This window comes from Gigantopelta aegis, chromosome 13 (genome assembly GCF_016097555.1).
Source record: "Gigantopelta aegis isolate Gae_Host chromosome 13, Gae_host_genome, whole genome shotgun sequence".
NCBI lineage: Eukaryota > Metazoa > Mollusca > Gastropoda > Neomphalida > Peltospiridae > Gigantopelta > Gigantopelta aegis.
In genome coordinates this window covers 33,383,063-33,515,563 of record NC_054711.1, presented here as the reverse complement: position 1 = coordinate 33,515,563, position 132,501 = coordinate 33,383,063, and the positions used below count along the sequence as shown (strand labels likewise).

Here is a 132,501-nt window from a genome sequence, read left to right as displayed (position 1 = left end):
AAGACACAGTGTTAGCTCTACCACTGAGCCACATCCCGCCCAGACTACACAGCTGTACCAAGACATAGTGTTAGCTCTACCACTGAGCTACATCCCTCCCAGACTACACGGCTGTACCAAGACATAGTGTTAGCTCTACACGGCTGTACCAAGACATAGTGTTAGCTCTGCCACTGAGCTACATCCCGCCCAGACTACATGGCTATACCAAGACATAGTGTTAGCTAAGCCACTGAGCTACATCCCTCCCAGACTACACGGCTGTACCAAGACATAGTGTTAGCTCTACACAGCTGTACCAAGACATAGTGTTAGCTCTACACAGCTGTACCAAGACATAGTGTTAGCTCTACACGGCTGTACCAAGACATAGTGTTAGCTCTACACAGCTGTACCAAGACATAGTGTTAGCTCTACACGGCTGTACCAAGACATAGTGTTAGCTCTACACGGCTGTACCAAGACATAGTGTTAGCTCTGCCACTGAGCTACATCCCGCCCAGACTACATGGCTATACCAAGACATAGTGTTAGCTCTACCACTGAGCCACATCCTGCCCAGACTACACGGCTATACCAAGACATAGTGTTAGCTCTACCACTGAGCTACATCCCGCCCAGACTACACAGCTGTACCAAGACAGAGTGTTAGCTCTACCACTGAGCTACATCCCTCCCCTCAAATACTGAAATAGGAGAATAATCATCATATATTCGTGCTTGGTGAACAGGGGTGTATAATTACCTGTATGTACGTATTGTTTCTGTTAGTGAATTGTTTTGAAAATAATATGGAAATAATCATGGTAAAATAGTACTTCAGTTAAAAAAGATCATAGAATAATGAAATAACGAGTTTTTGGCAAACGCCCATGAACTACATTTACGGGTATACTAGTAGTGAAATTGAAGTAATAAATTGTTCATAACAATAATTATGTTAAAATCATTCCTTTGTTTTAAAACGTCCAAAGGACATTTGACTGTTTACAGGTCTGCTGACAAATGCTCATGGACTACTTTCAGAATGAAAGTGGGGGTATTGTTTAGGCATGAGGTATTTAGGCAGAACAATTGTTAATCTGAATGAATTCAAAGTTTACAAATAGTCCAGTTTCAAGGTGTATAATGACGTGAAAATGTTTACAAAGTAGCTTCAACTGAATATGTCTATGTAGCTATATACCTGTAATCTTTATTTTAGTTTAGTTTAGTTTGGTTTATTGTTAGTTAAAAGTAGTTTTACTATGACTTTAAAAGTGATAAAGTGAATCTAGTTTGAATGGTGAATGGGGGGAGTAAGTAGGATAATGTGTAGCAGGTGTAGGTGTGTGTATGCCAAAACTAGTCAAGGGTGGGAGCTAAGTCAAAAAGGGATATGGAGCTTTTGAGGCCCATTTTGCTTCAACTTCAAATTAACACAGATATTTTTTAAACATAGTGCTTATGGAGTTAAAACAATATTCAAGTTGTGTCACTTTTTACCAACTTATTGTTCCATTTTATTTTCATCTGTTATCTCTTTTCATTTATTTTAAATTTTATTTGTTTAACTTATTGCCTGGGTCCGCGCATAATAAAAAACACTTTAAGACCAGACTACAAGTTTTAGCAGTCGTCTGACTCTAAACTACGTGACACTTGTATTGGCTAGATTTTAGTCTAGTCTTTTACTGTTATGTAAGCACGTGACCTGTGACTCGAACGCTGACAATGGCCCCGAGACATTGTCAGTGTGAATGGTGTTAGTTTGACGGGTACATTTCTGATATCTTCCATTTTACAATCTTTAAACTCTTCAGGTATTTCAATAACTCGTTTTACATTTAGTTCATGGCTATCACATGACATAAATCAAATCAAAGCGAACAGTAGCAGTATGTTGTACATGATTACATCCAACCAGCGTTCAAGAACGTAGTCGCGGAAACACAATCTATAAGACTGGTAATTCGAATTTTCTAACTCTAAAAATGCACCAGCTTGAACCAAATCGAATGTAAAAGTAAATCCGAATAAAAGTACATTTTGTGAAATTATAAAAACTGTACATTTAACATTGAACTCGACGACACGTTAACGTCTTTGCATTGTTAACAACTGTTAAGAAGTATTTTTTATTTCATTAGTACACCCAGACACATGTAAACACGCGCTCACGTATACATGCATATATACATAAACACAAACATGTGCGCACAGACGCACACACACACATACTCACACATTTACAAACACACACACACACGTGCACGCACACACACACATACTCACACATTTAAAAACACACACGTGCACATACACATACTCACACATTTACAAACACACACACGTGCACGCACACACACACATACTCACACATTTACAAACACACACACGTGCACGCACACACACATACTCACACATTTACAAATACACACACACGTGCACGCACACACACACACTCGCACATACACACACACACACGCACACAAACATACCGCCTTTCTGAGGCAGATTCTGCCCAGTTGGAAAACGCCGATTCAGCATTTGGTTCTGATTCATTCATAATATACTTAACTAAATTAATTAAGGGTCACTATGTATTCTGAGCATTTTTCTTTAAATGTAAAATTACGTGTAGATTCTACTATTGCAGTGTGTCGACGTTGTGGCTTGTTCTGAAAGTTAATGATTTGAACAGCACTTTGGAGCAAGTAAAATAGCAAGTATCGGCACAAACCAGTGTGTAAAGATTCCTGGTCGAATGTGCGTGTCGCTAGGTTATATAAATGAACGACAAAACTCAGTGTGTGAAAGTTAAACTGTTTTTAAGTCAGCCATGATCAAAACTTGCTAAAATAATATTACACTTGCAAAGAAATGCCAAACATCTACTAACCCTTAATCAATTTTGTTGAGTGTGTGTATGTATGTGTATATATATATATATATATATATATATATATATATACATATATATATGCATCCATTTTACATATATATATTTGAAATAATATTCCTTTTGACACAGTGAATTCGTGCTTTACAAATGCATGTCTGTTGATCTATTTTAAGTCCTGTATGGCTATTTTTGTTTCTGGCGACCAATAAACAATGGTCTTTATTGTCATGTTGTTGTTGTAAATGTCATATTTAAATGCAGACATTTAAATGAACTTAATAAACGGACAATCAGGTAACCATGCCATCGAGACGACCATCGGATTACATTCTGGTAATTAAACACGATTTTCCCTCTAAATCATTTGAGCAATAATTCCGTAAAATACTTGTTAATATCAACTACTAGACCGAACATACGTTTTGACCACAGACGTCCTACTAAAGAACGTTCAGGTCTGTTTATCAACACACCGAAACACATTCTATAGTTTGCACTTGCATCACGCAGTTGCCCCGTACATGACTGACAGAACCCCCCTCCATATTGTGCACAGAAGGGTCACTGGGCAGTACTACAGGGACAACATACTGACACCCTTTGTCGTCCCGTTTGCTAGGCGTGTGGGTAGACGTTTTGTTTTTCAGGACGACAATGCCCGTGCTCACCGTGCACGAATCGTCAATGCTCACTTCCAGTAGCACAACATCTATCGAATGCCATGGCCAGCAATGAGCCCAGACCTTTCCCCCATTGAACACGTCTGGGACATGATAGGGAGACGTGTGCGTCAACGTCAAAGACCGCCGGCCACATTAGCGGAACTTGAGGCGCTGCAAGAGGAGTGGAACAGACTCCCTCAAATGGCCATTGGGAGACTCAAACGCAGTATCCCTCGTCGACTGAATGAAAGTCTGACAAATCGTGGCGGTATCACCTACTACTGATAAAAAAACCCGTCAACTTTCAAATTTCTCTTCTGACCCTAATCGTCCTTCTGAGAGCTTTGGTGGTCATAAAACCTACTGTAATACTGAACTATTATCATATAACCATTCCCCACAGCTAATATACCTTACAATTTTGGCAATTGTAAATTCTTATTGGAGTTCCCCTACCTTTTTTTTTTTGAAGAGTATATTTCTGTAAAATAGCAACCAACTAGACTTAGCAAAATTTTAGGAATTTGGCCACAGGATTCCATAAAGTAGATTTTCGATCGTTCGCTAGTATTAAATACATTTAGCGTTGACACGTGTTTGTTAGCCATTGGCATGGGTTGGTCATGGATGGACAAGGTTAGAAAGCTTATTTGATTTTCGGCCCAGATTAACACACATTATCGTAAAGTTTCTCGGATAAAAGACTGCTTTTGAGGACAAAATCCTTTTAATACCGTATTATAGTATATTGGTTATTTCCCCGTAAATACGTGAGAAGTATATATAAATATAATTAAACAAATAAAATATAGTTAACTAAAAAACCTTATGGTTATAATTTAATTTAGGTGCAGTTGTTTGAAATTGCTACTTGAAATTTCATGGATTACCAGTTGGGTGAAAATATCAATATTACACTTATCTCTCTGATGGAACATGACGTAATTGTGCGACAGAAGTCTCATATTCCAATCTCATGTGGATAAAATGGTTTACCTAAAAATTGGGCACCTTTCTGGTTGTAGCGTAGCGTATTTTGAATTATGTTCGATCGTCCCGCGTTCGAGTCAACATGATGCTATTCAAAGTTGATCCCAAACTCATTTCTTTTTTTTAATGATACCACTAGAGCATATTGATTTATTAATCATCGGCTATTGGATGTCAAACAGTTGGTAATGTTGACGTCAAACCTTAGACAGAAAATCTGCTACATTTTTTTCATTAGTAGCAAGGGATCTTTTTTCTTCACCATCCCACAGACAGAATAACACGTACCAGTCGTGGTGTACTGGCTGGAACGAGAAATAGCCCAATGGGTCCAGCGATTAGGGTCGATCCTAGACCGACCGCGCATCAAGCGAGCGCTTTACCACTAGGCTACGTCCTGCTCTTCAAACTTCAAATGAAATTATGGATCACAATGGCGAGATAACCTTATGTGCTGAGATATATCACGGCCTGGGGCGGGATGTAGCCCGTTCGGGATCGATCCCCGTCTATTGGGCTATATTTCTCGTTCCATTCAGTGTACCATGACTGGTATATCAACGGCCGTGGTATGTCTGTGGGGTAGTATATAAAAAAAGTCTTTGCTACCAATTGGAAAATGTAGCGGGTATCCTCTTTAAGACTATATGTGAAAATTACCAAGTGTTTGACATCCAATAGCTTGAAACTAAAAACTTTATTTCGGTACACTCATGCCGTCAAATGACAGCCCATTGTAACATGGGTATTTACAGTGACAAGATGACAACAGGAGTTCTTCGTAGAATATATATACTGAGTCATTAAAACCTTCACAATCTAAAATTTGAATAAAGTCAATGAATGTTCAAAATAGGTGTTTTTCAAGAATAAATATTATAATGGCAATGTCTACACTCCATTTGAAGCCCGTCACAGCCCACATCACCCGATCCATAGCACGTACACAGCACCATTGAGGCGAAAGTGGTTTTGCACATGCCACTGGTCACGTGACTACAATAGCACATGTGTTTTCATCGTTAATTGCTCACAGTAGTCTGACACAACGATGCCACGCCTCACAAATGTGCAGCGTGAACGTGCTGTCGGCATGTTGCACGCGGGAACATAAGTAGCTGACGTTGCAAGGATGATGGGTTGCAGTCGACGGGCAATGATCTATGGACACGAGTACAACAAACGGGCATCACATTCGAAATCGGTTGTGAACCGCTCACCTCCACGCATGGCGCCCATATGTTGAACCCATTTTGACCCAATTTCATTGACGTCAACGTCAACTGTGGGCACAACGGCACTTGCGATGGAATTGAGTCGTGTTTAGCGATAAATCGAGATTCACACTGCAATTTGTCGATGGCAGGCAGAGGGTTTGGAGACGACGTGGTGAACGTCATGCTCAGTGTTGTGTCAGTGAAGTTGACAGATTCGGAGGCGGAAGTGTAATGGTTTGGGGTGCTTTCTGTGGAAATGGACTATCTCGACTTCTCGACTTCATCCGTGACAACTTTGACGCTGTTGCATACCGCGACCAAGTGCTGGCCCAGGAACTTATGCCCTGCATGGCAGCTCATGGTCAAGGCCTGATCTTTCAGCATGACAACGGCAGACCCAACACGGCCATCTTGACAAGATGAAATGGTTGTGAAGTTTTTAATTTGACTCAGTATATACAAACATAATTCAAAATAACTATATACACATATGAAGACACATGGTGACAAAACAATCAAATATAGCAGAAAGATTTTTACAAATCTGCATGACTCCTACTCTAACTAGCCATGAGACAAGACGTGTCGACTTGCGTTCTCGAGCTTCCCCCCCCCCCCCACCTGGGGGGAATGATTGCCTCTTTTTGGGGCTCTGGTGGAGTACCGAGTCGCGTACACGGGGTCACGGGCGACCGTGACCTTAGTGTATGGCGACTCGGTAAAGAAGACCAGAAGAGGAGGGACGAGAGGAACGAGGAAGACGAAACGTGCGTCAGGGGCGGCTCAGGAGGGAACAAAGCTCAACCGCCAGCGGCGGTCTCGTCTGCGTCGCCGCCCCCACCACGACCAAACTGGACGGAGTTACAGGAGGCGACCCGCCGACCGACCGAACCGCCTGAACCGACGCGGCAAGTGGAGCAGCCAACTCATGCACCGCGGCCAGCGTCAACTATTCCTGCCCGTCGTCCGTTCGCGTTGAGACCCCCCCCCCCCCCCCCCACACACACACACACACACACACGGGGGACTCCGTAGGGACGACTTTGGATGTTGGTGCTGCAAAGCGGAAGGCCGTGACACACACACACACACACACACCCACACCCCCCCCCCCCCCCACCGGGGACCAGCCTGCCAAGACTCGGCCTTCCGCTTCCGCCCAGGACGACTGGACGCTTTCAGCGGGAAAGATCCGAGGCCAGTACTCTAAGTACTTGGTGGGCGACGTCACGGACCCCGACAGACTGCCAGGCGGGGTCTACGAGGACAACTTCAAAAGCTTTCCTGATGGCCACCAGATCGGCATCCACAGCATGGAGCTACGGGGCGTGGGGCAAGCCCTAGTGGTCACGTCGCGCCGGGATGGTCTTTATCGACAAGGAATCCTCTACAAGGACATGGACAACTACACCGTCCACAGGATTATGAAGATCATCGCCGGCGCCCAGTACTTACAGCTAGTGAAGTGCTTACGGACCCACAGCTTCAGGAAGCTGGTGCCTCACTTCAACGAGGACTACATCATCGCCTCCCCGTAGCCACCAACCTTACCTAGGACAGGTAACCTTTTTGGGGGGCTTAGTTGGACTTTAAATTTTTTGGCCGCTCTCAAAAAATTTATGTTTATTTTTTTATAAATAGTCCAACGCACGTTACTTTGGCGCCCGTTCAATTGCTCAAATCACCTTAAAACCTTTTAGGCCGATCACTCAAAAATACTTTTGGTTTTAATTTCTTAGTCCGGACATGGTTAGTATGCAGGTTATTCTCCGTATTCCAAATTCCGCCCACTTCAAACTTCCTGTCCCGGACTTGGTCACTGGCGAAAGTCAGAGATTAAGCCCGTGATAGGCGTGCGTGAAGCCTTAGTGAATACTTTACCTGACCTGACAACTCTGTATTTGTAAAAGTATTAAATTATATTGAATATGTCTGCCTATGGTTTACTGAATTTACTTGTAATTTCAGAAACGAATTTTGAAATTTTACAGAGGGTGTTTATGCTATTACAATTAAACAGTTCTTTGAATTTAAGTGTGCTAGGTCTTTTAATAATAAGATAGCTTTATAAGCCTTGTTGCGTGTGTTCATAAAAATACAAATAAGTAGTTATACCATCTCCAATATAATTTGTACATACTCTGTTTTTTTTTTTTTTCGACTGGGGTGCTATTCCAGCGTCCTGTTTCTATGGGTAAATAGTGATTACATGTTCTGAATTTCAGAAGGATGGTCCACAATTGTTCAGATAATTTAATAAAGTATTTTTCCAAATTTAAAGTTTGTTTAAAAATAAAATATGTTTTGCCTTTGGATGTTGGTATGCTATGTTTGTAAGTACTGGTCTAATTGCCTTCGTTTAGCATGCTTAGTTTGTATTGTTATGGATGGGAGATTTTTCGACATATAAATATCGGACATGCCTAGGTTGTTTAACAAGTTTTCTAGCCAGTTATATTTATGTCCGTTTGCAGTAGAGTCTAACCGGCCTCGGTGGCGTCGTGGTTAGGACATCGTTCTACGGGCTGGTAGGTACTGGGTTCGGATCCCAGTCGAGGCATGGGATTTTTATCCAGATACCGACTCCAAACCCTGGGTGAGTGCTCCGCAAGGCTCAATGGATAGATGTAAACCACTTGCACCGACCAGTGATCCATAACTGGTTCAACAAAGGCCATGGTTTGTGCTATCCTGCCTGTGGGAAGTGCAAATAAAAGATCCCTTGCTGCTAATCGGAAAGAGTAGCCCATGTAGTGGCGACAGCGGGTTTCCTCTCAAAATCTGTGTGGTCCTTAACCATATGTCTGACGCCATATAACCGTAAATAAAATGTGTTGAGTGCGTCGTTAAATAAAACATTTCTTTCTTTCAGTAGTCTCTCATCTTATAATTAAGAAGTAAATGGGATATTATTTGATCAGTAATTAGTTTTAGCGGCGTTCTACCAAGTTCCACATATAACAATGTTTAAAGTTTGTTTTGTTTAACTGTCAAACATTTGGTAATTTTGGCATATAGTCTTAGAGAGGAAACACGCTACATTTTTTCCATTAGTAGCCTGGGATCTATTATATGCACTGTCCCACAGACAGAATAGCACATACCACAGCCTTTGATATACCAGTTGTGGTGCACTGGCTGGAACTAGAAATGGCTCAAATGGGCCCACAGACGGGATCGATACCAAACCGACCGCGCCCATATAACATAACGATAGACGTACATTTTTACCGACATTTTTTCATTAGTAGCAAGCTTTTATATGCACGATCCCACATACAGGATAGCACATATCACGACCTATGGGTCCACCGACTCGACAAACAGAAACGGAAGACGAGGCGTTCTGAATTTACATCATTTTATTATAAAACTGGTACAGTTCGTTCTTGCATGATACGCTAAATATGTTTCCGCACACACGTGCAGTAGATTCAAAGTATGCAGTTAATAGTTTAACAAGTCCATGTAATCTGGCATTACAATACACAACATACCATTTCAATGAATGACATTTACATCATGGTTAATGAAACGAAACACAAAAACTCAACGTCAATAATGTCAGTTGCAGAAAGGAGAGAGATCGGATTGTTGGTTAATTCTGTAAAACCCACGACGCATAAGATACATTTAAATACTTGGAGACCAAGTCCCCATTATGCGTGAGAAATATAAATAAAATGAAGTTAGACAAGAAATACAGATTGGATTAGGCCTTTGTAAGACAATCTAAATAACAGTAGAAAATATGGATCCTAAACGGAGTTGTTTTAAATGATATCTAGCGAGTAAACGCGAATTTTTAATCAACATGATGTGATATAAATGGTATATTACGAATGCCAATTTAGTATTCTAATTGCAAATATATCTACAAACGTCAGAATACCCCCCCCCCCCCCCCCGCCCCACCCCTCATATTTGTATAAGTGCTTAATAAACTATATTTTAACCAAATGTGGTTAAACAAAATTAATTCGCCTTTTCTATTTGTTATTCACAACGTTTACCTTGCACAGTTAACTTTATTGTCACTAGTAGCTATAATGCTAATTTCTAGTGCTAGTTTTGATTTAGTAAACTAGTCTGAGAGTGGCAGTCATCGTTTGAGCGATGCAAGAAGGGTGTATTTTGCAGTAAAGAATCTCGGGAGTGGCTGTCCTCCTATAGACGAGGCACTAGATAGAGATTCATGGAATCAACCATTAGTTTGTCAAATGCCTATTTGACTCTGCATTTTACAGAGATACGGTTTTGGTCGCGGATAACGGTTTTGTCGTTCAGGTTCAGTTTGGATTGCATTTGGTATGTAGGTAATCACCACGAATCATCCAATCAGATGTTATTAAATAGATCACCACCATATATTGGATATCGCCGTGCGTGGTGATAAATACCATATATCCTGCATGCATACTGGCAGTAGCTTCTTTTAACAACGCTAATTAATTGAGAGTAGATATAAAAACTTGGCACATTTATACATTGACTCCTACTGAACCCAAGTTACTATCTCTATCACAATAATGGCGCTCAATTACCTTTATGTATTTCATCAACACCGCCATTCACAGATTTGTTCTTTAATCAGAATATGTTATGTTTGATTAATAACATTAAGTTACATTCGTGTTCAGACACGGGGAAGCAAATAGGCATGGGGGGGGGGGGGGGGTCTGACTGAGATCGAGGGCGCAAAGTAAAGTATCTAGGGGGTTCGGGGGTACGCTCCTCGGTAAAAGTTTGAAAACTAGATGTCCTGAAATCCAGTTTCCTGCATTCATGCTACAAGTAAAATACATCTCTGCCTTAAAATTTACTACCAATTAAATGGGAATTTCGTTGCAAAAGCATTTAAAGCATTATAATGGAAAACTCGAAAAAGGTCCCTATATTTTAATTATGCAGTAAATTATATATAGGCAGATTTAATAAATAAAGTAACATTTTTGTTGTTGAAATAAGCAACCAGGGATCATGCCAAGTACTATTATACAGAATACATTGTAACTAATCATTTACGTTCGGCCATATTGTAAGCAGTTGAACACTATTGTCATTCACACCTTTGGACAATTTACTGTTATACAAACCTCCACTTCGGTACACATCGGCCGATTACGGAGTATCCGATATGATTCGTGGATCGGCCGATGTGACTCCATTCATAAACTATTTACATTCCACTAACCGCGTTTGTAAACATAAATAAATTATAAAGATATCAACAACTTGTTTATGCATATACCCAGTATTTCAAGAAACAAACAAAAAAGTAACACAATAATAGAAAGAAATGCACAGTTACATTATGTCAGTGATAATGTGGTAAATAAATAAATAAATAAATAAACGCTTGGTGACATTTATTAAGTTATCATCAGTTTTATAGATAGATACTGGTTGGCTTTTGAGACGACCCTTTAATCAACCATTTAACACGTCCTTACATTTATTGATGGCTCATGCAGGACACATCCTTTGAAGGGAGAAGCACATTTATGCATACGTTGAGGGGCATGGGAGCAATCACAGCTTTTCCCCCCACCACGTTATATAGTTTTCGCCACATAATATGACTCGTAGACAATGTGTTTTGATTGACCCATCAGAATTAAAACAATTATGAAAATATCAAAATGGCAACAAGCACCATTCCTCTAGAATTTGAGAGAATTACAGTTGTCATTTTAGGAGCCTAAATCTAATTGGTGTGGGAAACAAAGGCATAGATAGCTGTGGATTATAGTAGGTCTTCATCGTTTAATAACATCACGCCCAAGCTAATTTACTGCAGCAGTCATTTGCTTAATGTCATCACGACCAAGCTCTTTACTGTAGTAACTTGCTTAATGTCATCACGACCAAGCTCTTTACTGTAGTAACTTGCTCAATGTCATCACGACCAAGCGCTTTACTGTAGTAACTTGCTCAATGTCATCACGACCAAGCTCTTTACTGTAGTAACTTGCTCAATGTCATCACGACCAAGCTCTTTACTGTAGTAACTTGCTCAATGTCATCACGACCAAGCTCTTTACTGTAGTAACTTGCTCAATGTCATCACGACCAAGCTCTTTACTGTAGTAACTTGCTCAATGTCATCACAACCAAGCGCTTTACTGTAGTAACTTGCTCAATGTCATCACGACCAAGCTCTTTACTGTAGTAACTTGCGTAATGTCATCACGACCAAGCGCTTTACTGTAGTAACTTGCTTAATGCTCTTACTAATTTCTGAGCATGCATATTAAATATTAGTTGCATATGACTATTACAAACACTGCGTTAACTGCCTCAATTGTTGCGAACATGATAAAGCACTAGCCAAACCTCATGTACTGAGACGTTTGGTTTTGATTTAGAACGTTTAGCACAACAAAATCCATCTTAATCAGACAAGAATGTAACACAAAACAAAACTAAAGTAAAACTGAAACCACATTTCTCACAAATTCTTTCTAGACACAGCTTTTTAGTGTTAGGAATTTAACCGATAATGCTTAGTGGGCGGAACACTTACTACCCGTCCCAGCGGCGAACCTACCACTGTTCTGAGGGGAGGACCCCGACTAGTGTCCACAATGAGGGGGAGGGGGGGGGGGGGGGGGGATCCAGTTTATATAAATATTTAACTGAAATATGCCTAAACCAGACAATTCCAACTCTCAAAAAGCTATCTTTAAAGTAACATACCCTAGTATTTAAACACTACAGCATAATGTTTACTATTAGAGACGTTTTTCACAACTGAAATCAAACATTACTTAGATTTTATTGTTTAGATAATCCGTTTTTGTACATCCGAAGTGTTTCTGGTCATCCCGGTGTTTCTAATACTAAGTAATGTATTTTTTATATTTTAAAAACCGCATATACCTCTGAGAAGTAACGGTTATGGAGACGAGCTCTAGTCTAAAAGTAAAGTTTGTTTTATTTAACGACGCCACTAGAGCACATTGATTTTTAATCTTATCATCGGCTATTGGACGTCAAACATATGGTCATTCTGACACTGTTTTTAGAGGAAACCCGCTGTCGCCACATAGGCTACTCTTCTTTACGACAGGCAGCAAGGGATCTTTTATTTGCGCTTCCCACAGGCAGGATAGCACAAACCATGGCCTTTGTTGAACCAGTTATGGATCACTGGTCGGTGCAAGTGGTTTACACCTACCCACTGAGCCTTGCGGAGCACTCACTCAGGGTTTGGAGTCGGTATCTGGATTAAAAATCCCATGCCTCGACTGGGATCCGAACCCAGTACCTACCAGCCTGTAGACCGATGGCCTGCCACGACGCCACCGAGGCCGGTCCAGCTCTAGTCTATGTCCAAGTGTTAACACTAGGGTCTGCTACTTTAATACCGCAATAAAACCTTACACACATTATGTATGGCAGAGTCGTCTGGTAGTTCTCGTTCTGTGACATACATTTCATCGCCTACAAACAACACAAACTGAATATATTCACACTAAATAAATAAATGAATAAATAAATTAATTAAGTAATAATAAATAAATAAATAAATAAATAAATAAAAATAAAACGTTTTACGGCGTTGGGCACCACTTGACCCATCCAAGGGCGTCATTTGGTGGGGGACATGTCCCCCCCCCCCCCCCCCACACTTTTAGCAGTGGGGGGACAGAATATCTGATGTCCCCCACACTTTACTCTAAATAATGTTCTCAGACAGCCACAATGACCTTCATTTTCCAAAATATTCGGGGGGGGGGGGGGGGGGCAGGCCCCCAGACCCCCCTAGAGAGTCGCTTCACGCCTAGGGCGCTCGCGATTAGTCGCACGAAATATTGTTAGAACCACAAATTGTCCACCCCCCCCCCCCCCCCCCCCACACACACACACTTTTTCCTTGCAAATGATGCCCATGGACCCATCAAAGCACGAAGTATAATGAATCGCTTTGATAACTCAGTACACCAAGACGTGTATTGCTGTAACATTATCTATCTTGTCAGTATTTATTTTTATTTCTACAGTGCATCGCATATGCCGTTCAATTAGGCAGAGTGTAACTGAGGTTCAGTTGAGAAGAACGGAAAGAGCAGGGGATATAAATAAGCATTTATACAGCCGTTGTCCATTTTGTAACTTCAATCGAAATACTAAAGTTCGTTATTCAACACTAAAGCTACTTTTCCATATGTACATGTTTCGTGTACGTATTGAGTGAAGCCGTGACTCACGTGTCCGTGTTGATTGTGTCCATACCCGCGCGCGTAATTTATGTCAACAGGATATAATCAGTACATCAGCCAGTTTATAGTCCGTCCCACAGGGAACGACTTTTTTTTTCATACTATTAAATTTACTACAAGTTATTTATTTCTGAGCCGATTGATTTGTAATTTGCAAACAAGAATAGTATATTTTTGTTATATCCAAACACGATTACGTTTCTTATTACGTTGAACCAAACTGAAATTATTTACAAAAAAAAAATATTTTAATAGAATGATGGAACGGACTATAGACGATAACGTTTTGGGTTTTTTTTTCCGTTGACGTCATTTTGTGTGGCATTCCGCGCTTCCGTGATCCATGTATCCATCGAATTTAAATTCAGGTACACACATTTCATTCCATTTGAACTTATATTCGTGATCATATCCTAAGGTTCAAGGGTGCTGTACTGGGCACACATCAGCTATCTGGGTTGTCGGTCCAGGAGAGTCAGTTGTTAGTTGTTAGCGAGAGAGAACAGGGTGTTACAGTAGTGGTCTTACACCTACCTATCGAATCGTCAAAACTTGCTCTGGGTGGGAGCCGGTACCGGGATGCGAACCCTGTACCTACCAGCCTTATGTCCGATGGCTTAACCACGACACCACCGAGGTCGGTTTCAGGAACACGGATCACGCACGGTTCGCGGACCTCATAGAAACACAAATATGACAGACGACAGACATATTCTCTGGGCCACAGGAAACGGACAGGAAAAATATACACATGGAAACGTAGCTTTTGACGAGGGCGTGCTTCCCAGCAAATGACGTCATTTTATTGTCCAATTCTTAATGTTTTGTATTAATAAACCTGAATCTAATGTTAAACATTGTAACACGCATTCCAAATATATAGCGTCTACATGTGTATAGGTTAGACGGCATTAAGATGTTCTGTTGAAATAAGAATGGGCAGGACCGAAGCGTAGCCCATTCTTATTTCTGAAGAAACGTCTAATGCCGTCTAACCTATTTACACGGCATTCCATTGGTTCATTCTCTGAAATGGGCGGAGCATGCATCACTACGAATTAAGACGGCTTTTCGGTCATTCTTCATGATTAAGACAGACAAAATAAAAGTCTGCGATTTGCTGAAATGGGTGGACAACGTTCAGCTGCCGTCTAAGTAGTTTTGGTTTAATCTAACTTTTATAGGCATAGGTGTAAAAAAAACACCGATCGGTCGCGACAGAAGTTCTGTGAAAAAAAACCCTGTTGAAGTGGTGTGCAAAAATAACAATTGAAACATAAAAGGTTGCGTACTAGTAATTCTCTAAAGATAACAGATGATGAATTGTACACTGAAATGATACATTATCGCGCCATATTCTACACTTCGTTCCAGTAAACTAAACGTTTTTTCGGTGTTGTTCTTTTGTTGTTGTTGTTGTCTTTGTTATTTTCGTCTTCTTTTCTTCTTTTTCTTTTTTCCCCCCTTTTTAGAATAGAACAGCAACATGTATGCATGCTACGAGTCATGTCTGCTCATAGAGTTCAAACAGACTGTCCTCAATATAGTTCAATATTGTTTTGTCAATGTTTTTTCTACTAGTTGCAGGTCCGCTTTGTAGGTGTGTAGCATTAAAAAAAGATCTAGAAATAACAATTCACATCTTTATGGGTGGATATTGGTTTTGAATTTATATTTTAACCAATGATTTCACAATTCGCATATAAAAACTGAACACTGTTTTAATTCCCAAAAGTGAAGCCAAATTGGAATTACTGACAAAAATACTTAAATGCTACGCTAGAACGGTATAGGTGTTCACGAATTACTTACATGTTACGCTGGAACGGTATAGGTGTTCACGAATCTCATTGATTGGTGCCACATCACCCTCGCCATACTAGATGTGTTGTTATCGTGGTCGTATTGAGCGTCAAGCCCACTCCTTTCCCAACCTTTTCTGTAGGAGAAAAACGGGCGTTCGGGTCCTTCTAGGCGTTTATAGGTGTATGATTAGTACCAGTCGATGGAACACTCATGCTCTACGCTATATTGGCAGTCTTTAGTACCAGTCGATGGAACACCCATGCGCACCACGCTATATTATCTGTCTTTAGTACCAGTCGATGACACACTCATTCGCGCTACGCTATATATACATATACATATACATATACATATACATACATACATACATACATATATATATATATATATATATATATATATATATATATATATATATATATATATATATATATAGTGATTTCCCTAGAAATTAGGCAAGGCATGGTAGACCAAACACTTTTGGGGCATTATCACCATTTTCGGGGGACTCGTTTTTCATTAAAAATACAAAATTAATTAAAATAAACATTAATGTAATTTATGTGCTTGCTTTAATAAATGAATGGCAAAAGATAACAAAAGGCATATTTTATTAATTAATAATACCTTTTTGGGTGTTTTATAAAAGCAATTTTAGAATTAATTACTGAAAAAGGCTTGTTTAATCTCAGGGCAGCATGGTGCTGATTAGAGCAAGATGGTGCTAAGCTATTGAGGCATGGTGCTGCACCATGCTAAAACAAGCTAGGGAAAATATACTCACAGAAAAAAGTTCCCGTTCATCATTAAAATTTCAGTGAGACGTATATTTATAAAATTTTAAAATATTGTGTTTTGCATAGATGTACTATTTATCTGTCAAAAGTACAGTGATCCCCTCCTGTCTTCTGAACCTGAAAAACGGTCTACACAATGCTTGGTGCGCCGTCGGTGATGATGTAACAGAACAACGTATTGACGTCATGTCATGGTCGTACTTTGTGATCACCTAATCGGTTGCGTACAGTTCTTCCACTGATTGACCTTAACACAGGGATGTATTGGGATGTTAAACTTGTCATTTCCAAATAATTCCACATGTGTTCCCGCTCGATATTGACGATTGGTTAACGTGACGTCACGTGTCGACTCCCTAAACATGGAAGATCCCTAGTATTCCTAAACTGTCGGGAACATCTCCGCAGGCACTGCATAGTTTTCTGATGAACACCAATGAACACCAAAATGACTAACAACAACGTTTGTGCCATCTAACTGCAGTCATGCCCATCTTTCGAAGTAGTTAATTTTCTTGGAGGCGTGGCATCACACTGACGACGATCAGATGCCAACAAAAGTATTTTTCTGAGTGATGAGAAGCCATACAATAGTTTTAGAGTCCAATGATAAGAAAAATTACGTCAAAGAGGAGCACGTGACCAAAAATGCTAGTAATGCAACTTATGATCACAAAGCATGAATAGCTCGTGCAATTGACTGGGCACTGCTGGGATATGGAAGGAAGTGGTTACACGTTTATTTACTGAATTTTTTATGACCAGATTTCAAGTAAATTATACTCTATATGCAATTATTTGGTGCACAGGAACTTTTTTCCGCGAGTATATATATATATATATATATATATATATATATATATATATATATATTGTCTTTAATACCAGTCGATGGAATACTCACGCGCGATTCGCTATACTGTCTGTCTTTAGTATAAATCGATGGAATACTCACGCGCGATACGCTATATTGTCTGTCTTCACATATATAAACAGCCAGTGTAGCGCTGCGCCCCTGATTGTTCCGTTGACTAGTACTAATCAAACACCTAGAAACTAGAACCAGGACTAGAACGCCCGTTCTTATAAGTTAGCTTAATCAGTACATATGTTATCACTTGGTTAGGCCGTTCAAACAATACCATCTGGATAACTGGCTAAACTAAAGATAATAGCTTCGTTGTTTTAATTCAGGACGACACATTAAAAACTATCAATTCCCCTTTCCCGTTTTATATAATTAATTCAAAATTATCTTAAAGAAAACTCTTTTTCCGCTCTGGACTAAGTCACAAGCCATCTCAGCTGCAGGGTCCAGGTTGGTTATGCCCGAACCAGGAGTTGGATGTCAGCGTGAAAACATGTTTGGCTTGGAATCGTGAAGGTTCAGGACTTGTTTGATACCTAGTAAGAGTTCTGTTTGATATCTAGTAAGAGTTCTATTTGATACCTAGTAAGGGTTCTGTTTGATACGTAGTAAGAGTTCTATTTGCTACCTAGTAAGAGTTCTGTTTGATAACTAGTAAGAGTTCTGTTTGATACCTAGTAGGAGTTCGGTTTCATTTATAGTAAGATTTCTGCTTGATACCTAGTAAGAGTTCTGTTTGATACCTAGTAAGAGTTCTGTCTGATACCTAGTAAGAGTTCTGTTTGATACCTAGTAAGAGTTCTATTTGATACCCAGTAACAGTTCTGTTTCATACCTAGTATGAGTTCTATTTGATACCTAGTAAGAGTTCTATTTAACACCTAGTAAGAGTTTTGTTTGATATCTAGTAAGAGTTATATTTGATACCTAGTAAGAGTTTTGTTTGATACCTAGTAAGTGTTCTATCTGATATCTAGTAAGAGTTATATTTGATACCTAGTAAGAGTTCTGTTTGATACCTAGTAAGAGTTCTGTTTGATACCTAGTATAAGTTCTATTTCATACCTAGTATGCGTTCTATTTGACACCTAGTAAGAGTTCTGTTTGATACCTAGTAAGTGTTCTGTTTGATACCTAGTAAGAGTTCTGTTTGATACCTAGTAAGTGTTCTGTTTGATACCTAGTAACAGTTCTGCTTGATATCTAGTATGAGTTATGTTTGATACCTAGTTAGAGTTCTGCTTGATACATATTAAGAGTTTTGTTTGATACCTAGTAAGAGTTTTGTTTGATAACTAGTAAGAGTTCTGTTTGATACCTAGTACGTGTTCTGTTTGATACCTAGTAAGAGTTGCATTTGCTACCTAATAAGAGTTCTGTTTGATACATAGTAAGAGTTTTGTTTGATAACTAGTAAGAGTTCTGTTTGATACCTAGCAGGAGTTCGATTTGATACATAGTAAGTTCTGTTTGATATCTAGTAAGAGTTATATTTGGTACCTAGTACGTGTTCTGTTTGATATCTAGTAAGAGTTCGATTTGATATCTAGTAAGAGTTCTGTTTGATAACTAGTAAGAGTTCTGTTTGATACCTAGCAGGAGTTCGAATTGATACATACTAAGAGTTCTGTTTGATACCTAGTAAGAGATATATTTGATACCTAGTACGTGTTCTGTTTGATATCTAGTAAGAGTTCGATTTGATATCTAGTAAGAGTTCTGTTTGATATCTAGTAAGAGTTCGATTTGATATCTAGTAAGAGTTTTGTTTGATAACTAGTAAGAGTTCTGTTTGATACCTAGCAGGAGTTCGATTTCATACCTAGTACGTGTTCTGTTTGATATCTAGTACGAGTTCGATTTGATATCTAGTAAGAGTTCTGTTTGATATCTAGTAAGAGTTCTGTTTGATATCTAGTAAGAGTTCGATTTGATATCTAGTAAGAGTTTTGTTTGATAACTAGTAAGAGTTCTGTTTGATACCTAGCAGGAGTTCGATTTGATACCTAGCAGGAGTTCGATTTGATACCTAGTACGTGTTCTGTTTGATATCTAGTACGAGTTCGATTTGATATCCAGTAAGAGTTCTGTTTGATATCTAGTACGAGTTCTGTTTGATATCTAGTAAGAGTTCTGTTTGCCAGGGTGTGATATTCATTGTTAACAATGAAGGTTGAAATGAGAAAAGCAAGATAAAAAACACCACATCCCTATCAACCATCTCTTGGCGTTATATACACACTGGCTACAGATTGCACAAAACGTAACTTAGTAACAGTGTTTTAATTTACACCTGCATTTTAATTAAGCACCATCTAGTGTTGACCAGGTTTCTTATACTGGAAAATATTCGACAATTCCGTGGATACAAAACACTGAAATTAATTTGATGTGTGTGCAGACGTTATTGAAAAGGACTGACAGCAAGTGACCCTAATACCGTACATATCCATGAATACGTATGGCAATTAACTGTGGAGCTGGAATTACACTAACGTGTTTCTCTTACGTAATGTATCCATGTCATCTCAGTGAATTACCAGTGGAAACAGAATATGTAAACAAAATTAATAAATATTAAGTGTAAACCACGTCGGCTAGGACAACTACTTCTAGGCGCCTTTTCGGTTGCAATACAATTCAGATGGTGCTTAGTTAATTTGCAGGTTGATAAATTTAACCATGATCTATTCTGTTAACAGGAGTGTCAGTGGAATCTAAAAAACCCATCTGTTTTGATCTTTGTAAGTAACCTATAAGTCAATAAGAAACGTGCACAGAAAACATCCATGTGCTACAAGTAGGTAACTATGATATACGCATTATATACTTTGATTCATTGGAAGAAACGCCAATGACCGATTACGCAGAGACGCCATATATGAAAATTATCCACCAACGCTGATTTGATATTTCTGTTTTCGCATATTGTCACTGATAACACATTAAAACAAACAGATGAGCATGTCATTTTTTAAACAAAGGTGAATAAATTATGATAATGAGTCTCTTGGAAAGAACACCAATATCTAAAAACCCATTGTATGAAGTAGCACATGACCTTGATTCGGTTGCTATCCACAAACTACTACACATCTGGTTCAGACACAGATTCACTGCGAATCTGCTCCACGGGAAACAGGAAACACGTCACTTGTAGCTCCCGGGTTTGAATGACACGGAAGGAGCCGAACGAGGCTCGTGTCCATCGTCGCCTCTACTGCTCGATTCCATGGGCAACGCCATGGCTTCGGCACTGTTCGTAGATTCCTCAGGTGTTTTCGACATTTCATGTTCGTGTTCCGAATGTGCCTCGGGGTGATGACGATGTTTATGATGAAACGCTTGAAGAGAGAATCGCCGATGTGTCTGTTTCCGACCACCCCTTCTCTTCGAAATATGCGGATTGTCCTTACGCATAGTTTTCGTTTTATATATTTGAAGCTGGGTATACAATCTCTTCAGCTCAGCCTGCAACAAAAATCGCAAATATAACAGGAAAGGAGAGAATTTATTTTTAGAGACTACCCCAGCACTATGGCGATGTCAAAGACTTCAATGAATACGATTAAACAATAACATATACTGAAACACAATGGATACGCAAAAACAACTTTTCATTGCAAATAACGACAAACTATTAATGAATTGATGGATAATGTAATATGACATTAATGACTGGTATTCATGAGATACATTCACATGGAAACATGGCCAGTTAACATCAGTAATCGAGTTGCATTTATAATCGAAAAGTTCATAACGGTGATACCGGCTTGTTGCAGGAATGCCTGGGTAATTATTGCAGTATGTGGACGGGCATTGTCTTGTTGAAACATAAGGGGACCTCCTGGTCTTCGGTGACGGCGCAAAAGTGGCTGGAGAACTGGTCTTAGAATAACGTCAACATAACGCTGGGCTGTAAGAGCATCGTGGACAATGATGAGATCACTCCTGAAATCACAGTTGACTGCCCCCCATACCATCAGACAACCGCCGCCAAACCGATCACGTTCCCTCATACATCCGTCAGCGTACCGTTCATGGAGTCTCCTGTACACACGTGCTCTTCCATTGGCAAAGGAGACAGAGAAACGGGACTCATCTGAGAAAACAATGCTCCGGTAAAAGGCTGGTGGATGATTACCATTCTGGAGAGCAAACTGTAGTCTCGCAGCACGATGTCGCGGTGTCATGATGTTACCGTTGTACGGGCGTCAGTCCAGCCGTTCTGATTCGACGGATGACCGTCATCGGATGGATATGCCTTCCATGACGTCCTATCGTGTTGCTTGCCGTCATCGTCGCAGTTCTGAACCGGTCACGGAGGCGGTGTCGTCGAATCTGCCGATCTTGGCGTGGGGTCGTAACGGGACGTTGACCAGGTCGAGGTCGATCACGGACACTCCCGGTCTGTTGATGACGTTCAACAAGTCGTCCAATAGTTAATGGATGGACTCTGAAGGTCCTAGCAACTTGGCTTTGCGAAGTCCCCCCTTGAACCATGCCCAACGCTCGCTCCCTTTGTTCTTCTCTGAGTCGTGGCATTCTTAATGTGACGAGGAATATGACACCGTTACGTGACTTTTATGTGTCCACATACTGGCATTTCACGTGCATTTTGATATAGTGAACGCATTTCACACCATTTTGTTTCTGCTATTGTATGTGTAACGAGAACAAAACCTGGATTAAAACCCAGACAAAACTACCAATCAATGGCCTCCTCTCATAAATTGTTATTTTAAGTCCAATAAATATATTTTTCATTAATCACAACAAAATATTGAAAAATATCTGTTTTGCGTTTTCATTGTGTGTCAGTATATATACGGGTTGGGATTTTTTCACTTGAACGTTACACATAAAGTATTGTTAAAAACTGTAAGCGAAAGAAGATTTTGTTCAAACAGGAAACAAATGGAATAAAATACATTGGTGTTCATTGCAACTTTTTTTGCACATGCGTTGAAGATTGCCTGCACTGGTCTCCCATTTTTAAAAAATGTTTTTGTTCCATATGCGTGTCTTTTTTCAATATGCTATGATAAGTAATGTTGAAAAAAAATCCTATTTAATTGCGAAAAAAACTAAGTTGTGTTTTGACTTTATCAAAATCTTCTTTCACTTACAGGTGTTACCAGTATCTCATTTGTCAGCATGCTTAATATACATAATATGACATTTCTATTAGTAAGAAAGTATATCATATAGATATTAATGACACAACTGAAGTACATTGATTTATTAATCATCAGCTATCAGAAACAAGTTAAAGTTTGTTTTGTTTAACGACACCACTGGAGCACATTGATTAATTAATCACCGGCTATTGGATGTCAAACATTTCGTAATTCTGACACGTAGTCAGCAGAGGAAACCCGCTACATTTTGCCTAATGCCGCGAAGGATTTTTTATATGTACTTTCCCACACACAGGAAAGCAGATACCACGGCCTTTGTCCAGCTGTGGTGCACTAGTTAGAACGAGAAAAAAATCAGTTCAGTGGATCCACCAAGGTGGTTCGATCCTGCGACGCAAGCACCTCAAGCGAGCACTCAACCGACTACGGTAAATCCATTTGTAATTTTGATGTACAGTCTTAGAGAGGAAACCCGCTATATTTTTTTATTAGTAGCAAGGGATCTTTTATATGAACTATCCCACAGACAGGATAACACATACCACGGCCTTTGATATACCAGCTGTGGTGCGCTGGCTGGAACGAGAAACAGCCCAATGGGCCCACTGACGGGGGTCGATCCTAGACCGACGGCGCATCAGGCTAGCGTTTTACCACTGGGTTACGTCTCGACCATCTGACAATTAGAGCCAAATTAAGAACGAATTATCAATGTAGAGTTTAGTACGATCAAGCAACCGTGAAAGTACAATTTAATTCACCTTGGAGCCGGCGGAATTCTTCACTATTGGTGAGTAGTTTTGCTTATGCCTTGTGTAATGTGAAAACATAAAATGAAGACTTAACGTACAGTGGAGCAGACGGAATTGTTCGCTATACTATAGGTGAGTGTCATGGAGCTTCTAACACCGTTACGGCAACTGCTCCTACCACTCAGTTCCCCGGCAACAGAATCAGAAACCCGCAATGGGTGTAACAGTATTTCTCCAAATATCCCAACCTATACATATAGAGCCCCCTGTATCGGGTAGTTTTCTACCCGAGTGGCTTGGCTCTAGGGGTATTCAGGGAACAAGATCGTATATATATACTCAAAGCCAAAATTTACTGTGACATGGATTGTTTGAAGTAATAAATTTGTGAATGGATTTATTGATGTAAACCAGAGAAAGTGTGCATGAAACAGCTCAAAGAAATGCAACCAAGCAGTTGTTGCAGCGATTGCATGCTTTGTGCAAGAAACATGGAATATTCGGGAGAAATGCTGTCCAGTGTTCACCATAAAAGGCCAGACATTCAGTCGAAAATCATTGCCACTCTGTGCAGCCTTCAGAAGTCCAGAAGTCAGAAAAACACCATTAGTGAACTGTTTGATGCAATTTCGTCATGCCAAGACTCAGTGAAAATGACAGAGGACGAGTCATAGGGATGCTTGAATCTGGCACCTCGCAGCGTGGCGTCGCACGTCAATTCATAGTCCACAGAAACACCATATGGCACTTATGGCAATGATATCAACAAAACAACCAGGTCAGCGGCCAACCACCCGTGACAACCCCTCGCCAAGACACATGGATCCGAACCACGCATCTGCGAAACAGGTTCCAGCCAGCAACCCTAACAGCCTGTACCATCCCTTTCTCCAGCGTTTAGTGGCCCCAATGAGACGACGGTGCCAAGCCTGTATCAATGTTCAAGGTGGACACACTCGCTACTGACTGTGTGAACGTCGCTCTGGACCCCCTTTTGGTGATGTGGCTCATTTGCATATGGCAGGTGCGCCCTTTTCATGGATTATTGCTCGTTTCCATACCTTCTGACATTTCTCTTTCCATGTTATAACGTTTCATACACGGCAGTAAAAACTTATCATCAATTATATTTGTCTTTTGTGTGTCACAATAACTTTTGCCTTTTAGTATATATTTATTATTAACCAACGTTAAATTCACTAGAAAGACGACAACACAAGTTTAGTTTCAAACGTATTATAGAATACCATGACTTGCATGGCCTATTACCGCCAGTGTCACACCACCTCTAGGCTGAGCACCACACGTAAACGTAATCACTGGGAAATTAGGAATATAGTTACCCCTCACAGTTAAAACATCACCCAACCGTAGAATAATTAATTATTATCCTCAGTCTTCCCTACATCAAATATTCAGAGGACCTACAATTTACTAGGTCATGTTACTTGGATTACCAGTTATAGATATTATAACTATTCGTAACTTCTGGTTAAGAGACGCCTACAGTTTACTTTAGTCGTTCTGACTTAGATTACCAGCTGTCCTCCCCACACTAATAATATTCAAATAACCTACAGTTTACCAAGTCATGGGACTAGGATTACCAGTTATAGATATTATAAACCTCTCTATATATTTTGAGTAAGTGACGCCTACAGTTTACTTTCGTCGGTCTGACTTAGATTACCAGCTGTCCTTCCCACACTAAGCAAAACAAGAATACACATAATTATAATACTTGAATGCCACAACAAAATACCTTTCAGTTTCCACAGAGCAGTAAAACATAGTTACCTATGTCAACTAGACTAATATAGTTCGCCCAGCTGACAGCGTTTTCCACCGCCTCTCTATACGTGTATCACCTGTTTTGGTTTTTGGCAGCTAGGTCCCATCTTTGGTAGTCCTGTCATTTATGGACAAGTGGCAAAATAATGGCCACACTAATTCTCTAAAACTAAAAGGATACCATCTAACTAATAGGGGAACCTTCTTGGGTTAATTACTCCATGCAATGGCTTTCGATCATTAAAGTGCTACTCCAGCTGTTTCAGACCCCGTTCAAAAGTTAATGTGCAGACGGCTGTTTCCGTCACAGTGAGTATTTCACTTTTACGTATATCGCTCGCCCCACACTAAGGTCTGGGGGTATAGGTGTTACTTGTGAGTTACCCGGATGTCTTCAGGGTCCATCTCTGCGAGGCTGATCTCGCCGACGTCGACGTCTCCATTTGACGAGATGCCGACGTTCAGCTTCATCGTCTCCGGCGCGGCGTTCTCCTGCACGTCAGACTGCGAGTACGCTCTACTGCGCATGTTGTCCTCGTCCAGAGGGCGGTGTGCATACCACAGCTACAAGACAAGTAACATGGTTCAATAAACAATGAGAGACACGTGTGCATACCACAGCTACAAGATAAGTAACATGGTTTAATAAACACTGAGAGACACGTGTGCATACCACAGCTACAAGATAAGTAACATGGTTTAATAAACAATGAGAGACACGTGTGCATACCACAGCTACAAGACAAGTAACATGGTTTAATAAACAATGAGACACGTGTGCATACCACAGCTACAAGACAAGTAACATGGTTTAATAAACACTGAGAGACACGTGTGCATACCACAGCTTCAAGACAAGTAACATGGTTTAATAAACAATGAGACACGTGTGCATACCACAGCTTCAAGACAAGTAACATGGTTTAATAAACAATGAGACACGTGTGCATACCACAGCTACAAGACAAGTAACATGGTTTAATAAACAATGAAAGACATGTGTACATACCACAACAACAAGACAAGTAATGTGATTTCAGTAGGGGGATGCTCAAAACAAATTTTCTTTTTTAATGTGATTTCTGAGGCAACATGACCGGACCCTCCAACACCACACCACCCTCGCACACACACACATATACACGTATACACACTAAAAACAAATTGCTCTCTGCACTCGAGAACCCTCTGCACAATTATCTACACTCGTGCCTGAAGATAGAAATGTTTTATTTAAAGAGGTATTAACTCATTTTATCCACAGTTATATGGCGTCGGACATATGCGAATCTCAAATATTCAATCAAATCGAATTTCGAATCGAATATTCGAAACTTTTGGAATTGAATCGAATTTCGAATCTCTGATATCTTAGGGAAACTATGAATAATCAAATGTCATACTGGATGTAATCGTGGAGGAATATTCAGATGAAGGAAATTAGAAACGAGATTTAAATATTCACAGAATCGGGGCTACCTACGGTGATTAGCGAGATTTCAATGAGAGTTGGAAGTCACTAGCACAGCGTTCCAAATTCAACTCATGATTGTATTTCGGACGACGATCGTAAATAACGGTTAGTTGGTATTATAAGTTGTGGAAGCATCACAAGGGGTTTATGGATGTTTAAACCCTCTGTATGCTCTTGTACCTCGATCCGATTTTTGCATGGCGCATTAATACAGTAACAAGGGTTCGATGTTACAGGTGGGGTATAAGAGATTTGACTCCGCCCACGCGGAGTATATGGGTTTTGTCTAAGGCTAAATAACCACTAATTCGATATTAATATCAGCTCAAACAACAGAAGTCACGTGGTCACGCAAGACAGATTTATTCCGCATAGGCTGACGTCATGGAATACGCCTGTCTTGCATGGCTTTGGATGGGAGAAAAACGTATTTGTAAGTACGAGAGTTGCTCGTATACGTTATGCCACACTTGTGATTGTGAAATATTATTCAAAAGTTGCCATATCTCATCAAATGAACAGTGAATCAATACTTTTGGCGAACACTTAACAGTGCTTCACAATGTTGACATGACAATTGTATGTTTGACTGTTTAACGATTATGTTTTTAAGATACAGTGTGAAAGATACACACTGATGTTAAACGTTCGTCTCCCATTGCTGATCAATGTTAACTCACCGTCCGTCAGATAGTTTGTTAGTTTGTCGTTTGTCAGTATTGGACAATATTCCAACTTTCGAATCTACAAAATGGAATGGAATGGAATCGCAGGGCCCTAATATGCATAACGACCACAGAGGTAATTGGAGGGGAACCCGTTGCTACTCTTTCCGATTAGCGGCCAGAGGTGTTCTACATGCTACTGCCTTTGTTACACAAGTTGTGGAGCTCTGACTACGAAAAACAGCCCATTGGACACACAGACGGGGTTCGATCCTAGACCGAAAACACATACGGCGAGTGCTTTACCACTGGGTCCGTATTATAAATAAGGACGGTAACTATTGGACACTCTTCGAAGTCGTTAGACTAACATCCAGCAAAATCTTAATGGGAAATAGCAATAAACGAGTTACCAGTTATTACCAAATGTATGTTCCGAGTGAAATAATTTTCAGTTGTCACGACCTTTAGCGAAATTTATTTCACGAGCAACATATATTTGGCAATAACTGGTACTGAGTTTGTTATTCTATTTATTACCTCAGCTATATATTTGGTAATAACTGGTACTGAGTTTGTTATTCTATTTATTACCTCAGCTATATATTTGGTAATAACTGGTACTGAGTTTGTTATTCTATTTATTACCTCAGCTATATATTTGGTAATAACTGGTACTGAGTTTGTTATTCTATTTATTACCTCAGCTATATATTTTTTTCTTTAAGAACCTTCTATTTCCATTATGACTGCATTTATACAGAGACGGTGTGGACAAGTTAACACACTATTATGAGTATTGCTATGACTGTGTATTTTATTCATGATCAGTTTTATTTATTCTGACAAAATACTGTATGGATTCTATTTAAATAAGATTGTATTATAAATTCAATAATAAAACCCAAGATACGTAAATGCAAACGCTTTAAAGTACGTGACGTCATTGTGTGCATTTGTCAAATCGTGAAGACGTCTTATTTAGTACCGTCAAAGTCATTGGTTTGTAAGCGTAAAATTGTACTTACACCAATACATAATGAGTTCTAAGTGAGTGCCCGCTGGGGTAATAAAAAAAACTTTCGAGTTAAATCATTAATGAATTCGTAAACTTGCAATTTTATGACGTTGCTGTGCCTAAAGGTCTCAAGACGGGCCAAGGCTTGGGATGTGGATATGGACAGCAAACGAACATGAAAACCAGAAAGAACTATTGAAAGTAGTAATAAAGCTGGGGCGGATCTAGAGGGGGGGGGGGGGGGGGGGGGGGGGTCCAAGGTGTCCGGACCCCCCCCCCCCCCCCTCAAATTTGAGAAGTGCCCCTTTTATTTAGGATTTTTAGGTTTTTTACAAATTTATTTATTCTGTCAATGTATAGAACACTGTAGAATACGTCTGTCAGCGTCCCTGTTGTAGCACTATTATATTATGGTCCATGTGAACAGTGTGTAATTTTTCAATAGTGCCTTTTCATAATGTTATGGTGCCCTTTTTGTCTTGGACCCCCCTCATCAGAAAAGCTGGATCCGCCCCAGTAAAGGTGGAGTAAAACAATAACTAAATTAATAACTAACTAAATAATAAATAAATAATAAATACACAAATAAACAAACAAATAAATAAATAAATAAATAAAGTGGAATTTAACAGCTCATTTGTGGAGGTGCAAAGTCACTACACTGACTTATCTCCCATTGACCACTAGCAGCTACCCATGAACCCACTGTCCTGGACAGATGAGGCTTGAGCCCAGGACAGCATGTTCAAACTTATTGCGTACTCGCATTGAAATCAAGTTATCATGAAAGTAGTTCAATAATACCGGCCTCGGTGGTGTCGTGGTTAAGCCATCGGGCATAAAGCTGGTAGGTACACAGGGTTCGCAGCCCGGTACCGGCTCCCACCCAGAGCGAGTTTTAACGACTCAATGGGTAGATGTAAGACAACTACACCCTCTTCTCTCTCACTAACCACTGACAACTAACCCACTGTCCTGGACAAATAGCCCATATAGCTGAGGTGTGTGTGCCCAGGACAGCGTGCTTGAACCATAATTGGATATAAGCATGAAAAGAAGTTGAAATGAAATTAAAATTCAATAATACGAATGTGTGTTTGAACATTCATTAGATACAAGCTACCATAGAGGTCGGATGATGATGGCGACGTCGGGGCCAGCTATATATTACTTTGTTGATACATTCTCTTCGGTGTTGGGCCAGTGTTCCCATACCTCCCCCGATGCCTTTGACTATGAAATAAGTTGAATAAAGTATAACAAGCATTTTGAGAGTACTGTTGAAGCAATGCATGTCTCCTACCGGGCCTAACACATTTTCGTATCGCCTAACCTCAAGGGCCATAACTCTGTGAAAAATGGGTAAATTGCTATGAATATTTTTGTTAAAGTTTGTTTTGTTTATCGACACCACTAGAGCACATTGATTTATTAATCATCGGCTACTGGATGTCAAACATGGACATTTTGACATATAGTCTTAAAGAGAAAGCCCGTTATATTTTTCTATTATTAGCAAGGGATCTTTTATATGCTCCATGCCACAGACAGGATAGCACATACCGCGGTCTTTGATATACCAGTCGTGGTGCACTGGTTGGAACGAGAAATAGTCCAATAACAAATTGCCATGAAAGTCAAATTTGATCTGTAACACACATGATAATGCTATATATACAAAACTCCAACTCAATATATTAAGACTGTCCTCGGTGGCGTCGTGGTTAGGCCATCGGTCTACAGGCTGGTAGGTACTGGGTTCGGATCCCATTCGAGGCATGGCTCAATGGGTAGGTGTAAACCACTTGCACCGACCAGTGATCCATAACTGGTTCAACAAAGGCCATGGTTTGTACTATCCTGCCTGTGGGAAGAGCAAATAAAAGATCCCTTGCTGCTAATCGGAAAGAGTATCCCATGTAGTAGCGACAGCGGGCTTCCTCTCAAAATCTGTGTGGTCCTTAACTATATGTCTGACGCCATATAACCGTAAATAAAATGTGTTGAGTGCGTCGTTAAATAAACCATTTCTTTCTTTCTTTCAATATATTAAGCTACTGTAAAGGAAATGTCCTGAAAACGGAATGTATTAGATTAAGACTATATTTCCCATCCTGACTACTAAGTGCTTTAAAACGCCAAATTCACCTTTTAACAGATGTGGTCATTTAGTTTGACATGAAGTGCAAAAATCAAATTCGCGAGCGTTTTATTATATCTATTTTGTCTAGCTGAATGCAGTCCGGATTAACGTACAATAATACATTGATAGTGACAACAGAGATCAAAGATCGTTCCAGAAAATACCACAGATGTGGAGGAGAGGGGTAGTATATACAGTCTGTGGAACGCCACCACAATGTATAACTGAGGTATTTATACACCACGCCCCTGTCCTATCAGAAAAAGTATAACTGACTTAACCACTGAGCAAGTGTGGCTATAAGTGACTTATACACCAAGCAAGTGTAGGTATAACTAATTATACACCGAGCAAGTGTAGGTATAACTGATTATACACCGAGCAAGTCTAGGTATAACTGACTTATACACCGAGAAAGTGTAGGTATAACTGACTTATACACAGAGCAAGTGTGGCTATAAGTGACTTATACACCGCGCAAGTGTGGCTATAACTGACTTATACACCGCGCAAGTGTGGCTATAACTGACTTATACATCGAGCAAGTGTGGCTATAACTGACTTGCACTACGAGCAAGTGTAGCTATAACTGACTTGCACTACGAGCAAGTGTAACTATAACTGACTTACACTACGAGCAAGTGTAGCTATAACTGACTTACACTACAAGCAAGTGTAGCTATGACTGACTTATACACCGCGCAAGTGTAGCTATAACTGACTTATACACCGCGCAAGTGTAGGTGTAACTGACAAATGCATCGAGCAAGTGTGGCTATAACCGACTTATACACCGCGCAAGTGTAGGTGTAACTGACTTATACATCGAGCAAGTGTGGCTATAACAGACTTATACATCGAGCGAGTGTAGCTATAACTGACTTATACATCGAGAAAGTGTAGCTATAACTGACTTAAAAAACGAGCAAGTGTAGCTATAACTGACTTATACACCGCGCACGTGTAGCTATAACTGACTTATATACCGCGCACGTGTAGCTATAACTGACTTATACACCGCGCAAGTGTGGCTATAACTGACTTATACACCGCGCAAGTGTGGCTATAACTGACTTATACATCGAGCAAGTGTGGCTATAACTGAGTTATACACCGATCAAGTATGGCTATAACTGACTTATACATCGAGCGAGTGTGGCTATAACTGAGTTATACACCGATCAAGTGTGGCTATAACTGATTTATACCCTGCCTCTTGTCCTCCCCCCGTGATATTTCTGGAACAACCTTTCATGGATTTGACTTACTTTTGGTCCTAATATAAGCAGCAATATTACGGTTATTGTCAGCTGACAACGGAGAAAGTACATAAGAAAGAGATAATCTGGATGCAAGGAGAACCACCATAAATGTCTGAAACGAAACAAATAGATTAATAATAAGTATTCACTATCCTCTAACCACATTGATTAAACTTGCACTTTTGTGCTTACAAACAGTTTAAAAGTTTAACGACAACTAACTAGCGCACATTGATTTAGTAATTATAGCCTATTGCATGTCAAACATTTGGTAACTCTGACATAATAGTCTTAGACAGGAAACATTTTGGATATTTTACATGCACCATCTCACAGATAGGATAGCACATATCACGGCGTTTGATATAACCAGTCGTCGTGCACTGGATGTGACGAGAAATAGGGCCCACCGTTGGGCAGGCGTTTTACAACTGGGTTAGCCTTAGCGCTTTAAGTTACATTACATAGCAAATAAATAGCCAGCAACAGCTGGTACTTACTTCAATAAATAAAATACAACAGCTGGTACTTACTTCAATATATAAAAAATATAAAATACAACTGCTGGTACTTACTTTAATATATAAAATACCACTGCTGGTACTTACTTAAATATATAAAATACAACTGCTGGTACTTACTTTAATATATAAAATACAACTGCTGGTACTTACTTTAATATATAAAATACAACTGCTGGTACTTACTTTAATATATAAAATACAACTGCTGGTACTTACTTTAATATATAAAATACCACTGCTGGTACTTACTTAAATATATAAAATACAACTGCTGGTACTTACTTTAATATATAAAATACAACTGCTGGTACTTACTTTAATATATAAAATACAACTGCTGGTACTTACTTTAATATATAAAATACCACTGCTGGTACTTACTTAAATATATAAAATACAACAGCTGGTACTTACTTCAATATATAAAAAATATAAAATACAACTGCTGGTACTTACTTTAATATATAAAATACCACTGCTGGTACTTACTTAAATATATAAAAAAATATAAAATACAACTGCTCTTACTTACTTTAATATATAAAATACAACTGCTCTTACTTACTTTAATATATAAAATACAACTGCTGGTACTTACTTTAATATATAAAATACAACTGCTGGTACTTACTTTAATATATAAAATACAACTGCTCTTACTTACTTTAATATATAAAATACAACTGCTGGTACTTACTTTAATATATAAAATACAACTGCTCTTACTTACTTTAATATATAAAATACAACTGCTGGTACTTACTTTAATATATAAAATACAACTGCTGGTACTTACTTTAATATATAAAATACAACTGCTCTTACTTACTTTAATATATAAAATACAACTGCTGGTACTTACTTTAATATATAAAATACAACTGCTGGTACTTACTTTAATATATAAAATACAACTGCTGGTACTTACTTTAATAGATAAAATACAACTGCTGGTACTTACTTTAATATATAAAATACAACTGCTGGTACTTACTTTAATAGATAAAATACAACTGCTCTTACTTACTTTAATATATAAAATACAACTGCTGGTACTTACTTTAATATATACAATACAACTGCTGGTACTTACTTTAATATATAAAATACAACTGCTGGTACTTACTTTAATATATACAATACAACTGCTCTTACTTACTTTAATATATAAAATACAACTGCTCTTACTTACTTTAATATATACAATACAACTGCTGGTACTTACTTTAATATATACAATACAACTGCTGGTACTTACTTTAATATATAAAATACAACTGCTGGTACTTACTTTAATATATAAAATACAACTGCTCTTACTGACTTTAATATATAAAATACAACTGCTGGTACTTACTTTAATATATACAATACAACTGCTGGTACTTACTTTAATATATAAAATACAACTGCTGGTACTTACTTTAATATATAAAATACAACTGCTGGTACTTACTTTAATATATAAAATACAACTGCTGGTACTTACTTTAATATATACAATACAACTGCTGGTACTTACTTTAATATATAAAATACAACTGCTGGTACTTACTTTAATATATAAAATACAACTGCTGGTACTTACTTTAATATATAAAATACAACTGCTGGTACTTACTTTAATATATAAAATACAACTGCTGGTACTTACTTTAATATATAAAATACAACTGCTGGTACTTACTTTAATATATAAAATACAACTGCTGGTACTTACTTTAATATATAAAATACAACTGCTGGTACTTACTTTAATATATAAAATACAACTGCTGGTACTTACTTTAATATATAAAATACAACTGCTGGTACTTACTTTAATATATACAAATACAACTGCTGGTACTTACTTTAATATATAAAATACAACTGCTGGTACTTACTTTAATATATAAAATACAACTGCTGGTACTTACTTTAATATATAAAATACAACTGCTGGTACTTACTTTAATATATAAAATACAACTGCTGGTACTTACTTTAATAGATAAAATACAACTGCTGGTACTGACTTTAATATATAAAATACAACTGCTGGTACTGACTTTAATATATAAAATACAACTGCTGGTACTTACTTTAATATATACAATACAACTGCTGGTACTTACTTTAATATATAAAATACAACTGCTGGTACTTACTTTAATATATAAAATACAACTGCTGGTACTTACTTTAATATATACAATACAACTGCTGGTACTTACTTTAATAGATAAAATACAACTGCTCTTACTTACTTTAATATATAAAATACAACTGCTGGTACTTACTTTAATATATAAAATACAACTGCTGGTACTTACTTTAATAGATAAAATACAACTGCTGGTACTTACTTTAATATATACAATACAACTGCTGGTACTTACTTTAATAGATAAAATACAACTGCTGGTACTGACTTTAATATATAAAATACAACTGCTGGTACTTACTTTAATATATAAAATACAACTGCTGGTACTTACTTTAATATATAAAATACAACTGCTGGTACTTACTTTAATAGATAAAATACAACTGCTGGTACTTACTTTAATATATAAAATACGGTTGACACAAAAGCTTCATAACATATGGCAGCAGAAATGTATTTGCCCTCTGAGTACTCCGAGGGGGCCGCCCTTACACAGTAACACAAGTACACACCAAAGGACAGAAACAAAAATTCAGCTGAAATAAATAAAAAATAAAAATTAGTTAATTTTGTTTAACAATATCTCTAATGCACATTGGTTTATTAATCATCGATTAGTGGATGTCTACAGAGCAATAATGTAAAGTAATTAGCGTAGAAAAATATGTTATATCAAGAGTAATAAACATGGAACGACTCGTAAATAAGATAAAAATAGATTTCCTAAAAATAAAAATAAGCTTGTAATAATTGAATAAAATAATAGAATGCAGTCTCTGTCTGTTCGTCTATCTATATATCTAACGTGCCTGTACCAATAGTATTACTTATCTTTTATTTGGTTTGTTCGGGTTAGGAGGATTGTTATTGTTGTTTGTTTTTTTGTTTTTTTTGTTTTTTGGGTGGGGGAAGGGTTGTGTGTGTGGGTTTTTTAAAATTATTGTTGTGTTGTTGTTTTGTTGTTGTTGGGGGGGGGGGGTTTGTTTGTTTTTATGGGGGGTTGATGGGGGTAGTATGGGGATTTTATTGTTTTTGTCTGTTTTGTTTTTGTTTGTTTTTGGGGTTTTTAAATTTGTTGGGTTTTTTTTATTGTTTTCAAAATATCCAATAAAACTTCTAAAGTATATACGATGTACAAACATTTCAAGATAAGAATATAATATTAATCATGCAACAGTATAAGTGATTTCCCCTCCATACTCACAAAGCTCTATGACGTAATCCCACCAGTGGGACTTGCACAGTATATACTTGAGTCGCTCGCGCGTCATGCCGATGTCAACGAGTTGAGCGCCCTCTGCAAAGTGGTCCATATTGACAGCCGTCCACGCCGCCATGTACGCCATGACGACGATGACGATCACAGCTAGATACTTGAGCAGATCCTTGTCACGGACGAGCACTCGGTGAGCCTTCCGAGACTGAAACTCGGATAGAATTCTGAAAAAAACATAAGAACGATGTTATGTTCAGCAGTATTCGGCAATGTTCGGTATTAATCGGCAATTTTCGGTATTATTTATTCGGTTATTTTCGAAAACTGTACATTTAAAGCTGCTTGTTCTCCTATATGCCGAAATTACTCAAATATTTCAAAATTATCTCTTTCGTTAAATACACATTTGAACGAAAAACACCCACACATGTATACATGCATATGCACATAACATGCATCTACAATGTACACACGCACGCACACACATACACACAAACATAACACACATGTAAACATACATACACACATAACACACATGTACACAGGCATATACACATGCACACACATACACACAAACATAACACACATGTAAACATACATACACACACACATAATACACATGTACACATACACAACACACATACATACACACATAACACGTGTACACATACATACACACACACACAGAAAACACGTGTACACATACGCACATAACACACATGTAAATATGAATACACACATGCACACACATACACACAAACAACACACGTCACATGAATACACACATACACATGCACACAAACATAACGCACATGGATACACACATACACACAAACAACACATATGCATACACATACAATTGCACACAAACATAACGCACATGTACACATTCATACACACACATAGAGAGAGAGCGAGAGAGAGACAGAGAGACAGACAGACAGACAAACACGCAACACAAAAACACACACACACACATGTATATATATATACACACACACACATACACACACACACGAATACACACACACATACACGCACACACACACACACGCACACAAACACACACACACACACACACACACACCATACCACACATGTACACCTGTGCACGTAGATATACACGTATACACCGAGAAAAATTGACAAACACACACACAGACAGACAGACAGACAGGCAGGCAGGCAGACAGACAAACAGAGGGAGAGATCCTTAGCCGATTCTAGTTGCACATTCGTGGTGCACATTACTATAGCAATTTTGTGGTCCATTTCTCTGATTGCCGTCTCTTGTTTACCAATAATCGTTTCAAACATGAACACACAAAAACGAACCAGTAATACGTTTTGCTTAGAAAGCGTTCTATTTATAGTAGCGCTCATCTCTTTTAATTTCGACCAATCAGACGGAAATACCCCTGCGCTGGCCTCTCATTCAGACGAAGATGATGGTAAGAAATTGAATTTGGTAACTAATTGAGTTCCGTGAGAGAAGAACTATTTGGCGATATATTTTGTGATTATATAAATCCAGGGGCAGTCATGTGAGGTCTTTATTAACCACAAGCCACTGACCTTAGATACGCAGTCGATTTAAGACTGGTATGTATAGGGTTCGTATCTCAATATCGGCTTAAAGCCAAATTGCGTGTGCCAAAAAAATAATATATAATGTAATGTGTATACAGCTAACTGTGGGGTAGTAATACCGCTGTGGTTCTTTTGTAGTGACGGGTTTTAATGTGTATACAGCTAACTGTGGGGTAGTAATACCGCTGTGGTTCTTTTGTAGTGACGGGTTTTGCCAAACTTTCCGTACCACAGTATATTGCGATACAGGAACCTGAATTGCGATACGTACCACGATATATTGCGATACAGGAATCAGAATTGCGATACGTACCACGATATATTGCGATACAGGAACCTGAATTGCGATACGTACCACGATATATTGCGATACAGGAATCAGAATTGCGATACGTACCACAATATATTGCGAAGACTAATTCTCAATTATTAGAATTTATAAAGTGCTCTAATTTCATGTACATTTTGTTTAAGTTAATAAAATGATAAATCGGTTAATCGAGATTCGTTCCGAACGAGTGAATTTATTGTTTCTTTTCTTAAACTGGTAGTTTTTGTTTAAAATTTAATACGTGTGCACTAACGTACAAAATATATAAGCGCAATATACCGGTACGCTAGAAAAATATCGTGATACGTATTGCTCAAAATCTATATATCGGTATACCGGTTATACCGCGCATCTCTATTGCTTTGTGTGAACAGAAAACTGGTGATTTGGCATGTAACTATACTCGACAGAATCAATTCAAGTCAGCTAGTGTCATATTATTGTAGTAAGTTCCATTACAGATGACGTCTAAACAGTATTGCAGTAACTTGTGACCGTAATACAAGAATCCCTGTCTTTTCTTCTTCCTGTTTCAGTTGACCACATCACATATAGCGACGTTATTTCTCATAGTATTACAAATATCTACATACATTAGAGTAATTCCATGTGTAACTTATGTAAAATGAACGTAAACATAATGCACAATATTTAATCAATGTTAAATAATAATTCAAGGCCCCCACCTGCTCTTGTTTCCAGGGACAATAAAACATATTATATTAAATAATAATAATAATAAATAAATAACATTATTATATACATAGCAACGAAATATATAGATCTACAGAAACCATAAAAGTAATATCCGGTGAAAAGTCATATTTTCACTGTATTTTAGCTACAGTGAAAATATACAAATCGTATTTACTTTCATGTTCATGATTAAATTATCTCCCTTTGTCTTGTTTTTGTAGGATTATTTTTTTTGGAGGATCGCTTTGTCAGGTATGTTTGCACAGCAGTATTATTAAATAAATGTTAATTTAATAATTAAATATAGATAATGTTTATTCAAAGTTCTTTTAAAAAGTCTATGGTCAACTAAATTTTCTGGAAAAGTTCCATCGGAAGAAATATATCATGGCGTTTTTGATAGGATAAGCGAAAGATATTGCCAACAATGAGGAAAGATGTATATAATAAATAGACCTTTTCATGGTGGGGTTTTTTTTCGAATACGATTTTTATGTCAAATTGAGATGTGTGAAAACCATATTTTCACACCTCACTGGTTGACATAAAAATCGTATTCGTTTCCTCTCTAAAACTATATGTCAAAATGACCAAATGTTCGACATACAATAGCCGATGTGATCTAGTTGTGTCGTTAAACAAAGCAAACTTTGGAGGTGCACTTATCTTTTCGTCTCACAGTTGAGGCTACCAGTTCTGCCATTCGTGATAAACGTCAGAGTGATCCACAGGTAATAGTAATTAACCAGTGGAGCTAATTTTAATTAGATTGATGCTGAATAGTCCATAGGGTTCATTGGTGTCTCTCTCTCTCTCTCTCTCTCTCTCTCTCTCTCTCTCTCTCTCTCTCTCTCTCTCTCTCTCTCTCTCTCTGTGTGTGTGTGTATGTGTGTGTGTGTGTGTGTGCATGTGCGTACGTATGTGTGTATGTGTCTGTGTGTGTGTATGTGTGTATGTATGTGTGTTTGTGTGTCTGTGTGTTTGTGTATGTGTTTGTGTGTATGTGTGTATGTATGTGTGTTTGTGTGTGTTTGTGTATGTGTGTGTGTGTATGTGTATGTGTGTGTGTATGTGTGTGTATGTATGTATGTGCACGTGCGTACGTATGTGTGCATGTGTCTGTGTGTATGTATGTGTGCGTTTGTGTGTGTCTGTGTGTATGTGTATGTATGCGTGTCTGTCTGTGTTTGCGTGTGTGTGTGTGTATGTGTGTATGTGAGTGTATGTATGTGTGTATATGCGTGAGTGTATATGTGTGTATGTATGTATGTGTGTATGTATGTGCATGTGCGTACGTATGTGTGTATGTGTCTGTGTCTCTGTGTGTATGTGTATATGTAAGTGTATGTTTGTGTGCGTCTGTGTATGTGTTTGCGTGTGTGTGTGTGTGTGTGTGTGTGTGTGTGTGTTTGTGTGTGTGTATATGTATGTGTGTAGGTGTGAATGTATGTGTGTGTAAATGTGTATGTGTGTGAGAATGTAATCGCAAATCACCAATATTTTTATCAGTATTTTCGTACTTATTGACTTTCTGTAAACGCGCACAACCTTTAGCTCCCTTAGATAATTAGATTCCACGTCTCTCTCGATGACCATGTTTTGTTTTCTTCTTATTAATCAAGACAGTTTGTGGCCAAGTCGATCACCGATCCTGCAGAGATGGCCTGCCGTGCCGCCATTTCTCTCTGACGTCACTGCTGTCAAATTTTGGAAGACCTCGTTCGGTTACCAATCTCGACTTTATAGATTATCGGTTAGTATGGCCTTGTGATTAAGAGTTTAAAAGAACGAACTCGGGTTCTGACTGGCCGCCATGGCTAATTTGATGCTAAAAATAGACAAGAGTCTCAAAAATAGCTTGAGTACGGTCGGTTTGAGAGGGAGGCGATGTAGCGGCCACTATAGGAGCGGAAAGTCTGGCAAAACGCTCGATTCCCTGACAAAAACTAGGGAATCATGTGCTGTCAAGTCATTTATCGATTTGTAAAGTGTGCTTCGGTTCTTTTTGAAAATGGTAGAGGTGTGGCGTGCTTAGGTGTACACAGTGTTTGTTTTATATTGGGGTAGATGCAGGCGTGGATCTACGGTTTTTAAAGGGGGATGGATAACATTAATCAGTTACGTGGCCAAAACCAAGGAAAAAAGAGGTTGGGACTCTGAGGAGCCCGCCTACATTTGCGCCTGGGGTAGCAAGCGCGTGTGCAAGAGGGAGGTTTCGGGGGTCGAAACCCCTCCTGCTCAAAAAACATTTCTGTTTTGTTCAATACATTTTTCTGGGGAACATGTCTCGCCAGTCTTGACGACCCCCCCCCCCCCCCCAATCTAAAATTGCTGCACACACGCTTGGATGTGTGAGGAGACAGCAGTGATATATGTTATCGACGAAGCGTGGTCCACAATACCCGCTGATTCCACAAACAACCGTTGATAGCGATAACCCGTGAGTCTTTTCAAAACTTTTATTTTTTATTTTTTTTTGCATTGATGAACGATATTATACAAAAATATACATAGAAAGGCGAAATTGCAGCTATAATCTATTTACATAAAATATACTTTTGTTGTAGGAAGCGGCGGGGGGGGGGGGGGGGGCAAGGTGGCATGTCCCCCCCCCACCCCCTTACACACACACACACTTTTCTTGATCCAGTAGCAGCAGCGATGGTTTGTGCGTGTGTGTGTATGTGTTCCACACACACACACACACACACACACACTTTTTGGCACTTACATACGCCATTGATTAAAGAGTAGGAATCAGATAATCATTACATTGACGCGATTGCACTATTACAGTCATGTTAAACAGAGTGTGGGGTCTCCTACAAACACATGAACGGCAAAAATACTCTAAACTACCACCGAATGGGTATTTGCCAAAATAGTGGTTGATTCCATGAAATACTATCTAGTCTGTAGGAGGACTGCCACTCCCGGGGAATTCCTTTACGGGACAATACACGTCCTTTCTGCACTGCTCAAGGAGGACTGCCATTCCCAGACTAGTTCACTAAATCAAAATGAATATTCCAAGGGAGACATTTAACGTGCCACCATTTATTAACATACCCAGTGTTTACTGGGCAATGTGTACATTTAAAGTGGCAGACCCTAGTTCTTAAACACTACGACGTATTTTTTTCATTTAAATTTGAAGTACTTAAATTTTATTATTTAGAATATCAATTTTCATACACCTGAAGTGGTTCTGGTCATCCAGCTTTTTGCAATACCCCAAAATGCATTTTTCATAATTCTAAAAACGCACGTTCGTCTGAGAAGTAATGTTTATCGAGACAGGCTCTAGTTATTTGTTGACGGTTATAACCTTATCCTAATGTGTGTTCATGTTTGTAAATTAACTATCTTAGTGTCCCATTTTCACGGGCTCAATCTTGGGCCTGCGCCTTTAAGATAAGACTAAGATGTTACCTGTAAATTTTCAGAACCAGCGCGCCGTACACAATGGAGAATCCCACTTCTCGGAACCAAGGAACTAGGATGCATGTGATAGTTGTTGGTTCAAAGTATTGTATAACAATCTGAAAACAAATATAAGAAAGAATCCAATAATTTTAATTAGAAACAGACGAAAATTCAGCAATCTCTTTGATTCACGTCTGACTGCTTCCTCGTTTTGTTCTCTGTTTATCTCAGAGGAGCAGGACGTCGCCCAGTGGTAAAACGTTCGCCTAATGCGTGGTCAGTCTGGGATCGATCCCAGTCGGTGGGTCCATTGGGCTATTTCTCGTGCCAGCCAATGCACCACGATTCATATATCAAAGGCCAGTGCCATCCTGTCGTAGAGATGGTGCATATAAAAGATCCCTATCTACTAATGGAAAGTAGCGGGGTTCCTTCATATGTCCAAATTACCAAATGTTTGTCATCCAGTAGCCGATTATTAATAATTCAATGCGCTCTAGTGGTGTCGAGAAACAAAATAAACTTTAAATTTTCTTATTTTCTCTTTGTGGACGCCACGCAAATAAACTACAAACGAGTAGCGAGTTTAATATCCATTAGCGATTTAAATGCGTATCTATCTTTGAAAGAAAGAAAAAACAAAACAAAATGTTTTCCTTTTGGAAACAGACTATGTCAAATAATGCACGAGAATCGCTGCTTAGGCGTACTGCACCGCATTCGACGTCCATTACAAAATATAGTTACAAATTAAAATGGGGGGTGGGGGTGGGGGGGGGGGGTTCGTTTTTCATACAATTTTTAAAAAAGAAGAAACATTAAAAACCTACTTTGACATTGTATGGCCTTGTTGACTTCTCTGTTAACAGTTACATGTATATTATTTTTAACAAAGTCAACAGCAATGAGCATTGTCCAGTCGAATGGCGACGAGTTGTTACGTCACACAGTCACACTAAACACGTTTTAGTGGGTCAGAAGGTTACGGGAAGTTTCGTACTCCTGCTAGTTAGGAGACAAACTCAGTGTCTCAAATACTGGTTCAAAACTAAATGTCTCACTCCAAACAAACTTGTTAATCTTCTGGAAGTCAATGATCACTTCCATGTTGGTGAAGGAAGTAAAGCAACGGCACGCTTAGGGGATTGTTTCATAAACTGTGTTAACAAAATAGCCTTCAACACGGCTATAGATGACCTTCCCCTAGTTTCAGGTCTCTTCTCCTTGGGAGGTTTCGATCATTGAAATTTGGGAAGAAGTCAGTAAAACAGAATATCCTCCCTTTAAAAAACATTACGTTTAGGGCAGGCTGTGGTAACTGGTATAATGACTGTTTTTGGCAAACCCGGCATCGCTTTTATTGTTGATGGCGGTATTACCTCCAAACTTACCACAAGACATGCCAGATTAACAAATAACATATCTGTCTATGCCACAGAATTAAGTGTCATACTTCTTTCTTTAGTTTTGATTAAAAGTAATTTCATTAATTTGAAACAAAACAAAATGTGAACTTTTTACAGACAGTTTGAACTCCTTGTAATCATTGGAATCTAAAGTTTCTCAAGGACAACACCTAACAAATCAAATATATATGATCTCTAACGAGCTCAGTGTCTTGGGGCACACAATTGTTCTGGAATGGGTTCCAGCCTATATAGCCATCCCAGGGAATGAGGCCGTCGGTCGTTTGACCAAACATTCCTTGATGGAAATGGAGAGTCCTAATTGTGTTAGGGGCATTAGAAGTAATTTCTGTGATCATTCCAAAAATATATTTGACAAGAAGACTGGAACCACAGGACTAGAACATGACACTTCAATCTTAAACCTGTTGTACATGTTCCTGGGCCGACATCCACCTATATTAAAAATACGAAACTCCTAACACGTAAGAGAACTGATGTCTCGACGGGTCTGGCGTCTACTATCTATAAACTGAAGTTAGTAGACTCGCCTAATTGCAGTAAATGTGGGAAGATAGAAGATGTTTCTCATTTTCTTTTTCAATGCAGAAAGCATGATAGATTTCGGACGGTTTTAAAAACCACGGTTAACTCTTTTAATATAGAATTTACGTCCGGAAATGTATTAAATCTACCAAAACAAATAAAGCAGAAACTGACAAAGCTGCATTAGCCTAAGGGCCACTGAAGTAAACATTTAAGTTTTTAAAATTATAATTGTTACTACATTCTACCTGATTTTGTTTTTCTCTTGTTTTATCTACTAATAGTATTACTCTTTTTATACCTTATAGTGTATATTTGTAATGTTGTATATATTGTACAGTAAGCCTTGCTCTAATTTAACTTCATCTCTGGAGGGGTGGGACGTAGCCCAGTGGTAAAGCGCTCGCTTGATGGGCGGTCAGTTTAAGATCTATCCCAGTCGGTGGCCCCATTGGGCTATTTCTCGTTCCAGCCAGTGCACCACGACTGGTGTAACAAAGGCCGTGGTATGTACTATCCTGTCTGCATATAAAAAGTATCCTTGCTGCTAATCGAAAAGAGTAGCCCATGAAGTGGCGACAGCGGGTTTCCTCTCTCTCTCTCTCTCTCTCTCTCTCTCTCTCTCTCTCTCTCTCTCTCTCTCTCTCTCTCTCTCTCTCTCTCTTATGTATTTTGATTTAACCTAATTTATGTTTTAATCTTACTTGGATTTTAACCTAACATCCCTAGATCTACCTTTTACCTTGAAGTTATAACTAACCCTGACAATCGTTTTACAAACTGCTGCTGAAATGGCAAGTTTGGACTTAAGGACTGTAATGGAGTCCAAATATGTATTTATTTTGTTTTGGTTGCCTGCTCTATTAACGAACAGTTCATTTCATATTTAGACTTACTAGTCTTAGCATACAAGATAACTGCAAAACATTGCAATAGCTGAAGTGTAGAGCATCTGCACCTACTAAGAAGAATAACTGCGGCACTCGATGCAATAGTTATTTATTTGTCTTAAGGACAGTCTACGATAGCAATTGTGATTCAAAAAGTTCCTGATTGTTCGTTGGATCACACAAAAACTTTCCTGGAATATTGTTGTTACCAGATCACGGACATTTGATGAGAATGCCAAACGTGTTTCTATTTCATACAATATACAACGTTCCAAACGAACGTTGCATGTAACATCACATCGTTTTAAGAGAAAGTGAGGACAGGTATTTGAGGGAGCAGACATCGTGGTATATACTATGACATCGTGGTATATACTATGACATCGTGGTATATACTATGACGTCTTGGATAAAAAAAATATCCCTGACATTGTCTCTCTTCCACAAGTTCACAGGATGTGACACTACCTCTGCTTCCACTGGAAAGAACTGCTACCCTGGTGTGACTTTTACATTTACCTACATGGTACTCAACCCTTACACCAAAGTAATTGTAAATGCTCCCCACTTCTAGCTAATAAAACATGTCACAGTTATGTTGTATAATGAGACCAGCGACGTGAAACATGTTGTTGTACTATCAGAATAGGATGACAATGGAAACCATTCATCACTCGATAAATAGTACGTGAAACATGTTGTTGTACTATCAGAATAGGATGACAATGGAAACCATTCCATCACTCGATAAGCAGTACGTGAAACATGTTGTTGTACTATCAGAATGGGATGACAATGGAAACCATCCATCACTCGATAAGCAGTACGTGAAACATGTTGTTGTACTATCAGAATAGGATGACAATGGAAACCATCCATCACTCGATAAGCAGTACGTGAAACATGTTGTTGTACTATCAGAATAGGATGACAATGGAAACCATCCATCACTCGATAAGCCGTACGTGAAACATGTTGTTGTACTATCAGAATAGGATGACAATGGAAACCACCCATCACTCGATAAGCAGTACGTGAAACATGTTGTTGTACTATCAGAATAGGATGACAATGGAAACCACCCATCACTCGATAAACAGTACGTGAAACATGTTGTTGTACTATCAGAATAGGATGACAATGGAAACCATCCATCACTCGATAAACAGTACACCCTACTGCTAGTGTTGGGCATCGATTGGAATTCCAGCATCGACTGAACCCCTGCGCGTGTTGTAACCTCACCGTGGTGCTGTAACCTCACCGTGGTGCTGTAACCTCACCGTGGTGTTGTAACCTCACCGTGGTGCAGGGGTGTAACATTCTCTTTGAGAATGGCCAATACAGCACAAAATTGAAATTTTGAGTAAAAGTCAGTATCTATCTGTGATATTTGTGTTTTTGTACAGTTCTTTACATTGTTTTTATTTAGATCTTGAATTTTTATGTTGATGTTGATGATCACCTTATTTGTTTGTATTGTCGTGGTTTGACACCCTTGTGGCCGATGTGTTTTTCATGCTGGGGTGTTGTTAAACATTCATTCATTCATTCATTCATTCGATTATCAGTTATACTCGGGTGTCACCAACCAATGAACTTTAATTTACACAATCGATTAAACTTATATGAACATAATAAATAATTTGAATTATAAGAACAATGCACCTGTCGTCATGATCACTGAAATGCACCATACAGCTCGCCAATCTACCTTTAATAACTAATTAATAACTTGTTTTGCATGTAGACATGAAAACAAACACCAACCTCAACATATTTACATCAATTACATCATATATACTAGAGGAATAATTACATTTAACAGTTTCCCACACAATCGATTATAGACTTTATAATCGATCATAACATCGGCAGATACAAACCGATAACATATTCGATTATATAACTACATTCAATACCCACAACACTCTTAAGTTAGATTAAAAGAAAAGCTATGAGCCTAGGTGGTATGGGTTCTGAGGTATTGCTATCATAGGTTTTGCATGGCGGCCATCTTGGAAATTCATGATGGCGACCATAACGTATCTTGGACATGTGGTCCCTTTTAAAAATTGAAATCTAAGACAATGCTAAAATATTTTCAATTATTACTGGTAGTGTGTAAGGATCTGTTGACTGCCTACAAAGTAATTATGGGTTTTTCACACTTTTATGTTAGTTTGTTGTCGTTTGTTGTACAGGCAATTTTTTTCAAAATGATTTAACAATAACCCCTTTAATTAGTCACAGTGTGTCAATCATTCACATTTTAGGCAGTTGAGCTGAAATATGTTCCCCACACACGAAGCAGAAGTACTATTAATGGCAAGGCGTTGGTATATTTAACTTTAGACACGGACGGCTAACAAGGCCCATGTGCTTCAGCATTCAGTCATTCCTGATGTGACGCGTTTTACACCACGTGACTTACATGCTCACCAATGGACGTATTTGCAGCATGGAAGAAAAATGGCTGCGCCCATTATATACAATAACCCGCACATTGTTTTCGTTGTATTAATTAAGTATATCAATGTACTTGTTGATGTACATTAAATATCGTTGAATATGCCTACCAGGCCAAATGCCTTGTTTAACCTTTCATTTAAACACGGACGCCTAACAACTACAGTTGGGATTGCACCTTAAACACGGACGGCTAACAGCTACAATTGAGATTGAGCCTTAAAAACGGACGGCTAACAACTATAGTGAATGACAACAGATGATGGCCGTCGCGTCATGCGAATCTAAATGACTCAATTATCCGCTGATCTGTGAGAATTGTTTTTACATAAACAGTCCAAAACAAATGACACCGATTCCAATTTAGCTTTCCGCGCAACGCACGTGACCGTTCAAAAAACAAACCCTACAAGATGATCAGTATTTCTGTACGACTGTCAGGAAATAAGCAGAATAATTATCGATTTGTAGTTGAAAATAATAGGTAACTACGTCGATGCTCCTTTCACATTTAGCCACCCACTCTCTGGGGGGAACGCTGTGTACGTAGCGTTGTAGCGTCGTTTACCTTCAACATTTCAAAACGCAGCTGTCTGGCCGGCCACGATGGAACATTCCGTCTGTAACAGGCCAAATCGCTCATGTTGTCTTAATTGAAACGGCCAGGCCGCTTGTGAGAATATCCTATTATTAAAGCTGCAAATTGGGTATTTCTCTTACTTAAAGTAACAGACCCTAGTTTGTAAACACTACGGCGTATTTTTCACTATTAAAGTAGGTTTTTTTTAAATAGAAATTAGAACGTACTTGCATTTTATTGTTTATAATATCCAGTTCCATATATATTTGAAGTGATTATGGCCATCCTGGTGTTTGTAAATCCACGAAATGATTTTCCCATAATTCTAAAGCGCACGTATATCTGAGAAGTAACGGTTATGCAGACTAGCTCAAGTCTATTTTAGACGGTGTTTCAGCGTCACAGACCCTTGTTTCACTCTACTGTGATTCTACTTTATGCAGATGTCTTACATGGCCCGTATTTTCGAAGCCATCTTTGCTACGATATGTCGTAGATCCGTCGTAAGTGACTGCGGCAAACGCGGTAGCGTATTTTCGAAATTGTCGTAACTTCAGAATATCGTAAATACATCGTAAATCCTGTCGTAGACTGGGAACCAATATGGCGGCTTACTTTTTATTTCATCATGCCGTTAATGATAATGACTAAGATACAGCTCCCTAGTTTTGTAAACAGTATTTTTCGAGATAGCACTCGCCTTTTGGACTCTATTAACGACGATGAACTTGCATTACGGTATCGCATGTCATACCTTAGGACCATTCAAATATTACGTAACGCTCGAGGGAGGAGGTGGGTGTATGTCCAAACGTTATGTAGCGTCACAGTGGGTGGGTGGGTGTACTGAACAGCGTTACGCACGTAACGCATGTAACGCACTTTTTATTACTAAAATATATAGCTGTTTTATGTTTTTTGTTTTTCATAAACACTGTCACGGCGACAGTGTTTAACGTAAGCAATCACCGAGAAATACCCCATCTTTTCTATCTCCATTGTTGTTTTGTTTACGACAAATATAAGAGAACTTTACGATACCTTCGAAAATCTGTCGTATCTTAAATATATGACATTTGTATTTTGCTCTTAACTAGCTACGATATGTCGTAGATAAGATGTCTTCGAAAATACGGGCCCAGGTTTGTAGATTAACCAGACAAAGTGTTCACTTTGACGGGTTCAAACTAGCGTCTGCGACTTTAACCATTTAGAATAGACCATTTACGTTATTTCTTCTCACCACCGCGTGTCATTCTTACATAGCCGTTGGTTATATTTGTTCAAATGTTTAATTAGTTTTCAAATTTAACACTCAGAGGTGGACCACCATTCCACATGGCGACGTATCTTTGTGTTGCAATAAAAGTTATAACATAACAAATTGGTTTATAATTAAAACTGTATTTGTGTTTGTATTTTTCATTAGTAACGTGTTATAATATGGGGAAACGAGATAGTGAGTTTAATAAAACTGTAGTTGTATTTGTATTTTGCATTAGTAAATGATGTTATAATATGGGGGAGGCGAGATTGTGAGTTTAATAAAACTGTGGTTGTTTTTGTATTTTGTATTAGTGAATGATGTTATAATATGGGGGGAAGCGACATTGTGAGTTTAATAAAATTGTACTTGTGTTTGTATTTTGCGTTAGTAAATGGTGTTATGTTATAATATGGTGATGCAAGATTGTCAGATTATTAAAATTGTACTTGTGTTTGTATTTAGCATTAGTGAATGGTGTTATGTTATAATATGGTGAGGCAAGATTGTCAGATTATTAAAACTGTAGTTGTGTTTGTATTTTGCACTAGTGAATGGTGTTATGTTATAACATGGTGAGGCAAGATTGTCAGATTATTAAAACTGTAGTTGTGTTTGTATTTTGCACTAGTGAATGGTGTTATGTTATAACATAGTGAGGAGAGATTGTCAGATTATTAAAACTGTAATTGCGCTCGCGAACAATTTCACTGGTGCAGTGCTCATATAACGCAAAATCTAGTCTAACGAACGACTGCGATCGCTTCGTGTTCAATAAAACTGATTTGTTCGCTTTAGGTTGGATGAAACGCACCCGTAGTGTCCCGTCTCTGGCCGAAGATTGGAAGAAAACCTATAAGCATGACTTGACTCGCTACAACCAGTAAGGCACAGCAAGTGTACAAAACAAGACTGTACGATTTATATTCTGTATGACTCTTGGCATTCTAACTGTTGGCAATATCAGGACCGTACCCTCCGGGGGGCAGGGGGGCAGTCCCCCCCCCCCCCAAGAATCCCATCTTTTTTAGCATACACATCTCAGGGTTTAATTTGTACAGTGTTTCATTTGTTTATTAAAAGTAGTGCCCCCCCCCCCCCCTCCCTAGGATTTTAATCAGGGGATGGCCTGAATATGGTGTCTTTAATACAGGGTTAACATAATTTAAATATTTGCGAGACATGTAAAATACTTACAGTGGCGTATAACAGCAGAGCTCCAAGTAAAATCATTTCCAGTAATATCCACATGCTGGATCGCATTACCTGTCAAAACAAACAAGAAACAATAAGCCATTTTAATCAAAGGTACTTGGTGTACTTTACATACAAAGTAAACGAAGGTTTTTTTTACGTACAGATCAACCTGCAAATAACGAACGATGTATTTTATCTAAGGGGGCAAGGGCAAAGACCCTCAGTCCATTCCCCCCAACACCATTAAAATTTCAGGATTCGCCACTGAGCACTTCAACTCATTGTCAACAAGTTAAAAAGTTGTTTTGTTCGACGAAAGCACTAGAGCACATTGATCTATTAATCGTCAGCTATTGGATTACAAACATTCCGTCATATAACCTTAGAGAGGAAACATTCTATATTTTTTCATTGGCGGCAAGGGATTTTTTGTATGCACCATACTAGGATAGAATATACCACGGTCTTTAATATACCAGTCGTGGTGAACTGGCTGGAACGAGAAATAGCTTAATGGGCCCCACCGACAGAGGTCGATCCTAGAGCGACCGCGCATCAGGCTAGCACTTGACCCCCGGCTGTTGTGTTCAGTTGGTTACTTTTTAAAGCTGCATTATTACATCCTCGTCCTGTCAGATCGTTTACTAATGCAAAACAAAAACACACTCACATGTATATCTATTAGCTTGTGCATTTTCGCTATTAATAAATATTGTCAACTGACATGGTCGAGCAAACAAGTTTCATGTTTAGTTAGTTGTATAGTATTCCGTTGGCTTATAATTAAATCCCCTTTATTTTTCGGCAGACCATTCAAAAAGCTCCCAAATTCCTTCATTGAAACTGCGCAACCTTCCTTGTCTTGGCTTAATCCTATGGCACGTTTCAAAATTCAATAACACCAAAACGGCCGGTATCTGTGGCCATGACGGACGTGCGCTACAACAGCTTGCTCTGATGTGCACGTAAAACCCTATGACCCGACCTGACCTATGATTAAAACGTCATCTTTATGTGACGGGGCGGGCATAGCCCAGTGGTACAGCCCTTGCCTGATGCGGTCGGTCTGGGATGGGATTCCCGTCCATGGGCCCTTTGGGCTATTCCTTGTTCCAGCAAGTATACAACGACTGGTATAGCAAAGGCCCTGGAATGTGCTATTCTGTCGGTGGGATCGTGCTTAAAAAGATCCCTTTCTGCTGATGGAAAAATGAAGCGGGTTTCCTCTTTGAGACTATAGTGTGAAAATTACCAAACGTTTCACATCCAACAGTCGATGATTAATAAATCAATGTGCTTTAGTGGTGTCGTTAAAAATAGCAAACTTTATGTTTCAGTTAATATTGATATCACCCACATTTACTTCTTAATCTTAGGCCATTTCTCTGTAACATTGTCGTCTTATCTCTATAGAAAGGAAACCCGCAACATTTTTCAATTAGTAGCAAGGGATCTTTTTATATGTACCATCCCACAGACAGGATAGCACATACCACGGCATTTGATATACCAGTCGTAGTGCACTGGCTGGAACGAGAAATAGCCCAATGGTCCCACCGACGGGGATCGATCCTAGACCGACCGTGTATCAAGCGAGCGCTTTACCACTGGACTACGACTCTATAGATGCGTTTTGAAGCATAAATTCGCACATGAGAGTAAAATAGGAAATAGTGTGCAAGTATGTGTGCGCAAGAAAGCGTAGTAATTGCACCATGTGAAAAGAAAACCACTAAAGAACGTGAGGAAGTCGGTCTACTTAATATGGCTGTCAAACTTGTGCAAGGGAGCGTCAATGGGGAAGCACTGTGCGTCTATGTCTGTGCAAGAAAGCGTAGCAATTGCACGCTGCGAAGCGAAAGACACTGAAGAACATGCGGCGGCCAGTCTACTTATTATGGTCGTCGAACTCAACGAGGAAACGGGCTTTCTCAAATATTGATTTGTGCGCATTCAAAAGATTGGAGGAGGCTGACGTCGGTAAGTAACCACAGAAGGTGGTCGCTGTAACTAGGCTGAAAGCTGGTTCATGTTGGTCAAACATACACCAGGAGGCGGCAAGTAACTACAGAAGGTGGTCGCTGTAACTAGGCTGAAAGCTGGTTCATGTTGGTTAGACATACACCAGGAGGCGGCAAGTAACCAATAGAAGGTGGTCGCTGTAACTAGGCTAAAAGCTGGTTCATGTTGGTCAGACATACACCAGGAGGCGGCAAGTAACCAATAGAAGGTGGTCGCTGTAACTAGGCTGAAAGCTGGTTGATGTTGGTCAGACATACACCAGGAGGCGGCAAGTAACTACAGAAGGTGGTCACTGTAACTAGGCTGAAAGCTGGTTCATGTTGGTCAGACATACACCAGGAGGCGGCAAGTAACCAATAGAAGGTGGTCGCTGTAACTAGGCTGAAAGCTGGTTCATGTTGGTCAGACATACACCAGGAGGCGGCAAGTAACCAATAGAAGGTGGTCACTGTAACTAGGCTGAAAGCTGGTTCATGTTGGTCAGACATACACCAGGAGGCGGCAAGTAACTACAGAAGGTGGTCACTGTAACTAGGCTGAAAGCTGGTTCATGTTGGTCAGACATACACCAGGAGGCGGCAAGTAACTACAGGAGGCGGCAAGTAACTACAGAAGGTGGTCACTGTAACTAGGCTGAAAGCTGGTTCATGTTGGTCAGACATACACCAAGAGGCGGCAAGTAACTACAGAAGGTGGTCGCTGTAACTAGGCTGAAAGCTGGTTGATGTTGGTCAGACATACACCAGGAGGCGGCAAGTAACTACAGAAGGTGGTCACTGTAACTAGGCTGAAAGCTGGTTGATGTTGGTCAGACATACACCAGGAGGCGGCAAGTAACTACAGAAGGTGGTCACTGTAACTAGGCTGAAAGCTGGTTGATGTTGGTCAGACATACACCAGGAGGCGGCAAGTAACTACAGAAGGTGGTCGCTGTAACTAGGCTGAAAGCTGGTTCATGTTGGTCAAACATACACCAGGAGGCGGCAAGTAACTACAGAAGGTGGTCACTGTAACTAGGCTGAAAGCTGGTTCATGTTGGTCAGACATACACCAGGAGGTGGCAAGTAACCAATAGAAGGTGGTCGCTGTAACTAGGCTGAAAGCTGGTTCATGTTGGTCAGACATACACCAGGAGGCGGCAAGTAACCAATAGAAGGTGGTCGCTGTAACTAGGCTGAAAGCTGGTTCATGTTGGTCAGGCATACACCAGGAGGCGGCAAGTAACTACAGAAGGTGGTCACTGTAACTAGGCTGAAAGCTGGTTCATGTTGGTCAAACATACACCAGGAGGCGGCAAGTAACTACAGAAGGTGGTCACTGTAACTAAGCTGAAAGCTGGTTCATGTTGGTCAGACATACACCAGGAGGCGGCAAGTAACCAATAGAAGGTGGTCGCTGTAACTAGGCTGAAAGCTGGTTCATGTTGGTCAGACATACACCAGGAGGCGGCAAGTAACCAATAGAAGGTGGTCGCTGTAACTAGGCTGAAAGCTGGTTCATGTTGGTCAGACATACACCAGGAGGCGGCAAGTAACTACAGAAGGTGGTCACTGTAACTAGGCTGAAAGCTGGTTCATGTTGGTCAGACATACACCAGGAGGCGGCAAGTAACTACAGAAGGTGGTCACTGTAACTAGGCTGAAAGCTGGTTCATGTTGGTCAGACATACACCAGGAGGCGGCAAGTAACCAATAGAAGGTGGTCGCTGTAACTAGGCTGAAAGCTGGTTCATGTTGGTCAGGCATACACCAGGAGGCGGCAAGTAACTACAGAAGGTGGTCACTGTAACTAGGCTGAAAGCTGGTTCATGTTGGTCAGACATACACCAGGAGGCGGCAAGTAACCAATAGAAGGTGGTCGCTGTAACTAGGCTGAAAGCTGGTTCATGTTGGTCAGACATACACCAGGAGGCGGCAAGTAACCAATAGAAGGTGGTCGCTGTAACTAGGCTGAAAGCTGGTTCATGTTGGTCAGACATACACCAGGAGGCGGCAAGTAACTACAGAAGGTGGTCACTGTAACTAGGCTGAAAGCTGGTTCATGTTGGTCAGACATACAGCAGGAGGCGGCAAGTAACTACAGAAGGTGGTCACTGTAACTAGGCTGAAAGCTGGTTCATGTTGGTCAGACATACAGCAGGAGGCGGCAAGTAACTACAGAAGGTGGTCACTGTAACTAGGCTGAAAGCTGGTTCATGTTGGTCAGACAAACACCAGGAGGCGGCAAGTAACCAATAGAAGGTGGTCGCTGTAACTAGGCTGAAAGCTGGTTCATGTTGGTCAGACATACACCAGGAGGCGGCAAGTAACCAATAGAAGGTGGTCACTGTAACTAGGCTGAAAGCTGGTTCATGTTGGTCAAACATAGACCAGGAGGCGGCAAGTAACTACAGAAGGTGGTCGCTGTAACTAGGCTGAAAGCTGGTTCATGTTGGTCAGACATACACCAGGAGGCGGCAAGTAACCAATAGAAGGTGGTCGCTGTAACTAGGCTGAAAGCTGGTTCATGTTGGTCAGACATACACCAGGAGGCGGCAAGTAACTACAGAAGGTGGTCACTGTAACTAGGCTGAAAGCTGGTTCATTTTGGTCAAACATACACCAGGAGGCGGCAAGTAACTACAGAAGGTGTTCGCTGTAACTAGGCTGAAAGCTGGTTCATGTTGTCAGACATACACCAGGAGGCGGGAAGTAACTACAGAAGGTGGTCACTGTAACTAGGCTGAAAGCTGGTTCATGTTGGTCCGACATACACCAGGAGGCGGCAAGTAACTACAGAAGGTGGTCGCTGTAACTAGGCTGAAAGCTGGTTCATGTTGGTCAGACATACACCAGGAGGCGGCAAGTAACCAATAGAAGGTGGTCGCTGTAACTAGGCTGAAAGCTGGTTCATGTTGGTCAGACATACACCAGGAGGCGGCAAGTAACCAATAGAAGGTGGTCGCTGTAATTAGGTTGAAAGCTGGTTCATGTTGGTCAGACATACACCAGGAGGCGGCATGTAACTACAGAAGGTGGTCACTGTAACTAGGCTGAAAGCTGGTTCATGTTGGTCAGACATACACCAGGAAACGGCAAGTAACTACAGAAGGTGGTCACTGTAACTAGGCTGAAAGCTGGTTCATGTTGGTCAGACATACACCAGGAGGCGGCAAGTAACTACAGAAGGTGGTCACTGTAACTAGGCTGAAAGCTGGTTCATGTTGGTCAGACATACACCAGGAGGCGGCAAGTAACTATAGAAGGTGGTCACTGTAATTAGGCTGAAAGCTGGTTCATGTTGGTCAGACATACACCAGGAGGCGGCAAGTAACTACAGAAGGTGGTCACTGTAACTAGGCTGAAAGCTGGTTCATGTTGGTCAGACATACACCAGGAGGCGGCAAGTAACTACAGAATGTGGTCACTGTAACTAGGTTGAAAGCTGGTTCATGTTGGTCAGACATACACCAGGAGGCGGCAAGTAACTACAGAAGGTGGTCACTGTAACTAGGCTGAAAGCTGGTTCATGTTGGTCAGACATACACCAGGAGGCGGCAAGTAACTACAGAAGGTGGTCGCTGTAACTAGGCTGAAAGCTGGTTCATGTTGGTCAGACATACACCAGGAGGCGGCAAGTAACTACAGAAGGTGGTCACTGTAACTAGGCTGAAAGCTGGTTCATGTTGGTCAGACATACACCAGGAGGCGGCAAGTAACTATAGAAGGTGGTCACTGTAATTAGGCTGAAAGCTGGTTCATGTTGGTCAGACATACACCAGGAGGCGGCAAGTAACTACAGAAGGTGGTCACTGTAACTAGGCTGAAAGCTGGTTCATGTTGGTCAGACATACACCAGGAGGCGGCAAGTAACTACAGAAGGTGGTCACTGTAACTAGGCTGAAAGCTGGTTCATGTTGGTCAGACATACACCAGGAGGCGGCAAGTAACCAATAGAAGGTGGTCGCTGTAATTAGGCTGAACGCTGGTTCATGTTGGTCAGACATACACCAGGAGGCGGCAAGTAACTACAGGAGGTGGTCGCTGTAACTAGGCTGAAAGCTGGTTCATGTTGGTCAAACATACATCAGGAGGCGGCAAGTAACTACAAAAGGTGGTCACTGTAACTAGGCTGAAAGCTGGTTCATGTTGGTCAGACATAGACCAGGAGGCGGCAAGTAACTACAGAAGGTGGTCACTGTAACTAGGCTGAAAGCTGGTTCATGTTGGTCAGACATACACCAGGAGGCGGCAAGTAACTACAAAAGGTGGTCACTGTAACTATGCTGAAAGCTGGTTCATGTTGGTCAGACATACACCAGGAGGCGGCAAGTAACTACAGAAGGTGGTCACTGTAACTAGGCTGAAAGCTGGTTCATGTTGGTCAGACATACACCAGGAGGCGGCAAGTAACTACAGAAGGTGGTCACTGTAACTAGGCTGAAAGCTGGTTCATGTTGGTCAGACATACACCAGGAGGCGGCAAGTAACTACAGAAGGTGGTCACTGTAACTAGGCTGAAAGCTGGTTCATGTTGGTCAGACATACACCAAGAGGCGGCAAGTAACTACAGAAGGTGGTCGCTGTAACTAGGCTGAAAGCTGGTTCATGTTTGTCAGACATACACCAGGAGGCGGCAAGTAACTATAGAATGTGGTCGCTGTAAGTAGGCTGAAAGCTGGTTCATGTTGGTCAGACATACACCAGGAGGCGGCAAGGAGACGAATATTTGTTTTACACCTCAGCACGTTTTAAACTACAGCAATTTGGTTATTTTGACGCCCGGTCGAGAAAGAGGAAGAACGGAAACCCGTTGCCGCCACTTAGGACAATGTTTAGTCACACTTCAGACCATTGTTTCATTATTATTCTTATTGTTTTTTCTGTTTCTTGTTGTTGTTGTTGTTTTATTCTTCTTCTTTTATTCTCTTCATTATTAATTCATTTTTCTTCTACTTCTTATTCTTTTTCTTCTTGCCACGTCTTCTCTTCCTTCCTTTGTTGTTGTTTGTCTGGGACGTTTTGGAGGTTTGGGAATGTTTATTGGAGAGCTGGTTGAGCTTATTGGAACGTATGTTCTATATGATTTGAAATGTAATTACAAACTAGGTAAATATTCGGTTCCAGACGCGTACACCTGTGAATAGTACCCGGTGGCATCTGTACTTTGCAGACGATCTTTAACGATGACAACATATTTATGTAGAAAGGCAAAAGCAGGATTTTAAAAATGTAAGTGGGGCGGGACGTATCTCCGTGTAAACATCTCGCCTGAGCGCGGTCGGTCTAGGATTGACTCCCGTCGGTGGACCCATTGGGCTATTTGTCGTTCCAGTCAGTGCACCACGACTGGTATATTATAGGCCGTGGTATGATTTATCCTGTCGGTGGAATTGTGCATATAAAAGATATCTTGCTACTAAATGGATAACAGTAGCGGGTTTCCTCTCTAAGACGATATGTGAAAATTACCAAATGTTTAAATAAATCAAACTTTAACTTGTTTTTAAAAAGTGGATCTTCAGTTTTTAAAATGTTCAAGTAATTTTCGTGAAAAAGTATATTTACATATTTTCAGGCAATACTTTTGTTGGGCCATTTAGTAAGTCAACTGAGTATGACCATAGTTTTAAAAAATAAAAATAAATGTTGACACTAGCTCAGTGGAAAACCAACAGATACGTGAACTCGTAAACGTTCGTGCTCCAAAGTATACCGAGCTATGGTGAATTGTATTCACGTGGTTAAACTGTAGTTAAATTAGCCCTAAAACAGCATTAATCAGATCAAGTATTAAAACACAACACCTAGACAGAATACTAGTATATATTAGTGATGGGGATTGCCAACGTTTCCGTATTTCAGTATATTGCGATACAGAAACCTGAATTGCCATACGTACCACGTTGTATTGTGGAGACCAATTCTCAGTTATTAGAATTTATAAAGTGCTCTAATTTCATGTACATTTTGTATAACTTAATAAAATGATATGCAAGTCAATCAAGATTCGTTCCGAACGAGTGAAGCTATCGTTTCTTTTCTTAAACTGATAGTTCTTCTTTGAAAATATAATGCGTGTGTACTAAAACACGCCAGGCGAGCGTTTCATAATTGGGCTACGTGCTGTGGTTGAATAAAAAGTTTTTGTGTTTGTTTGTTTGTTCCTGCGACGGGAGCACCTCTAGCGAGCACTCAACCGACTGAGCTAAATCCCGTCCCGTTCCCGTTTAAAGAGACTGTCACGAATCTCCAGCCACGGTAAGGTGTTTGTATTAATAGAGTCTACCGGCCTCGGTGGTGTCGTGGCAGGCCATCGGTCTACAGGCTGGTAGGTACTGGGTTCGGATCCCAGTCGAGGCATGGGATTTTTAATCCAGATACTGACTCCAAACCCTGAGTGAGTGCTCCGCAAGGCTCAATGGGTAGGTGTAAACCACTTGCACCGACCAGTGATCCATAACTGGTTCAACAAAGGCCATGGTTTGTGCTATCCTGCCTGTGGGAAGCGCAAATAAAAGATCCCTTGCTGCTAATCGGAAAGAGTAGCCCATGTAGTGGCGACAGCGGATTTCCTCTCAAAATCTGTGTGGTCCTTAACCATATGTCTGACGCCATATAACCGTAAATAAAATGTGTTGAGTGCGTTGTTAAATAAAACAGTTCTTTCTTTCATACATTCTTTCATTTATTCATTTATTCATTCATTCATACATTAATTCATTCATTCAATAATTCATTCACATAGCTTATTGCGTGGGCGTGTTTACCTGTTTGACATTTTCTGATACACATCCACGTCACAACAAAACATGTTTTGGTTTATTTTGCAATAAACATTAGCCCAAAATAGACGTACTCAATAGTGTCGTATTTATCGGCAATATCGCAAGGACACTTTGTTCATTGTCCCTAACCCTGTTTAATGAAGCGATGTTCTAAAACACACCAGTCCTCGCCGAAGCCATGGCAATTTGGCTTTCGCGAAACGGAAGTGCTAATGTGAAGTTTGTAAATACAAAATTATCCACTTAAACAATTTTGCTTTGGTCGCTTACACATCAGTTTATATACATATAATAATAATAATAATAATAATAATAATAATAATAATTATTATTATTATTATTATTATTATTAATTAGAAATCCCAATCCCTCCAGAAGCAAGCAGCTGATTAATTCAATATTTTAACACTTTTATGTAGATAGTCAGTAGAAATTACGTTTTTACCTCTAAGTGTTATAGAGACTGACATGCAAGCAGAAATTTGCGATAGAGGCCAATACTGCTAGCCTATACACAATCAATCCCGCTAGCTGGCCTAACCAACTACCAAATTTACATACCAGAACGTTTCTTTACAATATGACAAAACAGACGGCTAAAGAAAATATTTTAATAATAAATTTACATAGTTCACGATTGAGGCCAATATACGTGACCTAGACAAATAATGTTGTTTACACAATCAGTATCCCTGGGCAACCTAACTGCCTACAATTTGTCAAATAGGCCCAGAACCTTTCTTAAAAAATGACAAAATAGACGCAATAATAATAATAATAATAATCTTGGCAAAAACAATAGGTTCCCCACCAAAGCGAGGAACCTAATAATAACAATTGTTTGTCAAGTTCCGTTGTTTACGACTGCCTAATAAAATGATAATTCAGATCTGTGGTGTTTTTCCCCACGCGATGACCTGGTTACACTAAACTGAAAATCAAATCTGGGTAGATTTAACTAGCTGATTTAACCTGGGTAGATTTAACTGGCCGATTTAACCTGAGTAGATTTAACTGGCCGATTTAACCTGGGTAGATTTTACTGGGCGATTTGAACTGGGTAGATTTTACTGGTGGGTGTAAACTGGGTAGATTTAACTAGGCGATTTTAACTGATTAGCGTTTATGACTACCCTAGTTTCGCACAAAATTTCAGTACTTTTTTTTTACAGGTACCCCATACATGTTTCAAGCACAAGGCTACATGGCACAGTGGTACTAGATGAAATAAAACTGCATACATTTGTTACCCAGATGAAACACAGTAACCAATGGCACTACTTGTATTAACTTCTCTATTAAAAGTTAGGTGCACCTCGAACTTTGACCCAGCCGGATGTTATTTAATTTAGTATTACCTTTAAGGGTATACCACTAAATCAAATCCGACCGACAGAAGAAACTAAGGCCAAAAAGAGTTGCTGATCCATTGTAACATGTCTGGCAAAAAAGTTAATGTCCAAAAATAAAATTAGAGTGCTCGGCCGAAAAGGGTTTTAAGGTGATTTGAGCAATTCAGACTGGCATCCAAAAATAAAGTGCGTCAGACTGTTAACAAAACAATAAACATAAAATGTTTGGCATTGTTCCAGTAGGAATGTTGGCCTTGGAAGAATAACCCGAATAGAGCCGAGTAGATCCGAACAGAGCCGAGTAAATCCGAAGAAGCACGAATATATTTGAACATACACGAAATAACAGGAAACAACCCGAAAATATCCGAAATAACCAGCCAAAAAGCAGAAAAATATCCGAAATAACCCGAACATCCGAATGGACCAAAAGTAATGGTGTTTCTCTTATCGTGTGTATAACTAATTGCGGTAACTTACCTTCGTCTTTCTGAGCCGGATGACGACGACTGCGAGCACGAGGGTGATGGTCATGCAGAAGCTCTGTATTCCCAGCGGAATGCCCCGCAGTAAGACGTCGTACTCGACGATGCACGGATCGTCCTCGGTGCAGTCGTCGCAGCCCTTGCGGCACGGAAGACACTGGAACATGTTGGTGTAGTTGTCGGTGAAGTTGTCGGATACGTTGCGCCACATGTCCCAGTAGGCCCGCTCGACCAGCTTCCCGTCGAAGTACCTGTCGTTGGTGGTGTGGCTCACAGGGAAGTAGAAGGTGGGGTTGCAGCGGCACTGGTAACTCCCCCACGCCAGTCCGTTCCCAGGAATGTGCACACACTGGAGAGAGAGAATACAGACACGATACAATAATATCAGTGGGCTGTCACTACGACCAAAGTTAAAATTTAGTTTTGTTTAACGACACACATTGATTCATTAGTCATCGGCTATTGGATGTCAAATATCATTTGACATATTGTCTTAGAGAGGAACGTCGTTACATGTTTCCATTAGTAGCACGGGATCTTTTATATGCGCCATCCCACAGACAGGATAGCACATACTACGACCTTTGCTATACCAGTCGTGATGCACTGGTTAGAGTTAGAACTAATCCAATGGACCCACCATTGAAGATCGTAGACCGACCGCGCATCAGGCTAGCGTTTTACCACGTGGCTATGTCCGCCCTCCACTATGATCAGTGCCCCGCTCCGCGAAGAAATCTTAGCACTAAGATAACCTTAAATGCATAACTACCTTATGCACTTAAGATGATCGTAGAGCTAAGATCGCTTCGTGGAAATAGAAGTACCGGCGCCTGGTGGGGGGACTAAATATGACCATCCCATTCCCCTCTCAAAAAAAAAAAAAAATAATAATAAAAAAAAAAAGTAATAAAAAAAATAAAAAAAATAAAAAAAAATAAAAAATGCACCATCATCCGACCATCAGTGTAATAGTTTGTAATCTCCACTAGCACTGTATTTGGTCTTCATTATCTGGTCTAAGACATCATAATAAACGGTTCAGTCATTCGGTGATCCAAACCCACCCACTTAATCTAGCGGTCAAGAGCAGCAGCCCGTCTCTTCCTCCTTATCAATATACCTCTAACCGGATGGCTACTCTCTCTCTCTCTCTCTCTCTCTCTCTCTCTCTCTCTCTCTCTCTCTCTCTCTCTCTCTCTCTGTCTCTCTCTCTCTCTCTGTCTCTCTGTGTGTGTGTGTGTGTGTATATATATATATATATATATATAAAGTAGCCATAGTTTAATAGTATGTTAGGATGTTGTCAAAGAAACATTCCTTTTCCTTCCTCAATACTGTTTTGGTGGTATTACGTTTCGTTTCCTTTCTGTACTAAATACAATATCCTGAATGCAGGATAGGACGTACCTCTGTTGTTTCAGGCCGACACCTGTTGGAATTGGCGAAGAGCGAACTGTCCTTGGCACATTGGTTGATCTCTAGATCCAGAAGGTTGATATCGGCTAATACCACACCCCTGAAACAAATAACAGTTGAACTGAAACACTAGCACATGGATGATAACACATGGATCAAAACACTAGCATATCACTGTAACAGGTAACACTTGGATCAAAACACTAGCACATCACTGTAACAGGTAACACTTGGATCAAAACACTAGCACATCACTGTAACAGGTAACACTTGGATCAAAACACTAGCACATCACTGTAACAGGTAACACTTGGATCAAAACACTAGCACATCACTGTAACAGGTAACACTTGGATCAAAACACTAGCACATCACTAAAACAAGAAGAAGGAAATGTTTTATTTAACGACGCACTCAACACATTTTTTAATTTACGGTTATATGGCGTCAGATCACTGAAACAGTTAACATTGGATTAAACCACTAGCACATCACTAAAACAGTTAACATTGGATTAAAACACTAGCACATCACTGAAACAGTTAACATTGGATTAAAACACTAGCACATCACTGAAACAGTTAACATTGGATTAAAACACTAGCACATCACTGAAACAGTTAACATTGGATTAAAACATTGGTACACCTTGAAACAGATAACAGTTGAATTAGAAAATACAATCAAATAGGTGAGTTTTGGATTCGTAAAACCAGGTAACACATACCATATTATTTTACCTGTTGATTTTAGATCAGCTACTATCAGCAAACACAAAACACTACACCACTAGTTCATGTGTTGTTACACTGTAATTAATATCAACACAGAAAGTGTTGCATTAGATTAATATTAAAACTGATATCCACACATACACCATACTGCACTCTCTCTCTCTCTCTCTCTCTCTCTCTCTCTCTCCTCTCTCTCTCTCCTCTCTCTCTCTCTCTCTCTCTCTCTCTCTCTCTCTCGTGTGTGTATGTGTGAGTGTGTGTGTGTGTGTGTGTGTGTGTGTGTGTTGTTTGTATATGTGTTTCTGTGTCTGTGTTTGTGCGTTTGAGTGTGTTTGTTTGTTTGGTTGTGTGTGTGTATGTGTGCGTGCGTGCGTGCGAGAAGACACACCACGTGACGTCTACGTGTGTAACCGAGATGGCAGCGGCTGTATGATCAAGTCATCACATAACAAAGGAACGCCCACCACTTCCGTCTGTAGAGCCAGTGCTATGTTTCTGTTGATATGTTGTGTATAATGATAAACAGCGATTTGTTACAAGTCCAGAGATACTGGCATTTCTGTTAGACATACATTATATTAAAAATAGCCTGACAATTTTTGTGCGGAACCAAGGTAGTCATAGACGTTACCCGCTATGTTTGAAATGAGTAGCTTAATCCCCAGTTTTTCTTATTTACTTTAAGGTGAGGTAGAATTTATACCCATGGTGTATAATAATGTCGATTGATACACTGCAGGTAGGAGTGTTTGCTACATATGTTGCTATTGTCGTCTATGGGTTTTGATATGGTGGTATACACCCTTAAATACAATTGCGGAATGATGTCAGAAGGTACTTTCGCCTTCTAACAAGATCGTTTAGGGTCGCTAATGGGCTCGCAATGCTTTCGTCTTATTTTTTATGTGCAAAGGGATTGACGTTTAGACCCTACAACAAGGAGCATTTGCACTCAACGTCTCTAGCGGCTAGTGCTTCTGAACAGCTGCCCGGCAGACGTCAAAACCAAGTTTCGCGCCATGAACTCGGCAAGAAAAAGGTTGAGCATGGCCGCTCATGGGTGAACGACTCCCACGCTAGACAACAACAATTGTTCGCAGACGACCACTTCTCGACAAAACAAACCACAGAAGTTTAGCTAAATGTTCGCTTACAGTGTCAAGATTTTCTACTAAAACTAATAGAAGTGATACAAACACAAAGAGTGGAACCTTGCATTTAATATATTATGTACTTGAAAGCATTAACAGAAACTGCTGTTGTAACAGCTAAAGTTTGTTTTGTTTAATGACACCACTGGCTTAGCCAGGGACTAGGGGTATGGAGGCAATGACTTCTACTTCCCAACTCCCACCTAATCACACCTCTTGTTTTAACACGACGCTATATAGTTTTATATTGCCACATAACATGAGGCAAGACTTCCATACCCCGCTTTTTAGGGGTATTCTCGTTATTAATCAAATTAAGCACTACAAATGGCGTAGTCTGTACGGTCTGGATTCGAACTCCGAACCATGGGTAATGTAGCTGAGCGCTCAACAAGTAACACTGCAATTTAATACTTATAAAGCACACACGGTGTATCGTGATGGAATGAACCGAATATCTACCGAATAAAACGAACGTTTAGTCCATAATGCCACATTCTGTCTTCTGTGCTAACTTTCCTCCAAACGCCCTAACATAAGCAACCATGCGCAGGAAATTTTAAACAGAATATCCAAAAGGGCATAACATAGCCATATCGGATTATGAAATATAACCATTATGTTGCTTTTATGGAACAAAATATTTTTAAAGGTATTGCGTATAACTACCCCTAATCATAACCCTAAACCTAACAAATATTTTTTTTTTTTCGAGGAGGTAGGGGGCAACGAAGATTAGCCATTAATCATGTTAATTCTGACATAGTAGTTTTTACAAAGAATCCATGTTTGCGACTAATAAACCTGTTTAATTTGTACAGTTACAAATATTGAAATAAACTTAATAGTTCCTGTTTTCAATGTCTATATATATACATATATAGATCATTAGATCGGAGTGCGCAGGCGTGAAGACTTGTATTACGCGAACACTCAAAGTTATCATGTAAACGATGATCTGTTCTGGACAACGTATTCCGGTTGCAGTGTAATTTGATTACTTCAGAAAGAGTCTGGGGGAGGACGCAAAAAGAAGTTGAAAGGATTTCATTCTACCCAAGAGAGTGGACGTTTGTTAAAGTATGTTTTGTTTAATGACATCACTAGAGTACACTGAATCGTTAATCATTGGCTATTGGGTGTCAAACGTTTGGTAATTTTGGCATAGAGTATTAGAAAGGAAACCCGCTACATTTGTTTCATTAGTAGCAAGCGATCTTTTATATGCACCATCTAACAAACAGTATAGTACATACCACAACCTTTGATGTACCAGTCGTGGTCCACTGGCTGGCACGAGCTTTTGAAACAGATTTGAGAGCTGATACAGTATTTATAATATTCATATAGTCACCGACACGCACGCACGTTCCCGCTGTGTTTCGCCGTGTCTCCCTGTCTCTCTGTCTCTGTCTTTCACTCGATCGTCCGTCTCTTTGCCTCTCTGTCTGTCGGGACGGGATCTAGCTCAGTGGGTAGAGCGCTTGTCAGATGTACTTACGTCGTAGGATCGAAACACAACAGTGAATCAATTCTCTGATTGGGCTTTTTCACGTCCCAACCAGTACACCACGACTGGTATATCAAATATCGTAGTATGTGTTGTCCTGTCAGTAGGAAAATGCATATGCAAGATCTCTTGCTGCTAATTGAATACTCTAGCGGGTTTCCTCTACGAGTCAAAATGTTTGACATCAATTGCCAATGATTAATAAATCAATATGTTTTCTAATGGTGTCGTTAAACAAAACAAACTTTAACTGTGTCTGTGTGTTTGCCCCCCCCCCCCCCCCCCTCTCTCTCTCTCTCTCTCTCTCTCTCTCTCTCTCTCTCTCTCTCTCTCTCTCTCTCTCTCTCTCTCTCTCTCTCTCTCTCTCTCTCTCTCTCTCTCTCTGTTACTATCGTTTTCATTATCGTCCTTAATGTAAACAATAAATCACCACCAGTTGTATGCGTCTGTTATTTCCGTTACGTCATAAACGAACTCACTGACCAATTATTGCTGCAAGATGACTGACGAACAGGACCGGAAATTGCCGAGCTATTCACATACGCAATACACACTGACAACTAACCTAATCAAATTGTCGCTTAATAATTCATATTCACAAAAAGCAAAACGTCACGGAAAGCTTAGCTGGCACAAAGGGTAAATCTTGTTAGACTCTCCAAATGGATTTATAAGAAATGTAGCATAAACAAAGCCTATCCGTACTCGGTGTGACGTCAATTTCGTTATCGATTTGCAAGTTAGATTTCTGTGACGGCATTGTTCGATTGCTATTTTATAAAGGTCAGCATTTTAATATCAAGAGAATATGTAGTGATATCCTGGTAGTGACAGGGAAATCCCAGCCAGCGCGGTACAACTGTTTAGTCGAAACGAGCCTTGGCGGCGTCGTCGGGGAGGGGAGGGGGATCGGGGTTCGTACAGCGCCTCCCCCATCTCCGCGGAGACTAAATCAGTTATGTGCTGGTGTTTTAATCCAGTGTTATCTGTTTCAGTGATGTGCTGGTGTTTTAATCCAGTGTTATCTGTTTCAGTGATGTGCTAGTGTTTTAATCCAGTGTTATCTGTTTCAGTGATGTGCTAGTGTTTTAATCCAGTGTTGTCTGTTTCAGTGTTATACTTGTGTTTTAATCCAGTGTTATTTATTTCAGTGATGTTCTCATGTTTTAATCCAATGTTATCTGTTTCAGTGATGTGCTAGTGTTTTAATCCGATGTTACCTGTTTCAGTGATGAGCTAGTGTTTTAATCCAGTGTTATCTGTTTTAGTGTTGTGCTTTTGTTTTAATCCAGTGTTATTTATTTCAGTGATGTTCTCATGTTTTAATCCAGCGTTATCTGTTTCAGTTATATGCTAATGTTTTAATCCAATGTTATCTGTTTCAGTGCTGTACTAGTGTTTTAATCCAGCGTTATCTGTTTCAGTTATATGCTAATGTTTTAATCCAGTGTTATCTGTTTCAGTGATGTGCTGGTGTTTTAATCCAATGTTATCTGTTTCAGTGATGTGCTAGTGTTTTAATCCAGTGCTATCTGTTTCAGTGATGTGCTAGTGTTTTAATCCAGTGTTATCTGTTTCAGTGATGTGCTAGTGTTTTAATCCAGCGTTATCTGTTTCAGTGTTGTACTTGTGTTTTAATCCAGTGTTATTTATTTCAGTGATGTTCTCATGTTTTAATCCAATGTTATCTGTTTCAGTGATGTGCTATTGTTTTAATCCAGTGTTATTTATTTCAGTGATGTTCTCATGTTTTAATCCAGCGTTATCTGTGTCAGTGTTGTACTAGTGTTTTAATCCAGCGTTATCTGTTTCAGTTATATGCTAGTGTTTTAATCCAATGTTATCTGTTTCAGTTATATGCTATTGTTTTAATCCAGCGTTATCTGTTTCAGTGTTGTACTAGTGTTTTAATCCAGCGTTATCTGTTTCAGTTATATGCTAGTGTTTTAATCCAGCGTTATCTGTTTCATTGTTGTACTAGTGTTTTAATCCAGCGTTATCTGTTTCAGTGGTGAGCTAGTGTTTTAATCCAGTGTTATCTGTTACAGTGATATATTACTGTTTTAATCCAATGTTATCTGTTTCATTGATGTGCTAGTGTTTTAATCCGATGTTACCTGTTTCAGTGGTGAGCTAGTGTTTTAATCCAATAGTATCTGTTACATATCATACCGTCGCCATTTTAAAAAGTAACATACATATCAGTGCCATGCCTTTTGTTCGTCTTAATAGATAGCATTGCATTTTTATATGACCTATATTGGATAAGTTGTCCATAATAACAGATAACATTGCATTTTTATATGACCTAGATTGGATGATTTGCCCGTAATAACAGATAGCATTGTAGTTTTATATGACCTAGATTGGATGATTTGCCCGTAATAACAGATAGCATTGTAGTTTTATATGACCTAGATTGGATGATTTGCCCGTAATAACAGATAGCATTGTAGTTTTATATGACCTAGATTGGATGATTTGCCCGTAATAACAGATAGCATTGTAGTTTTATCTGACCTAGATTGGATACTTTGCCCGTAATAACAGATAGCTGTGTTGTTTTATATGACCTAGATTGGATGATTTGCCCGTAATAACAGATAGCATTGTAGTTTTATATGACCTAGATTGGATGATTTGCCCGTAATAACAGATAGCATTGTAGTTTTATATGACCTAGATTGGATGATTTGCCCGTAATAACAGATAGCTTTGTAGTTTTCTATGACCCAGATTGGATGATTTGCCGTAATAACAGATAGCATTGTAGTTTTATATGACCTAGATTGGATGATTTGCCGGTAATAACAGATAGCATTGTAGTTTTATATGACCTAGATTGGATGATTTGCCTATAATAACAGATAACATTGTAGTTTTCTATGACCTGGATTGGATACTTTGCCCATAATAACAGATAGCATTGTAGTTTTATATGACCTAGATTGGATGATTTGCCCATAATAACAGATAGCATTGTAGTTTTATATGACCTAGATTGGATGATTTGCCCGTAATAACAGATAGCATTGTAGTTTTATATGACCTAGATTGGATGATTTGCCCGTAATAACAGATAGCATTATAGTTTTATATGACCTAGATTGGATGATTTGCCCGTAATAACAGATAACATTGTAGTTTTATATGACCTAGATTGGATGATTTGCCCATAATAACAGATAGCATTGTAGTTTTATATGACCTAGATTGGATGATTTGCCTATAATAACAGATAGCATTGTAGTTTTATATGACCTAGATTGGATACTTTGCCCGTAATAACAGATAGCATTGTAGTTTTATATGACCTAGATTGGATGATTTGCGTATAATAACAGATAGCATTGTAGTTTTATATGACCTAGATTGGATGATTTGCCCGTAATAACAGATAGCATTGTAGTTTTATATGACCTAGATTGGATGATTTGCCCGTAATAACAGATAGCATTGTAGTTTTATATGACCTAGATTGGATGATTTGCCCGTAATAACAGATAGCATTGTAGTTTTATCTGACCTAGATTGGATACTTTGCCCGTAATAACAGATAGCTGTGTTGTTTTATATGACCTAGATTGGATGATTTGCCCGTAATAACAGATAGCATTGTAGTTTTATATGACCTAGATTGGATGATTTGCCCGTAATAACAGATAGCATTGTAGTTTTATATGACCTAGATTGGATGATTTGCCCGTAATAACAGATAGCTTTGTAGTTTTCTATGACCTAGATTGGATGATTTGCCTATAATAACAGATAGCATTGTAGTTTTATATGACCTAGATTGGACGATTTGCCCGTAATAACAGATAGCATTGTAGTTTTATATTACCTAGATTGGATGATTTGCCCGTAATAACAGATAGCATTGTAGTTTTATATTACCTAGATTGGATGATTTGCCTATAATAACAGATAACATTGTAGTTTTATATGACCTAGATTGGATAATTTGCCCGTAATAACAGATAGCTTTGTTGTTTTATATTACCTAGATTGGATGTTTTGCCTATAATAACAGATAGCATTGTAGTTTTATATGACCTAGATTGGATAATTTGGCCGTAATAACAGATAGCATTGTAGCTTTATATGACCTAGATTGGATGATTTGCCCGTAATAACAGATAACATTGTATTTTTCTATGACCTGGATTGGATACTTTGCCCATAATAACAGATAACATTGTAGTTTTATATGACATAGTTTGGATGATTTGTTCATAATAACAGATAGCATTGTAGTTTTATATTACCTAGATTGGATGATTTGCCCGTACTTTTTATATGACCTAAATGGTGACGAGGTCAAAATGCAATAAATCAGGATAACGGGATGATTCATACCAAAAGCTAAAATGTTACGATATGTATACTGTTGATAGCGGCTTTAAATTGTTTTAATGATTATATTTATTTGTTTTCGTGTATTCTTATCTTGCGTTGTCTTCTTTGTCTATATTTGGGCGAGACGTAGCCCAGTGGTAATGTTCTCGCTTGATGCGCGGTCGGTTTGGGATCGATCCCCGTCGGTGGGCCCATTGGGCTATTTCTCGCTCCAGCCAGTGCACCACGACTGGTATATCAAAGGCTGTGGTATGTATTGTCCTGTCTATAGGATGGTGCATATAAAAGATCCCTTGCTGCTAATCGAAAGCCCATGAAGTGGCGACGGCGTGTTTCCTCTCTCAATATCTGTGTGGTCCTTAACTATAGGTGCGTCATTTCCTTCCTTCCTTCTTTGTCTATATCAATAAAAAGACCTGTCAGATGTAAAGCCCAACAGCCCCTCCAACCAACACCTTACTTGTTTTACTGTAAACAGACCTAGGATCGGCTTCAAGTACGTCCTGGTTAAGCCACCGTGTTGTTACGTAACACTTAGTCTGTCTATTGACACCATCAGATGTGTTTTTCTAAAACCGGTATGTTTGCTGCATTTAATATTTTTTTAAATGTGTGTGCGCGCATGTGTGAGTTTTGTATTTTGTTGTTTTCTTTAAATTGTTATCTTTTTTCTTTAATTCTGTAGCAGTAAAGCAAATCTATGCTGAGCATGGGCCAATCATTTTTCCCCAACGGGCAACATGTAGAACTGGTATCGATCGACAAAAGGCTAAGACCGTTTGGCGCACTGAGTGAGAAATATGCAATCTCCGCAGTATAAGCCCCGGTCGATAGTCCTGACAGGATTGACCAGTCGCTCCATTCAACATCTTCTTGATCGTCTACATGCCACGGAGTTAAAGCACCAGCCGAGACCACAGAGAGGCTCTACCGGCTCATATGCAAGGAAAACTAACAGGCAATGGATTTTTTTTGTGGGGGTCCGGCCTAAGTGGTGTCGTGGTTAAGTCATCAGACAGAAGGCTGGCAAGCGAGATTTAACGACTCAGTGGGAAGATGTAAGACCACTACACCCTCTTCTCTCTCACTAACAACTAATAACTAACCCACTGTCCTGGACAGACAGCCCAGATAGCTGGGGTGTGTCTCCAGGACAGCGTGCTTGAACCTTAATTGAAATGTTGAAATGAAAAAAAAAAAAATTCACATGGTAATGATTTGCTACGATCTACATCGCATCGCAGTGCGTGGAGAGCGGCAGGTAGCTCAGCGAGCTTTGTGTCATTCCCCGTTCAAACAGTGCTCCACGACTGATATACCAAAGAGCAAATTGCTTGTAAAAGTACACATAAAAAACGCTTGCTGCTAATCAGAAAGAGTAGCCTGTGTGGTAGCAACTAGGTTTCCACCACTCTCTAGATCAAGCGTCCCAAAAACAATATATTAGAAAAACAATACGTTAGATAAACAATACGTTAGATAAACAATATATTAGATAAACAATACGTTAGATAAACAATACGTTAGATAAACAATACGTTAGAAAAACAATACGTTAGATAAACAATACGTTAGATAAACAATATATTAGATAAACAATACGTTAGATAAACAATATATTAGAAAAACAATACGTTAGATAAACAATACGTTAGATAAACAATATATTAGATAAACAAAAGATGAAATATAAATTGAGCTCTGTTTATGACTGTCATTTTGACTTGTGCGTACCCAGGACAGAAAGGTTAAAGTTTGCTTTATTTAACGACTCCACTAGAGCACACTGATTTATTGATTATTGACTATGAGGTGTCAAACATTTGGTAATTTTGACGTACATATATAGTTTTACAGAGGAAATTCGATATATTTTTCCAGTAGTAGCAAGGGATCTTTTATAAGCACATACCACGGCCTTTGATATACGTGTTGTGGAGAACTGGTTGGGACGAGAAATAGCCTATGATGACTATTGATACAAAGTTAATTAAACAGAAAGTGTCTGCAGGGGTGGAGATGATCACCATGCTTGTTGCGCAGAGTTACGTCCCCTTTCGTGTGCCATCTTAACTTCAAGAGAAGAATCAATAAATATGGATTACGGCAGTACGAAAATATGTCACAATGTTTAGAAAGTAACTATGGATTGAGAACCTCCAACGAAAGTGGTCATCGAGCTCTTGGGTGTTTCAACCGAACTGAAGAAGCTGTCTGGTGCCGGAGTAAACATATCAGTATAGCCATTTTCCAATCAAATTTGAGCTTCCACAGCCAGGGCAAACATGTCTTAATTCATTAGCCAATCAAATTAAATCTTTCGGCGCCAGTGTCAATATGGCTACAAAGAATGCAAATATGCACGATATAAAATGATCTTATCAGTTTTTCTTCCACACACAGACCATTTTTATTCAGTAGACAGCGCGACCATGGGCAACTAGCCTAGTTCATAAACTGGTATTGCAGCGATCAGTAAATTTCATGCCCGTAAGTTCGGAGTTATGGGCTTTTGAACCTAGACTTCCTTTATGCATAAAACTGGACATCCCTATTGTGGTTGTGATGATGTTGGTGGTGATGTTAATAACTTAGTTCGTCAAGGATTTCAGTCCGCATTTTAGTGTTCACGCGAGAGGTCACTGATTGAGTGTGACAGGGCCAACTCATGTTGTCGAGCACCTGAGCTAGGTCACTGATTGAGTGTTACAGGGCCAACTCATGTTGCCGAGCACCTGAGCTAGGTCACTGATTGAGTGTGACAGGGCCAACTCATGTTGTCGAGCACCTGAGCTAGGTCACTGATTGAGTGTGACAGGGCCAACTCATGTTGTCGAGCACCTGAGCTAGGTCACTGATTGAGTGTGACAGGGCCAACTCATGTTGCCGAGCACCTGAGTTAGGTCACTGATTGAGTGTGATAGGGCCAACTCATGTTGCCGAGCACCTGAGCGGCCGGACAAGGTGGAGATCATCACCAAACTGACGTGTGAAGTGTTCATATTCATTTTATTTCAACTTATTGTCGTGCTTATATCCAATTCAGGTTCAAGCATGCTGTCCTGGGCACACACCTCAGCTATCTGGGCGGTCTGTCCAGGACAGTGGGTAAGCTGTTAGTTGTTATTGGTTAGTGAGAAAGAAGAGGGTGTAGTGGTCTTACACCTACCCATTGAGTCGTTAAAACCAGCTCTGGGTTGGAGGCGGTACCGGGCTGCGAATCCAGTACCTACCAGCCTTGTGTCCGATGGCTTAACCACGACGCCACCGAGACTCTCAATTGCTGGTTTTACACTTTATTTGAATTATACTACCAACTCAAACAACCAGTGGAGTAAGCTACAAAGGTCTTGCCCACTGAAATGAATTAGCCAGCCATTGGCCGGGTCTAAATAAACCCGTCTGACCCTAGAGTTAGACGAATTCTAGATACGTCGTTATCGGAAAGAAAGAAAGACAGATTTTATTTAACGACGCACTCAACACATTTTAGTTACGGTTATATGGCGTCAGACATATGGTTAAGGACCACACAGATATTGAGAGAGGAAACCCGCTGTCACCACTTCATGAGCTACTCTTTTTCGATTAGCAGCAAGAGATCTTTTATATGCACCATCCCACAGACAGGATAGTACATACCACGGCCTTTGATATACCAGTCGTGGTGCACTGGCTGGAATGAGAAATAGCCCAATGGGCCCACCGACGGGGATCGATCCCACACCGACCGCGCATCGAGCGATCGCTGTACGACTGGGCTACGTCCCGCCGTCATGGGAATGCTTTTTGGTGGAGATGACTCGATTTATTCGCAGCTGCTGATCAGTGTTGTAAAATGTGTATTTTTATCACAAAAACATTGTTAAATATATTAAAGAATTGAAATCTTGAACTTAATGGTGAAGTTGTTATATGGTTTTGTGTATATGTCAGTGAGTGAGTGAGTGTGTATATGAAGAGAGAGAGAGAGAGAGAGAGAGAGAGAGAGAGAGAGAGAGAGAGAGAGAGAGAGAGAGAGAGAGAGAGAGAGAGAGAGAGAGAGAGAGACACAGACAGAGAGCGAGAGAGCGTGTGTGTGTATTTTTCTCTGTGTGCGTGCGTGCGTACGTGCGTGTGTGTGTGTGTGTGTGTGTTTGTACAATTGAAAGTTAATGAATTTGGAGGCTCAATATTTATTACAACGGGTTAAAACTGTAAGATTTATGTTAGTTTACAAATGTTCTGGTTTTTCAATTACGTAAATACGAAGAAGAACCAATCATCGTTGTGAGGTGTTGATAACACAATTGAAATCTGTGGGACAAAGTACAAGTGACGGCCTCCATAATATAATATAATGTTTCCTTGGATTGGAGTGTCCTCGTGTATATCTGATAGCGGGGATACCAGTACTGTACTATACTAGATGTATCCCGTGGTTAAGCATAGGGACATCTGAATGGGGTGTGCTGGCCTTGCACTGGGCATTACCCTAAAATACGACCTCCGTGTACACTACCAGCCCACTTCTATGTTAAATGACAATGATGACGGCGTCCATTGCCGTTGTATTTATGGAATTCATCTCTGTACGCAATATTTAGCACGTTGTGTGTACGGTAGTCTGCTGGACCTTACGGAACGTGGCATCGGGGATGTACAAAGAATGACACCGACAGTGCACATCAAATGGGGAGAAGCGGTCAGGATGACAGGAAACTAAAAACGGTCTGCGTATTTTATATTTTATAGATCAACTGTGCGCAAAATGTTCACATTAGCAACTTCCATATTCACTTACACTCATAATCCATTGTATTGTACACTACAGCTGATTCAATCTACAGTATACATTGGGCTAAAATATCACTTTCAATCCTGTTCACGTGCACACCATTGTATCTAATGGTACTGTATAGTTCTTTCAATCTGCAGTGTATCTAATGGTATTGTATAGTTCTTTCAATCTGCAGTGTATCTAATGGTACTGTATAGTTCTTTCAATCTGCAGTGTATCTAATGGTACTGTATAGTTCTTTCAATCTGCAGTGTATCTAATGGTACTGTATAGTTCTTTCAATCTGCAGTGTATCTAATGGTACTGTATAGTTCTTTCAATCTGCAGTGTATCTAATGGTACTGTATAGTTCTTTCAATCTGCAGTGTATCTAATGGTACTGTATAGTTCTTTCAATCTGCAGTGTATCTAATGGTACTGTATAGTTCTTTCAATCTGCAGTGTATCTAATGGTACTGTATAGTTCTTTCAATCTGCAGTGTATCTAATGGTATTGTATAGTTCTTTCAATCTGCAGTGTATCTAATGGTACTGTATAGTTCTTTCAATCTGCAGTGTATCTAATGGTATTGTATAGTTCTTTCAATCTGCAGTGTATCTAATGGTATTGTATAGTTCTTTCAATCTGCAGTGTATCTAATGGTATTGTATAGTTCTTTCAATCTGCAGTGTATCTAATGGTACTGTATAGTTCTTTCAATCTGCAGTGTATCTAATGGTACTGTATAGTTCTTCCAATCTGCAGTGTATCTAATGGTACTGTATAGTTCTTTCAATCTGCAGTGTATCTAATGGTATTGTATAGTTCTTTCAATCTGCAGTGTATCTAATGGTACTGTATAGTTCTTTCAATCTGCAGTGTATCTAATGGTACTGTATAGTTCTTTCAATCTGCAGTGTATCTAATGGTACTGTATAGTTCTTTCCAATCTGCAGTGTATCTAATGGTATTGTATAGTTCTTTCAATCTGCAGTGTATCTAATGGTACTGTATAGTTCTTTCAATCTGCAGTGTATCTAATGGTACTGTATAGTTCTTTCAATCTGCAGTGTATCTAATGGTATTGTATAGTTCTTTCAATCTGCAGTGTATCTAATGGTATGTGTATAGTTCTTTCAATCTGCAGTGTATCTAATGGTATTGTATAGTTCTTTCAATCTGCAGTGTATCTAATGGTACTGTATAGTTCTTTCAATCTGCAGTGTATCTAATGGTATTGTATAGTTCTTTCAATCTGCAGTGTATCTAATGGTATTGTATAGTTCTTTCAATCTGCAGTGTATCTAATGGTATTGTATAGTTCTTTCAATCTGCAGTGTATCTAATGGTACTGTATAGTTCTTTCAATCTGCAGTGTATCTAATGGTATTGTATAGTTCTTTCAATCTGCAGTGTATCTAATGGTATTGTATAGTTCTTTCAATCTGCAGTGTATCTAATGGTACTGTATAGTTCTTTCAATCTGCAGTGTATCTAATGGTACTGTATAGTTCTTCCAATCTGCAGTGTATCTAATGGTACTGTATAGTTCTTTCAATCTGCAGTGTATCTAATGGTATTGTATAGTTCTTTCAATCTGCAGTGTATCTAATGGTATTGTATAGTTCTTTCAATCTGCAGTGTATCTAATGGTATTGTATAGTTCTTTCAATCTGCAGTGTATCTAATGGTACTGTATAGTTCTTTCAATCTGCAGTGTATCTAATGGTACTGTATAGTTCTTTCAATCTGCAGTGTATCTAATGGTACTGTATAGTTCTTTCAATCTGCAGTGTATCTAATGGTACTGTATAGTTCTTTCAATCTGCAGTGTATCTAATGGTACTGTATAGTTCTTCCAATCTGCAGTGTATCTAATGGTACTGTATAGTTCTTTCAATCTGCAGTGTATCTAATGGTACTGTATAGTTCTTTCAATCTGCAGTGTATCTAATGGTACTGTATAGTTCTTTCAATCTGCAGTGTATCTAATGGTACTGTATAGTTCTTTCAATCTGCAGTGTATCTAATGGTACTGTATAGTTCTTTCAATCTGCAGTGTATCTAATGGTATTGTATAGTTCTTTCAATCTGCAGTGTATCTAATGGTACTGTATAGTTCTTTCAATCTGCAGTGTATCTAATGGTATTGTATAGTTCTTTCAATCTGCAGTGTATCTAATGGTACTGTATAGTTCTTTCAATCTGCAGTGTATCTAATGGTACTGTATAGTTCTTTCAATCTGCAGTGTATCTAATGGTATTGTATAGTTCTTTCAATCTGCAGTGTATCTAATGGTACTGTATAGTTCTTTCAATCTGCAGTGTATCTAATGGTACTGTATAGTTCTTTCAATCTGCAGTGTATATATCGGGCTACAATATCACTTTAAGTCCATTTCTAGCCGGTGTCAATAAACAAAGACAACAACAACAACAAACAATATGAATATACAGACCAGACGTAGACACGTTTTTTATTCCTATATATAACACTATATAAGAATACAATGCCGATATTGTACTGTAATGTACACTAAATTGTTTTGCGTCGCTATACATATTTGAATCCGTACAGGAAAACCATTAACAGTATAAAAATAGCATCCCTGCATAGGTTGAATCAAACATATGGTTTGACAATGTAATTGCTCTAACTGGTTTTTTAAACATCGTTAACCTGCATAATGCAGAGCCTGTTTGGCATTTAAACAGTTGTAAAGACATCCACTCATAACTCACTGTCCAAACAGTGGTGATGTCAGGTGTTCACGAAAGTTGATCATATCCTGCGTTATCGGTGTCAAACACTACATCCCACGAACCAAATCAGGGCCCAGTTTCACAAACCGTCGTAAACCTACTTTAGCACGTAAACGTAAATCTATGACTAAATCACGATTCCAATTGAAGTTAGCAGTACAACAAATACAGTTAGAAGTACTTATAATTTATTTTTTCCTTACAATGGTTCATCTTTCGTAATAAACAGATGCCTAACACGTGTAAACGTACGACCGGTATAGCTGCTAGCTGTCGGCATAGACGTACGGGCTCCCATTTTTGTAGGGGGGGAGGGGGGGGCTGGGTTTTTCCCCGAATTAAACGAAAATGCCCAACTCTGAATAACAACATTTATTCATATTAGCATTACTACCAAACAGCTATATAGTATATAGGCTTGCAAACGAATAACTGCGCATTTTTACATCGACTAAAACCAATTTGGTGGAAATATATGGTAGAAAGGTCTACGATCAGCACATTTGGCACGAATATCTGTATAATGTTTGCCAGAATTTGTGGTTTTGCTCCAGCACTAGGGGGCAGTTGCCCCCTGCGTCCTGTACGATTATGGTCCCAAACGTAAACTTAGGATTTTTGTTGTAATTGGCTCCAGACCTGCACTTGCTCTGGTCAGGTGAAGCATGTTTTATATGCCCATATCCATTTATGGTTCAGACACATCCGCCCTATGTCCGGTCTCTCGTATGAGCAGTGGCCTCACCCAGGGGAGCGGGGAGCACGTACTCTTCAAGTATGAGAGACTTATATATTAGGTCAGACATCTTAGGGTGTTCAAGCGGGTTGCAAAGGCATACATTTAATTATAGTCATCGACTTCATACACTTCAAATGGATACATCTATTCTCCTTTAAAGCGCCGTTGGAAAGAGGTGAAAAACATGCTAAAGAAAATAATTGCTGCGGCCCTCGTTTTCGTGTGTACGGAGGATGTGATCGATAGTTACACGGCGTCTTTCAAATCGCCCACTTCTACCAACGAGTCTGAAGAGATGGGAGGCAAATCCCTTGTGACCTTCACCTTGAGGTCATCGGCACTGACAAGCACCAGCGCTGTAACATCGTGCTTCTTGTGACTGTGTTGGAATTAATTGAATGTATGTTCTGGTCGGGACGCGTACTCCGCCGCCCAGCTCAATCAATATGTATTGTCGCTCATATACATGTTGGAGACTGTGTATGTGTGTGTGTTTGTGTTTGGTTTGTGTTTGTGTGTATGTGTGTGTGTGTGTGTGTGTGTGCGTGTGTGTGTGTGTATGACAGAGTGAGACAGACAGACAGACATACAGAGAGAGAGAGAGAGAGAGAGAGAGAGAGAGAGAGAGAGGGGGGGGGGGAGGGGGCGTTTATTGTGTTTCGCATATCTCTTGAAACGAACATGTGAAACACTTCCGATCTGACAAATTCAAACTGTCGTGGCGAATAAATGAACTCTGTCCTGGAAATAAAACCGTTTAACGAGACCTATCGACACATACTTATTACTGTGCACTACATTATCGCGTCAAGACACTGGAGATAGAGCGTCTTGTCTCTCGTCTTTTATTACACACTTAGGTGAAAGAAACAACATTTAACCATTCGTGCTAAATGCTCATTTGTCCTATCAAGCCATCAGCCTGACTGATTTGCTGGGACATTTAATGATTGCTTTGGAACAGGCTTACTTGGTGGTTCTCTGAACATCGTAGAGGAATGCACTTAAAGACGAAAGCGATATGGCGGTATAGCGAAATTTACGTTCGTCTGCATCTGTTGCCATTTTTCAGTGGCAAGGAAATGAGCCATCTCAGACAAGATAATGACATTATTACAATTGTTTGTGAAATCGCTGCAAGGTACAACCAAAGCAACATTGCATTTTCTGTTGATTTTATCAAATGACTGATAATTTTGTGATAATGTGGTCTTTTCACAGAAACACAGAATGTCGGTAATACATTTTAGAGCATGAAAGGAAAATCACACATTCATACATACACACACACACACACACACATACACACACACATACAAATATATATTTATAAGATGAAGTGTGGAGAAAGACAGATAGACATATATATATAGAGAGAGAGAGAGTTAGATAGACGGACGGACGGACAGGCAGGCGGGCAGGTGGGTAGGTAGGTATGTAGGTAGGTAGATAGAGAGATAGATAGATGTTTGGCACATAGTCTTTGAAGGGTGGGCCGCTATTAAAAAGGGACTGCTGTGAATGATGTAGCAGAATCCCTATTTGGGTGCGCTTTAGTGCTGGCATATTGAAACGAATTAAAATGGCGATGCTTTATTTGCCTCCTTATCCTGTAAACCGTAAACGACAGCTACCATGAGTTTGGAACGTACATGTTACTTAGTAACATTTACTTCAATGAGATGTAATAAAATAAACAGTTTATCGATTCTGTATCCAGGTTGTCTTTTTTGTTTGTATCTCAACTTTATATGGCTCTCTGTGTTACTTTATGGGTTCACTTCCCCCCGCTATAAAGTGAAATCGAAGTTTACAATACACTTTGCGTGTAAGATTTTCTAATGCCAGGACCAGATTTGTTTAGTGTGTTTAAGATTTTGTAATGCCAGGACCAGATCTGTGTAGTGTGTTTAAGATTTTCTAATGAGCCGACCAAAAACCGTTCGTCCGTGTAGTTTCATCATTCTACTCACAATAGCATGTTAAAATGTGTAGTGAATCGTTTCCAACTCTATATAGTTGTATGGTATTAATGCTAATGAATAAACATTAACCAGATTCGGGCGTTTTCGTTTAATTCGGGCAAAACTCAGTCTGCCCAACCTACAAAAATTATATTTGGCTGTGCTTAAAATAAAATTCGATGGCACGATACATTTTTACTACAACAATAGCAACGTCATCAATTTGTTTTTTCCACTCACAGATATCGTTAACAACGTCTTGTCGCTATGTATATAGTAATAATAATAATAATATGGTAATAGTAAATTGTACATGTCAGATCTACACACTCACACACACACACACACACGCACACATACACACACACGCGCGCGCGCACACACACAGACATATATATATTGCACAAGAAATATAAGACAATGGAATAGATGCTTTAAACAAACTAACTTCCATCCACAAATGCAACAGCAATTAACACGATCTTCATCATGGCTAACAAGTAACCCACTGTCCTGGACAGACAGCCCAGATAGCTGAGGTGTGTGCCCAGGACATCGTGCTTGAACCTTAACTGGATATAAGCACGAAAATAAGTTGAAATAATGCAAAATACAAACACATTAGGATTATAATAGAAATAGATTTGTGTTTTAGCTATGCATAAATACTGCCAGTATTAATTTGACCATATGTGTAGGTTCCCTACATTGAAAAGGCGACCAACATTAACGAACATAAAACGGGAACAAACTTTAACTGGACCATCTACTTTCGGTGCATAATTACCACAAATGGACTAATTGCTATTTTCAAAATTCTGCCCATTTTCAACTCTACCCACCCCCCATCCCGAGTCAGCCCATCTTATCGGAGGTCGTGTTCCAAATCCTAGTGGTATATGGGCACGTTAAACTAGTTATCTATCTAGCAAGATTGCAGCTATAACAAGTGTCCCAATAATGGCACATGTTTACGACTTGGAGCAGTTACAACTGGTGACACGACAGTAGCGATTGCGCGTGTTTCCTGTGACTCAGTTTTATGAGGCGCAGCAGTTGGGTATCATTGGAGCTAAATCCACCATTTCCCGCCAACCGGAAATTCAAATACCCACGTGCTGATTTTATGGAGCCCGCCATTGATGCTTTTTAACCTTCACAGTTTAGCGAAACCAAAATTAAGGGAATTCGTCATTAAACAAGAGACAAGAGGGATGCCCCTGGACACGCGGTTATATAAGTTCTTTACCGGCCGTTCATAAGTAGCAGTGTTCACAGTTACCAATATGATCACGAGTGTACGAATTGTTCGCTGGTGTGTGTGTGTGTGTGTGTGTGTGTGTGTTTCCGTGTCGGTGTGTTTGCGTGTCTGTGTGCGTGCGTGTGTATGTGCCTGCTTGTGTGCGCACGCTAGTGTGTGTATGTGCGTGTTATTGTGGAGCGGGGCAATGCCAGAGTAGGCTTTTTAATTAAAACAAAGTCAATAAAAATATTCCTTGTTCAAGAAGTATGTGATTTATAAGTGTATACCCACCAAATCAAATCCTATAGACGACAATAGTAATATATATGTGGCTAGAACTTCTACATGCAGCATATCAATTGACATGTACACCATGGATATAAATACAACCACCGAAAACAATTGGGGGTTAAGCTGCTCATTTCAGACAAATCAGGTCACGTCTAATACTACCTTGGTTCCGTACAATAATTGTCATGCTACTTTTAGTAGGACCCCGCACAGGTTTCAAACACAATGGTAGTTGGTACATTGACTCTAGTTCAAATTAAATTACAGGAATTTACTGGTCAGATGAACCAACATTTTTATCACAACAAACACTGTCACATTTATGACCAATGACTGGTACTAACAGTTAGGTGCAGCTCGATCTTTGACCCAGCTGGGTGTTATTTGGTTTAGTGCTTATTCATAAGTCTCAGTTCAGCCTCTGTGAAAAATGAACTTCAAAAAGTAGACTGGATTTGGTCTGAAATTCTAACAATTAACCTTAATTTGTGTATAGTACAGAGGCTAAAGCTTTTAAAAGAACATTTCTCTGGGAGGGGCGGAAGCAGATGGCTGGGTAAGGGCTTGTGGGAGGGGTGGAAGTAGATGGGTGGTTAAGGGCCTCTGGGAAGGGCGGAAGCAAATGGGTGGTTAAGGGCCTCTGGGAAGGGCGGAAGCAAATGGGTGGGTAAGGGCTTCTGGGAAGAGCGGGAGCAAATGGGTGGTTAAGGGCCTCTGGGAAGGGCGGAAGCATATGGGTGGGTAAGGGCCTCTAGGAAGGGCGGAAGCATATGGGTGGGGAAGGGCTTCTGGGAAGGGCGGAAGCAAATGGGTGGGTAAGGGCCTCTGGGAAGGGCTGAAGCAGATGGGTGGGTAAGGGCCTCTGGGAAGGGCGGAAGCATATGGGTGGGTAAGGGCCTCTAGGAAGGGCTGAAGCAAATGGGTGGGTAAGGGCCTCTGGGAAGGGCGGAAGCAAAATGGGTGGGTAGGGCCTCTGGGAAGGGCGGAAGCAAATGGGTGTTTAAGGGCCTCTGGGAAGGGCGGAAGCAAATGGGTGTTTAAGGGCCTCTGGGAAGGGCGGAAGCAAATGGGTGGTTAAGGGCCTCTGGGAAGGACGGAAGCAGATGGGTGGGTAAGGGCCTCTGGGAAGGACGGAAGCAAATGGATGGTTAAGGGCCTCTAGGAAGGACGGAAGCAAATGGATGGTTAAGGGCCTCTGGGAAGGACGGAAGCAGATGGGTGGGTAAGGGCCTCTAGGAAGGACGGAAGCAAATGGATGGTTAAGGGCCTTTGGGAAGGACGGAAGCAGATGGGTGGTTAAGGGCCTCTGGGAAGGGCGGAAGCATTATTAATATACTCTTCAAAAAAAGAAACGCAAAAGGGTACAAATGGGTTATAACTCCGATTTTATGTTTCCTACCGGTTCATGCTTTGTGAATATAAGGTCATTGCATGTCCCAAACACATTCCCACGGTTACATTCGATAAAACGCAGCTACTGTACAATAAAGTTCCAAAATGTGAATATTCGCAAAAACGCAGCCACGTGCAAACCATGTCACCACTGCACGTGCGTTGTCTGCACGTGCAACATGAACACCGACAGTATAAAAGTGCAGGGTGTTCGCTTGCCTGGCCTCTGTATCTGGCCGACAGTTGACAATCCAGGACATGCCACGTCTCAGTGAACCGCAGAGAAACAATGCCATCGGCCGACTAGACGCAGGCGAATCCAGAACGGCCGTTGCCAGGGCATTCCATGTGTCCTCAACCACCATCTCCAGACTGTGGGACCGTTACCAGCAACATGGATCAACACGTGACCTCCCTAGATCCGGTCGACCACGGGTCACTACCCCCGGGCAGGACCGCTACATCCGGGTACGCCACCTTCGGGAACGATTGACTACTGCCACCTCCACAGCCGCAGCAATACCAGGTTTGCGCAGGATATCCGACCAGACCGTACGGAACCGCCTACGTGAGGTAGGAATTCGTGCCAGACGTCCAGTTCGAGGTGTCATCTTAACACCACAACACCGTCGACTCCGACTGCAGTGGTGCCAGATTCATCGACAATGGCCTCAACTGCGATGGAGACAGGTGTGGTTCAGTGACGAGTCCCGATTTCTGCTCCGACGTCATGATGGAAGATGTCGCGTGTATAGGCGTCGTGGTGAACGTTATGCGGCAAACTGCGTGCAGGAAGTGGACAGATTCGGCGGGGGTAGTGTCATGGTGTGGGCAGCCATGTCACACACTGGCAGAACTGACCTGGTCCACGTGCAGGGCAACCTGAATGCACAGGGCTACATTGACCAGATTCACCGGCCACACATCGTTCCAGTTATGGCCAACGCCAACGCAGTGTTCCAACATGACAACGCCAGGCCTCACACAGCACGTCTCACAACGGCTTTCCTACAGAACAACAACATTAATGTCCTTCCTTGGCCATCGATATCACCGGATTTGAACCCAATTGAGCATCTATGGGACGAGTTGGACCGACGCCTCCGACAGCGACAACCACAGCCCCAGACCCTGCCCGAGCTGGCAGCAGCCTTGCAGGCCGAGTGGGCCACCATCCCCCGGGACGTCATCCGTACTCTGGTTGCTTCAATGGGCAGGCGGTGCCAGGCAGTTGTCAATACACGCGGAGGCCACACCCGGTATTGACTCCAGATGACTTTGACCTTGGTGGTGTGTCCTATCACTTACTCACAATGGACTAGAGTGAATTGTGAACAATCCTGCAACATTTGGTAATTATCGGACTCGCCATTCAATAATTAAATCAATTCTCCAAATGTTACGACAATGTGGTTTTGCGTTTCTTCTTTTGAAGAGTATATTTGTCATTAGTTTTATTAATGCCTCTGCTTTGTGCAGAGATATATGTACGACCCTGATCATATATCGAACTGAGGTTCAGCCATAGTGGCCTGCCTTTACCTTCACCCCACTCCCGCTATGTGCTGCATTCATTGTATGTTGGAGCCGGGATACGAACCCATCACCCACTAGACTTAAAGACATCCTCACCAAGTCATCAGGACCGGTAATGTTTAATAGGAGGTGTATCGAATCGAAATGAATGATCTCCACCGTTGAATTATCTCCCCATAGAAGAAAATCACATTTCAACTTATTTTCATGCTTATATCCCATTAAGGTTCAAGTACGCTGTCCTGGGCACACACACCTTAGCTATCTGGGCTATCTGTCCAGAACAGTCGGTTAGTGGTTAGTGGTTAGTGAGAGAGAGAAGAGGGTGTAGTGGTCTTACACCTACCCAATGAGTCGTTAAACCTCGCTCTGGGTGGGAGTCGGTACCGGGCCGGAAGCCTGTACCTACCAGCCTTATGTCCGATGGCTTAACCACGACACCACCGAGGCTGGTTGAAAATCACAAAGGCTCTTCCAATCTGACAAAACCGTTGAGGCGGCGAGCAGCTCCAACGAATAAATCAATCACACGGTTGTCTCCCGTCAGCTCGCTCAATCACGGTGGTGGTGCAAATGTATTTAGTACCGGTCTTGTTATTAGATTGAGGTCTGTATCGAGTTGAATATATTGGAACACTTCCAAACGGTCTGTGTTCCTTCGACGGTTCCTGCTGATTTTTCACGATGTCAGATTTAAAGAGGCAACGTCGGATGTTTTTTTTCTTTCTTTCTTTAAAAAAAAAAATACTTGCACATCTACTAAAACACCTGAGACTCATTTGAAATACCAGTCTACTAAATTATGTTAGTCTCTACCTTTTTTAGAACTATGGACAGAGAAGTTAAGAGAACCAGTTGAAACTTAAACCGAGTAATAACGAACGTTTACGAAAGCTATCGAATGTATTGATAAAGGAAGGCTGTATATGATTTACCTGTTGAATCATGCTATATTATTATTATATGTGTTGTCTAATATATGGGTATTTCGAGACTTGGTCGACGGAGAAAGTTGGAAACCGGCTGCTGTCACATAGGCTACTCCTACCGATAAAACAGCTACGGATCTTATATATCCACTTTTCAATAGACAAGGCAGTACATACCACATACCACGACCGTTGGTGTATCAGTCGTGAAACAGTTTGTGAAGGTTTGCCTCAGGAGAGAGAGACACACACACACAGACATAGAGAGAGGGAGACAGAGACACACAAAAATATAAAAAGACAGAGACGAAGACAAAGAGAGAGAGAGACAGAGAGAGAGACGGAGACATAGAGGGAGACAGAGACACAAAAATATAGAAAGACAGACGGAGACACAGAGAGAGAGAGAGGGGGGGGGGGGGGAGAGGGAGGGTAATATATGAATCCTGACATGAGTTTAATAATATATTTATTATCAACATTATTCAAAATGTTATTTTCGACCATTTCAAAACGTTTCAAACGTAACTAAAAGGAGACGACGAAACGAGAACCACATCCCGCCTCAATTTATTTCCAAGTCGACATAAACGGTCATAACATCACTCGCGTAAGAGCGCCTCAAAGATTTTTCTCTCTCTCACTCGTTCATTAAACATAATATTTCTTTTCCGTGGTCGTCAGTGGCAACTACAACGTCTATGACGTGTTTACCTAAACGATGTATTCGCATGGATGCAGTTCAACAGCGACCCGTGCAGTCAACAAAGAAAAATATCAATAAAAAGATCATAAATTGCGTGATGACAATAAAATAGATCTTTGTCTTTACGACGCTTGGAAAAGAAAACATCTCTGACTCTAGGCGCACACCTACTAGGGGCGGGGAAACAACTCGAGACTTGGGTGCAACAGCTAGGCGCACACCTATTAGGGGCGGGGAAACAACTGGGGACTAGGGTGCAACATAGCTAGGCGCACACCTATTAGGGGCGGGGAAACAACTCGAGACTTGGGTGCAACATAGCTAGGCGCACAACTATTAGGGGCGGGGAAACAACTCGGGACTAGGGTGCAACATAGCTAGGGGCAGGGAAACAACTCGGGACTAGGGTGCAACATAGCTAGGGGCAAGGAAACAATGCGGGATCTATGGCCATGATCAACAATCCAGGGCGGTCCAACCTAATACATGGGATAGTCACGCCAAGCTCACCATGATCAACAATCCAGCGCGATCCAACACGATACATTGGATAGTCACGACAAGCTCACCATGGTCAGCAATCCAGGGCGATCCAGCCTGATACATGGGATAGTCAGCCAAGCTCACCATGATCAACAATCCAGGGCGGTCCAACCTGATACATGGGATAGTCACGCCAAGCTCACCATGATCAACAATCCAGCGCGATCCAACACGATACATTGGATAGTCACGCCAAGCTCACCATGATCAACAATCCAGGGCTGTCCAACCTGATACATGGGATAGTCACGCCAAGCTCACCATGATCAACAATCCAGGGCTGTCCAACCTGATACATGGGATAGTCACGCCAAGCTCACCATGATCAACAATCCAGGGTGGTCCAGCCTGATACATGGGATAGTCACGCCAAGCTCACCATGATCAACAATCCAGGGCTGTCCAACCTGATACATGGGATAGTCACGCCAAGCGCAACACTGAGTTTATGCGTATCAGCCAGAAATGAAGTCTCTGTGCAGATAGCCGAGTGTTTCAGAACAAAATATGAACGGTTCAGTTTGTGGAAGACTGAATTTCTGGGGCATGTATATGTTAGGAGGTTAACTTTTGTTACCCATTTAAAACATTCCAATCAGAAAGGCTTAGGTACTCTCAGTATCAATCTGTTACCAGCATTATGGAATGGGAAGCAGATCAACAGTCAATGCCCTGGTTGTGCAAAGTTAAAGCTTCTTTTGTTTAACAACACCACTAGAGAACATTGATTAATTAATCATCGGCTATTGAATGTCAAACATTTGGCAATTATAACTCTAGACATCAGAAGAAACCCGTTACGTTTTTCCATTAGCAGCAAGGGATCTTTAATATACACTTTCCCACAGACAGGATAGCACATACCACGACCTTTGACCAGTTGTGACGAGCTCCTCGAATGTATGAAATACTCCGTGGATGTGTACATCAATGGGGCCGGGACGTCCATGTTCCTCACAGACTTCCACGACATAGGAGCCTCGTTTACTTTACGCACTTCTCGCAACTATGGGGGGTGAGGGTAGGACGTCCATGTTCCTCACAGACTTCCACGACATAGGAGCCTCGTTTACTTTACGCACTTCTCGCAAATATGGGGGTGAGGGCAGACGTCCATGTTCCTCACATACTTCCACGACATAGGAGCCTCGTTTACTTTACGCACTTCTCGCAACTATGGGGGGTGAGGGTAGGACGTCCATGTTCCTCACAGACTTCCACGACATAGGAGCCTCGTTTACTTTACGCACTTCTCGCAACTATGGGGGTGAGGGCAGGACGTCCATGTTCCTCACAGACTTCCACGACATAGGAGCCTCGTTTACTTTACGCACTTCTCGCAAATATGGGGGTGAGGGCAGGACGTCCATGTTCCTCACATACTTCCACGACATAGGAGCCTCGTTTACTTTACGCACTTCTCACAAATATGGGGGTGAGGGCAGGACGTCCATGTTCCTCACAGACTTCCACGACATAGGAGCCTCGTTTACTTTACGCACTTCTCGCAAATATGGGGGTGAGGGCAGGACGTCCATGTTCCTCACAGACTTCCACGACATAGGAGCCTCGTTTACTTTACGCACTTCTCGCAACTATGGGGGGTGAGGGCAGGACGTCCATGTTCCTCACATACTTCCACGACATAGGAGCCTCGTTTACTTTACGCACTTCTCGCAACTATGGGGGTGAGGGCAGACGTCCATGTTCCTCACAGACTTCCACGACATAGGAGCCTCGTTTACTTTACGCACTTCTCGCAACTATGGGGGGTGAGGGCAGGACGTCCATGTTCCTCACAGACTTCCACGACATAGGAGCCTCGTTTACTTTACGCACTTCTCGCAACTATGGGGGGGTGAGGGAATGTATTGACGTAGCCCATTGGTAAAGCGCCCGCCTGATGTGCGGTCGGTCTGGGATCGATCCCCGTCGGTTGCCCATTGGGCTATTTCTCGTTCCATCCAGTGCACCACGACTGGTCTATCAAAGGCCGTGGTATATGTATCATGTCTGTGGGTTAGTGCATATAAAAGATACTAATAGAAAAAATGTAGCGGGTTTCTTTTCAAACACTATATGTCGAAATCTCAAATGTTTGACATCCAATAGCCGTTGATTAATAAATCAATGTGATCTAGTGGTGTCGTTAAACAAAAGAAACAAACAAAACGTATGGCAACCAAGTCTTCGCGTAAAAATACTTAAAATGACAAGTTTGAGTTTGGTGAAAATAACCGAGCCAAGTTCTCGCAGGGAGTGACACATCTAGGGTGCTCGGGGACATTAAAACAAATTGAAAAAATAAACATGCTCAGAGATACGTTTTCAGGTCAGTTTAGTGTTATTTTGATACTGTGTGATAAACATGCGGAGTTTGTCAGCTAATCCGCACATGCGTTCGCCCGTGGTTCGATGGGTCGTACTGGTCGCTCGCAACTGACCGTGGCGTCTTCCTATCACAGACTTTGCTTCATAACTGCTATATCAAAGGCCGTTGTATATATTATGTGGTTGAAGTGGGGCCCTCCTCTCCACCCCCACATCCCTCTCCCTCCCTCTCCCTCTATGTATTTATGTATGTATGTATGTATTGATGTATGAATGTCTATATATTGTATGTATGTCGAGGTTGACTGTTACATACATACGCACTGGCGCAGGGGATAATTAAATCCTTTCTGGCCTCACAGTTTGTCCCATGCCGTTGCTGGGACTCGAACCTATGGTACCGAATCGCCCGCAAATTGCAGACTAACCATAATGCGCTCTGAGCTATTGAGGTATGTATGTATGTATTGATGTATGTATGTATGTATGTATGCATGTATGTATGTGTGTGTGTGTATGTATGTATGTATGTATGTATGTATGTATATATGTATGCATAGTTTAAACAATATTTATGTCACAAAAGAAATGGATTGGCAAAAGGCCATTGGCCTAATGTATCTATGTATGTATGTATGTATGTGTGTGTGTGCGTATGTGTGTGTCGAAATAGCCCAGACAACCTAGTCGTAGTTTAAAATGTTAAAAGTTTTGTCAAGCGTATATTCATTTTCTTTCCTCTAAAAAATGCGCCGTAGTTTCTAAACACTCAATATTTTATGATGCAACCATGCTGGAATGTCGTTAAACATTTCTTCTTCCTTTTTGTCTTTTCTGGGTTTTTAAGATGTTATGCAAGGTCAACTTAATAGTATACAAAATGGCAGTCAGTTTAAATGGTGCGGCACTTCCTTGTTCGGTGCAACCTCGGCTATTAAATGTTTGTGTCAAGAAATCGAGGGCAGAGAAATGTCGTACTGTTGCAGGCTGGACCAATCGATAAAGTGATATGACAGTGTACGGTTCTCGCTTAGTAATGGGGTCAGTATAAGGAAGATGATTATTGGATGGATACATCGGAGCTTACAGGAAGAAGCATTACTCTTGGTAGAGGACAGAAACACATGTCCGCTGTGACGTCATCGGAAATTATTGATCGTTTTGACATTGGCAAGGTTATCCTGCCGTCGACTGCGTGGAGATGTGACGAAACCAAGACTGACAGACGTTACAGATCGGGGGGGGGGGGGGGGGGGGGGGGGACATGGAGCCGTAGTCAGTCACAGTCAACCAAAGGCACGGCCTACTACTGTAGGATTTAAGTGTTTGTTTTGTTTAATGACACCACTAGAGCACACTGATTTATTAATCGTCGACTATTGGATGTTAAACATTTGGTAATTATGACTCATAGTCATCAGAGGAAAGGTTTGCTTTGTTTAACGACACTACTAAAGCACATTGATTTAGTAATCATCGGCTATTGAATGTCAAACATTTAGTAATTATGGCACACACACACACACATACACACACACACACACACACACACACACCACCACCCCCAACCCCAATTACATTACAAAAATTGATTTACTATTTGTTTTAAGTTATATTACCGCAACAACTTTGCTGTCTGTCCAAACAGTCCATACAGAGAGGTCATGGTTGGAATCCCTGCAGTAGGGTCAAATGACCGTATAGTACATAAATGTGTATTCATAGTCAAATGACCTTACAATACATAAATGTGTATTCAAAGTCAAATGACCGTACAGTACATAAACGTGTATTCATAGTCAAATGACCGTACAGTAAATAAATGTGTATTCATTGTCAAATGACCGTGCAGTACATAAATGTGTATTCATAGTCAAATCACTGTACAGTACATCAATGTGTATTCATAGTCAAATCACAGTACAGTACATCAATGTGTAGTCATAGTCAAATAACCGTACAGTACATAAATGTGTATTCATAGTCAAATGACCGTACAGTACATCAATGTGTATTCATAGTCAAATGACCGTACAATACATAAATGTGTATTCATAGTCAAATGAATGTGTATTCATAGTCAAATGACAGTACAAACAATCGTACTGTACATACATATGCATACATAGTCAAAGGATCGTACAGTACATAAATGTCTATGCACAGTGGACCGTACAGTACATGCATGTCTATGCACAGTGGACCATACAGTACATACATGTCTATGCACAGTGGACCGTACAGTACATACATGTCTATGCACAGTGGACCGTACAGTACATACATGTCTATGCACACTGGACAGTACAGTACATACATGTCTATGCACAGTGGACCGTACAGTACATAAATGTCTATGCACAGTGGACCGTACAGTACATGTATGTCTATGCACAGTGGACCGTACAGTAAATACATGTCTATGCACAGTGGACCGTACAGTACATACATGTCTATACAGAGTGGACCGTACAGTACGCACATGTCTATGCACAGTGGACCGTACAGTACACACATGTCTATGCACAGTGGACCGTACAGTACGTACATGCCTATGCACAGTGGACCGTATAGTACATACATGTCTATGCACAGTGGACCGTACAGTACATACATGTCTATGCAGAGTGGACCGTACAGTACACACATGTCTATGCACAGTGGATCGTATGCACATGTCTATGCACAGTGGACCGTACAGTACATACATGTCTATGCACAGTGGACCGTACAGTACATAAACGTGCATGCAGCGTCAATGGGCTACGGTCAATAAGCACGTGGTATGATAGACTGAACTTTTTTTTCCCGGAAAAACTATCAAGTAAAAAAATGGTGGCTGTTTAAATATCCTCTAACGACATCCACGTAAAGACTTCACAGACTGCAGTTATACAATGTCTTATCTTATACATGAGGATACAGCTCAGTGTTAGACATCACAGACTGCTGTTATACAATGTCTTATCTTATACATGAGGGTACAGCTCAGTATTAGACTTCACAGACTGCTGTTATACAATGTCTTATCTTATACTTGAGGGTACAGCTCAGTGTTAGACTTCACAGACTGATGCTATACAATGTCTTATCTTATATATGAGGGTACAGCTCAGTATTAGACTTCACAGACTGCTGTTATACAATGTCTTATCTCATACATGAGGGTACAGCTCAGTGTTAGACGTCACAGACTGATGTTATACAATGTCTTATCTTATACACGAGGGAACAGCTCAGTATTAGACTTCACAGACTGATGTTATACAATGTCTTATCTTATACATGAGGGTACAGCTTAGAGTTAGACATCACAGACTGCTGCTATACAATGTCTTATCTTATACATGAGGGTATAGCTCAGACTGATGTTATACAATGTCTTACCTTATACATGCGGGTACAGCTCAGTGTTAGACTTCACAGACTGCTGTTATACAATGTCTTATCTTATACATGACGGTACATCTCAGTGTTAGACGTCAAAGACTGCTGTTATACAATGTCTTATCTTATACATGAGTGCACAGCTCACTGTTAGACGTCACAGACTGATGTTATACAATTTCTTATCTTATACATGAGAATACAGCTCAGACTGATGTTATACAATGTCTTATCTTATACATGAGAGTACAGCTCAGACTGATGTTATAAAATGTCTTACCTTATACATGAGAGTACAGCTCAGTGTTAGACTTCACAGACTGCTGTTATACAATGTCTTATCTTATACATGAGGGTACATCTCAGTGTTAGAGTTCACAGACTGATGTTATACAATTTCTTATCTTATACATGAGTGCACAGCTCACTGTTAGACGTCACAGACTGATGTTATACAATGTCTTTTCTTATATATGAGGGTACAGCTCAATATTAGACTTCACAGACTGATGTTATACAATGTCTTATCTTATATATGAGGGTACAGCTCAGACTGATGTTATAAAATGTCTTATCTTATACATGGGAGTACAGCTCAGTGTTAGACTTCACAGACTGATGTTATACAATGTCTTATCTTAAACCTGAGGTACAGCTCCGTGTTAGACTTCACAGACTGATGTTATACAATGTCTTATCTTATACATGAGGGTACAGCTCAGTGTTAGACATCACAGACTGATGTTATACAATGTCTTATCTCATACATGAGGGTACAGCTCAGTGTTAGACGTCACAGACTGATGCTATACAATGTCTTATCTTATACACGAGGGTACAGCTCAGTATTAGACTTCACAGACTGATGTTATACAATGTCTTATCTTATACATGAGGGTACAGCTTAGAGTTAGACATCACAGACTGCTGCTATACAATGTCTTATCTTATACATGAGGGTATAGCTCAGACTGATGTTATACAATGTCTTACCTTATACATGCGGGTACAGCTCAGTGTTAGACTTCACAAACCGCTGTTATACAATGTCTTATCTTATACATGAGGTTACAGCTTCAAGTTAGACTTCACAGACTGCTGTTATACAATGTCTTATCTTATACATGACGGTACATCTCAGTGTTAGACGTCAAAGACTGCTGTTATACAATGTCTTATCTTATACATGAGTGCACAGCTCACTGTTAGACGTCACAGACTGATGTTATACAATTTCTTATCTTATACATGAGAATACAGCTCAGACTGATGTTATACAATGTCTTATCTTATACATGAGAGTACAGCTCAGACTGATGTTATAAAATGTCTTACCTTATACATGAGAGTACAGCTCGGTGTTAGACTTCACAGACTGCTGTTATACAATGTCTTATCTTATACATGAGGGTACATCTCAGTGTTAGAGTTCACAGACTGATGTTATACAATTTCTTATCTTATACATGAGTGCACAGCTCACTGTTAGACGTCACAGACTGATGTTATACAATGTCTTTTCTTATATATGAGGGTACAGCTCAATATTAGACTTCACAGACTGATGTTATACAATGTCTTATCTTATATATGAGGGTACAGCTCAGACTGATGTTGTAAAATGTCTTATCTTATACACGGGAGTACAGCTCAGTGTTAGACTTCACAGACTGATGTTATACAATGTCTTATCTTAAACCTGAGGTACAGCTCCGTGTTAGACTTCACAGACTGATGTTATACAATGTCTTATCTTATACATGAGTGCACAGCTCACTGTTAGACGTCACAGACTGATGTTATACAATGTCTTTTCTTATATATGAGGGTACAGCTCAATATTAGACTTCACAGACTGATGTTATACAATGTCTTATCTTATATATGAGGGTACAGCTCAGACTGATGTTATAAATGTCTTATCTTATACATGGGAGTACAGCTCAGTGTTAGACTTCACAGACTGATGTTATACAATGTCTTATCTTAAACCTGAGGTACAGCTCCGTGTTAGACTTCACAGACTGATGTTATACAATGTCTTATCTTATACATGAGGGTACAGCTCAGTGTTAGACATCACAGACTGATGTTATACAATGTCTTATCTCATACATGAGGGTACAGCTCAGTGTTAGACGTCACAGACTGATGCTATACAATGTCTTATCTTATACACGAGGGTACAGCTCAGTATTAGACTTCACAGACTGATGTTATACAATGTCTTATCTTATACATGAGGGTACAGCTTAGAGTTAGACATCACAGACTGCTGCTATACAATGTCTTATCTTATACATGAGGGTATAGCTCAGACTGATGTTATACAATGTCTTACCTTATACATGCGGGTACAGCTCAGTGTTAGACTTCACAAACCGCTGTTATACAATGTCTTATCTTATACATGAGGTTACAGCTTCAAGTTAGACTTCACAGACTGCTGTTATACAATGTCTTATCTTATACATGACGGTACATCTCAGTGTTAGACGTCAAAGACTGCTGTTATACAATGTCTTATCTTATACATGAGTGCACAGCTCACTGTTAGACGTCACAGACTGATGTTATACAATTTCTTATCTTATACATGAGAATACAGCTCAGACTGATGTTATACAATGTCTTATCTTATACATGAGAGTACAGCTCAGACTGATGTTATAAAATGTCTTACCTTATACATGAAAGTACAGCTCGGTGTTAGACTTCACAGACTGCTGTTATACAATGTCTTATCTTATACATGAGGGTACATCTCAGTGTTAGAGATCACAGACTGATGTTATACAATTTCTTATCTTATACATGAGTGCACAGCTCACTGTTAGACGTCACAGACTGATGTTATACAATGTCTTTTCTTATATATGAGGGTACAGCTCAATATTAGACTTCACAGACTGATGTTATACAATGTCTTATCTTATATATGAGGGTACAGCTCAGACTGATGTTGTAAAATGTCTTATCTTATACACGGGAGTACAGCTCAGTGTTAGACTTCACAGACTGATGTTATACAATGTCTTATCTTAAACCTGAGGTACAGCTCCGTGTTAGACTTCACAGACTGATGTTATACAATGTCTTATCTTATACATGAGTGCACAGCTCACTGTTAGACGTCACAGACTGATGTTATACAATGTCTTTTCTTATATATGAGGGTACAGCTCAATATTAGACTTCACAGACTGATGTTATACAATGTCTTATCTTATATATGAGGGTACAGCTCAGACTGATGTTATAAAATGTCTTATCTTATACATGGGAGTACAGCTCAGTGTTAGACTTCACAGACTGATGTTATACAATGTCTTATCTTAAACCTGAGGTACAGCTCCGTGTTAGACTTCACAGACTGATGTTATACAATGTCTTATCTTATACATGAGGGTACAGCTCAGTGTTAGACATCACAGACTGATGTTATACAATGTCTTATCTCATACATGAGGGTACAGCTCAGTGTTAGACGTCACAGACTGATGCTATACAATGTCTTATCTTATACACGAGGGTACAGCTCAGTATTAGACTTCACAGACTGATGTTATACAATGTCTTATCTTATACATGAGGGTACAGCTTAGAGTTAGACATCACAGACTGCTGCTATACAATGTCTTATCTTATACATGAGGGTATAGCTCAGACTGATGTTATACAATGTCTTATCTTATACATGAGAGTACAGCTCCGTGTTAGACATCACAGACTGATGTAATAAAATGTCTTATCTTATACATGACAGTACAGCTCAGTGTTAGACTTCACAGACTGATGTTATACAATGTCTTATCTTAAACCTGAGGGTACAGCTCCGTGTTAGACTTCACAGACTGATGTTATACAGTGTCTTATCTTATACATGATGGTACAGCATAGACTGCTGTTATACAATGTCTTATCTTATACATGAGGGTACAGCTCAGTGTTAGACATCACAGACTGATGTTATACAATGTCTTATCTTATACATGAGAGTACAGCTCAGTGTTATACAGACTTCACAGACTGCTGTTATGCAATGTCTTTTCTTATATATGAGGGTACAGCTCAATATTAGACTTCACAGACTGATGTTATACAATGTCTTATCTTAAACCTGAGGGTACAGCTCCGTGTTAGAATTCACAGACTGATGTTATACAATGTCTTATCTTATACATGATGGTACAGCACCTACTGCTGTTATACAATGTCTTATCTTATACATGAGGGTACAGCTCAGTGTTAGACATCACAGACTGATGTTATACAATGCCTTATCTTATACATGAGAGTACAGCTCCGTGTTAGACATCACAGACTGATGTTATACAATGTCTTATCTTATACATGAAGGTACAGCTTAGAATTAGACGTCACAAACTGATGTTATACAATGTCTTATCTTATACATGAGAGTACAGCTCAGTGTTAGACGTCACAGACTGATGCTATACAATGTCTTATCTTATACATGAGGGTACAGCTCCGTGTTAGACTTCACAGACTGATGTTATGCAGTGTCTTATCTTATACATGATGGTACAGCATAGACTGCTGTTATACAATGTCTTATCTTATACATGAGGGTACAGCTCAGTGTTAGACATCACAGACTGATGTTATACAATGTCTTATCTTATACATGAGAGTACAGCTCAGTGTTAATTAGACTTCACAGACTGCTGTTATGCAATGTCTTTTCTTATATATCAGGGTACAGCTCAATATTAGACTTCACAGACTGATGTTATACAATGTCCTATCTTAAACCTGAGGGTACAGCTCCGTATTAGAATTCACAGACTGATGTTATACAATGTCTTATCTTATACATGATGGTACAGCACCTACTGCTGTTATACAATGTCTTATCTTATACATGAGGGTACAGCTCCGTGTTAGACATCACAGACTGATGTTATACAATGTCTTATCTTATACATGAGAGTACAGCTCCGTGTTAGACATCACAGACTGATGTTATACAATGTCTTATCTTATCCATGAGGGTACAGCTCAGTGTTAGACATCACAGACTGATGTTATACAATGTCTTATCTTAAACATGAGAGTACAGCTCAGTGTTATACAGACTTCACAGACTGCTTTTATGCAATGTCTTTTCTTATATATGAGGGTACAGCTCAATATTAGACTTCACAGACTGATGTTATACAATGTCTTATCTTATATATGAGGGTACAGCTCAGACTGATGTTATAAAATGTCTTATCTTATACATGGGAGTACAGCTCAGTGTTAGACTTCACAGACTGATGTTATACAATGTCTTATCTTAAACCTGAGGGTACAGCTCCGTGTTAGACTTCACAGACTGATGTTATACAATGTCTTATCTTATACATGAGGGTACAGCTCAGTGTTAGACATCACAGACTGATGTTATACAATGTCTTATCTTATACATGAGAGTACAGCTCCGTGTTAGACATCACAGACTGATGTAATAAAATGTCTTATCTTATACATGAGAGTACAGCTCAGTATTAGACTTCACAGACTGATGTTATACAATGTCTTATCTTAAACCTGAGGGTACAGCTCCGTGTTAGACTTCACAGACTGATGTTATACAATGTCTTATCTTATACATGAGGGTACAGCTCAGTGTTAGACATCACAGACTGATGTTATACAATGTCTTATCTTATACATGAGAGTACAGCTCCGTGTTAGACATCACAGACTGATGTAATAAAATGTCTTATCTTATACATGAGAGTACAGCTCAGTATTAGACTTCACAGACTGATGTCATACAATGTCTTATCTTAAACCTGAGGGTACAGCTCCGTGTTAGACTTCACAGACTGATGTTATACAGTGTCTTATCTTATACATGATGGTACAGCATAGACTGCTGTTATACAATGTCTTATCTTATACATGAGGGTACAGCTCAGTGTTAGACATCACAGACTGATGTTATACAATGTCTTATCTTATACATGAGAGTACAGCTCAGTGTTATACAGACTTCACAGACTGCTGTTATGCAATGTCTTTTCTTATATATGAGGGTACAGCTCAATATTAGACTTCACAGACTGATGTTATACAATGTCTTATCTTAAACCTGAGGGTACAGCTCCGTGTTAGAATTCACAGACTGATGTTATACAATGTCTTATCTTATACATGATGGTACAGCACCTACTGCTGTTATACAATGTCTTATCTTATACATGAGGGTAGAGCTCAGTGTTAGACATCACAGACTGATGTTATACAATGTCTTATCTTATACATGAGAGTACAGCTCCGTGTTAGACATCACAGACTGATGTTATACAATGTCTTATCTTATACATGAGAGTACAGCTCAGTGTTATACAGACTTCACAGACTGCTGTTATACAATGTCTTTTCTTATATATGAGGGTACAGCTCAATATTAGATTTCACAGACTGATGTTATACAATGTCTTATCTTATACATGAGAGTATAGCACAGACTGCTGTTATACAATGTCTTATCTTATACATGAGGGTACAGCTCAGTGTTAGACATCACAGACTGATGTAATACCTTATCTTATACATGAGAGTACAGCTCCGTGTTGGACATCACAGACTGATGTTATACAATGTCTTATCTTATACATGAGGGTACAGCTCAGTGTTAGACATCACAGACTGATGTTATACAATGTCTTATCTTATACATGAGAGTACAGCTCTGTGTTATACAGACTTCACAGACTGCTTTTATGCAATGTCTTTTCTTATATATGAGGGTACAGCTCAATATTAGACTTCACAGACTGATGTTATACAATGTCTTATCTTATATATGAGGGTACAACTCAGACTGATGTTATAAAATGTCTTATCTTATACATGGGAGTACAGCTCAGTGTTAGACTTCACAGACTGATGTTATACAATGTCTTATCTTAAACCTGAGGGTACAGCTCCGTGTTAGACTTCACAGACTGATGTTATACAATGTCTTATCTTATACATGAGGGTACAGCTCAGTGTTAGACATCACAGACTGATGTTATACAATGTCTTATCTTATACATGAGAGTACAGCTCCGTGTTAGACATCACAGACTTATGTTATACAATGTCTTATCTTAAACATGAGAGTACAGCTCAGTGTTATACAGACTTCACAGACTGCTGTTATGCAATGTCTTTTCTTATATATGAGGGTACAGCTCAATATTAGATTTCACAGACTGATGTTATACAATGTCTTATCTTATACATGAGAGTACAGCACAGACTGCTGTTATACAATGTCTTATCTTATACATGAGGGTACAGCTCAGTGTTAGACATCACAGACTGATGTAATACCTTATCTTATACATGAGAGTACAGCTCCGTGTTAGACATCACAGACTGATGTTATACAATGTCTTATCTTATACATGAGGGTACAGCTCAGTGTTAGACATCACAGACTGATGTTATACAATGTCTTATCTTATACATGAGGGTACAGCACAGACTGATGTTATACAATGTCTTATCTTATACATGAGGGTACAGCTCAGTGTTAGACATCACAGACTGATGTTATACAATGTCTTATCTTATACATGAGAGTACAGCTCAGTGTTATACAGACTTCGCAGACTGCTGTTATGCAATGTCTTTTCTTATATATGAGGGTACAGCTCAATATTAGACTTCACAGACTGATGTTATACAATGTCTTATCTTATACAATAGAGTACAGCTCAGACTGATGTTATACAATGTCTTATCTTAAACCTGAGGGTACAGCTCCGTGTTAGACTTCACAGACTGATGTTATACAATGTCTTATCTTATACATGAGAGTACAGCTCCGTGTTAGACATCACAGACTGATGTAATAAAATGTCTTATCTTATACATGAGAGTACAGCTCAGTATTAGACTTCACAGACTGATGTTATACAATGTCTTATCTTAAACCTGAGGGTACAGCTCCGTGTTAGACTTCACAGACTGATGTTATACAGTGTCTTATCTTATACATGATGGTACAGCATAGACTGCTGTTATACAATGTCTTATCTTATACATGAGGGTAGAGCTCAGTGTTAGACATCACAGACTGATGTTATACAATGTCTTATCTTATACATGAGAGTATAGCACAGACTGCTGTTATACAATGTCTTATGTTATACATGAGAGTATAGCATAGACTGCTGTTATACAATGTCTTATCTTATACATGAGGGTACAGCTCAGTGTTAGACATCACAGACTGATGTAATACCTTATCTTATACATGAGAGTACAGCTCCGTGTTGGACATCACAGACTGATGTTATACAATGTCTTATCTTATACATGAGAGTACAGCTCTGTGTTATACAGACTTCACAGACTGCTTTTATGCAATGTCTTTTCTTATATATGAGGGTACAGCTCAATATTAGACTTCACAGACTGATGTTATACAATGTCTTATCTTATATATGAGGGTACAACTCAGACTGATGTTATAAAATGTCTTATCTTATACATGGGAGTACAGCCCAGTGTTAGACTTCACAGACTGATGTTATACAATGACTTATCTTAAACCTGAGGGTACAGCTCCGTGTTAGACTTCACAGACTGATGTTATACAATGTCTTATCTTATACATGAGGGTACAGCTCAGTGTTAGACATCACAGACTGATGTTATACAATGTCTTATCTTATACATGAGAGTACAGCTCCGTGTTAGACATCACAGACTGATGTTATACAATGTCTTATCTTATACATGAGGGTACAGCTCAGTGTTAGACATCACAGACTAATGTTATACAATGTCTTATCTTAAACATGAGAGTACAGCTCAGTGTTATACAGACTTCACAGACTAATGTTATACAATGTCTTTTCTTATATATGAGGGTACAGCTCAATATTAGATTTCACAGACTGATGTTATACAATGTCTTATCTTATACATGAGAGTACAGCACAGACTGCTGTTATACAATGTCTTATCTTATACATGAGGGTACAGCTCAGTGTTAGACATCACAGACTGATGTAATACCTTATCTTATACATGAGAGTACAGCTCCGTGTTAGACATCACAGACTGATGTTATACAATGTCTTATCTTATACATGAGAGTACAGCTCAGTGTTATACAGACTTCACAGACTGCTGTTATGCAATGTCTTTTCCTATATATGAGGGTACAGCTCAATATTAGACTTCACAGACTGATGTTATACAATGTCTTATCTTATACAATAGAGTACAGCTCAGACTGATGTTATAAAATGTCTTATCTTATACATGAGAGTAGGTTCAGTGTTAGACTTCACAGACTTATGTTATACAATGTCTTATCTTAAACCTGAGGGTACAGCTCCGTGTTAGACATCACAGACTGCTGCTATACAATGTCTTATCTTATACATGAGGGTACAGCACAGACTGCTGTTATACAATGTCTTATCTTATACATGAGGGTACAGCTCAGTGTTAGACATCACAGACTGATGTTATACAATGTCTTATCTTATACATGAGGGTGCAGCACAGACTGATGTTATACAATGGCTTATCTTATACATGAGGGTACAGCACAGACTGATGTTATACAATGTCGTATCTTATACATGAGGGTACAGCACAGACTGATGTTATACAATGTCTTATCTTATACATGAGGGTACAGCACAGACTGCTGTTATGCAATGTCTTATCTTATACATGAGGGTACAGCTCAGTGTACATGAGAGTAGGTTCAGTGTTAGACTTCACAGACTTATGTTATACAATGTCTTATCTTAAACCTGAGGGTACAGCTCAGTGTTAGACGTCACAGACTACTGTTATAGAATGTCTTAACTTATACATGAGAGTTTCTAGATTATGGTAGCCCCACTCTCGTGGCTATATATATTCAATGTTGGGCTAGTAAATAACTACTATTGCTATGCCCAACGGCTGGTGAAACAAAAGTTGTTAAATGATGCATTTAAGTCTATTTTATAAATATGAATATCCTGCCCCTACCCTCGCCCCAAATCGTAGTGTTCTATATCCCTCTTTAGGTGACATATCTGATTATTACTATTACTAAAATTATATTAACTTAAAGTAGGGTAGTGAATTTTTAATCGTGGCTAGTAAATTTGTTTAATCACTGATCCCATGCAGGGGTGTGCGCAGGAAATTTTGCAGGGGAGGGGGGGGGGTCGAGGTGTCTGGTAAAGCCCGACACCGCGAGCGCGAAGCTCATGTCGGGGGGTTAAGGGGCCCTCCCCCTGTAAATTTTGAAAAATTGACCCCTTCTAGGGCTATTCTGAGGTGTTTTCTGCTGGCTAGCCGAGCTGGTTTCTGGCAAAAAAGATTTCGCGTTGAGCAGGGGGGTTTCGACCCACAAACACCCCCCACCCCAACCCCACCCCCACCCCTGCGCACGCGCCTGTCATGGCTAGTGGATTTTATAAAAATTCTAGAAGCCATGTACATGAGGGTACAGCTCCGTGTTTGTGCGTTCGACAAATATGCGATGAGTCGCAGGATCGAACGCATCCTATGGAATTGGGGGGGGGGGGGGGGGGGGTTCTGCACTGATACGTCAAAGGCCGTGGTTCTATATATGGACCAGTGTGCATAGAATAGCCCTTGCTGCCTTTTCGGAAGGATCAGCCATTGTTGTTGCAACTAGTTCCCCCCTCTTCTTTTGTATATCGAACATGTTGAAGTATAGAACATGTTGAAATAACCATTACTTTTTTTTATTATTCCAGTGGGAGTTTGGGACCAATACCGTTATGTACCAATCATATATCCCTTGTCGGCTGACAACCACCCCCTCCCCACCGTTCAAAACTAAACTGTCTATGCCACGGCTTGCAAACATGCATTGCACGTGCAACAATGGTTGTGTTGACATTTCGTTTAAAAGCCCGTTAATGCTAAAGAGAAAAGTGTTTGAAAACCGTGCGTAAACACGTCGCCTTCTCCTGCTATATTTCCCTCTCCGGGGGCTAAAGTAATTGGCGGCAATAAGCGGTTGCCACGGCGTAGCGCGGTTCGATTTCTCTAACCCTTTGACCCCTGGTGAAATGAATGGCATCTCTATCTGGAAGAAATGGCCGTGGATTGCGAGCCCGTCGATTGGCGGACGGCGTTCCGTCCAGGACCGACCAACACGTGGTCGTTAATAGCAGACGGCTTGCACGGCTCGCAGTGGTCATACATGCGCACTTACAAGTCATGACTGCCTTGTTGACTTCCACGGGATCTGTCAGTGACAGGTCCAGGGAGGGGAAGTCTCTGTCAGTGACAGGTCCAGCGAGGGGAAGTATCTGTCAGTGACAGGTCCAGCGAGGGGAAGTATCTGTCAGTGACAGGTCCAGGGAGGGGAAGTATCTGTCAGTGACAGGTCCAGCCAGGGGAAGTATCTGTCAGTGACAGGTCCAGGGAAGGGAAGTATCTGTCAGTGACAGGTCCAGCGAGGGGAAGTATCTATCAGTGACAGGTCCAGGGAGGGGAAGTCTCTGTCAGTGACAGGTCCAGGGAGGGTAAGTATCTGTCAGTGACAGGTCCAGGGAGGGGAATATCTGTCAGTGACAGGTCCAGCAAGGGGAAGTATATGTCAGTGACAGGTCCAGCGAAGGGAAGTATCTGTCAGTGACAGGTCCAGCGAGGGGAAGTATCTGTCAGTGACAGGTCCAGGGAGGGGAAGTATCTGTCAGTGACAGATCCAGCGAGGGGACGTATCTGTCAGTGACTGGTCCAGGGAGGGGAAGTCTCTGTCAGTGACAGGTCCAGCAAGGGGAAGTATATGTCAGTGACAGGTCCAGCGAGGGGACGTATCTGTCAGTGACTGGTCCAGGGAGGGGAAGTCTCTGTCAGTGACAGGTCCAGCGAAGGGAAGTATCTGTCAGTGACAGGTCCAGCGAGGGGACGTATCTGTCAGTGACAGGTCCAGCGAGGGGACGTATCTGTTAGTGACAGGTCCAGGGAGGGGAAGTCTCTGTCAGTGACAGGTCCAGCGAGGGGACGTATCATTTAATACATCCGACGATAGATACAAAAACTGCAAGTTAGTATTTCATTTAATACATCCGACGATAGATACAAAAACTGCAAGTTAGTATTTCATTTAATACATCCGACGATAGATACAAAAACTGCAAGGTAGTATTTCATTTAATACATCCGACGATAGATACAAAAGAAACGGTAATCGGCCGAGATGTTGGGAATAAGTGTCTCAACGTAGACCGTTAATGAGCCGAACCTGCTTGGTAAAGTGGTCTGTTTACGTTACATCCATGGCAGAAGGAGAGGGGCACTTCTGCCAAGACGTGTTTACCTGGGGCGGCCCGACTTACACCCGTTAACAGCCAGCAAACTCACTGAACGATAATCGCTTTCGAGGTGGCTAATTACTACGGTCACGTGGTACGGGTTTCGGGAATTAGCTGGAATTTATGCTGCTGTGAATTAAAATGCCGAAACTCGTGTGAGAGGGAGGGAAGAGAATTAAGGAACTTTCCCAGCTACAATAAAAGATGAAAGAGCATTAGGGAACATAGTTTTATATCTCGAGATAGTAAGTCCAGATCTCGTGATTATAAGTCGAGATCTCGAGATAATAAGTGGAGATCTCGAGATTGTAAGTCCAGATCTCGTGATTATAAGTTGAGATCTCGAGATAAGATGTCGAGATGTCAAGATAATAAGACGACACACAGAAACAATAATAAGAGGGTTAAAATAAGTATACAAGTATATAAGTATATCTCGCTAAACAGATATGTGTGAATGTGTATGTATGCGTGTGTTGGTGTGTGTATGTATGTGTGTGTATTGTGTGTTGTTTTGTGTGTTGTTTTGTGTGTTGTGTGTTTGTGTTGCTGTGTGTGCGTATGCGCGCATGCGCGCGCGCGCGCGTGTGTGTGTGTGTGTGTGTGTGTGTGTGTCTATTATGCTAAAAATGGGCAGAGTATTCAATGCAGCGCCAGGGTTTTCTTTTCATTACCACTGACATCCGTCAAAGATTTAAGATTTATCTAGGACACCCTAGCGTAATATTTAATTGGATAGAAGCTCGAAAGTAAATTACCGTTATAATCACGCGGCGTTCTTTAGTAGGGAATACTTTCTCAATGAAGCCCATGGGAAAAACAGGAGAAAATGATGAACATTGTTTTTCGGATGACCGACACAGCTACTGGTCATCCTTTCCGACTGTACCATCACAGTGTTGGCAAACGAAGAGTCAGTCCCCTCCCCCCTCTAGTGTCGAGTTGATACCGCCCTGCCTGCCTTTCATATATTTCGTGAAACGCCAAATTAGTCGCTAATGAAGCCGTCATGTCGAGACCGAATTATAGATTTTTCTCCAGCTACACAGCTTTCAAGCAAGAAACTTCCACGTTTGTGAATTTAGTCATATCAACAGAACCGAGTGGCTTAGTGGTTAGAGCGTTCGCTTTCTGAACATTACAATGTATAATCAACATACACACACACACACACAGACACGCGAGCACGCACATACATGCACACATGCATACAGGAGGAGCGGGGAAGTAGCTTAGTAGTAAAGTGTTCGTTTTGGGATCGATCCCCGTCGGTGGCCCCGTTGAGCTATTTCAGGTCCATGTCAGTGCACCACGACTGGTATATCAAAGGTCGTGGTATGTTGTCTGTGGGGTGGTTCATATAAAAGAGCATTTGCTACTAATGGAAAAAAATTGCGGGTTTCCTCTCTAAGAATATATGTCAGAATTACCAAATGTTTGATATCCAATAGCTGATGATCAATAAATCAATGTGCTCTAGTGGTCTCTCTCTCTCTCTCTCTCTCTCTCTCTCTCTCTCTCTCTCTCTCTCTCTCTCTCTCTCTCTCTCTCTCTCTCTCTCTCTCTCTCTCTCTCTCTCTCATTAAGAACTTAAAGATGTATATACACTCACACAGTTGAAAGGAGAATTAATATACATCTTCCCACCCTACCCCACCCCGAAGTTGCTTGCATTTTCTGACGTGTATGAGAAGTTATCACGAAATAGAGTTCAATATCGAACTGAGAGATATATTAATATAATCTCCAACGTGGTCGAGGTGGCAGGCATTATATAAGACACACGAGATCGATGCGTGTTTGTTAAACCCATAGCAACTCGACCAACGAACAGACTAAAGCTTTCACGATCATTGTGCAAAGATCCATAGCCTCTTGGTGATAGTGTGCGACAAGGCAACGCGTCCCTCTTTCTAACAGACTCTTTCCTTTTATCTTCATCGCCATGCTGTCTGTGTAGGGTGACGGTTTCAGTCCACTGTATGCAGCACCACCTTGCTTTCAAATTGAACCAGAGGATCAAAGATTTCACACGTACGTCTGTCAGTTTCAGTATATAATATAGAATGTTTTAGGATGAAATTTCATCTTGAATCACATATACGGTGGAAGCTGAGGGCAACTGAAATTCCAGTTCTACACACATACCTCCCCCACCCCCATAATGCTATATCTTTCGTACGTTTATGACATTATATTATGTATTCCCAGATCAGGGTTTGAGGTCTATACATTCATAAGGTTTCTTACACACCCGTTGGTGAGAACATTATGCGTTATTAACGCATGGTTTGTTTACACACGTAGGTGTGTTAATAATTTCAAGACATACGACTGGCTGCTCCTAGGTGATGACCAGGTCACCAGTGCCATGCATCCAAAGAAAAACAACACGGTGAAAATAGATTACACTGTGACGTATAGTTAACCTGACGATCATGTGTCTGTGACGCGCAAGTTAGCTACAAGTGCGACGGCTGTAAATAACTTTTAGTCGGAAAAGATGTTCAAATTTGCTTAAATAGAATAATACATCCGTGTCCGTTAGATACCGTTTATCTTACAACTCGATTAAAAACGCATCAAACTCGCTTTCGCGCGTTAGATACATTTTGAAACAACTCGTTGTGAGATAAATGGTATCTAACGGCCACTCGTGTATTATTCTCTATATCTATAGTATACAATAAATGAATAATGTTTCACTACTCCCCCCCCCCCCCCCCCCCATATTATAATTTACGCCGCCTACAGTATATCATTGCCACGGGTCTAACGCGTCTGTTCATACGGTCTATATAGTATTAGTTCGTGAGCAGTCTCTCACGACTGGTATATTAAAGCCCGTGGTATGTGCTGTCCTATATGTGCGGGAAATGCATATAAAAGATCTCGTTTTGCTAATAATGAAAACAAAATGTCGCGGGATTTTGTTTTCCAGAAGACCGTGTGACAGAAGTATTAGGGCAGTAATGGAATATCACAGCAGATGTTTGTCGAGTAATCGTTTATGTTAATTTTCCTCGGAAATCTAACACTATGGCTTAAATACAACAAAATGCAATTCTTATTCAAGTTTGGACCAGGTCAGAGTGTGGGACTACGCCACGTTTGCTGCCATTGTAAAATGATTGAGGTTAATTAATTCCTGCTTGGAATACCAGTGTCTGTATATTCAGTGTAATCTGACCGTCGTCATGCGTGTTACACCTGAAACTGGTTAACAGCTCAATAGATAATCATTGTTATAATACTTGTAAGGTTTTAGCTGTTTGTTTATATTCTTTTACGTTTTCGGTTGTTGTTATTGTTGTTGTTGTTGTTTAGTAGATTACTACTCTTTTAACGTCCACGTATTAAAAATGTCCAGGTTTTTTGTATGTAAGATCAAATTTGTTTAAAATGTACGAAAGAAATATTTGTTTAACTATTTGTTAGCACCAACTACGGTTATTTGATATCTAACATATGTAATAGTGTTATTTCTTACACACCCGTTTGTGAGAACACCATGCGCTATTTTGTATAACACATAATTGTTTACACACGTACGTGTGTTAACAATTTCATGACATACGACTGGCTGCTCCAAGGTGATGGCCAGGTCACTAATGCCATACGTCCAATAAAAACAGCACGGTGGAAATCGATTACACTGTTACATATATTCAACCTGGCAAACGTGTCTGTGACGCATAAGTCAGCTACAAGTGCAAAGGGCTGTAAATAACTTTTAGTCGATAAAGAGGTTAAAATATGCTTAAAACCTGGAATTTGAGGATATGTAAGAAATAGAATAAGACATTCAGAGAGAGAGAGAGAGAGAGAGAGAGAGAGAGAGAGAGAGAGAGAGAGAGAGAGAGAGAGAGAGAGAGAGAGACAAACAGACAGACAGACAGACAGAGAGAGAAACATATAGAGAGACACACGGAGATAGAGAGAGAGGGAGAGAGAGAGAGGGGGGGGAGAGAGAGAGAGATGGAGAGAGGGGGAGAGAGAGGGGGAGGTAGGGAGAGAGAGAGAGGAGGGCTGGGAGAGATGGAGGTGAGAGAGGGAGGGGAGAGAGGGAGGCGAGAGAGGGAGAAAGAGGGAGACAAGAGAGAGGGACGGAGGGGAGGGAAATACAGATAAAGAGAGACGTTCATAGTCATAGTAGGCTACTCCCACCGCTAAAAACAAATATGTTTGCCTTGTATAACGACACCACTAGAGCACACTGATTATTAATCATCGACTATTGGATGTCAAACATTTGATAATTTTGACAGTCTTAAGGGTGTATACTACCAAATCAAATCCCATAGACGACAATAGTAACATATGTGGCTAAAACTCCTACCTGCAACGTATCAACCGACATAAACGCCACGGATATAAATACTACCACCCCTCACACTTAAAGTGAATCAGAAAAAAATGGGGGTCAAGCTGCTCGTTTCTGAGATAACGGGTAGCGTCTATGACTACCCTAGTTCCGCACAAAATTCGAGTACTTTTTTTTACAGGTACCCCATACATGTTTCAAGCACAAGGCTACTTGACACATTGGTACTAGATGAAATAAAATTGCTTTTTTTTTTAACCCAGATAAAACTATTATTTTTTACAACCAACACACTCACATTTATAACCAATCACAGGACTTGTGGTGTTCACTTCTCTATCAAAAGTTTGGTGCACCTCGAACTTTGACCCAGCCGGAAGTTATTTGGTCTAGTACTACCTTAAAGGAATTTTTTTTTACATTTTTCTATTTTCCTCTAGTAGTCTATTCGACGTACTGGTATCATTCACTAGTAGTCTACTCGTATTATCTACCAGTAGTCTACTCATATCATTCACTAGTAGTCTACTTGTATCATTCACTAGTAGTCTACTCGTATTATCTGCCAGTAATCTACTCGTAATATCTGCTAGTAGTCTACTCGTATCATCTGCTAGTAGTCTACTCGTATTATCTACTAGTAATCTACTTGTATCATCTACTACTAATCTACGCGTATGATCTACTAGTAGTCTACTCGTATTATCTACTAGTAGTCTACTCGTATTATCTACTAGTAGTCTACTCGTATTATCTACTAGTAGTCTACTCGTATCATTCACTAGTAGTCTACTCGTATTATCTATCAGTAGTCTACTCATATCATTCACTAGTAGTCTACTCGTATCATACACTAGTAGTCTACTCGTATCATTCACTAGTAGCCTACTCGTATTATCTACTAGTAGTCTACTCGTATTATCTACTAGTAGTCTACTCGTATCATTCACTAGTAGTCTACTCGTATCATTCACGAGTAGTCTACTCGTATTATCTACTAGTAGTCTACTCGTATCATTCAAAAGTAGTCTACTCGTATCATTCACTAGTAGTCTACTCGTATTATCTACTAGTAGTTACTCGTATCATTCACTAGTAATCTACTCGTATTATCTACCAGTAGTCTACTCATATCATTCACTAGTAGTCTACTCGTATCATTCACGAGTAGTCTACTTGTATTATCTACTAGTAGTCTACTCGTATCATTCAAAAGTAGTCTACTCGTATCATTCACTAGTAGTCTACTCGTATTATCTACTAGTAGTTACTCGTATCATTCACTAGTAATCTACTCGTATTATCTACCAGTAGTCTACTCATATCATTCACTAGTAGTCTACTCGTATCATTCACTAGTAGTCTACTCGTATTATCTGCCAGTAATCTACTCGTAATATCTGCTAGTAGTCTACTCGTATCATCTGCTAGTAGTCTACTCGTATTATCTACTAGTAATCTACTTGTATCATCTACTAGTAATCTACGCGTATCATCTACTAGTAGTCTACTCGTATTATCTACTAGTAGTCTACTCGTATTATCTACTAGTATTCTACTCGTATTATCTACTAGTAGTCTACTCATATCATTCACTAGTAGTCTACTCGTATTATCTATCAGTAGTCTACTCATATCATTCACTAGTAGTCTACTCGTATCATACACTAGTAGTCTACTCGTATCATTCACTAGTAGCCTACTCGTATTATCTACTAGTAGTCTACTCGTATTATCTACTAGTAGTCTACTCGTATCATTCACTAGTAGTCTACTCGTATCATTCACGAGTAGTCTTCTCGTATTATCTACTAGTAGTCTACTCGTATCATTCACTAGTAGTCTACTCGTATCATTCACTAGTAGTCTACTCGTATTATCTACTAGTAGTTACTCGTATCATTCACTAGTAATCTACTCGTATTATCTACTAGTAGTCTACTCGTATCATTCACTAGTAGTCTACTCGTAGCATTCACTAGTAGTCTACTAGTACCATTCACTAGTAGTCTACTCGTATTATCTACTAGTAGTCTACTCGTATTATCTACTAGTAGTCTACTCGTAGACTTCACTAGTAGTTTACTCGTATTATCTATTATTAGTCTATTCGTATTATCTACAAGTCGTCTACTCGTATCATTCACTAGTGGTCTACTCGTATTATCTACTAGTAGTTTACTCGTATTATCTACTAGTAGTCTACTCGTATTATCTACTAGTAGTCTACTCGTATTATCTACCAGTAGTCTACTCATATCATTCACTAGTAATCTACTTGTATCATCTACTAGTAGTCTACTCGTACCATCTACCAGTAGACTACTCGTATCATTTACTAGTAGTCTACTCGTATCATCTGCTAGTAGTCTACTCGTACAATCTACTAGTAGTCTACTCGTACCATCTACTAGAAATCTATTTGTATTATCTACTAGTAATAATTTACATAAATGTTACATTTTTCTATTATCCACTATTCGACGTACTTGTATCATTCACTAGTAATTTACTCGTATCATCTATTAGTAGTCTACTCGTATCGTCTACTAGTAGTCTACTCGTATCATCTACCAGTAGTCTACTCGTATCATTCACTAGTAGTCTACTCGTATCATCTGCTAGTAGTTTACTCGTATAATCTACTAGTAGTCTACTCGTATCATCTACTAGAAATCTACTTGTATTATTTACTAGTAATATACTCGTATACATGCAGCTCAGTCGGTAAGGAGCTCGGCGGAAATATGTCTGATGTGGGACCAAATTTGGTGAATTGGTGTTTTCGTATCCCAACCAGTGTCCCACAACTGTCCGGTATATCAAAGGTCGATGTATGTGTTGTCCCTTTGCTGCTAATTTAAAAAAAAAAAAACAATTAACCACTTTTTACGTTCAGACGAGTAATAAGCCATGGAACGGGTGAAGTTGCTGACTCTGGTTTCAACCTGTTAAATGGTGTGCTTATGAGTATGGTTAATCTGCACACCGGTAACACAATTGGAAAATTAGAAAAAAAGTTACACTAGAGTGAAACAAGAGTGTGACGTTGAAACGGGGAAATAGTCTTTAAAAAACCAGACTAAAGCTAGTCTCCATAACCGTGTCTTCTCAGAGGTACGTTTGTTGTTTTTTTTTAAATAAGAAAAAAATACATTTCTTGTTATTAGAAACATCAGGATAACCAGAAACACTCTGTATGTAAGGAAATGGATAATCTAAACAATAAACTCTAAGTAATGTCTGATTTAAAAAAAGGCTCTAACAGTGAAAATACGCCGTAGTGTTTAGAAACAAGAGATTGTCACTTTAAAACGTATTTGAGATTGTCTGTGAGCTCGCCTGATAGACATGCCATGATGTTACCATTAGAATGACAGTGAAAACACGTGTGTTCAAATATTGATCGCTTCTTTGTTTGTGTGATGATGAAATGTTGACGACCTACTAGTATAATGATGAAATGTTGACGACCTACTAGTATAATGATGAAATGTTGGGGACCTACTAGTATAATGATGAAATGTTGACGACCTACTAGTATAATGATGAAATGTTGACGACCTACTAGTATAATGATGAAAATGTTGGGGACCTATTAGTATAATGATGAAATGTCGGGGACCTACTAGTATAATGATGAAATGTTGGGGAGCTACTAGTATAATGATGAAATGTCGGGGACCTACTAGTATAATGATGAAAATGTTGGGGACCTACTAGTATAATGATGAAATGTTGGGGACCTACTATATTCCTGTTCAGTTGTTTAGACCATAAGTTTTTTTGCAAATGTTGCGTTTAATTCCTATTCAATCCTTGTTTTCTTTGCATTTGCAACCGACAGGTTTTACACACAATCCATCATCTAAATTGCACGAAGTTGACTTATTTCCATTTTACAAAAATCTCTGTATGTTTTGAATGCAGATTCGTTCTCCTATAAATAACTAAGGCTATTTGCATAAAAAAATATATTAGGATACGAGGTTTCGTGAAGGCCATTATAGATTGTTTCACTGAATCAAGGTTATGAATGTTTTGGAATTTAAAATGTGTACAAGCTTTGTCTCACCTTTTCTTTAAACAAATACGTCAATACATGTAACCATTCCATGTACATGCAGTATATTGAATCAATTTTGCCAATACATTATTTATTTGAATTTTATTTTATAAATTATGTACCTAACCTAACACAGCTGGGGTGTAGCAACAAACCAAAATCAACTGACACAATGTCGGGGTGTTACAGAGTCCACAGTGTTAGGTCTGGTATGCCATCCTCTTTCCATATTTTTTTCTTTTAATTGGGATCCCTTGAGGTGAAATCTATAATATTTACGGTGGTGCTTGGGGGTGGGGTTGGGGGGTGGGGGTGGGTGGGGGGGGGGGGTGAATGTGCAAAGCAATTTTGTAAACCAAAAAGCTATTGTTCAGACTTTTTCGGGGGTTTCACCACTTGCCCATCCCCTAGACACGGCCCTGAATGCCCCAATATACGATAACCTTGCTTGTACATATCAAGTCGATGGTCAATAACATATTATTTTCGAAGTATAATCTATGATTGCACATGCTGTTGTAGCATTGTGTAAACCACATGAAATACAAGTATAGAAGGGTATATAAGTTCACAGAAAATATATTACTGGACATTCCATACATTATTGTTGTTAACCAGGAAAATACCTTTTGAGAATAACATGACAAACCCAGTTCTTTATGATCTTGTGAAAAGTAACAAATGTGCATCGCAGTTTGTTACTGATGATATTGCCGAACGCCATGGGCACTTATGCCTAAGACTGCCGCCAAGACAAGACATTCAGACCTGAATCCAATAGAACTGATTTGGAGTCAGGTAAAATGGCTCATAGCTCGTCATAATGACGGTAAAATTACCACGGTCAGGAAAGAACTGACACTTGGTTTGAACTCTGTCAAATCTACAAACTTCTCTGACGCCGTTAAACATAACATGTAATAAAGATCGAACAAGATTTCAAAAAGCAAAATAGTTTTATACGAAATAAAATACCACCTGTGATAGTCTTCCTTAACGAAGACAATGATTAAGAAATGAGTTCGTCGAGTGATTAAGTTGCTTCTCCCTACCCATCAAGCATATAACGTTCAGTGCATGTATTAACTCTTTAACACTGAACACAATTTATTCCCATGACATTCATTTTCAGTCACTATCAAACAACCTATCAAATGAACAAATACAAAACACGGACAATCAATATAAAACCATATAAAATACACCTACATACAAAGCCAGAGGTGGGTGTGGGGTTGGGCAGAGGGCCACGCCTCCACAAATCGCGGGTATACAATATTCTGGCCACAATGAACATCACGAGATTAAGACCTCACCCCAAGCCCCTCACTAAAAAGGAACGTGGCCTTCAGGTGAACGCTTGCCCGTGCATGACTAAATAATAAGTATTATATATTATTCATGGACATACAACCAGACAGTCATAATGTATTAACCTATCTTATAGTTATTTTACAGTGTTTTATTCCCGATAGCACCCAAACTTATTTATTTTTGTATCAGTACATTACATTAATGACATAGCAGGCGCGGATCCACAAGTTTTTTAATAGAGGGAGCCCAAAACCGATGTTGCCTTTGAACAGGTGGATGGGATAAGTTTTCTTCTTTTTTTTTGGTGTATTCTGTAATATAGAGGGGGGGGGGGGGGGGGGGGGGGGGGGGGGGGGAGGGGGGCACTTGGACTCCCCGCCTGAATCCGCGCCTGAATTGTTTATTGACTTACGTTTCCAAATTGTTTCTTAAATATAGGTCATATTACAATATGTTCCGCTAGGAAGGTGGAAAACAACATTAGTTTGAAACACACTATAGAGTGGAAGGAAGGAAATGTTTTATTTAACGACGCACTCAACACATTTTATTTACGGTTATATGGCGTCAGACATATGGTTAAGGACCACACATATATTGAGAGTGGAAACCCGCTGTCGCCACTTCATGGGCTACTCTTTTCGATTAGCAGCAAGGGATCTTTTATATGCACCATTCCATAGACAGGATAGCACATTACCACGGCCTTTGATGTACCAGTTGTGGTGTACTGGCTGGAGCGAGAAATAGCGCAATGGGCCCACTGACGGGGATCGATCCCAAACCGACCGCGCATCAACCGAGCGCTGTACCACTGGGCTACGCCTCACCCCCTCATTATGGAATGATGCGTTTGTTATGCAAATAGCCTTAGTTATTTATAGGAGAAACAACCTGCATTTAAAACATACAGAGATTTTTGTAAAATGGAAATAAGTCAACTTCGTGCATTTTAGATGATGAATTAATTGTATATTAAATAAGTCGGGGTTTGGGTTTGTTTTCACGCATATGCAAAGAAAACAAGTATTGAATAGTAATATTTGCAAAAAACAATTGAACATGACTATAGTATAATAATGGAATGTTGGTGACCTGCTAGTATAATGATGAAATGTTAGGGGCCCTGCTGTTTTACCGGTTCACATTTCATCATTATACTAGTAGCTCCCCAACATTTCATCATTATACTAGTAGCTCCGCAACATTTCATCATTATACTAGTAGGTCGTCAACATTTCATCATTATACTAGTAGGTCGTCAACATTTCATCATTATACTAGTAGATCCCCAACATTTCATCATTATACTAGTAGGTCCCCAACGTTTCATCAGTATACTAGTAGGTCCCCAACATTTCATCATTATACTAGTAGGTCGTCAACATTTCATCATTATACTAGTAGGCCGTCAACATTGCATCATTATACTAAACAACTGAACAGGAATATAGTAGGTCTCCAACATTTCATCATTATACTAGTAGGTCCCCAACATTTTTATCATTATACTAGTAGGTCCCCGACATTTCATCATTATACTAGTAGCTCCCCAACATTTCATCATTATACTAGTAGCTCCCCAACATTTCATCATTATACTAGTAGCTACCCAACATTTCATCATTATACTAGTAGGTCCCCAACATTTCATCATTATACTAGTAGGTCCCCAACATTTCATCATTATACTAGTAGGTCCCCAACATTTCATCATTATACTAGTAGCTCCCCAACATTTCATCATTATACTAGTAGGTTCCCAACATTTCATCATTATACTAGTAGGTCCCCAACATTTCATCATTATACTAGTAGGTCCCCAACGTTTCATCATTATACTAGTAGGCCGTCAACATTTCATCATTATACTTAGTATGCCAACTACGCTACTGTCAATCAAATTTGGTTGGATGGGTGGATGGGTGGTTGGATGGGTATATGGGTAGATGAATCAAAGGACGGATATAATGGATGGACGGATTTATGGATGTATGAGTGAGTGTATAGATGCATGGATGAATGGATGGATGAGTGAGTGTATAGAAGCATTGATGGATGGATGGATGGATGGATGGATGGATGGATGGACGATGGATGATAAATAAGTGAGTGGATGGGTGGATAGATGGATGGATGGATGGGTGGGTGGATATATCGACGGATGGATGGTTGTGGGACATACTATATGGGTAGTAGGAAAGGTCAGAACCTGTTTGTGTAGGCTGAATGCATGTATCAATACCTATGCTGTACCAAATACATACAAATGAATTCAAAGATACATTTGTCAACAATATGTTCTAACACAACATTCCAGGTTTACCCACTTGTAGCATAGCTTTAGGTCCTTAGAAACGTTTGTTTTGTTTAACGACACCTCTAGAGATCATTCATTTATTGATCATAATCTACTGGATGTCAAACATTTAGTAATTTTGACATATAGTCTTAGATTGGAAACCCGCTGCATTTTTCCATTAGTAGCAAGGTATTTTTATTATATGCGCAATCCCACAGACAGGATAGCACATACCACGGCCTTTGATATAGCAGTCATGTTGCACTGGCTGGAATGAGATATAGTCCAATGAAGCCACAGATGGGGATCGATCCTAAACCGACAGCGCTGGGCGACATCCCGCCCCTTCAGTTCGTTAGAGTAAAACGTGTATCTCAACTTACATATAGAAAGAAATGTTTTATTTAACGACACACTCAACACATTTTATTTACGGTTATATGGCGTCAGACATATGGTTAAGGACCACACAGATTTTGAGAGGAAACCCGCTGTCGCCACTACATGAGCTACTCTTTCCGATTAGCAGCAAGGGATCTTTTAGTTGCGTTTCCCACAGGCAGGATAGCACAAACCATGGCCTTTGTTGAACCAGTTATGGATCACTGGTCGGTGTAAGTGGTTTACACCTACCCATTGAGCCTTGCGGAGCACTCACTCAGGGTTTGGAGTCGGTATCTGGATTAAAAATCCCATGCTTCGACTGGGATCCGAACCCAGTACCTACCAGCCTGTAGACCGATGGCCTAACCACGACGCCACCGAGGCCGGTTAACTTACATATAGAGAAACGTTCTTCATATGCTTAAAGTTAGGCATAGATACTTTTAAAAAAAAAGAGGAAAAAGTTTGTTATGTTTAACGACACCACTAGAGCACATTGATTTATTAACCATCGGCTATTGGAAAAGAAAGAAGTGTTTTATTTAACGACGCACTCAACACATTTTATTTACGGTTATATGGCGTCAGACATATGGTTAAGGACCACACAGATTTTGAGAGGAAACCCGCTGTCGGCATTACATGGGCTACTCTTCCGATTGGCAGCAAGGGATCTTTTATTTGCGCTCCCCACAGGCAGGATAGTACCAACCATGGCCTTTGTTGAACCAGTTATGGATCACTGGTCGGTGCAAGTGGTTTACACCTACCCAATGAGCCTTGCGGAGCACTCACTCAGGGTTTGGAGTCGGTATCTGGATTAAAAATCCCATGCCTCGACTGGGATCCGAACCCAGTACCTACCAGCCTGTAGACCGATGGCCTGCCACGACGCCACCGAGGCCGGTCCCGGCTATTGGATGTCAAACATTTGGTAATTTAGTCTTAAGGTAGTACTATACCAAATAACTTCCGGCTGGGTCAAAGTTCGAGGTGCACCCAACTTTTGATAGAGAAGTGAACACCACAAGTCCTGTGATTGGTTATAAATGTGAGTGTGTTGGTTGTAAAAAATAATAGTTTCATCTGGGTAAAATAAATGTGCAATTTTATTTCATCTAGTACCAATGTGTCAAGTAGCCTTGTGCTTGAAACATGTATGGGGTACCTGTAAAAAAAATGTACTCGAATTTTGTGCGAAACTAGGGCAGTCATAGACGCTACCCGTTATCTCAGAAACGAACAGCTTGACCCCCATTTTTTTCTGATTCACTTTAAGTGTAAGGGGTGGTAGTATTTATATCCGTGGCGTTTATGTCGGTTGATACGTTGCAGGTAGGAGTTTTAGCCGCATATGTTACTATTGTCGTCTATGGGATTTGATTTGGTAGTATACACCCTTAAAGAGGAAACCCGCTACATTTTTCCATTAGCAGCAAGGGATCCTTATATGCACCACGCCACAGACAGGATAGCACATACCACGGTATTTGATATACCAGTCGTGGTACACTGGCTGGAACTAAAAATAACCCAATGGGCCCAGCGACGGGAATCAATCTGCGAGCGACCGTGCATCAAGCGAGCGCGTAGATACTTTAAAACAGACACATCAGACAAAACTGCCGTTATTTAAATAAGGCTGTATGTACACTGTATTCAAGATAAGGCATAATTGTATTTTAAAATATATATGTAGTTAGTTAAAATGAGGCATCACAGCAATGCTAGATGTATTCAACCTAACGCAGAGCTAAAATTATGCAAATGTAGTTTCGTAACATGTAAACATAGCTGTAATGCAGTGAAGCATAGTTTTACTTCTTTAAAATGGAGGATTAAAAATTAATAGTTTTAATATATACATCTATATACAAAAACGTCATATTTTGACATTCCATTTCTATTGTATATTATGCATACATCTGAAGATTAGGCCATATTGATTGTGGAGTTATTTTTAAATAGATTATCAGTTTGAGCGAATACAATATCGTATAGATTAACTTTTCTGTATTTTATATTTATGATATATTTAGAAATAATTATTTACAATGCAATATGACAGATAAGTATTTATAATTTTTTATTACCCCAGCAGGCATTCATAACGGGGGAAATAAAAATCATAATTTCATGCATTGGTCTAACGAACAATACTTATTGGATGATTTGACGCTTACACACCAATGACCTTGTCTGTAATAAATATGACGTCACCACGATTTGGCCAACACACAATGACGTCATGTAGTTTAAAGAGTTTGCGTTTACGGCTGTCTTTTTTTGTTTGTTTTTTTGTTTGTTAAATTTATAACAAAATGCCATTTTAATGCAATTCATTATAGATTTTGTACCAGAATAAAGAGAACTTTTGTTTTTGAAAATTATCCATGAAGGTGATTAAATTACAAAGTTATAGCAATACTCAGAACAGTGCGTAAAGTGGTTTATATCGTTTCTATACATGTACGTGCATGTGTGTTGAAAATAAAGGCTTTTAGAGAAAACATAGCTCAGGTAATAAATAGAATAACAAACTCGGCACCAGTTATTGTAAAATGTATGTCACTCGGGACATAAATTTGATAATAACTGGCAACTCGTTTATTATCCTCTATATAAACAGTAACTGTTATTTACAAAAGAAAATTTGTATTTTTATTACATGGCCTGGAGAGCTGTTGTAAAGACGTTATTTAGCCATGAAGTAGTCTGATTTATTCATTTAAAAATTGTTTTAAAATATAAAACAAAACCACTTGTGAGCCAGTTTTTGTTTTTCTTCTCTAATTGTTTTTCAACTGTCTCTATATCTATTTTTTCAGTCGAACACTGTTGTGTCGATCTTCCTTGAGTCGATATTTCGCTTGTGTCGAAATCACTGGCCGGTTCTGGTCAAAACGTGTATTAACTATCTTTTTTTATCTCGGTTGAGTCGATACGATTTAGTCGATATTACTTTTGTGTCGATATATTTTTGGGTCCCAACGTAGACTTTTTAATTGTAAAATGTCTATGTGATATTAATACTGTGTTAAAATACAATATTTAAAAAGGTAGGTATGAATTGCGCGATCAGTACTGCGAGCACCACCAAAAGAGTTGCCGACATTTGACTGTAAACATATGATCTGTGGTTATAGTAACAGTTCACATGATTGAATGTTATTAATGTTATCTAAAACATTGAACAAGCTGTTAAATGGTCTCATCGAACTTAAACCAAAACGCAAGGGATGTTAATTATTTACAGAATTCAACTAGTCACATTACTTGTGGCTTTGATAAATTGGTGACTGGTAAAAGTAGGTTAATTAATTGTTAATTAACACAGAAGGCAGCGATCTGGCTGTTTCTTCAGTGACAACACTGAATCTGCAATGCTGGCTTTATTAGATCATCCGAGTCGGGAGATTCGGAGCATAAATATTTATCACACGTACATTTTAGTAACACACGGTGTGACTTGAGTGGAATATGCATGTTCCAACTACAGCCTATCGCCTTTTATCTCCTGTTAGACGACAGCCTATCGCCTTTTATCTCCTGTTAGACGACAGCATATCGCCTTTTATCTCCTGTTAGACGACAGCATATCGCCTTTTATCTCCTGTTAGACGACAGCATATCGCCTTTTATCTCTTGTTAGACGACAGCATATCGCCTTTTATCTCCTGTTAGACGACAGCATATCGCCTTTTATCTCCTGTTAGACGAGAGCATCGTCAAATAGATGTCAGTGACCTGTGTCCCTGTTGTATCTTAAGTTGATGCAAATATTGTCATGGAAAATGACGAGGCGACCATCTTCCACTGTCGCCAACAACCAGAGCTGTTGATGTCTGTTCTTGCAATTGGAGAATTACACTGTTTAACTCTGCAGCTTTGATGTCACTACCCAATGCGCGACAAACGTTATTACTAAAGTAGTGTCGGAAATAGAATAAACATTATTTTCGTCCATTATGTTTTTCATATTAAACTATAAATATTTTGTAAATATCTTTTTAATGATACTCTACCTAATTTAGCATTTACTTATCTGGGCTCCCACTGATGTACAAGGTGGTGTTTACTCTTGAAATTAAAAGAAAGATGTCAGTAAACAGGTGATTTGTACACTTTACTGGAACAGACTATAGCAAATTTTAATCGACATGTGTCAATTTTATTGTTGTTGCAATATGTGAGGGACCGTCTCTGATGACGGTTTACCCCTATCCCTCTCCAAAACAAATTATTTGTAGACATTTCTAAGTAACTGTAAAGAACCATTCTGAATATGTGATCTATTATTGCATATAATTGAGGGGGGGGGGGGGGGGGGTAATTAAATTTTGCTTTAAAATTTAAAGACTACACCTTCAACTATAAGCCCATAAATGATTCTAACAAAATAATTTTATTTACTAGTAGAAAATACATCTTGTGGATTCACTTTTTTTAGAACGTGCACAGCGATACGATTGAATGACTGATTTTTCATAGGATAACAATTTTTAGCCAGATTTTTATATTAATACATGACATGTTTGTTTGTACTTTTTTATTTACTAAACGTTTGATACATACATACACACAAACACACATACATCATACATACATACATACATCAATACATACATACATACATACATACACACAAACACACATACATACATACATACATACATACATTGTGGTTAGTCTGCCAATTTGCGGGCGAATCGGTGCCACAGGTTCGAGTCCCAGCAACGGCATGGGACAATTTGTGAGGCCAGAAAGGATTTAATTATCCCCTGCGCCAGTGCGTTAATATCTATGTATGTAATAGTCAACCTCGACATACATACAATATATAGATATTCATACATCAATACATACATACATACAAACATACATACAAACATACATACATACATACATAATAGATATATACATACATACATAGATACATACATACATACATAGAAGTTTCGATAGCTCAGAGCGTATCGTGGTTAGTCTTGCAATTTGCGGGCGATTCGGTGCCACAGGTTCGAGTCCCAGCAACGGCATGGGACAATTTTTGAGGCCAGAAAGGATTTAATTATCCCCTGCGCCAGTGCGTTAATATCTATGTATGTAATAGTCAACCTCGACATACATACAATATATAGATATTCATACATCAGTACAAAGATAGATAGATACATACATACATACATACATACAAACACACAAACATACATACATACATAGATACATACATACATACATACATACATACATACAAACATACAAACACACAAACACACATACATACATAGATACATACAAACACACAAACACACAAACACACAAACATACATACAAACACACAAACACACAAACACACATACATACATAGATACATACATACATACAAACACACAAACACACAAACATACATACATACACACAAACACACAAACACACAAACACACATAGATACATACAAACACACATACACACATACATACATACAAACACACATAGATACATACATACATACAAACACACATATACACATAGATACATACATACATACATACAAACACACAAACACACATACATACATACAAACACACATAGATACATACATACATACAAACACACATACACACATACACACATAGATACATACATACATACATACATACATACATAGATACATACATACATAGATACATACATACATACATACATACACACATACATACATACAAACACACAAACACACATACACACATACATACAAACACACATAGATACATAGATATATATATAAGGTATTTCTTGTCATCTTAATGTTTGTTGGGGACGGGACGTAGCCTACTGGTAAAGCGCTCACTAGATGCGCGCTCGGTTTGGGATCGATTTCCGCCAGTGGGCCCATTGGGCTATTTCTTGTTCCAACCAGTGCACCACGACTGGTATATCAAAGGCCGTGATATATGCTATCCTGTCTATGGGATGATGCATATAAAAGATCCCTTGATACTAATGGGAAAAAAGTTGCGGGTTTCCTCTCTAAGACTATATGTCAAAATTACCAAATGTTTGACATCCAATAATCGATGATTAATAAATCAATGTTCTCTAATGATCTCTTTTCATATTTATCTTACAATGGGCTGTTTCAGTTATACCTAATGATCAGTAGTAAGTTGTATGTTCTTAAATGACATGCTCTCTAATAAATTGTATTCCAGTGATATGAGCGTGGTATTCTATTTCTTATATATCCCTGAAAACTAGGTATTTACAGATGTACAGCATTTGCACTGGCACATTCGGGGGGGGGGAGGGGGGGGGGGCATAGTCCACTGGTACAGCGCTTACTTGCTGCGCGGTTGGTTTGGGATCGACCCCTATCGGTGGGCCCATTGGGCTATTTCTCGTTCTAACTATTTCACTATAACTGGTATATCAGAAGCCGTGGTATGTGCTATCCTGTGTGTGGGGTGGTGTATATAAAAGATTCCTTGCTGCTATTGAAAAAAATAGCGGGTTTCCTCTCTAAGACTATATGTCAAAATTACCAAATGTTTGACATCCAATAACCGATGATTAATAAATCAATGTGCTCTAGAGGTGTCGTTAAACAAAACAAACTATAACTTAATGTTTGTAGTAGTCTAAATTGGATTTTACCTCCCAATACGTTTGTACGTACCAAACATGTATGTAGTAGAAAGCAAAATGAATCATTTGTTACTATGAAAAGCAGGACGATGTGAAATATATGTATGTGATTATAAATATAGTAAAATATCGTTGTGTCGAACTCGGAAGTGTCGAACACACCGCAACGCTCTGATCAAAATCAAAGTACCGAGTTACACTAATACGATGTTGATCGAATGTATAGGGTGAATTGTGCGATAGGTCGAACACTTTCTTGAGCACCGACGAGTTTCGAGCCAATGAGATTCGACCTGACTGATATTCTACACAAGAAGGTGAACTTAATATTTAAAGTTACTTTCCCGAAAGACTCTATAAATACAAACATCTTACCGAGGCTGGAAATTCGACCTGACTGATATTCTACACAAGAAGGTGAACTTAATATTTAAAGTTAGTTTCCCGAAAGACTCTATTAATACAAACATCTTACCGAGGCTGGAAATTCGACCTGACTGATATTCTACACAAGAAGGTGAACTTAATATTTAAAGTTAGTTTCCCGAAAGACTCTATAAATACAAACATCTTACCGAGGCTGGAAATTCGACCTGACTGATATTCTACACAAGAAGGTGAACTTAATATTTAAAGTTAGTTTCCCGAAAGACTCTATTAATACAAACATCTTACCGTGGCTGGAAATTCGACCTGACTGATATTCTACACAAGAAGGTGAACTTAATATTTAAAGTTAGTTTCCCGAAAGACTCTATTAATACAAACATCTTACCGTGGCTGGAAATTCGACCTGACTGATATTCTACACAAGAAGGTGAACTTAATATTTAAAGTTAGTTTCCCGAAAGACTCTATTAATACAAACATCTTACCGTGGCTGGAAATTCGACCTGACTGATATTCTAAACAAGAAGGTGAACTTAATATTTAAAGTTAGTTTCCCGAAAGACTCTATTAATACAAACATCTTACCGTGGCTGGAAATTCGACCTGACTGATATTCTACACAAGAAGGTGAACTTAATATTTAAAGTTAGTTTCCCGAAAGACTCTATTAATACAAACATCTTACCGTGGCTGGAAATTCGACCTGACTGATATTCTACACAAGAAGGTGAACTTAATATTTAAAGTTAGTTTCCCGAAAGACTCTATTAATACAAACACCTTACCGTGGCTGGAGATTCGTGACAGTCTCTTTAAACGGGCACGGGGCGGGATTTAGCTCAGTCGGTTGAGTGCTCGCTAGAGGTGCTCCCGTCGCAGGATCGAACCACCTCGGTGGATCTATTCAACTGATTGAGTTTTTCTTGTTCCAACCATTGCATCACAACTGGTCAAGGTTGTGGTGTGTGCTTTCCTGTCTGTGGGAAAATTCATATAAAAGATCCCTTGTTTGACATCCAATAGCCAATGATTAATTAATCAATGTGCTCTAGTGGTGTCGTTAAATAAAACAAACCAAGTTTAAACAGGGTGTCGCTGTACTTACTTGAAGTGCGGCTTATCCTTCTTCAACTGGTAGAAGGGAACGGAGAACTGGACAATCAGTTTCTTCATCTTGCAGTCGTAATACGGATCGGCCCAGAAGCCGTCCCTTGCCGACACCACAATCGACGAATTCCGCCAAAAATCGTATTTCCGAGTGTCTCCGACATCTGACGCGTTGGCAAAAACAAAGCCACGTGACCTCCGGAAGTGACTGGTAGGTTTAAACTTTTGGCTTTTGAACCACTCGGTATCGTAGTATGCATACATGAGGGTAAGGTCGGAGACGATCACAGAGTCGGAGAGAGAGCCGAGTTTGTACGAATACGGGAAAAACAGAGTCTCGTTTCGCGCCGGGTACTGCCCCTTGTCGAACGCTATCCCGCAGCCTATGACCGAGGGTTCGAGTTCCACCAGTGACTGGGTCAAGGCAAACAGAATGATGTCGTTGTATAACCTCTTCCCGTCGTCCTTGTACATGAAGTAATCATTCAGAGTGTTGGCAAGGTCCACGGCTCTCTGCACCTCCTTCTTAAACGGCTTGAAGAAGTGCTCGGGGGAAAACCTGTAATGCGTCATGGGGGTGACGGGTGGGTCGGTGTTATTCTCTGGACAGTGCGGGAGAAACCCATGTCTAATACGGTCAATGAATTCTAAAATGCCCGTAACCGTTGGCGCCGCTGCAGCTTTTCCTTCGTCGCTGGATAGCGTCGAGTACGTAATCTCCCTATGGGAGCGTGCGGATCGTTTGTACGGCGATATCCGAGCGAAGCCGAAGTCGTTAAGACGTTGACGGTGTATGATCCCACTGGCCTGTGGGAAGGCGTTCACGTTGGCAGCAGTTAGAATAAGGTCCAGACACACGCACACCCATTGGATGAACACAAAGTGCACAGTGTAGAGGTTCATGTTGAGAAATGGGATGTTTAATTGAATGGCAGCCTTCACGAAGTGTCATACCCTGATTTAACACAAACTCATCGCTATACAATTACATAATCACGTCGATCAATACCACGGATATTACACGTAGCGGACAAAAATGGCCGACACTACTATGCATTATTAGAGGTTGTTTTGTTTTATTTTGGGTTTTTTAAATCCAGCGTGAGAAACAGAAACGCACTAAGGCCAGCTTACAACAAGCTAATAAGACAAACCAATAAAAATGCCAACATTATGAAACATTAAAATCACAGCTGTAGCACACATTACACACCCCTTACGTCACAGACGTCGGTATTCGAACATTGTGGCGTCACGTTTTGATGATGTTGTACATTAATATAGAGAATACAACAGCAAACTTGCATTGATTTTATATCTTCCCAGATGGCATACACACACACACATACGCGCGCGCGCACACACATACGCAGTCGGCAGATTCCGGAAATCAACGTCTTCCTTATGATAAATTGAGGAGGGTATCCAGTGGAACGATTCGTAGAATTGTAAATACAGCCGTTAGTCCACTGGTTAGTTCATCGTGCTGCCTGATCAGTGAACGCCAAGAGGACGAACTTTGTACTCTGTCAGTACATGTAATCGCACATTGCGCCGAGACTGAGTGATGCGCCAGTCGCACGAAATGAGAAAAACACCAATATCTCGTCTTCGCCATTACCTTCTAGCGGCAGCGCGGCCATTTTTCTCCCTAGCAGACGACTGACTTTTCTCCGCGAATGGATGCGGCGATCGGTAGAGGCAAAACATTTGAGCGAAATATTCACGCCGTTGTCGGAGTTGGTAAATCCATGGAGCTGTCAACGGGGTGGCAGCATTTTCAGAATTTCTTCAGCTTTTTCCGTAACAACCCAATACAATTCAATTCGCTACCAAAGGTGCCAGAATACAGTAGACTGATTAGGACCGTTCCGATTTATTGGAAAGGGAGGCTGGGTTGGCTTGCGTTTCTATATTGTGATCGCCCTCGCATAGTCGATACTTGCCGTCTTGCCTACCCGCTGAACCTTAATAATTCCTCTATTTAATCGAGATCTATCAAATGAAGGCGCCTTTTCTTCGCATCAAACTAGGGAACGTGGACTCGCCCGCCATATTGAATTATTTTCTATATCCGCGTTATCGATTGTGTAGCTGGCAAAGACGCGGGGCTACCTACACTTGCACTTTGGATACTGCTGTGGCTCCGTGGCTGACACCGCTCATACTTATGCTCGGCGATTAAAGTTCGAATCGTGTTGGCGGCTGAGTCCCCTTTAAAACGACCGCATGGTCTGCTGGCTGCAGAATAAAGACGGTCGACTCGAACATTTTAACGACACAATTTATTGAATATATTTTAACGTCAACAGTGCTCAAAATGAGTTTGTTGTCACTATTAATTCACTAAAAGAGGTTTTTAACGAATTTTAAAAACAACGATGTTAGGTTTAGAATGTCTGTAGCTCACACACACACAGAGAGAGAGAGAGAGAGAGAGAGAGAGAGAGAGAGAGAGAGAGAGAGAGAGAGAGAGAGAGAGAGAGAGAGAGAGAGAGAGAGAGAGAGAGAGAGAGGACGGGGGTGGGGGTGGGGTGGGAAGGAGGTAGGGAGGGAAACAGGGCAGAGAGGGAGGGAGGGAGGGAGACACACAGAGAGACACACACAAATACACACAGACACACACAGATAAACACACAGAGTGAGACACACACACACACACACACACACACACACAGACACACACAAACAGAGACACATGCACACACACACACATACACACACACATACACAAGCATACACACACACACACACAGAGAGAGAGAGAGAGAGAGAGAGAGAGAGAGAGAGAGAGAGAGAGAGAGAGATGGACCCACACAAACAAACAAACACACACATACACTTACATACATACATACATACATACATACATACATACATACATACATATACACATACACACACATACACATAATACATCCACATATACACATATACATGCATACATACATACATATACACATACCGGTGCATATGCACATAATACATACACATACACATACACATACACATACGTCTAATGCCTAGGCATACATGCATGTCTGTATTTTTATTCCTCTTCGTGCAGATGTGAGGCCGTATTTTATAGACGTAGTCGAATCAGTCAATAAGCCATTAATTGTACACTTCATATTTTTGGCAAACATTGGTTCTTAACCACTCAAATCGCTGGTTAATTGACTGATACTGATATCTCATTGCTAGAGCAATGATTCTAACACGCCGGAGGTTGCGACAGGTCGCGAGGTCGAATCCTTTCCGAGGACTTTTATTAATTATATTTTCTTGACGAAAGGGTTCTATTTAAAAAGTCCGGTCTATGCACTGCCCTGTCTGTGTAAAACATATTACAGTAGGACGGTAAGTGCGGGTTTCGCACCGAGTACCTCTTGTGTTCTTCTTCTGTTCTTTTTTTGGTGGGTGGTGGATGTGGTGGTCGGGGGTAATAGTCCGTACAAACGTCATTACCAAAAAATATAAATATATATAAAAAATATAAATAATAATAAATAAATAAATATAAATAATAATAAATAAATACAATTTTAAGAACTAAAAACATTACTGTTCTTCGGTGATCGCGGGGCAAACCCTGTTCAAGAATCCGCTCCTACGATTTAGCATTGATGCACGCGTCCAGAATATCACCTCCATCCAATTAACAGTAAACTTATAATCTACACCACCAAACACAGCCGTCAGTACTATAGTCCTGTTCAATTGGTTAGACCCTAAGTTAATTCCTATTCAATACACACGTGGCCAGAATATTGTATAACCACGATTGGTGGAGGCGTGGGCCTCAGCCCAACACCACACCCACCTCTGGCTTCGTATGTAATTGTGTTAGGTTAAGTACGGTATGTAAATATATATATATATATATTTGTTTTGTTTTTTGTTTTGTTTTTTTTAAATCAAATAAATAACGTATAGGCAAAATTGATTCAATATACTGCATGTACATGGAATGGTTACATGTATTTTACGTATATGTTTAAAGAAAAGGTTAGACAAAGCTGGTACACATTTTACATTCCAAAACATTAATAACCTTGATTCAATGAAACAAGCTATAATGGCCTTCGCGTAGCCTCGTATCCTAATTTTTTGTTATGCAAAATAGACGTAGTTATTTATAGGAGAATGAACCTGCATTCAAAACATACAGAGATTTTCGTACATTTTATATATAAAACCTGTCGGGGTTTGGGTTCGTTTTCATGCAAATGTAAAGAACACAGTGACTGTATAAGAATTAAACGTAACATTTGCAAAAAACAAACTTAGGGTCTAAACAATTGAACAGGACTATAGTAGACTTGCAGTAAGACTTCCCTCTCTTTGTTTGTGTGTAGGGTCTCCACGAGTACTCGAGTACTCGGCAAGACTCGAGTCCGTTCACAGGACTCTAGTACCCGTACAAGGTGGAATACAATGATCAACTATAATACAATGGACAATTATGGGAAAGATTTCCGCAATTACAATAACATGATTTGGCATCCACGTTCAGCGCTGGAATTAAGATGCATAATGCTATTTTACTTTATTCCTTTATCATCATCATCTAGTGTAAGTGTCGAGTACTCGAGTCCAATATTTTACACTTGTGAAGGCCCTATTTGTGTGTTTGTTTAACAATACCGCTAGAGAACATTGCGCGCGTTACCAGCCTCGGGGATGTTCTGGTTAAGCCATCGGACTATAGGCTGGTAGGTACAGGGTTCGCAGCCCGGTACCAAAGCGAGTTCTTAAGGGCTCAATGGGCAGCTGTAAGGCCACTACACCATGTTCTCTCTAACTAACCACTAACAATTAACAAGTGAGGTGTGCCCAGGATAGCGTGATTGAACCTTAATTGGATATAAGCACGGAAATCATTTGAAATGAATGACATGAAATGGCGTGCGTCTGATTAACACATTTGGTAGTAATTACAATAATGTGACATTACATTACTTTATTCCATTTGTATTATAGTATTGTCTTTATCATTCTGTTGTATTTGTATTATACTATTGTTTTTATTACTTTATTTCATTTGTATTACTACTATTGTACTACTGTCTCTATTACTTTATTTCATTTGTATTACTACTATTGTACTACTGTCTCTATTACTTTATTGCATTTGTATTACTACTATTGTACTACTGTCTCTATTACTTTATTGCATTTGTATTAATACTATTGTACTACTGTCTCTATTACTTTATTGCATTTGTATTACTACTATTGTACTACTGTCTCTATTACTTTATTGCATTTGTATTACTACTATTGTACTACTGTCTCTATTACTTTATTGCATTTGTATTAATACTATTATACTACTGTCTCTATTACTTTATTGCATTTGTATTAATACTATTGTACTATTGTCTCCTGTAAACCCTATCTTGTCACAACAGTTTATATATCATGTTCCTCATATGCCGTCGTGTAACGGTCTGAACGTAATGAAGTTCTGTTCTGTTTTAAGACGTTTTCCACTGCCTAAAATTACATATGAAAGATATTTTCTTGTTTAGAATATCAATGTCTGTACAAACAGTGTGATTGTCCTAATCTTCATAGTTAAAATCGGATTTTATATATATTACAAACATGAAAACAATGACTTCTGCAAATATTAGCACACGACCGTAAACACAATGAGTACACAGAAACTGGTATTATAAACAAGAACAAGTATTTAATATGCAATTTTAATCTTTAAAAATACTCTGTCATTCGGAATAATAATGGCTGCTAAGGAGTCCCTTTAATCATTAACACGTTTGTTTTGTTTAAAACTAGAGCACATTGATTTTTTAATCATCCACTATTAGATGTCAAACATTTGGTAATTATCACATATAGTCTCAAAGAGGAAAACTTAAAGTTTGTTTTATTTAACGACACCACTAGAGCACATTAACTTATTAATCATCGGTTATTGGATGTCAAATATTTGGTAGAGAGAAAACCGTCTACAATATTTTATTAGTAGCAAGGGATCTTTTATGTGCATCATCCTACAGACAGGATAGCACATACCAAGTCTTTGATATACCAGTCGTGGTTAACTGGCTGGAAGGTGAAAGAGCCTAATGTGCCCACCGAAAGGGATCGATCCCAAACCGACCGCGCATCACGCGCGCGCTTTACCACTGGGCTACGTCCTGCCCCCTTTAATGATAAACTTCATAGACTCGATCATCTGTAAAACATTTGGTAGTTTTGAGAAAACCTGCTACATTTGTATCAGCAAGGGATGTTTTATATGCACTTTCCCACAGACAGGACAGAACATACCACTGCCTTTGATATACCAGTCGTCACATACCAGATATCCAATAGCCGATGATTAACATATCAATGTGCTCTAGTGGTGTTGCTAAACAAAACAAACTGTTTAACTTTACTGGTTGGGATGGAGAAAAAAATCAGAGAATAGATCCACTGAGGTGGTTCAATCCTCCGAGACAAGCACCTCGGGGGGGGGGGGGGGGGCGGGGGGTTGGCACTCTACCGAGACCCGCACTGAGGTGGTTCAATCCTCCGAGACAAGCACCTCGAGGGGGGGGGGGGCACTCTACCGAGACCCGCAATGAGGTGGTTCAATCCTCCGAGACAAGCACCTGGGGGGGGGGGGGGGGGGGGGGGGGGCACTCTACCGAGACCCGCACTGAGGTGGTTCAATCCTCCGAGACAAGCACCTCGAGGGTGGGGGGGGGGGGGCACTCTACCGAGACCCGCACTGAGGTGGTTCAATCCTCCGAGACAAGCACCTCGAGGGGGGGGGGGGGGGGCACTCTACCGAGACCCGCAATGAGGTGGTTCAATCCTCCGAGACAAGCACCTGGGAGGGTGCATTATATCGAGGACAAGTACCCGTGTGTACTGATTTGATTAAAATGCTGGCAATACGCTACTATGTTCCCTCCACCCACCGAAAAAACACAAAAGTTCATAGACTCGATCATCTGTAATCGGTCAAACGGATCCGTATTAACAAAGTCACGTGACAAGCCTCAGCCAATGGCCTACGAGTAGACACGAGAGGCGTACGTCATTCAAGAGAGGCAAAATATCTCGTTCAACTGTGCGAAAGATGCACGTCGAATCAAGGTGACGATCGATAATTGAGCAAGGAGGGCTAGCATTCCCTAGCGATGAATCTAAGCGGGCGTTACGCAGCTCTAATCTACACAGTCTCCGTCCCTGGTGTCGGTCTTCGCAGGTCGATTCCAATCTAACTACATGTTCAGGCGCGGATCTATGGGGGAGGGGTTAGGGGAGT

At 39.9% G+C, this 132,501-nt stretch overlaps 2 protein-coding genes across 2 annotated transcripts in view; one reads left to right on the top strand and one right to left on the bottom strand.

Moving 5' to 3' along the window:
• Positions 1-3,585, top strand: part of LOC121387272 (sodium- and chloride-dependent glycine transporter 1-like) — a 76,095-nt gene extending 72,510 nt beyond the window's left edge. Inside the window, exon 10 of the mRNA XM_041518297.1 lies at positions 3,532-3,585. Coding sequence (XP_041374231.1) covers positions 3,532-3,585 — 54 coding nt within the window. The remainder of the gene's footprint in view (positions 1-3,531) is intronic.
• Positions 3,586-20,406: 16,821 nt separating this feature from the next.
• LOC121387884 (probable G-protein coupled receptor 158) lies at positions 20,407-127,049 on the bottom strand. The gene is made up of 10 exons (XM_041519118.1): positions 125,212-127,049; positions 62,018-62,126; positions 60,603-60,956; positions 49,983-50,051; positions 41,637-41,746; positions 35,576-35,811; positions 34,769-34,907; positions 31,705-31,810; positions 25,521-25,700; positions 20,407-20,920 (listed from the first exon to the last, which is right to left on the bottom strand). The coding sequence occupies exons 1-10, from the start codon at positions 126,114-126,116 to the stop codon at positions 20,600-20,602; spliced, it is 2,529 nt and encodes an 842-aa protein (XP_041375052.1). The 5' UTR covers positions 126,117-127,049; the 3' UTR covers positions 20,407-20,599.
• Between the last annotated feature and the right edge of the window lie 5,452 nt (positions 127,050-132,501).

Bases quoted from the DNA above. Each gene is read 5' to 3' on its own strand.
- LOC121387884 (XM_041519118.1), bottom strand. From the start codon at position 126,116: ATGAACCTCTACACTGTGCACTTTGTGTTCATCCAATGGGTGTGCGTG. The intron at 41,747-49,982 runs GTAAGTATTTTA...ATTTGTTTTCAG, and splicing joins CTCTGCTGTTATACGCCACT to ATTGTTATACAATACTTTGA. The intron at 31,811-34,768 runs GTAAGTACCAGC...GTTTCGTTTCAG, and splicing joins ACCGTATTTTATATATTAAA to ACATTTATGGTGGTTCTCCT.